This window comes from Heptranchias perlo, chromosome 31, assembly GCF_035084215.1.
Source record: "Heptranchias perlo isolate sHepPer1 chromosome 31, sHepPer1.hap1, whole genome shotgun sequence".
Classification (NCBI taxonomy): domain Eukaryota; kingdom Metazoa; phylum Chordata; class Chondrichthyes; order Hexanchiformes; family Hexanchidae; genus Heptranchias; species Heptranchias perlo.
The window spans coordinates 29,944,202-30,048,345 of NC_090355.1; the positions used below are offsets into that span (position 1 = coordinate 29,944,202).

Here is a 104,144-nt window from a genome sequence, read left to right on the forward strand (position 1 = left end):
TGAAATAATCTAACCCATTTTCCCTTTTCGGTCCCAACATGTCAAGTACAATACTCTGGCCAAGAGTGTGGCAAAACAACCCACTCACAGGCCTCTGACATTGTTGCTCAGTAACTAAACACAGGGAGACCAGAACTAGGGGCCATAAATATAAGATAGTCACTAATAAATCCAATAGGGAATTCAGGAGAAACTTGTTTAACCAGAGAGTGGTTAGAATGTGGAACTCGTCACCACATAGAGTAGTTGAGGCGACTACCATAGATGCATTTAAGGGGAAGCTAGATGAACACATGAGGGAGAGAGGAATAGAAGGATATGCTGATGGGGTTAGATGAAGTAGGGAGGGAGGAGGCTCGAGTGGAGCATAAACACCGGCATGGACCTGTCGGGCCGAATGGCCTGTTTCTGTGCTGTACATTCCATGTAATTCTATGTAATGTATGAGAAAAGCCTGGAATTACTTGCCCTCTGATTTTTCCTCCCAGTCGGTGGGGAGGTACTTGCCTGCCTTTTTTCATCTCTCCAAGAACCCAGATGAGTGGCTCGCAATGTGTGAATATTGTGGGTGTGAGCACCTTTACATATACTGTGTATCTTTGTTATTTGTTATTTTGGTTTAAGAGAAGCAAGTTTAAAGTAACAATGAGAATTAAGGACTGCATTATTTTTTTAAATAAGTGGCTTTTAGTTGATGCGCTCTGACAGTGTGAGGCGTTCTGGAGCACACAGTGAGTAGACCGTATTAGTCGGATGTACACCCCAATGGTAGAAGGCCCCGAGACCACGCTATCCCACAGATTTCGTGCATTAGGTTAACTTTCGGTTCATAGGAAATCCAGGCTTGCGTATGGAAGCTGACTTTCTGTTGAGCCCAGTAAAAAATGTTGGAAAAGAGCCTGGGTTGCAAGACAAAGGGAGTAGGCCTTTATTGCAAAGTTTGGGTTGGGCGGAACTCAGATCCAGAGAAGTAGATACAGAGTTCAAACCCATTGTTCCAGTCCAGAGATAATTATTCCTGCGGGGAGTGCTCTATTCATGCAGATGAGCAAAATTCTCATTCATTTCAATGCTCGGAACAAGGGCCCTCTGCTGACACCACCTTTCAGATTCTGAACCGGGTTAAACTGGAGGAATTTCCTTTTAGATTCAGCAGTTCTGAGCTAGTGTTTTTACATGTAAAGAATATCCCAGTTATGCTAGAAAGCTTGCTTACATTGGGATCACGCCCAAAGGCAGCCAAGAGACATAACACAGTACAGTAGACAAAAATATGTTCAACGCACCACAAACTTAGCGCATTCCTTGACATGTCTGGTTGTGTTGGGCAATCTCACCCTGACTCCAAATATACGAGAGTAGAAATTACTGCTGGCCGTAGATTTTCAAAGTGGGATCCACAGTAGGGTTTAACAGGGAAGTAAGGCATCAGGGAACGTTTTAAAAAATGCTGGACCAGAGAGCATTGCTGACTGTAAAAAGTGTCTGACACACTCAGCAGCTATGCTCTGGGTTTGGGTTTCAGTGTATCCTTTACCTGTCTTTCTTTCTATCTTTTGGCAAACCCCTTCCGTGTGATCAATTTGCAATGTAGGAACTTGGGTATCATTGCAAGTGTGTATAACTGGGCTCTGAAAGCTGAGCCCAAAGATATCACCAAAGAAGCCTAAACATGCTATCCTAATGCAAAGCTGTAACATAAGTGATGGGGTAATCTTTTTGTTATTTTATCTATTTGTCAAGTTAGGTAAAAGACATTCTACAGTAAATATCTAACTGTTATATCACTGTTATATTCTTCGTTTGTTTATTATTTGTTGAATAAATTTGTTTCATGTCTTAAACTTTAAATGAGATCTCACATGATGCTCTACCATTTTCGATGACTGAAGTGAAATCTTATGGAAGCTCAAGACAGTCCAGCACCTAATAGCAATTACCAAACAGGGTTTGCTGTTAGCCTACCTGAGCATGTTACTGAAAGATTACCTAGATCTCAAGGTTATGGTTGACACTTTCGAAGGTTTGGGGAGGTGGGGATGATCTAGGAAACAAGAGCCAAAATAATCTAGGGTGAGACGGTTAGATAAGATGCAAAGACAAAACAGAAGCAGTGGCAGCTATAAAAACATCTGTTACTGTCTGAAGCGGTTTCCAGCTGTCCAACAGTATGGCGCCAATTATGCTGAATCTACTCCTAGGTTCTGTTATGGATCCATTTGTCTCCTCGCACGTTAGACTTGCTGAATCTCAACAATGGAGGAAGCCAAGAGAAAGAAATAAATAAGACAGGAGAGAGACTGAGAAAAATGGAAAGAAACAAAAACGCAGAGGGAGAGTCAGATAGAAAAGAGATAGTGAGGGATGGGCAAGAAAGAAAAGAAAATCAGGTTGCGAGAGACAGCGGAAAACACAATGGGAGATAGAGTTAAACCGAGAGGTCAACTGCTGCCTGTCGGTCTCAGGCAGTGAATACAGAGCACAGTCGCTTGAAATTTCAGTATTCTATATTTGTTCACTCATTAGCATGTTATTTATGTTGCTGTATACTAAAGATAGGATTTCTCAGCAGTGACAGCACTATTTTCTTCAAGCAGTTGATGTTATCCGTCAGCAGTTAGGATTGGGGGGTGGGGGGGTCCCTGGAGCGTGTCAATGTTTGAAGAGGGTCCCACACATAGAAAGGTTTGAGAACCACTACTGTTGGGAATACTATGGGAAGGACACAATATACTCAGATGACACGTCCCTGTCTGCTATTTTAAGGGAGACATCAATCAGTTTATCCCTCTGTTCATTAAGATAGTGAAGAGAGAAATGATCAAGTTAAGCATTATGCCAACTTACATTCCCAATAGTAATTTCTAATTTATAGGGCACTAAATTGGGCTGTGTAGCGCCCGTTGTTTTGGCGCTATGCGGCCTCTTGAGGTGCCATGCTGGCGTCTTGGTTGCGCATGCACGTTTCCAGCGTGACATGCGCTGGACGCCATCTTGGTATAGGAATTAGTGCATGCGCAAATACCGAATGGCGGAAGAATGTAAAGTAGGGAGAAAATGTGTGCAATCAGTGTGTAACGCTGATTTAAAGTGATAGACACCATTTTGGACCTTAACGCTCAACTCAACGCACAGTCTTAACCACACTCACCTGAACATGTCTTGGAGTGCCAGGTGGACCCTGCACCAGCGCTACTTAAGGGGATCATGCAGGATTTACAGGTTAGTTGCTGGATTATTGCTTCTGGCTGCTGGTGGAATAGGAAGTGTTTTTTGACTTTCCCTATACTTACTGAGAGTTGCTAGAGTACATTTGAGAGTGTTTTGGCAAGTACTGCCTTACGGTTCGGAAAATTACAACCGTGGTTGAACAACATTCCTGATAACCATGGGTGGTCTGCTAGGGCTCCCGCTGGGCATTGAGCATGACTGGGAGCATGCAGAGAGGCCATGTATAGCAGGTCAAGCTGCGAGGAGAGGGAGAACAAGGAGACGCAGGAGGCCGTATCCAATGAGGGCCTTCTGGGACCAATTCTCTCACCTCAACATGACTGAGGAGGATTGTATCCGATGCCTGAGGTTTACCAAGGAAGCCGTGACCGAGATCTATCAACTGGTGCGGCCACAACTGCAGCCTCAAAGCAGGGCAGGAACAGCGTGGCCCGTGGCTGTGAAGCTCACTATGGCGCTGAATTTCTACGGCTCAGGATCGTTTCAGGCCTCTACTGGCGACATGTGCAACATCTCGCAGTATACAGTGCACTGCTGCATAAGGGAGGTCACAGACGCACTGTAGCAGATGAGAAACAGGTTCGTCACCTTCCCTCTTGACAGAGACAAGCAGAACGAGCGTGCACGGGGGTTCACTGATTTCCCCCTGGTGCAGGGTGCCGTTGACTGCATGCACGTTGCCCTGCGTGCCCCGCATATCAGTTTGGCCCTCTTCAACCACCGAAGGGGCTTCCGCTCCCTCAACGTGCAGCTGGTGTGCGACCACACGCATCGAATCATGGAGGTCGATGCCCGCTACCCTGGCAGCAGTCACAACACCTTCGTCTTGCGACAGCCCAACGTGCCAGCTATCTTTCACCCACCTCGGCAAGTCAAAGGCTGGCTACTGGGCAACAAAAGCTATCCCCTCATGCCGTGGCTCGTGGCTCATGACTCTGGTCAGGAATCCACGCACCCGTGCTCAGCAATGAGAGCCATGCCGCCACAGGTAACATCGTGGAGCACACCATAGGCCTCCTCAAACAATGCTTCTGCTGCCTGGACCGGTCTGGAGGAGCCCTGCAGTACTCCCCTGAGTGGGTGGGCAGATTCATGGTGGTCTGCTGCATGCTGCACAACCTCGCCATCATGAGGGACCAACCTTTGCCACCAATGATCGGAAAAGACCTGGAGGAGGAGGCTGAGGAGGGGGAAGAGCCGGAAGAGGAAGTGGAGGACGACGCAAGGGTGCAACAGGGACCACATGCCTTGGTTGCAAGGGCTCTGCGTTCTCGCCTGATCTGTGCCCACTATCAATAATGTCAACTACATACCCCAACTCACCAACAGTCCTACCTTCCCCACCTTTCCACTCCCACATGACCATCAAATCACCCCCCATCAGATTGCACATTGGTTTCTCCCTCAGCTCATCACACAAATAAAAACCACCACCAAATGCAAATTCAAAGTCACATTTATCAATGAATAAATGAAATTATGGAAACAGAACAGAACTATTTACCCTTGTGCATTGCCTTAGTGCCTGTTGTTCGTGTGCCTTTACCTATCCTAGTGCTCCTACGAGGTGCTTCCCCAGTGGCTGGAGCATGGGTGGTGGGAGGCTGCTGGCCTTCAATGGAGGAGCGTGCAGATAGCTTTCGAGGATGACCTCGAGCAGCTCTGGGCCTGGAGGGCCCGGCTTCAGACTGCACCATCTCAGTATGGGCTGCAGCAGTCTGGCCTGGCTGTTCGATAGGCAACAACGGGGGCACTGATGGGAGCAGGACTGCTGTCGTCCTGAGAGAGGACAGCCGGTCCGACTGCCATGGCGCCACTGCCACTCTCCCGGGGTGGCACCTCAGCAATCCTGGTGATCAGCAGGATGAACTCTTTGGCTGCTACCAGTGAGGGAACTCTCCAGCTAAGTAATTGATTTGATGGAAGTGGCCTTGTGGTTAGTAACTGACTGATGGAGGTGCTGTTGTTCATATATACTAACTACTGACCCCGGGATGCTCTTTGGGTCAGTACCAATCACTGGGACGTACGGTTCTTTCCATTGTGTTATCTTCTCCCTTTTAAAGGTACAAACCTTGCACATTTCGGGATATTTTCATTGAGATTATCCAAACAATACAACATATTTGGCAAACTGGCATGCTTTGTGTAGAATGAACATTCAGTTTTGAATGAACATCTCGACATTTCTAAAATGTAAACCAGACACCCAAGATCTGTGTTTTTTCAAATAAAAGTTTTTTTTCCTCCACTTATATACGTGTCTGGCACAGAGACATTGGGTATAAAGGTTATTAATGTTTCAATTTATTACCATTGAAGCAGGCAGAACTCAGGCCATGATCGTATCCTGTCCTGCCCTGCCCCGTGTCCAATCTTAGGCTGAGTGATAAACCTAGTACTGTGCTAAATTGTCCTGACTGCCCAAAGCCTCTCCATCACCTACAAGGCACAAGTCAGGAGTGTGGCAGAATACTCTCCACTTGCCTGGATGGGTGCAGCTCCAACAACATTCAAGAAACTTGACATTATCCAGAACTACTACCTAACAGCACTGTGGGAGTACCAGTGCTTCAAGACGATGGCCCACTACCATCACCTCCTCAAGGCCATTTAGGGATGGGCAATAAATGCTGGCCTTGCCAACGATGCACTCATCCCAAGAATGAATTTTAAAAATCAGGCCCCAGGGTGAGTTGGATGGCACTATGGGACTGGTAATGACGTGTCAGTGCAGTAGAGTCATGACAGCTGTACGATCATTGGGAGCAAGAGGTTGGCCTAACGTGAGATTGTGTCATTTACATATTTTGATAGTAGTCCCAGTGTTTAGCGCATCACAGACTGGGAATGTAGTGAGTTGGAGGTGTGCGATTTCTTGCAACATCAGCTGTTCAAAGGCTGCTGACTGACCTTAAAACGGTGCTTTTTTTTTTGGCTGATAAATGATTGGGAGCAGAACAGCTCCATTCAGTGACCAGGCTTTGGAGATCCTACACCAAAGGGTGACTCCAAGTGGACAGTTATGGAGTGCAGAAATTCAGTCTCACTGGGGTCTAAAACTGAGAATAGGTAAGGAAGAAGTTTTTGGCTTATGGAAGGTTGTTAAATTAATTGTTTAAATATGTGGCATCGTAATTGGTCCTAATACAAAGCTTCTTAATTGCTTTATTGAGGGAGAATGCAGCAAACTGTGCCAAATCCCTTTAAACGCACAGGCATGCTCATGTTTTTCTATTTTGCATTATGTACTGTTGCCATATCAAAGTGCTGACAGTGACGCCCATTAGATGTGGCAAGTAACAAGTCCCAGGTATTTGCCAGCACAAGTGGCCTTAACCTTGCATGTCCACACACTTACTTAAAATGGCTATTGCCCCTGGAACTTGGGTAACACGCCTCATCTCTTATAATCCTCTTTTCAACTCATGCCTTTTGCAGAAGAAGGGGAACTAAGGGAAAGACAGCACTTGCAGACAGGGTGGAGGGAGGGTTCACTGAAATTATGACCTTTGACTCCATATGAGGAGAGGGCCATCAGGATTATGGGTGTGGAGGCAATAGAGGGAGTCTCGGGGGCCCCTCCCTCAAACTTATAGCTGGTATCTTTAGCTTTTCATTTCTTGTCTCCTGATTCGCTTACTCCCTTACACCCTCACACACAGGCAGGCACTGGGGAATTCCTCTATAACTCATGGGCAACAATGTTTTATGGGGAGTTTTTAATGAAAACACTGTAAAATCTGTTCTTCTTCTGCTCTGCCATGTGCCCAAGAGGCTGAGGTGGCCAAACCCAATATACAACTTCAACTTAGACCTCACAGCATCGCACACTCCTACTGCGGCAAGTCACCATCACAAACATATCTGCTCTGGGGTGGTTGGGGGGGTGGGTATGTATGTTGCTGAGTTCCAGGAAAGACCATTAAGTGAAACACAGGCTGGAGGGCCAGCTCGAGGCCTGTTTCAGCTCAGCTGCAGAGCCCACAGATTCAGACCTCACAGGGTCTGTCTGTGAATGTACTTTGGTAGCTCAATATCAGCACCTGGTGGAGTCATTTCAGAGTTTGCCAAGCAACTTGTACAGTTTGGGGCATCTCAGGAGGAGTCTGCAATGTGGGTCAGAATTGTAGTCCAGCGTGGAGAAACTTAGTCACTTCAGGGCCCTCTGCAATGGAGTAACCAACGGCCAAGGTCCTTCGCACAGGCATTGTTACCGTCACCTCGGCTAGGGGTAAGCTTCTAGAGCCTATAATGCAGGACGAAATTAGTCTGCCCTTAGAAAGGCATGGGCTAATCAGCATGAATTTGTAAAGGACAGTTTGTGCTTGACTCTTTGAAATTGTGAGAATCAGAATGTATTGAAAAAGGGAATGCAATGGGTGCGTTTATATGGATTTTCAGAAGGCATTTGATAAGGTGACACACAAGACCCTGTTATGAAAAGTAAGGCATGTGGTATTAAAGATAATGTAACAGCATGGAAAGAGTGATGGTTAGGGTAAAGAAAGCAAGGAGTCGGGGGAAATGGATGTTTTCCCGGACTGGCAGGAAGTGGGTATTGGTGTATCCCAGGGATCCGTGCTGGGATTTCTTTTGCTTTTCGTTTATATAAGTGATTTGCGAGAGCGATAACATCAAAGTTTATGTGAGGTATCAAATTAAGGATTATGGAAAACTTGAAGAAGTGGGCAAGAGATTGCATGAAAACACTGACCGGTTAGCAGAATGGGCAGATAGGCGGCAGGTACAGTTCAGTAATATGAAGTTGTACATTTTGGGAAAAAGAACAGCATATACCTAAAAGCTAAGACTCTTAACAAGATGAAGGGACAGAGGTATCTATGAGTGCAGATGTATAGATCTGAAGGTGGGGGTACAGGTAGAAAAGACTTTTAAAAAAGCAAATGAGATTCTGGGTTTTATACACAGAGGCATTGAATATAAAAGAAAAGACATTGATTAGGCTGCAGAGCATTGAGCGCAGTTTTGGCCACCTCATTACAGGAAAGATATTAGAGTCTCAGAAAGGGTACAGTGAAGTGTACAATATAATCATACCGGGAATGAGAGGTTATAGTTCAGTAGAAAGGATCAAACTATTAGAGCCCTGAAAATCCGTAGGGAAGCATGTCTCTGCTGAGCTGCGCCTGGTCAGGATTTCCACTGCTGACCCTGTCAAAGTTCGTGGAGTCGGGGGAGACCCTGTCATTCAATTAATAATGGCAGGTTCCATCTTTGGTCTATGGTGAGTTAGCTGATCTCATCCAGGGTGGCAGTAGGGGGCCGCTACAATTGGTCTCAGCACCTCTGGGATAAGGAGGGGGAGAAAGAATCACCCAGGATTTTCTTCTTCAGATTGCTGTCCAATCACCACCTGCTGTAAAGTGCATTAGGAGTTGCCAACTCTGGTTGGACATTGTCCTGGAGGTTTCATCACATGACCTGCCTCTAACTGTCCTGCCCCCCACGCTCCCGACAATGGACGCCCGACAAATCCATCCTTGTGTCGCACTGCATTTCCACAGCAAACAGGCTCTTAATTATCTGATTGAATGATGCTTGACTATCAGTCAAACAGCCTTTTTATCCTGTCTCCAATATTTTTATAACTAATAAATGATAGTGTTCAAAGAAAATGAAAAAAGCACGCACAATTTATTTTTAATAACCCTATGATTTTTCTCCTGGAGTGTCCTGGAGATTAATCTTTAATTCCTGGAGACTCCAGGTCAATCCTGGAGGGTTGGCAACCCTAGTGCGCGTGTGGACATCAGACGAAGACTTTGCCAACTTGGGTGAGGTAGCTGAGGAGCATCAGAGAATCATATCTCACAATGGGTCAGCAACTTTGGGAGAGTCGGGGACAAAAGACAAATAAAAGGAAAAAAGAACTCACAACAAACAGCAGCTGATATTTTAGCACCAGCACTGACTAAGTGACTGATGGAATCAGAGACAAGCTTCTCAACTCCAGTTTTACTGGCGGCTGCACTCTACCACCATCTGCAGGCTGCAACTAGAACAATGGCTTTAATTTAGAGGACGGCAATTCCCAAAACACAAGTACAGGAAGGAAAAAAACTCAGCTGCTAGCTAGAAAAATGTGAGGATCTTTTTCATTATGGTTGCACAACATTTAAGGGAATTTGGGAGTGATTTCTGATTCATTTTGAAAGTTGAGAATAGCCACTAATCTCTGAGAAATCACCAAGAAGGAAGTGAGTAATCATACAGGATTGTGCACTTTCACCTACTTTATTAAAGATGTTGAATAGATAGAGGCGGTTTGGAAGACATTTTGTATTGACAAACCCTCTCCCTCCATATGCCATCAATGACATTATCTACTGACATTATAACACTGAAGCTGCAGACACCATTCACCATTCTCCATTCAGCTCTGGGTCAGAAGTTGGGGGTTTAAGCCCCAGGACCCGAGCACATTATCTAGGCTGACACTCCAGTGCGATATTGAGGGACTGCTGCCCTGTAAGAAGTACCATTCTTCAGATGTTAATTCGAGGTCCCGTCTGCCTGTTCAGGGGACAATTAATAACCCCATGGCACTATTTGAAGAGCGGGGAAACCTCCAGTGTCCTGAGTAACATTCTTTGCTCAATCAATATTACTAACATAAAAGAGATTAACTCTAAATTCATCCCATTGCAGTTTGTGGAATGTGGCTGGAAGAAAATGGCAGCCATGTTTGCTTACCTAACAACAGGTGCTGCCCTCCAAAAAGTAGTTAAATATATGTTGAGATGTTTTGATGATGTGAAGAGATACTTCCTCCTGTCCTGGAATGGCTCTGCTACTCATTTCCTTAATCAGCTGAGCCAAGAAGGGGGAGGGGGAACAATTCTCCTGTCTTTATGATTTTTCACATTTAATTTTTTTTCATTTATTACCAGCAACAAATGACGCCTTCAGAGTAGAAAGGGTTTCAAAATGTCATTCCACCCAGTTTATGATTTAAATAATTGTTTTTCATGCAGCAGTGACTGTACTTCTCATCGACACTGCAAGATGGAGTGCAAATCTCACTGTCAGGATGAACTACTATTCTGCACAGTGAAGGGTTGTTTTCGAAGCACTTGTGCTTGTTTAAAATTTTATAACAATTTTGTGCTCATCAAAATGAAAGATGTGAGTGCTGGGGAATGGAACACTTTTCTACACTTTGCACCTAGTGTTAGCACCAAGCAAGCACTCTGAGGACAGGTACAGAACAAGTTAAAGCTCCCTCTCTATACCAATGTCCCTTCATCCCCAAACTGAGAAGAGTGCACCATTCTGTGCTAATGAGAAATTCCTATTTCCTGCGCCACCAGCCAGACTTTGGGCCTCTCTGAGTAAGACCTGCGCTGAGTGATTGCACCTGCGACGAACCTGAATATGACAGAAAAGCATTACAGAGTTTTAGAACATGCTGTTCCTGGCCATTACAGCAACTTGGTGGGGGACCTGTTAATGCCATATCTGGTGCTCATTGTGCTGATCACAGTTGAGATAGCATTAGGAGCGCGACAACAAAAGCAAAATACTGCGGATGCTGGAAATCTGAAATAAAATGCTGGAAATACTCAGTAGGTCAGGCAGCATCTGTGGAGAAAGAAACAGAGGTAACATTTCAGGTCAATGACCTTTGCTGTGACTGAAAAAGCCCTATGAGGTCACATAGCTCATGACATCATACCAATCTATATTATGTCACAGGGTGCAGCCATCTTTAGTGCAGGCAGCACGTTGAACACATCATAAGACAATTATAAGTATAATTATTACCAACAGGGAGGAAGAATTGGCTGCTATTGCGAGAACAAGATTGGTTTAAAAAGGTAACTTTTTAATTATTGACTAGCAGATGCCCTGTGGAATTGCTCACTGTGAGACAGACGATCCTCTGAAGCATGACAGCTACAGTGTGACAGGAAGTAAACGTGACACTTGCAGGAGGTGTGTGCTGTAGGCAAGATTTTTATTTAATACATTAGAGATCTTTTTTTTAAAAAATGTGATTTCTCGCTTTCTAGATTCCTTGGTGTTACACCCCTTTTCCAGGGACATGAGAGAGAAGTGAGCTGAGCCTGGGCTCAGCTTCACTGCCCCTGGGTCAAGCTGGGGCAGCCGGCCCTGATCACTACCGATGACTTCTGCTGGAAAATGTTTGTCAAATTCGGATGAGAGCAGGTTCGGCTTGACTGTGGTGGCCCCCCCCCCACGGTTGATAAGCCTGCCAAAACTGTCTGGGCTCACACAAAAAGAATGGTCACTCAACTGAGGTGCTGGAGGACAGCTGCAATGCTTAAACATTATTTTATACTGGAACTATAGGTCCTACCACATACCAGACAAGTATGGGGGGGTACAACTTCAAAAAATAATCATACTAGTGAGTCATGCAGCACAGAATGATATTGCCAGCTTAAAAATGGCACTAATGAAAAATCAGTAAACTGCATAAAAAATATATTCCTATGAAAGCTCTAAGCACCCACTTCAAACAAAATAATCGTACAGGGGAAAGAAAACTACCAGTGACAATAAGAGAATAAAGGGGTGAAAGAGCAGCTGAGATTCAGCCTGTATACATACAGCAAGATAGGAGGTCACCTGACTACCCAAAGGAGGGAACTGCTTGAAGGGAAGATTCTTAAAGGGAATTGTTCCCCAGTGATTTCTCTTGCCCTGTCCTCCTCTTTGTTGTGATGCATCTTATAAATGGGCTTCCCTCACTGTAGCAGCTCTGGCGAAAGGTCCCAAATGAAATGTTAACCTGTCTTTTCTCTTTCACTTGCTGACTGACCCGTTAAGTATTCCCAGCTTTTTCTGTTCTTATTTCTAATTACCAGCATTTGCGCATTTTTCTTTTTATCGATCACTGGTCGATCTTCTACGATATTGTACGCAGGGAGTCGAGACCAAATGTAGTCCTTCAAGTGAAACAGGCTTACAGGGCAGAAGATAATTGGACCAGGTCACACAGATGTAATTCAGTCCCCATTTTTAATACATCCATGTATTCTGTCCTTATTTTGTAGTCCCATTATGAATTCCTTTGTCCACATTTATAATAGAAATTGCCTACACTGTCACACTGTAATTATACCCTCCTGTCAGCAGTGGGATTGCAGAGCCTCCACTGGGCAGAGGGTGTAATTACAGTGTGATAAGTTTACATAGGCAGTTGCCATTATAAATGCAGACATAGATATTGATAATAGAAAATGTTGATGGGAGGTGTGAGCAGACATAAGATTTTTAATATATTAATATTACTTACCTATTAACAAAGTCAAAAATAAGAATGGCAGTTGGTGGGGGACTGGAAATTCAAAAAAGACCACTGCCATTTCTTTAAACTGTTCACACTTTGTAATGTTACCTTGACATTGGCAGCCCTGCAGATAAACATATACATTATTAATCTGCTTGTTGTTAGCTGTTGCTATGCACAGTTGAATTTGGCAGGGGTTATGACATCAAACAGACACTCTTGGCCATCACATCATAAAGCCCCCGTAGTGAGTTCTCCGATCTGGAATTTTGAATGGTTGGAATTCTTATTGGAAACATGGAAATTTATGACTTCACTGGCTGGATTTTCCTCAATCCATCCCTATATTAATTAGTCTTACAGTCCAATTTTCCTAGCTGTTTCTGGCGCAATCCTGCTCGATTTGGAGCAAGATACTGGAGGAAATTCCAGGCCCAGGTTTTTTTTTCTTGTTGCTTATTATAATGTGGAGAATTTAGAGGCGGGGCTGTTACAATGTCATACAGCCCAAGTGCCATGATGTCATAAAGGCTTCCATCAAGTAACATCAATATTGGTGTTTGGTCAGTCTGATATGTCAGGAAGCCCATTGCTTAAGAATATCAAAATCAAACTATTGGGAAAGAAAAATAGACCACGCATATACACCAGGAATGGTGTTGTAATAGCAAAGGATAAAGCTGAAAGACACCTATGGGTCCCAGTAGATGCGACACTCAACATGTCCAAGCGATTAGAGCAGCAATCAACAACGCCAAGAGAATATTAAACTACACAGCCCCAAACTGCAGATATAGGTCAGAGGGGGTCACAATCAAACTGGACCAGAGTACTGCATCCAGTTCTGGTTGCTGAGGCACAAGGGAAAAATTCAAGCACTAGAGGCAGTGCAGAGAAAAGCTACGAGTTACAAGACCGGAGAAACTTGGGCATTTCAACCTGGAAAGACGACACCTGAGTAATGAGCTGATAGAGAAATGTAAGAGAGTTAATGGAATGGAAAAGGTAAATCTGGAATATTACTTTAAACTGTGAGAAGGGGACACAGATTCAAACTAGTGAAAGATAAATTTAGGACCGATACCAGGAACTTCTTCATACAAAGAGTGGTAAACACATGGATTGCACTGCCAGATAAAGTAATGAAGGCAGCAACCCTGGAATCATTTAAGAAAGAAGACTTGTATTTATATAGTGCCTTTCATGACCTCAGGATGTCCCAAAGTGCTTTACAGCCAATGAAGTACTTTTGAAGTATAGTCACTGTTGTAATATAGGAAACGCGGCAGCCGATTTGCACACAGCAAGGTCCCACAAACAGCAATGTCATAATGACCAGATAATTTATTTTTAGTGATGTTAATTGAAGCATTGTTGGAGGGGGGGGGGGGGAGATACTTTAGGGTCTTTCTCAATGAATGAACTATAATGGTTTTCCTCAGCCTAATTATCTGGTGATGACTAGTTTCTGTTTGCCTGTTGTGGGATGCACGCTTTCCCTTTAAACATAGAAATTGATGAACAAAAAGCAATATACTGCAGATGTTGCAAATCCAAAATTTAAAAAAAAGAAAGCACTCAGCAGATCAGGCAGCATGTGCGAAGATAACAAAACAAGAACTGTATTCCGACGATGCTCCCCATCCCAAATTGATGACCCCAGATTGTTTTGCAGCGGAATGTACAGCACAGTAACAGGCCATTTGGCCCAACTGGTCAATGCCGGTGTTTATGCTCCACACGAGCCTCCTCCCACCCTATTTCATCTCACCCTACCAGCATAACCTTCGATTGCTTTCTCCCTCGTGTGTTTATCCAGCTTCCCCTTAAATGCATCTACGTTAGTCGCCTCAACTGCTCCTTGCGGTAGCGCCTTCCACATTCTAACCACTCTCTGGGTAAAGGGGTTTCTCCTGAATTCCCTCTTGGATTTATTAGTGACCCGAACCCTAGCTTATATTGATAAACCCTTTCAGCTTTGGTCATGTTGGCTGTTGCTATGGAGTGTTTGGAGAGGGTATACGTCATACACTCCGCCCCCCCCCTCCCCCCTCCCCCAGCTGCGCCATTACGTCACGGTGCCGCGTGAGTGGTCGGGGCGGCGGGCGCGGTGCAGGCCGGGATTCAGGAGGAGCCGTCAGCTGGCTGACTGGTGACGTGTGCGGGTTTGACACCATGGCTGACGGGAGCAGACAGGCCAAGCTGGCGGCCGCCAAGAAGAAGGTGAGCGAGGCCATGGGCGGGGGGCGACGGCGGCACCACCACCCCCTCCGCCCCCACACACATACAATTCGCAGCGGCTACTTGACCGCCGTCGGAGGGTCGGTGGTATCTGAGGCCGAGTCATATACTGACAGGCCTCTTACTCTCCACCTCCACCACCACCACCCCCCCCCCCCCTCCGTCGGAGTTACCACGTCTCCGTCGCCTGACGCCCGGTCCCGCCGCCGTCGCAGCGTCGGATCGCGAGGGAGGGAATCACGCGAGTCCGAGGGCCCTGCGGCCTGGTCGTTTGAAAGCGTTAAAAGCGCCCGGTGGTTCGACGATGACCCCCGCGGGCGGAGGTGGCCGGGGGGGGACAATGTGACGCCGGTTGGGAAACCGGGAACAGAGGGCTCCTGTATTTCCTTCTCGCAGAAGGAGAGGAAAAAAAATAGGAGCTCCAGGGACCCGGGACTGGAGGAATTTAACTGGCGCAGGTGCAAGCTTCCTCTGCTGACCGTACAGCAGCGATGAGTTCGCAGCTTTGCATCATTCTACCGATCTGTTTTGCAAATACTCCCCCCCCCCCCCCCCGCCCCCATCTGACTGTGCCCTGTGTTTGAGGACGAGGAGGCGACATAAGGATCATGGAAGAGTTCTGTTTTAATTGCAACTATGTTGTCTGACGCCTGTAGTTGTGCACTTGGTTTAAAAAAAAAGTGCAGTAAAATGTCAACTGTTGAAGAAAGAATATTTTTTAGGGGCAAAAGTGCATATAAAGCAGATTTATGTGTAAGGAGCATTTGGGGACCTGGTTTAAGAACTTGATCTGTAGAATGTAGTTACATATTTAATCAAAAACCTGTGCTCAGTTGTCTAACAATCTGGTGACTATCCTCGGGTGAGGAGAGAGCGCTAAGTGGGTCTCTGGGGGTCACATTGGCTCAAAGATTATACACCTGGTGAGAGGAGATTGGAACGGAGTTCATTTTCTGTGGCAGAATATCTCAGCTAGGCAAACCTGCTTGACTTCAGGCTGCTGTTGATGTTTGAATCAACCAGCCTGGCTCCTTGGTGGAGTTGACCTGTCACACATTCTTCCCACTTAACTGCAGACAGCCATACAAGTCAATACCCAAAACAGGTAGAGTACTCCTATCTGGGCAGGCATTGGGAATGTTACCTGTGCTCTTTGCAGGTAAGCTGCTTGGTTTTAATCAATTGAACTCTAGCAGTATCTCTACTCTTACTGGCTCTTGCCAACCTATGCCTAAATTTTATGGCCGCAGGTATACGGCGTTATACGGGGAGACAGTGTACTCCATACAATGCAAACAAAAACTCCACTTGCATGGATTTCACAGACTTTTGAATACTAGTTGTGCCTGCGCATGCCATATATGCAACTGACTGAGATTATGTGTTAATTGTATGCTCAAAGCTCGGGTACTATATTGCCTGATTTATAGCACGTTGTTCAGACGTGACTAGATTTTTCCCCAAAGAAAGAGCTGTAATTGCATCAATTAGGATTGTACTCTGAATTGCCATATATAATCCTAAGTGTTAAGGGAGCTGTTAGTTCATTTGTGTCTGTTGCTCCCTGTATTTGTGCATTTCTTTTTGTAAATCACTAGTTGTAGACAATCTGGGAGTAGATATTTTGTTGTTCTCCCTGTTGTGACATCCTGGAGCTTGCTCCTGTAGTTACACGGCCATAAAGTGCTGCCCACTCACTGTTTTGAATAATCTAATTTGAGTAGGACATTTGATACTACTGCAGACTGAATTCTACACAAAATGTTCTTTCCAACCATCCTCAAATAAATTTAAAACATAGGAGTAAGGCCAGTGAAGTATAGACATATTTCTTAACATTCAAGGATTATATAATAAATCCTAAAAATGTACAATTGTTCCCTTTCAAGCAGAAGCTAAAATTGTGTTGCTACTAAAATGGAGGGACGTCACCAATCCTTCCTTCCCAGTTCTCTGGTTGAGCAGTCCTGATAGTGATTCTAAACATTTGCTATTGCTTTAAATATCTTGCCTATTAAATCGTCTGGTTAATTGGTTAGAGTATCTACTGATGCTGTTAAATAATATGCTGATCTAGTTGTCAGTTGTTGATCATGACTGGATAAACTTGAAGCGATTGTTACGACCTCCATTGAAGATTAATGGTTATTATAGATTAACGTGGAATGCGTGGTTATTGCCATGTGCCATGACACCCGCTGTTGCCAATGCTTTTCCAAGAGTAGAATAAACCCACTCCTAATAAGCTCAGCGTTATATGTTGTACAGAATATGACCACTTAGTGATTTTTAAGATGATGTATTCCCAGATGGTTTATCTGGGTCTCGAGATTGTTTTTGTACCCCAGGTATTCATTATGATGAATGTCAGTTACTCTGTACAGTAATTCACAAGATATGAGTGCTCAATCAGAAGAGGTGAATTATTGTATTACCAATGAACTTAAACTGAAATTTCGACGCTATTTCAGTCCTGGTGAACAGTGTGTAGTTTAGAGGGATTGCAATGATGTGTTTAGCAGTGACGTTTTCATCCAGTTGACCTTCAGGGTTATGTGCTAAATCATAGAAATATACATTTGGTTCCTTTTTTAAGCAGAAGCTAAACTGTGCTGATACTATAATGGAGTGATGTCACCTTTCGTTGTTTCCTGGTTAATGTTCTGCTTCAATACCTTTAAGAACATTAGTTACATTAGGTGTCAGCCTTGGCTTAGTGGTAACACTCTCGCTTCTTGAGTCTTACGGTCGTGGGTTCAATTCCCATTCCAGAGAGACTTGAGCACATTACCTGGACTGACACTTCAGTGCAGTACTGAGGGAGTGCTGCACTGTCAGAAGTGCCTTCTTTGGGATGAGATGTTAAACAAGGCCTGACTTCCCTCTCGGGTGGACGTAAAAGATCCCAATGCACTATTCGAAGACGAGCTGGGGAATTACTTAGAAACATAGAAAATAGGAGCAGGAGTAGGCCATTTGGCCCTTCAAGCCTGCTTCGCCATTCAATATGTCATGGCTGATCCTCTATCTCAATGCCATATTCCCGCTCTCTCCCCATACCCCTTGATGCCTTTTGTGTCTAGAAATCTATCTATCTCCTTCTTAAATATACTCAGTGACTTGGCCTCCACCGCCTCCTGTGGTAGAGAATTCCACAGGTTCACCACACTCTGAGTGAAGAAATTTTTCTTCATCTCAGTCTTAAATATCCTACCCCATATCCTGAGACTGTGACCCCCTCGTTCTGGACCCCCCAGCCAAGGGAAACATCCTCCCTGCATCCAGTCTGTCTAGCCTTGTCAGAATTTTATATGGTTCAATGAGATCCCCTCTCATTCTTCCAAACTCGAGTGAATACAGGCCTAGTCGACCCAATCTCTCCACATATGACAGTCCTACCATCCCAGGAATCAGTCTGGTGAACCTTCGCTGCGCTCCCTCCATGGCAAGGACATCTTTCCCCAGACAAGGAGACCAAAACTGCACACAATACTCCAGGTGTGGTCTCACCAAGGCCCTGTATAACTGCAGTAAGACATCCTTGCTCCTATACTCAAATCCTCTTGCAATGAACGCCAACATACCATTTGCCTTCCTAACTGCTTGCTGCACCTGCACGTTTGCTTTCAGTGGCTGGTGTACAAGGACACCCAGGTCCCTTTGTACATCAACATTTCCCAATCTATCACCGTTTAAATAATACTCTGCCTTTCTGTTTTTCCTTCTGAAGTGGATAACTTCACATTTATCCGCATTATACTGCATCTGCCATGTATTTGCCCACTCAACTTATCTAAATCGCCTTGAAGCCTCTTTGCATCCTCCTCACAACTCACAATCCCACCTAGTTTTGTGTTGTCAGCAAACTTGGAAATATTACATTTGGTTCCCTCATCCAAATCGTTGATATATATTGTGAATAGCTGGGGCCCAAGCACCGATCCCTGTGGTACCCCACTAGTCACTGCCTGCCACCCCGAAAAAGACCCATTTATTCCTACTCTCTGTTTCCTGTCTGTTAACCAATTTTCAATCCATGCCAGTATATTACCACCCATCCCATGTGCTTTAATTTTGCACAATAACCTCTTATGTGGGACTTTATCAAAGGCCTTCTAAAAATCAAAATAAACCACATCCACTGGTTCTCCCTTATCTATTCTACCAGTTACATCCTCAAAAAACTCCAGTAGGTTTGTCAAACATGATTTCCCTTTCATAAATCCATGTTGACTTTGTCTAATCCTGTTGATATTTTCTAAGTGACCTGTTATCACATCCTCTATAATAGACTTTAGCATGTTCTGGGCAACATTTATCCCTCAAGCAAAACCAGCAAAAACAGATTAATTGGTCATTATCTTATTGCTGTTTGTGGCACCTTGTGTATAATATGGCTCCTACTTTAGTGTACGAAACAACAGTGAAAGCACTGCAAAAGTGATTAATTGGCTGTAAAGTGATTTTGGACATATTGAGGGCGTGATAGGGGCTCTATAGCTGTAAGTTTATTCTTTCTATATAGAAAGATGTTTGCATTTTTCAGTGTTTGGTTTGCTGCTTTTGCTTTTTTAGCCATCAGGAATATCCCAGTAGTCAGCACAGGGTCTCCTCTAGCTTGTGTACACATGATTAGACCAGGAGTGCTATCAGTGTCAGTATCTGTTTCACTGGCTGATATAACGAAATACCACAGCTTTTGTAAAAGACAATTTCCAGATTCCCCAAGTGGCTTCCTTGTGTCAGCCATATCTCTGGCAGCAAGGTGCGTCTATTCTATGATTTAATTCTTCAGCCTGTGACATTAGCATTGAATCACTGTAATCGTGGGTTTATTGCTTGGAATACTGTACACTCCTGACTATCAGGAGTTGTTGTCCAATCTGTTTAAATTTAAGTCATCTGTTTTCATGGTAGTTAGTGCAGGCATAATGGAGTATTCTGCCCACATCTCACTGCGATTCAGATTTTATCAAATTGTTTATTTTTGAAAGTTGATGTGTGAATTGTCTGTTAAAGCAGGAAGTTGGGCTGTTCATTTGAATAGCTGATGAATATAATATATTTGGTCAACAAAGGTGGTGCAGCCTCCTGTAAAGTATCAAAAGCTCTTATTGCAGTGGCACCGTGGGGATAGTGTGCTGGTACTTTCTGTGCTTAGTTCCCCAGAATGGTAAATTCACAATTGTAATTCCTTGTATCATGACTTTTTGACTGTATCCTTTGGGAGGTACATGCTCTTTTTATATAGGGAGAGAAAATCCAGGGAAGAGATTGCCTGCAGCTGGCTGCACTTCTGTAATGTAAAAAGACCGAAGTGACAGTGGACTACTGATTTGTAACACTGGAAGTGGCAGCTGTTACAAATCTTTGGAATAGTGCATGCATTTAGACTGTACTATTGCAATGCTTCTGTAAAATTTGGCACATTTAATATATCCAAACTTGAGCCATTCCTTGGTTCATAATGGCCACCTTGTTGGAACCAGCTTGAGGTGGTGTGATGGTCTTCAACTCTTATGTTGGGAAAAACTAAATTAGTTGAGAATTAATATTTGTGTTGATGCTTTTTAAAAAAAAGTTCCCTCTGCTCTGTAGTGAAAATATTCCCTCACGTAGAACTGAACTTTTGAAAACAAAGCCACTTCAACATGGTAAATGATGGTTTCTCTTTCTCCTTTTAAAAGTTGAAGGAATTCCAGCAGAAGAAGACTCCAGCGGCCCCTGTGGGAACCAAAAAGAAGAGAAGGACGAAAGATGATGGATCTGAAAAAGCAACAGCTCCCGCAGAGAATGACCAAGAAATTTGTGAGGTAAATTCCTCTGGACATACACTGCCATAGATGGGGTTCTAGCTGTACAAATATCCTCCTTTGGTAATGCACCTTCACCAGATTCTCTCAATATCCTTTTCCCTCAAAACATAGTGTATTAACGTCCTTGTTTCAGCACAAGCTGATTGCATCAAAGTACAAATCTTAACCCTTAGTTTGTTGTTACGTTAATTGAGACATCCTATACATTGTGAATAGAAAGAACATAAATCTTTGGAAAATCTGTTTTGAGTTCCTTACTGTCCTTTTGTGAAATACAGTAAAACCTGTGTAAACGGACACTCCCAAAAAAACAGACACTTATTGACAGTCCCAAATAACTTGCATTGTAAAAGATACAAGAGGCACTCTGAAACCACGACACTCGCAAATTATGAACGACGGACAGCCTTCAATGTACCAAGCCCCTTTACACCCTTTAAACATAAAACGCAGCCTGATGCCACACTTCAAAATGTTCTAAGTACGTACAGGTAGCTCCTGCTGTTTCTAACACACTTTTTACAATTGCATGTAACGGTGGTCCACACTTCCACTGAGGGACTTTTTCTTCTTTTTAAAAAAAAGTTTCTAAACTACGTGCTCCCAACGTGTACTATTTTAATGTGAATCTGAGCTGTTCTACTGGCTTCGTGACGTTGCCTTGCCTGTTGTTCCACCTATACCTATATTGGTAAGCCCTTCTGAAAATCATCACAAAACTGAAAAATCATTCACTGTCAACAGTTATATATTTTTTCTTGGAAATGTATTTTTCCATCTCCAATTTTTCTTCTCTGCCTTCTAAAGGCACTAAATCCCGCTGGGTCTAGATCCTGCACTATATACGGCCTTTGTTCATGTGTTGGCTATTTGAGTTGGGTGGGGGAATGAGGTGGGATCCCAACATTGACACATGTATGCTTAACTTTTTCCCCTTCAAGCCCAGGGGTGCTGAGGCTAACTAGTGTGTCAGTCGCAACCTTGGCTGCGATCAGCTAATTAGGTACAGCCTAGGAATTTAACCTGGGATCTTCGTCCTTTATGGTTCAGTTGTACAACACCTTTACAAGTAGAGCCATTTGTGGGTGCATCTTATGAATGATTAATGAAGTATGCATTAGGAAGGAGATTTTTGCAAAATAAACCGTTTATGTATTGACTGCTGTTACCTTCACTAATGAATCATGTGGCTGGTGCTATTTGGCTTGCATAAATCTACCCAGCTTCATCACGGTTCCTCTATATATGAATCAGAAGGTTACATAAAGGCTGAAAACTACAATTCATTTCCATTAAACACCTAATTTCTGGTATCTACATAAAACACAGAAGCCTGGTATCCTTTGGAGTTTGATGACGATACTTATTGATTGGATAATTGAATGCTTTCTCACTTCTTCAATGAGGATAGCAATTATGTTGATAAAAGATAAAATGGGTGGTTTGTTAAATAATTTCAGTCTCTCTTTCCACTGTAACATTTTCTGCTGTCTGAAATGCAGGATTTCTCCCTTTATGATTATTAACAGTGGTGTGCAGCAAACAGCAAATCCAGGCTGGTGTCTGACCCTCCTGATGCCCCAAGGCTGTCTGTTTAGCGTTTAAAATTCTTTATTTCCATCCCTCATTGACTTTTCAGATACGGAAAAGCTTGGATTATAGGATGAGGTTTTCCACCTAGACTATGGGTAAAAAATTTAACCCTAGAGATTACATGCGAGAGCCACTATGTAGACGCAGTCTTTTAAGTAGATTGTGTTGGAAACGTGCATTCTTTACCTTGCATATTATATTTGTAGCACAGTGGAAAAACAAAATTGGATGGGGCTGTTGTGAGTGGTTTACCATCCTTGACTAGAGATGGCCCTGGATACAGTTAAATGGATCACTTTTGCAGTAGAAGTTTGAGATTTTTAGGTGTGAAACGGCACCCATAAAAAACATGTTTTTAAACCTTTCTTGTCAGTTCCCCTTGAGGAATAAAAACTCCATGGAAAATGATCCAATTGTAGATAACTAGAGAAGTTAAGGATAGTATTAGATTAAAAGAGGCGGCTTACAGTGTTGCCAAAAAGAGTAGTAAACCTGAAGATTGGGAGGACTTTAGAAATCAGCAAAGGATGGCCAAGAAATTAATGAGTGAAAATTGAATCTGAGAGTAAACTAGCAAGAAATATAAAATCAGATTGTAAGAGCTTCTATGAATACATAAAAAGGAAGCGATTAATGAAAGTAAACGTGGATCCCTTAGAGGCAGAGACAGGAGAAATTATAATGGGGAATAAGGAAATGGCAGAGACGTTAAACAAATATTTTGTATCTATCTTCACAGCAGAAGACACAAAAAGCATACCAGAAATAGGGAACCTAGGGTCTAATGAGAGCAAGGAACTTCAAGTAATTAAGATTAGTAAAGAAAAAGTATTGGAGAAATTAATTGGACGAAAAGCCAACAAATCCCCTGGACCTGATGGCCCAAATCCTAGGGTTTTTAAAGAGGTGGCTGCAGAGATAGTGAATGCATTGGGTTTGATCGCCCAGAATTCCCTAGATTCTAGAACGGTCCCCATAGTTTGGAAGGTAGCAAACGTAACCCCGTTATTCACGAAAGGTGGGAGAAAGAAAACAGGGAACTATAGGCTAGTTAGCCTGACATCAGTAGTAGGGAAAATGCTAGAATCTATTGTTAAGGACGTAGTAATGGGGCACTTAGAAAATCATAATATGATCAGGAAGAGTCAACACAGTTTTATGAACGAGAAATCGTGTTTGACAAATCTATTAGAGTTTTTTGAGGGTATAACTAGCAGGGTAGATAAGGGGGAACCAGTGGATGTAGTATATTTGGATTTTCAAAAGACATTCAATAAGGTGCAACGCAAGAGGTTGTTACACAAGATTAGGACTCGTGGGATTGGGGGTAATATATTAGCATGGATTGAGGATTGGTTAACGGACAGAAAACAGAGTAGGAATAAACGGGTTCGGGTTGGCAGATTGTAACTAGTGGGGTGCCACAAGGATCAGTGCTTGGTCTCAGCTGTTTACAATATATATCAATGACTTAGATGAGGGGACTAAGTGTAATGATTCCAAGTTTGCTGATGATACAAAGTTAGGTGGGAAAGTAAGCTGTGTGGAGGACGCAAAGGGGTATAGACAGGTTAAGTGAGTGGGCAAGAAGGTGGCAGATGGAGTATAGAACATAAGAAATAGGAGCAGGAGTAGGCCATATGGCCCCTTGAGCCTGCTTTGCCGTTTAATAAGATCATGGCTGATCTTTGACCTCAACTCCACTTTTTGCCCGATCCCCATATCCCTTGATTCCCCTAGAGTCCAAAAATCTATCAATCTCAGTCTTGAATATCAATGACTGAGCATCCACTGCCCTCTGAGGTAGAGAATTCCAAAGATTTGCCACGCTCTGAGTGAAGAAATTTCTCCTCATCTCGGTCCTAAATTGCCTACCCCTTATCCTGAGACTATACCCCCTAGTTCTAAACTCTTCAGCCAGTGGCAACAGCCTCTCCGCATCTACCCTGTCAAGCCTTCAAGCCTTCTCAGAATTTTATACGTTTCAATGAGTTTACATGTTTATAATGTGGGGAAATGTGAAATTATCGACTTTGGTAGGAAGACTAGAAAAACAGAATATTTTTTAAAAGGTGAGAGACTTAAGAAATGTTGGTATTCAGAGGGATTTGGGTGTCCTTGTACATGAATCACAGAAAGTTAACATGCAAGTACAGTAAGCAATTAGAAAGGCAAATAGTATGTTGGCCTTTATTGCAAGAGGGTTGGAGTATAAGAGTAAGGTGGTCTTGCTGCAATTATATAGGGCTTTGGTGAGACCTTACCTGGAGTACTGTGTACAGTTTTGGTCTCCTTATTTAAGGAAGGATATGCATGCCTTAGAGGGTGCAATGAAGGTTCACTAGATTTATTCCTGGGGTGAAAGGGTTGTCCTATGAGGAGAGATTTAAAATGGACCTATACTCTCTGGAGTTTAGAAGAATGAGAGGTGATCTCATTGAAATGTATAAGATTCTGAGAGGGCTTGACAGGGTAGATGCTGAGAGGCTGTTTCCCCTGACTGGAGAGTAGAACTAGGGGTCATGGTCTCAAGATAAGGGATCGGCCATTTAAGACTGAGATGAGGAAAAATTTCTTCACTCAGAGGGTTGTGAATCTTTGGAATTCTCTACCCCAGAGGGCTGTGGATGCTCAGTCATTGAGTATATTTAAGACGGAGATTGATAGATATTTGGACACTAAGAGACTCGAGGGATATGGGGATAGGGCGGGAAAGCGGTGTTGAGGTAGAAGATCAGCCCCAATCTTATTGAATGGCGGAGCAGGCTCGAGGGGCCATACAGCCTACTCCTGCTCCTATTTCTTATGTTCTGATATTTTCACTCCAACCTGCTTGAAAGTGTTGACTTGTTGCTGGGGTACAGTTCTATGCTGCCAGTCGGCCTTTGATACCTTGTCCACGTCACCATTCTTCATTTGTGTTAGCCTTGATGGTCACTGTTGGCATCCTATTTGACCATGGGGTAGAGGTGGGGGATGAGAAAAGAGGATTATTGCCGAACCTGATCATGCCCTCACCTGCCCACACATGGGAGTCCAGCGTTAAGGAGCAGGAACCCTGGCTAATTTTATTTTCTTTCCCTTTCCTCAATCCAGGGGTATTGAGGCCAGATATAGCCCATCCACCATCACCTTGGCTGACATTAGCTAACTGAGCAAGTCCAGTGATTGAACTTGTGACTTGTTTCTAGCTCAGCTAGTCGTCGTTTAAACTCATGGACCAATTAGGAGAGGGCCCCTTTGCTTTAAAAGAGGAAGCTAATTGTGGGAAGAACCATCACTGATGGGCACTCGCCTATAGAATTCTCCTCGGCCTCTGGTAATTTAAAAAGTTTAATTTACGGCAGTCAACAGAGCAGCCCTATAAATAAGGCTGTATGTTTTTAACGGGTGCTTTTTTTGCATGTGGAGTCTCTGAACTTCCGCAATGCCACAGAATGGAATGAATTTTATAGACATTCTCTAAAATCATTGTGAAACAATCTATAAAATTCATCGTGCTTGGCCTTCCCAAGTAATTCGTACAAAAATTGCACCCAGTGAAAAATATACAGCCCTGTCTACAAATGAGCATTTGTGCAGCTGGTATGGCACACATGCTGGGGCTATGTCTGGCGGATAAATTGTCATCCAGCATATGATCCATGGGACAGACCTTTTCCTTTTTCTCTCCTATCTTGCAGAGATCAGTTAAAGTTGAATAATATTAGTCAGCATTCATTATGCTTAGTGGAGAGAAGGAAAAACCTTTCCCTGATCAGTTTTTACAAGACAGATAAAAGAGCCCCCTTCTGTGGTGTGAACACAATGAGGAAGAACAGCCGACAGAACAGTAAACAGAAATAATTGTGGAGTTTTTGTTAACAATTAAATTATTGTATGGGACAAGAACTTACCCATAGTTACATTTCACCGTAAGTTATAAAGAAGAGGTTAACTCTCAGGTTTATTTGCAAGTATTATCTAAATTTACATGGGCAATAAGCAGGTGTGCTGTGTTTATTGAGTATTCTTGTTCCGTGTAGGGTGAAACCAAGTGCTAAAACAGACAGTGTGGCTTAAAGCTGGGAAGGAACACCATTGGCTTTTGGCGCAGTTTGCATAGTCCCAAACCAAATTTCCAATTTCCTCAGTTGTTCCAACTTTTGAAGTCTGGGTCATTGGGGACCCAAAGCATTTGGCTTTGCGTACCTCAAGTGAGAGCTCACCCCTGCCAAGAAAATATAATAACCGCTCACTGTCAAAATTAATGACTGCTGTCGGTAATTTTAAAAAAAATGAGTTCATTTCTCTGTTTCATGACTTTGTTTGGCTTATGATTGCCCTAAATTAAACATTGCAGCTGCGGAGGTTTCTGGAGCTGAATCTGATTGTGTTGCTGGTTTTTAAAATGGCTCTTAATATGAGTGCAGTCAGCATTTAAAACTGCACTAGAATATGGGCTACTAAAATTGAAGACCTATTGAGATTGTCAAATGTTTATCGAAAGAAGAAAAAGTAAAAAGTAATGAGTTTTTACAGAATTTATGGGGCTCAAAGTTTCTCTCATTTATTACGAACAAAGGGAACCTTCTGCAAGACTTTAATGTGCTTAAAACTGTAGAACTCTCCTACGGCACAAGTATAAAAACCATGGACAATTGAAATTCTTATTTAAAGGAGGGGGTACTTTCTGGGTTCTTAAGTTATATGCATGTTTAGTAAATTTGGACTGAATTTAAGAAACCCTCTCCTGATCTCGGACATCAGTTCTAAATTTCACTCAGCAAATAGGGAGTTAACAGTGCCCACAACCCTACCGAGCCTTTTTAAAATTAGATTTTAAAAGAATAAATACCTTGGATGTCTTTTAACACAATAAACAATGATGGTTCCTGCCCACGAGATTCCAAGAAAATAAGATTGTAGACTGTGTCACTCGATCCATTTAATCTTAGTTTTGGTTTTGTTTGCTGGACACCCTATCATTTCTTCCTCTTTCTTTTTCTCTGAGTTATCCCTGTCTCTTTACTACTGTTCAGATGCCCCTGCAGAACATTCTGAAGGTGCTGGTGGCAGACCGCAGTAAATCCAATGGGGTAACTCTGCCTTCATTGGACAGGCTGAAGGTGAGGTAGCTTTGGATGTAATTTATTTGTTTGGCTGGCTTGCTATCTTTGATGCATGCAACTTTTTTGGTGGGGGTGGAGAATTGGGAGACAGGGAGAAGGAATGGATCGCGATGCTTCCTTTGTGATTTTGATGTTGCATGACTCCGCAGCTTCTGCCTGCTTGCTTTACTTGTACTTTTAAGCAAGGTTTTAAATGCAGTTGTTGTGACTTGTAACTTTTTGTCAGGAGCTGGTGTTGCTTCTGTGTGCATTCTGTCTGTTTTGCTCTATTGGTGCATTGTTCAAAGAAGGTGAAATGGCTCTATTCAAAGTGCAGCAAGACGGTGTCACTGACTAATAATACAGCACAGAAGGAGGCCATTCGGCCTGTCGCGCCTGTGCTGGCTCTTTGAAGGAGCTATCCAGTTAATGCAAATAGTTTTAGTTTTGCAGAATTTGTTCAGGAAAGTTTCCTCTTCTGTGTGTTTTAGCCCCTATTCTTCCTCTGCCTAACCAGGCCCCTGGAGCCTATAGAGTGGTTGCTTGGTCTACTCCCAGGTTGTCCATTGTAACTGAGTGTCAGGGACTGCCCAGGTGTGACTACCCCTCCTATTTTTTCTCCTCCTCTCCCGCTTGGGAGATGCAACAGCTCTGCTCAGTACCTTTTCTGCCTAACATGGTTCAGATTGGGAAGTGGGTAGCACGGGATTCAAAATAACTTCTGTTACAATTTTTTAAAATTGATTGTTTTAAATGTTAACTGCCATTTTAGCGTCAGCATTAATGATTTGTTTGTAGTACCCTACAATTCAAAGGAGCTTAAAGTAGAATTGTTCAGCGAGAAGAGACTTCACAGTACTTGAGGAATTTCATCTTTTTGTCACCAAATATTTTTGATAGATGCTTGGCTGAATTTTGTGTTTTGGAATAATTGAACCCAGTGTGGCATTATCAACTCAGAGTAGAAAGCTACTTTGTGTTGACTTGTACTTAATGCAATTTTTAACGATTTGATTAAATAATTTATTTTCCTTCATCCTTAATCATTTTATCTGTTCAGCTGGTTTTAAAAATTAGTGAATTCAATGGTAATTAGTGCTGTGTTTAGCAGTTCCAACAAGGGTACAACAACTACACGCATTTATTTAGCACTTTTAACATAGAAAAAGTCCCAATGTGCTACACTGAAGCGTAATCAGACAAAATTGACATGGAGCCAAAGAAAGAAAGATTGGAGATTCACTAAGATAATACCAAGGATTAGTGGCTTTAGTTATGAAGAGAAACTAGAGAAACGGGCTCTTTTCATTAGAGCAGAGAATATTATCTGGCGATCTGGTAGAGGCATTCAAAATGACTGAGTTTTGAAGAGGTAAATAGGTAAAAACTATTTCCACTGGTTGGTGAGTTGGTAATTAGAGGGCATAAATTTAAGGTCATCAACAAAAGAATGAAGGAAGAAATTAGGAGGCTTGTTAGGACATGGAATGCCTTACCTGAATCAATGGTGGGACCAAAATCCATAACTTTTTAAAAAAGGGAAGTGGATAAATATTTGAAAAAGAAAAAATAATGAAAGGACAAGGCAATGGGACTAAGTGGATAGTTCTTTCAGAGAGCTGGCACAGGCATGATGCGTTAGATGGCCTTGCCCTGTGTTGTAAAGTTCTATGATACTAAAGGGTGTGAGGGGGCAAGGGTGAGAGAATGTAGAAGGTTGCATTTGTGGTGTACCTGCACTGTAAGGGTGTGAAGATGTGCCAGGGGGCCGTCAAAGTAACCCAGATTTGCTGTTCAGATTATGAATGTGGTGTAAAATACAGGAAAATTATCATGAGATGCTGTATTTTGGTTCTTAGTTGATTTCTATGCCTAGTGCAGCCTCCACAGAGCATAAATTTATTGCTGTAACGGTGCCAATGCATGAAAATCTTTTCTGCATTTAGAGACAGGAAAATTGAGGGAAACTCGTTAAGTTGAATTTATTAAGCGAGGAGCTCTCAAATGGCACTACACAAATTGGTTCACTTTTGCATTTGTCTTTATAGTTTACATTGGATCTACAATAGTAAAGAATTATGCAGTGTTAAGTATGAAAACAAAGATTAAGGAGCGTGGTATCTGAGGCATATTTGTTTATCGCTGTTCCTTACATTAGTGTTTACAGTAACATCTTATGAAGACGTGAACAGACATCTTGCAGTGAAGCATTCCCAACCCTTTTTTTATTTCATTTGAGGATGTGATTAATAATATGTTCTTGCTACGTCACTGCCTTTGTAATTCTCCACAGAATTTTACGCCCCAGCTATGGAAAATCAAATGAATCAAACAGTTCTTGAGTTGGCAGTACTGGCGTCAGAATGGTTGGTGTAAATGGTATTGGAACATCACTATGCAGCATACTGCCAACCATTGACCGCTTTCATCCAGTAGTCTATTTAAGTTCGAGCAGAGCATGCAGACCAAAGAGCATTGAACCTGGATGATTAGAAGTCAAGATTAGAAGGGAAAATTTGCAGAGCTGGGGGAAAAGAGCAGGGGAACTGGACTAATTGTTTGGCTCTTTCAAAGAGCCAGCACAGGCACGATGGGTCAAATGGCCGCCTTCTGTGCTGCATGATTCTATGATTTAAAAATCAAAACTGCAGATCCTTCAGCATTTGAGGAAAGGATAGGTTAATGTTTCTGGTGGGCCCTCGAATAATAGCTTTGATTAGGCAACTGCTACTTGTTTGACCCTTGCATTTCGTACCGATACTGCTCAACATTTTAAATGAATTCTGTGTCTGACTCCTCTAGTCTGGGGGCCCCTCTTCAATTTCTGTCCTGTTTGGTAAAATATTGAACTGGTAACATTTAAGCTGACAGCTTTAGATGAACAGAGCTCGCCTTATTCCAGAAACTAGAACAGTCAAAATGATGGCATTGAGACTGCAAGTTGATTTCTGTTGCAGTCCGCCTGCACTGACAGAGGCACTGTTTGTAAAACCTAGCCAATTACCTGAAACTGCTTAGTCAGTTAAACCAAGACTGTAATCGCACTAAATCTACTCTTCTGCAGAGGACCTGTGCTGTCATCCAGCTGAAACCTTATCAAAGGAGGTAATCCAAAGCAAATGGGGGTGTTTGAAATTCTGGGTTGCATTAAGATAAGATGTTTGGAGCTGCTGTTTATTTACTTTTCAAGAAAATTATATTAATTTTTGGGAGGAGGGGGAAATTGTACAGAACTCCAACAGCAACAACGTATATTTATTTAGCACCTTTAACATACAATTCGTCCCAAGACACTTTACAGAATTGAAGCAGGAGGAACGGACAAAACTGAGCCAGGAGAGAGAGTTTAGGAAGGATGGTTGAGGCTTGGGAGAAAAGATTAAATTTGACGAGGTTTTTAAAGGCTGGGGGCGGGCTAGAGTGGCAGAGGTGTCTCGGGAAGGGGTTTCATTGAGCAGCGCCTAGGGCAGCTGAGAGTTCCACAATCAGTAGTGGACAGAGTGAGGGGGACGTGCAGGAGGCCAGAGTCGGAAGACTAGTGGGTGTGGGAAAGAGAGTAGGTCTCTTGTAGGAAGTTGCACTGGTAGGGTGGAGTGAAGCTGTGAGGGGACTTGAAGACCAGGATTTTAAATGTGATGTGTTGGGGACAAGGAGCCAATGTAGGTCTGAGAGGATTACAGTGCTGGATGAGCCGAACTTGGTGCGGGATAGGATACGGACAGCTGCATTTTGGACAAGTTGGAAGTTTATGGACCTTGGCCAAAGGGAGCCTAGCAAGGAGAACACTAGAGTAATCGAGTTTGGAGGTGAGAAAAGCATGTCAAGGGTTTCAGTTTTGTGGGGGGACTAAGGTCAGGGCAGAGATGAAAATAAGCAGCCATGGTGATGGAGTTTGAAGCAAAGGGGTGAACAGGACGTCAAAGTTGCGCATGGTTTTGTTGAATCTCCAGGTAAGTGATAGATCAGTGGAATATTTGTTGGAACAAATCCAAACTGCAGCTGTTGTAATTTTTGGAGATTATTGGATTTAAAAAGTAAGTTAGAATCATACAGCACAGAAGCAGGCCATTCGGCCCATCTTGCCTGTGCTGGCTCTTTGAAAGAGCTACCAATTAGTTGCACTCCCCTGCTCTTTCCCCAAAGCCCTACAAATTTTCCTTTTTAAGTATATACCCAATTCCCTTTTGAAAGTTACTGTTGAACCTGCTTCCACGACCCTTTCAGGCAATGCATTCCAGATCATAACAATTCTTGACCCAACAGCTCTTTTTAAATTATATTCATAAGGCTGAATTATTAAAATCTGATTAGTAAGCTGTTTAGGCCTGGTGTTGGGCAACCAGAAGAACTGTTTTATTGTGTATATAGGTTAGAAAAAGAAGTGTGAATCACAGAGCAGGAAACCAATATTGTGCAATATTTGGAATTTTGGCCCAGTTCCAATATCCGTGAACATGGGTGAATCTGATGGGTGATGCAATCCTATAGCCATTTAGCAGCAGTGCTAATTACTCTTGGTTAAAGAGTATCGATGCTAATGCTTCGCGTTGAAGTACAGCAGAGGAAATCCTGCAGTCATTCTTACGATTCTTTGTTTGGAAAAATCTAGCACTGAGAGACTTTTCAACCTTACTGATGTGCATATTTTGGCACTATTGATACAGCACCACTTAAGACATAGATTTGTTTTGTGTCTTTGTTTAAACGGAGTAGTTTTCTTTTAAGACTGTTAAATATAGTTCCATTTTCTCTGGAGAGTCGGGGCTGTAAAGTACCTCTCAGTCCTGAGATTGGCATCCATCAGTGGTCATCCTTGGTTATGTTAAATAAAAAAAGGGTGCCTGTTGGATCGACACTGCTCTACTGTGGTTTCAAGGAGCGTTGAGGAGGAAGTGGAGGTGCAACTAGTTTAATGGGTTGTTATGAAGAGTGGATGAATGTATAGATATTTGGTCACAAGATCTCATGGAGTCAGTAATGACCTACTTTTCTTTCACCTACAAACAGAAGTAACTGCTGGTTTTAATTGATGTAATCTTTGGATTTGCGACTTCCCACTGCTAGCTCAAGTTACTAACCTGAAAAATGAATGACTTGGATTTATTTCAAAGCTGAAAGGCCCCAAGTATGCTGCTTGACTTGAGCTTAAAGCCACATTCATACACTGTACCCTAGAGTATGATGTAGGGTAATGGACAGCTATCCGTTTGTTCAATTCTACCAGAATGTTCGTTCTTGCACTACCTAAAAGTGGGCTGATAGGGCCGGAGTACTACAGTTAGAGTATAAAGCCATAAATTCACCAGTGCCTCAATTTATAGTAGCTTTATAGCTTTATGAAATTGTCAGCGTATAAAAATCCGCGCGAGGTTGCAAGAATATTCAGAGGTTATGCAGTGCATTGAAGTTTCAAAGTGATTTTGCAGAGGAGCAACAGTGCGTAGGTTTTGCCTGCCGTTCCCAATCCCGGATGTTTCCAATCTCCATTGTGCTGTCAGTCTAATATAAGCTACAACCAATTCTCTGAGTAATGGCAAATTACAGAAATCATAATTAAAATCACTGATACTTCAGCTGTATTATCCAGACCCTGTCTGAACAATCATTTTTTTTAAAAAGTGTTTTCATTTTTGACCTTTCTTGATCTTTCCCTAATATTGCCTTGACTATTGTTTTGGTATTAGGATTTCAAACAAGTAACCATTTTTTGTTCAGACAGAACCTATATATTAAATTATGAAATGATTTTTGCTACTGGAAACTACTTAGGGCAAGTATTCCAGTGAACTCATTAGTTCTAAAACTCTTGGTTTGACTACGTCATATACCTTCTTTTATTCTGTAGAACCGGCAGGCCCTGGTTTGCATCTGGACCAGGTGTCTGCCATTTACCCCCATGAAAATCTTTGTCCTTAGCTCTCCCATTCACCACTCACTTCTGCACCCAACACCTTTTCTGCAGTTGTTGCTTTGCTCAGGGATCCAACTCTAGTTTATGTTCTTTTGCTTTGCGCACTGTTGTATGTCCATTTCTGCACTCTCCAGGGTCTCATTGCGAACTGACTGAAGAGAGTTAGGCAGCTGGCAGTTCAGTAGCAATCCTATCCTTTCGATTACCTAGTCAATGGCCGCCATAATATAGCGTAGGATCTGGCAATTGTCGCCGACTCAGGAATCTAGCTTTCAAAGCTATGGCTGCACCGAATTATCAGCTGTCTTAGAAGCACTCTGATTTGGAATGCTGTAAATTCAAGTCTTTAAAAAAATTAAAATTCCCTTACAGTTTGTGTATTTGGAATTGTGATACTGGTCTTTTTTTCTCTATCCTACCACATATTGGGTCATTTTTTGGAAGCTGGGTATGCTTCCGTCCTGTTTATATCAACTGGGTGCTGTGTTTTCTGGCAGGCTTGCCTGGAGAATGACGTTGACAATCTTGGTAGTGGACAGAGGGTCGACGGTGCCACGTTTGCTCATTTCAACACCTCCAACAGCAGCTTGCCAAATACAGCGACTGTAACACAGTGCATTGACCACACAGCACAGAATGAAACCCTCTCCCAGGTCTGTGTTTTGTGCATTTAAAAAAAATGGTAACATGCTCACTTTTCTGTTAGTTGCAGCTTGCTTTTGTGCAGTGTGGCTTCTAATTTTTAAAAGCATGCTAATTGATGTCGATGATTTCACTTTTCAGTGCAACACATTGTAAATATAAACATGCTCATGGGAATGGATTGAAATCAGACCTGCATGCGCATGGAGAATGGGTATGGTGTTTATTAAAGGCTGGCTTTTGAGAAGTCTGCTAGTATAATAGAGATGCTTCTTGCAGTAAATGCTTATCAGAGCTTCCTTCATTCTAGTTAAGTATGAGGTCACTGGTCTGGGCAGCTCTTTTGTTGCTATGGAGATGGTACTTGAGCCACCTGGTACCATATCTTATTTACACCGTATATTGTACCCCTGGTGCATTTAACTAAAAGACCAGGCCTGCTTTTGACAGGAGGTGTAGAAGAGAAGTGAAAGCTGGGCAATGCTCATTGTATTCACTGATGCAGATTTGGATAGCTCTGTGAACGAATGTAAATAAAATTAAATTCTCTACTGTACTCCTTTCTCATAGGAAGCCCCCTCTCTCAGGTCACCTGTCCTGATCCAGCAGTCTAGTTGGGAATATCATCTATTGGCAAAATTATTCTAAGAAAACCAGTGGTGTGTAAGAGCTTTTCTTTGCACAACTTAAATTTTAATTTTTACCTCTGTAGATGTTGTATCCGGCAGCACATGAAGACCAATCTGAAGAAAGCAGGTAGGAGCACACTTGGGGTTTCACTAGTCAGTCTCTCTGCTATGGTTGTGACTAGGCAATCCTAGTGTGAAATTTTCACTCAACTGTATGAGGACAGTTTTCTTTTCACTAGACTTTCAGTAAAGAGTAATGGATCTGTTAAAGTATGACAGATTTGAACTGGGAAAAACGCTTAGCAGTAAGACTAAGGGAATTGTCCTTCCAAATGTGGGTTGTGTCTGCTGAGAGCATTTGGAACTATAAAGCACTGGGTGAAGTGCTAATAATTAAAAATTCGTCACCAGTAGTGGGAGCAATTTAAGATTATTAATTGAGTGCCACAAAGTAGTATACCATGCAATATTAATGATGTGGAATATTAAGGCATAGTTGCTTCTTCCCTTTGTTGTAATGGCACCAATTTACTAAATAAGCCCAGTGACTGTGCTGGTTTCTGGTTGTTTGAAGAGTTAAAATTGTCCTTAATATACATGTGGTTCAGAAGAATCTTTTTTCTCTCCCCTCCACTGATCTAATCACTGATTCCTTGCTGGGGTATGGTTCGTGGTTGCTGGTTGCCCCCTGGTACCATGCAAAAATGGCCATTATTTACTTGAGCCATGACGGTAACTTTTGGCAGGCTATTTGACACCAGGAGACATTCCAGTCGATCCCAATGTGTTCTTTTTGCTTGGGCACACTTCCAGTAAGGATTGGGAATTTTGGCTGACTTTTCTTTTTCTAACCCCCTTCTAACTGAGGGATGCTGAGACTGGTTATCAGCTTAGACCAGCTAACTTGACATCAAACCTGGCACCATCTTAACTCAGCTACTCGGGATAAATTCGCTAAGCCATTGGCAGCCTCGGGCTAGTTTTTAAAAATAATTCTATTTTCTTGTTTTATAGAGGTGTCTCTTCCACAGAAAGCCTTCGACAATTGTCCGCTCAATTAAATGGTTTGGTGACTCAGGTAAGGCTGTTTCAATTAAGTTGAATTTTTAAAAAAAATCTAAAATATAAGCAGTAAATAATTTACTAAGAAATGAAAGCCCACTTTCCCCCTTTTATTGTCCTGTGGGAATTTTGTTGAGCCCTGCACTTACTGCAGCAAGGAAGCAGGGGACCCTTTTGCACATGCTGCTCTTCAATCAATTGCTATGATCACAGTGATTTTCCCTTTGTCTCCTTACTCACAGTGATGTAGCTAAAATCAAGAACTCGGCAGAATGGAGGCGATCAAATCTCCATTCCTGCTTCGCTCTCGCATTCCTGGGCCAAGTACAAGAAAAGGATTTGTCTAATGGGTTACCCCTTTCTACCTCTGGATTCCAACCTTCCTCTCCATTACTACTTTTGTGTCTCTGTTGCGCAAGCTCTCTTCCTTCCCCAGCCCGCTTGATTGGCACCCCATCCACCACCCTAAACGTTCACTCCCTTCACCACCGGCGCACAGTGGCTGCAGTGTGTACCATCCACAGGATGCACTGCAGCAACTCACCAAGGCTTCTTCGACAGCACCTCCCAAACCCGCGACCTCGACCACCTAGAAGGACAAGAGCAGCAGGCACGTTGGAACGACGCCACCTGCACGTTCCCCTCCAAGTCACACACCATCCCGACTTGGAAATATATCGCCGTTCCTTCATCGTTGCTGGGTCAAAATCCTGGAACTCCCTTCTGAACAGCACTGTGGGAGAACCTTCACCACACGGACTGCAGCGTTTCAAGAAGGCGGCTCACCACCACCTTCTCCAGGGCAATTAGGAAGGGCAATAAATGCCAGCGACGCTCACATCCCATGAACGAATAGAAAAAACTTCCCTCTTCCCTCTTCCGCCCCCCCCCCCCCCCCCACCGCTGCTGCCCAAACTACTATCATCAGTGCTGTTTTGAATTTTCTCTTCTTTCTCCTAAGTTGCAAATATACCATCCTACATGCTATTCCTTCCCCTGCTTCCTTACTGTTTTGAAATCAAGACGTATTGCATTGTTTCATACTCTTCAACTCGTAATTTCCCAGGCCCTCAAAACTATGGAATTGCTTATAGAAATTTATGGCACAGAAGGAGGTCATTCGGCCCAACGTGTCAATGCCGGCTGAAAAAGAGCTATCCAGCCTAATCCCACTTTCCAGCTCTTGGTCCGTAGCCTTGTGGGTTACGGCACCTCAAGTGCATATCCAAGTACCCGTTAAATGCGATGAGGGTTTCTGCCTTTACTACCCTTTCAGGCAGTGAGTTCCAGACCCCCACCACACTCTGGGTGAAAAAATTTCTCCTCAACTCCCCTCTAATCCTTCCACCAATCACTTCAAATCTATGCCCCCTGGTTATTGACCTCTCTGCTAATGGAAACAGGTCCTTCCTATCCATTCTATCTAGGCCCCTCATAATTTTATACACCTCAATTAAATCTCTCCTCAGCCTCCTCTGTTCCAAAGAAAACAACCCCAGCCTATCCAATCTTTCCTCATAACTAAAATTCTCCAGTCCTGGCAATATCCTCGTAAATCTCCTCTGTACCGTCTCTAATGCAATCACATCTTTCCTGTAATGTGACCAGAACTGTGTGCAGTACTCTAGCTGTGACCTAACTAGTGTTTTATACAGTTCCAGCATATCCTCCCTGCTCTTACTTTATTAGCCGAGGCGTAGAATATATCTCATTTACTACCTTATCTACCTGTCCTGCTACCTTCAGGGATCTGTGGACATGCACTCCAAGGTCCCTCTGTTCCTCTACACTTCTCCGTTTCCTACTATTTATTGTGTATTCTCTTGCCTTGTTTGCCTTCCCCAAATGCTTTACCTCACACTTTTCTGGATTGAATTCCATCTGCCCCTTTTCTGCCCACCTGACCAGTCCATTGACATCATCTTGCAGACTGTAGCTTCCTTCCTCACTATCAACCACATGGCCAATTTTTGTATCATCTGCAAATTTCTTAATCATGCCCCCTACATTTAAGTCTAACTCATTGATATATACCACAAAAAGAAAGGGACCTAGTACTGAGCCCTCCAGAACTCCATTGGAAACAGCCTTCCAGTCACAAAAATACCCGTCGACCATTACCCTTTGCTTCCCGCCACTGAGCCAATTTTGGTTCCAACTTGCCACTTTTCCTTAAATGCTTATCTTCATTTTTCCAACTATCGACACGCTTTTAAATCCCATAACTTATTATTGACTGCAGTGTGGTACAACAGACTTCAGTCTTCAGACTAAACTCCTATTGGTGTATATTGTGTGGAAGTTGGTTAAGTCCTGTATCGAAAGATGACGCTATAACCTGTAAGTTCCTGCTTCGTACTTCCTTTTTTAAGTCCAAGCTCCTGCTGTCCAAATTCCATTCTCCGTGTGCAATAAAACAGAAAATATTGGACCTGCGCAGCTTGTCAATCGACATCTGAAAAAGAAAGCTTAATGTTTTCAGGATGGACCATTGATCTAACCTCATGTTTCCAATATGTTCTATTTTCATTTCAGATTTCCAGCATTTGTAGGCTTTTCTTGCAATTAAGCACTTTTTTAAAAGTCAGAATGGATTACAAGCGGTAATCCATTTGGAGGTTCAAGTGACTAACTACTTGAGCTTCACTTTGATATGATTTGCACTCGTCTACTGGATTACCACCTTGAAATCCACTCCCCACCTATCCAGGATTCTTTATATATCCCAGTTTTTAAGCAAATCAGATGAAGATTAAACATAATTGTTGAAGCACTGGCTGGTAAAATCTTTCTTGACTAGGATCAAGTATTTAAAAGGGCATTGCAATTTAGAGATATAACCTGATTGTGGTGGTTGCATTGAGTTTTAACTTGTTAGATGGAGTGAAACAATGCTTTTTTCCCCCCCACTCCCTAGACTACTTATGTGAATGGTGAAAGTGCAGTTTGTACTGTCAGCCCAAAAGAACTGGAGGTAAGGTGGTATGAGAAGATTCATATGTCGAGGACACGATTTTAACGTAGGAAAAGATATGTTATAAAATTTACTGCACTTTGTCCCTAATTGGTAGCACATTTAACACGACAGTCCAAATTCTGAGGACCTCTTAATATTTTCTCAGTTTCTCGGTATGATTTTAGAAATTCTCTAAATTCAATAAATTTCTCTCACTTTCTGCTTCTGTGTAGAATGTGATTATTCAGATGGAAAAGTTTTGCTACAGATGAGAGTCTTGTGAAAGCTTCAGGTTAACAAAGTTTTGAGGTGCTGATCACCAGCCCCACAATTCTTATTACAGAGAGGCTACTTGACAGGAGCAGAACTGCTGCAGTATTCGTTGCACAGGGCGAGGTTGCATTCATAATTCAATAGCATATAGGCTTGAGTTATGTGGCCTCCTCAATAAGTATAAAACAGTATGTTCCTGTCAAGTGTTCTGTTTATACAACTGGTTTTATTTCTGATTTTTTTTTTCTTAAACGCTAGCCCACCTCCTCCCGCCCCACCCCCCAAAAATTTTTCCCTTCGCCCTGAAGGCAAGCAGTCCTGGCTGGCGGTTCTACTTGCACCAATCGCTCGCCATATGTGAGCTTTGAGCTTGTTGTTGGACATTTGACCCCAGCCTGATCCAGCCTTCATCTGACCTCCATGTACAGCACCTTCAGGAAGCGCCGCTAAGCACTTAATGGTGGCATAGAACCTGGCTGCTTATCCCGTCACAACTGCTGCTCCGGCTTTGGATCAGCCAACTCAGCATAGACTGGAATCGAACCTAAGAGCCTCCTGGTCTGTGTGGCTCTGCACTCAATGCATAAACTCACTAAGACACAGGGAGCCAGTCTGATTTTTTTTTTAAAAAGTCAGCTGTGCTGTGGGAATGCTGCTCAATGGCTGAGTATGTGTGAACAAGGACATTTTTTGTGCTGATTTGTAAATTTTGAATTGGGGTGGTATTTGAATTTTTCCCCAGTTCTGAACTGGGACTTGAGCTACAGCAATCACAATCTGTTGCTATTTTTGTTCTCAATACAGAAATTGTTCCTGTTGCACTGATAATTGCTCATATCTCACTGTGGAGAGAAAACGTGTTCCATCTGACTTAAAATGATCTCTGCACCAGTTGTATAAATTCTGTTACTGTGATTACAGATGGACAGTATGATCTGTATATGATTGTGGCTTGTAGCTAAATAAAAAGTAAATGAAACTGTATCCTGTCTGTCAGGATTAAAGCATGCCTTCCTGGGTTCTTGCATCATTAAGCACTGTTTAGATGCCTGTGCTTCCTTTTATATTGTGTCAAATAACTTCACGCGTCACTGAACAATTCGGCCATGCACAAAATTCTTATCACAGGTTTGAGAACTGGAAGGTTTTTTATTAAATTCATTGGTTTGTGTTCAGATTACTGTTAACAACACCCACTGTTACTGAGTTTATTAAAAGCTGTAAAATCCATACCATAGTAAAGAAGTTTCACCCTGATTCCTTTCTCTTTCTCTCTACCAGTTTTGAGGTAAGAAGGGTCTGCTACTCCCACACCACATGGGATAGAAGTCTTGCATTTGCATTAGTCCTGGGTTTGGGACAATGTCCATTAGACAATTAATTCTATTCGAAAATGGCCACATTTGATAATTGTAACTATCACAAGTTTGTAAAAACTGTCACCATCCTGAGCACTCTTGATTAAATGTTTTCCCCCAATTACCTATCAGCAACCTCTGAGGACATTTCTGTGCATGATGCTGACTTTTGAGTTCAAAGAATTACACTTGGCTTAGAATAAAGATTTGAGCTAAATGATGCATAATAAGAACTACAAGCCTCTTAAAAAAAAAAAATAGAAAATCTGTGCTATCTGCTTACGCTTCTATAATACTGACAAAGCTTATACAAAAGTGGGGCAAATATGGATATTCATATAGGTCAAATGTAACATGCTTCAAATATTAATCTGGGAGAGGCCATAACACAGAAAAAGACCAGCAATTGTTTTGCCATGAGCAATGCCACTGGAGGTCAACGAGTGTTCATAAAGTTCAGCATTAGACCTTTACATACATACACCATTTCAAGAGTGCGTATCTAATGGTTCAGAGATATTCCACTATCCCAATCGTTTGGTTATTTTTGGCCTGTGCAGCTGTCTTATCAAAATGCAGCACATTTAGGCAGCAGCTGCATTGAGTGTCTACTGGAATAAACCCAGAAATAGAGACATCTTCATAGGCTCTGCTCTGCTGAAGTAAAAAGAATATAGAGCTGGCCCATCTCAAGGTAACTTATTGAAAGCCAAGAGCAGTCCTGCTGATGAATACTGGAACTTTTTTTTTTCAAAAGTTGAGTAATGCCATCCCACAGATCTGTCTAGATGTTGATGCTAATAAAATGCCACCACAAGATAAATGGGTAAGGTTGCTCTCTGTGAGAATGCTGAAAGCACCAAATTTATTCTGAATTTGAATGAAGAGGAGCTGGTTGACACACTAACTTTTTTTGAAATGTCTGTCCAATGATGTCAGTGACCTTATTCTGAAGGTTCTGATAGCAGCACAGTGTTAAAACAAGAAAGAAAGTTAAAATAACAGCACATATGAACAACCTAGACTGCCAATGAATAACCATTTAATATTTTTCAAAATTACTTGGTTATAATCTTTAAAACTTTTTTTCTCTTGATGTTATAAATGATAAGCTAATGTGCTGAGTCTGATAACCATGCTATTGATATAGTATTGTGTTGCCCCAGTCTAGTGTTTAACTTTAGCCTATCTGTTTCCTTTCAACTCCCCAAACAAAATCCAGAAATCTTAGAATTGCAGACAGTACTGAGTCTTCATAGAAGCTTCTGAATACAGTCAACTAATTTGAGCTGAGCAAGTTTGAATTATCTTAATTAAAATAATTCAAAAACCTGCTCTGCACTGTTTTGTTAAAATTTCTTAATTTGAGCCAATGGATAATCCAGACTTTTCAGGCAAAAAAATGACTTTGAATGGAGAAAATTGCAAGCCCTTTAAGTTTTTAAAACAAAACTGAACATAATGAAACATTTTAGGATAGTGAAATAAAAGCAACCGGCAATCCTTTCGGAGAAGGTTGGACTGCACAGCATTGAGAAAAAAAATTCCACGGAAAGACCGATGCAGTTTCATTTACTTTTTAAGCATGCGCTGGTAGAAACCAACAATAACTGTTCACTTTTATTAATTTGACTTTTCTTTCATTTTTGTTCCTCCACTTCACACTCTCTGAATCTGCATGTGCACACAGACACGAAACCAAGAGCTGACTGTAGCCCTTGACTCCAGCAATTTATCAAATAAAGAACTATGTGCAAAGATAGAGGAATTGGTAAGGGAATGTGGAGTTTGATGTAGCAGCATATGTTGTTATCTAGGTGCCTCTGTGCTTTTCCACTTATTTAAGTTAAGCAGCCTGATGAAAGAAGTTGATCAGTCATCATCAAACTAAATATATAAAGGCTGGAAAGTAAAGCTGCTTTTGCAATGTAAAGATTTCTTACATTAATATTTGCTTCACATTCGAAATGGTATTAAAAGGACATAATTTGTGTCTGACATGCCTATACATTTTCTCATAATATTGTACTCCCTCTCCAAAGAAGAACTTGCACCTCATTATTATTAAATCTTAAAATAGTGTTAAAGTATTTTAAATGGTGTGGCAGGAATCTGTAATGCAGACTTCTTGTGAAAGCTATTGTTTTCAAACTTGTCCTGTCTTTACTGCATTCCAAATTACAAGAATGCTTCTTGGTGTTTAACACAAAGGTGCTTGTGCACCTTTGAGCTGTTAGCATATTTACCTTGATCACTAATTTTGGGGAAGGAAAATCTAACTGGAAGGAACTAAGATAATGGACATGTAGCTTTTGATGTATAAAATACAACTCAATATGAAATGGAGCTTCACTCTTTTTATATTGGTCAGCATTTTCAAGATCTGCATCTGCAGTGTTTTTTTTCTGGGGGAGAGATGAGTGTTATAAACACAGGTTATTGAGTCTCTGTGCATTTCATGAAATAATAAAACTAAGGAGACTGATTTAATAAGTTCTTACAAACACTCCAAGCTGTTTTGATTTGCAGAGTTTTTTTTTCTTTGCACAATAGTTGTCTGTCTTAAAATAAATACTCTAAAGCCCCATTCTGAAACTCACTTTAACTGAATGCTACAGTGCAATCAGTAACAACCTGTTACATACCAGTTACTGAACAACCAGCTTTTTCTCTGTGTATTTGGACAAACTGTGCTAGTTAGAAATTTTTTGGTTTTGATTTAAACAAAAAAAGCATAATTTCAACAGGACAGAGTTGCAGTGTTGCATTGAACAGGTGCACTTGTGCATTTGTAAGCAGTGTAAATGAAGTTAAAATAGCAGCTATCATCACAAGTTACAGGCTTTCCTCGGATCCAATAAAAGCTTGCCAGGCAACACTGTCATTTTAAAATTGCTGTTAACTCTGCTGCCTGGAATCCTGCAAGTGAGACGGTATCATTAAGCTACGGAAAAACAGAACCCCTTGCAGCTGCACTGTTACACTGTGTGTGTGTGTGTGTGTGTGTGTGTGTGTGTGTTCCACAGAGAATAAACCTGTAAACTAATATTTGAAAGACTAGTCTGATGTGGGTACTGTATTTCATTTCATTGCATTCAAATCCAAGAACTGATTAGGAATGAGTTACCTTGTCAATACGAGTATCTTTTTTTTAAGTTAACTCCAATGCAAATGTATATTTCCATATGCAATATCATTGGACATTAATTGCAACTATACAGAATGAAGAGGCTAAGGAGCAGAGAGAAAAAAGGCCATTTTAGTAGGGTGCCTATCATGTGACGTTTGCCTCCTTAAGAATTAATCCTCTATTATAATGTAATATCCCCGCTCATATATCGAGGTCATTTGGCATAATTTTCAAGCTTCTTGACAAAACCACAGCACAGAATAGCCTCAATACAAAATTACACTTGGAACAAATCTTTGCTGCATTGAGCCCTTTTTTTTAAATGTGTCTTTAATGAATCACGTTTCAGGCTTTGTTGTTGGCCCCATTTCCAGCTATTAATTCTCACTCAGTCTCCAAATGTACAGACACCTAAAGCGTAAACTTTGTTGTGTGATTTGTCCAAACCTTTTGAAGTCGCCAGATTCATTCACAGCTATAAGAAGAATATTTTGTGAACTAAATTTTGTTTTTCGTCCTTGACCTTTACAAATGCCAGCACTGTTCCTGTGATTAGGTGTCAGAACCTCTTAAATTATGGTTGTTCTGCCATAGAATCATAGAAATTTATGGCACAGAAGGAGGCCATTCAGCCCATCATATCTGTCCTACACCAAACTAGGAAAACAGCTAATCCTGATCTGGCCAGAGCACTATTCTCTGACACATTCACTCATGTTAGTTTGGATTGACATTTCCTTTTCCAGTTCCCTTCAGCCTGACGAAAAAATGTGATGTGCTCAATTGTTGTGTGCACAACTCATTGCTGAATTATGGAACTGGTGCTAGAATTCTTGTTTTGTGTTCCTGATTTCCCTCTTGGCACGGATACACATTCACTGGGGCTGTCTGAGCAAGGCAGCAAGTGGAATTGTGGTGCCTTCCTCTTGAAAGGTAAAATATAACCACTGAGATACTCTAATATCTTTTAGTGGCCAAAACTTCAAATATCAGTTCCTGTGTCGAGATCTCTATCCAGTGACTGATGATGTTTTTGTGTTTCTACAAAAATACTTTTAAGCTTAAAAAAAAATCGGGAGGTACATTTTCTGAGGAAACAATAGTAATCTTATATCTTGGTAACACCACAAGTTGGAGGGTCAGAGAAATTGTCTGAAATCCAGATTCTGATGGTTAGTATAATCACTACAAGTGGGCAAACAAGAGTCAATGAAACTCAGATTGAAGGCTTTCTGCCTGGTTTAACCTGAAACAACATGAAAGTGGAACACCCTCAATTCAAATCTAGGACTTGATATAACCATGGCTTTGCATTTCACTACTACCCTGTAAACCATGATTTAATCGCCAACTTAAACAGGTACCTGCCTTTGCTTTTGTGTGGCTCACCTAAGGTAAGCTTATAGAATCGTAGAATGATACAGCACAGAAAAAGACTCTTCGGTCTATCGTGCCTGTGTTGGCTCTTTAAAAGAGCTATCTACTTAGTCCCACTCCTCTGCTCTTTCGCATAGCCCTGCACATTTTTCCCTTTCAAGTACTTATCCAATTCCCTTTTGATAGTTACTACTGAATCTGCTTCCACCACCCTTTCAGTCAGTGCATTCCAGATCATAACTCACTGCATAAATTTTTTTTTCTCATGTCACCTCAGGCTTTTTTTCTCAATTACCTTAAATCTGTGTCCTCTGGTTACAAACAGTTTTGCCTTATTTACTCTATCAAAACTTTTCATGATTTTTGAATACCTCTGTCAAATTTCCCCTTAACCTTCTCTGCTCTAAGGAGTTAAAGGGTGAGCCCTTTTATTATGAGGAGACACATGGACAGCAGTGTTTATAGACTGGGTCTGAATGTGCAGTCTTTGTCGAACATGTTATCCATTTCTAACCTGCAGTGTATGAGAAAGACAGCTAATCTGTGAGAGAAGCAAAACAGGAGATTTGTGAAGAATGGCTACACAGTCCGTAATAGCTGCTGATCCTAATAGTACCTGACTGTGTCGCGCAGTCTGACATATTCTCTCATCAGCTCCTAGCAGCACACTACTGCTGTACTACCTGAGGCCATTTCTGCTGTCTTCATCCAGTCTCGTCAAATAACTCCAGGTTTCTATCCTCCAAACTTATACACATCTCACCAATTCCGTAATGTGTGCATTAAAAAATTGTTTTTAAATCTGAAGTCCATCATGAAAAATCCACTTGCCCATTGAAGTCTGCTTTTCCTTGCTAGTCAGTTGGACCCAAGGTATATCTTGACGGTAATTTGCAGAAATTGAGAATGAAGCTAAAGGGGAAAGTAGCCCTAATTTAATTTAAAAGCGAACTATTGAAATAAACTTCACTACCCATTTTACCCAGCACTCTTGTGACCAGTAGAAGTAGGGCATTGAAGATGAGCTGGAAATTGCTCCAGTGAAAATACTGCACTCCCATGACTGACTTTTCCTATGACACGAACAGCATGAAGATGAAAATACTGGGTTAGGGCAGCCTTTTGGGATAGAAGAAGCATTGATGTAATTAAGACGTTGAATTTCTCTCTCCGGAATACTTCCAATATCTGTAGCAATTTCATTGTAAATTTACTTTGCTCTTTAATTTTGTTATTTCAAAATCAAATTCTGTTCCAGCATGCTCGAACTCTCCTACCAGTATGTTGCTGCATTCATTTGGGCCCAGTGAAGCTTCTAGTCCCAGATACTCATCCAGTTTTGTTTCTAATTGCAGCTGAGTGAAGTGGGACTTCAGCAAGTGGTCAGATTGGATTCTGCAACAGGTCCTAGACCTTTTTGTCCTACATGGCTCTTGTAATTTCAGAGTAGTGAATAAATTCCTTTGCCATGCACAATTCAAGTAAATTCATAGTAAGCTCTTTCATTCAACAGTTATGTGGGGGGTGCAACTTATAAATCAGTGAACCTCAATCCTACATCTGCACCTTTAAACTACATTGCCAAGATGGCGCCTTCTTTCTGTTAACTACTCTGTGAATGAGTTCAACTTTAAGCTAATGATCTTTTTCATTTCTTGTAATCTGTGGTTGTCTTTAAATCTAAGTAGAATTAACCACCATTTAGAAAATGGAGCCCTACTTTTGGTTTGTAATGTTAACTGATCAACTTCTCAGTATCTCACCACTTTGTATGAATTTTCAGACCACTGTAAGCTGCATGGACTGTTCCACGTTTTCATTGTGTGTGTGCGCATGACTGTCATATATTGCATGATTGCATGAACTGTAAACTAATTCCCTGCAGTGTACAGAAACTGATCCTTAAAATGGCTGCACTTAATAGTCTATCTTTCACCTAGATAGAGTATGTATGTTTATATTCAAGCACAATAAACTGAAAATGTACTCCTTGACCGAATGCCTTCAAATTGAGAGTATCCTTTCCAACAGCCCCGTGTATTTGGCTAATATCACAGAACAACTTTATTCCTTTGCACATTTCTGTTGTCATGGGCACCAGCTTGCCATAGGTGGGAAATTTAGCCCACTAAGACAGTGTTTAATGCTGTGGGGGAGGGATGGGTAGAGTGCAAAATGGTATCAGCCTCTCCATCAAAAAATGTGCCTCATTCTTCACATAGCAATGTGCAACGTCTGCACCTCCCTCCCAATCTAAAGATACATAAAGCACAAATGCCTGCAGAGGAATGGAGAGGAAACTAGTCATTGCTGCAGAGAGGTTGAGAAGGATATAGAGGGGTAATACACTGTGTTCACAGTTACAGTGATTGTCATTCCTGACTTTGGGGTTGTTTCGGTGCTGAGAGAAGGCGGGAAGCGGACTGGAGGAATTCAAACAGGAAGTTTCAGGACAGGTGGTCATGGAACTGGGAGGCATAGACACATGGTCAGAACAAAGAAAAGGAAAGGCAGGTTGGAGATGGGGTAGTACTTAACAAGGATGGAATAGTCGAGGGGTTTTTTTTTTGAGAGGAGAGTGACAGTGGTTTTGAAGGTGAGAAGACAGTGCCAGAGGACAGGAAGCTATTGACCATGTCAGCCAGCGTAGGAGCCAGAAGGGGAGTTAAGCGGTCAGGAGCTGAGTTAGAAAGAGGATTGAGGGAGCAGGAGGTGAGATGAACTTGGGAGAGGGTGAGGGTGGGGTGTAGATGGAGATTAAACTGCAGGGGGACAGGGATTTGGGATGAGAATGGGTGGGAGGCAGGGAGCAAAAGAAAGGGAGGACACATCGGACGCTGCTGCAGGGATGGTTTTTGTACTTTGATGCCAAAGAAAATCATGAGCTCCTTGCAATTGGTGTTTGGGGGTCAGCGTGGCGTGGGTGAGGGAGAAAGGTTGAAGGAGGTGATTGGTCACAGCAAAATGGGAACCTGGGGTTATTCTTGCCCTCTAGGGTGATCCTGGATTAGTCCATGGGTTTGGCTGAGGAGAGCGCAGCTGAGTAGTGCATGGTGTGGTCACACCGAACCCGGTGTTGATTAGCTAGGGCAGTTATACACCAGGTACGTTCAGTTTGTGCCCCACTGACTTGAGGAAGAGAAAATGGTGCTGTACTGGGAGAATGACAGGTGGGAGACTGTGCTTATTTTGCTGGGAACAAGGGTTTTAACACCACTACTGTTAGAAAACTGTTCATCCTCCATCTCATTCTGAGCAATATCAAGGGAGATCTGCTAGTTTGTGAGCGTGTTTGGCTGTGTTCTTCCCTATACCCCAAACTTTAAGACCGCTATAATGCTCCCTGCTATATTTACACACAGATGCATAAATAACATAGATCTGATACTCGCTAAGAATTTGCCCAGGTTGTTAACAGCAACTAATTTAACTGACCGTTCAAAATGAATTCTCAGCAATTTAAGAACGTATGTGTGTGTGTGCGTCTGGCGGGGGGGGGGGGGGGTGGGCAGTGGCATTGAAGTTTGCTTTGAATTGAAAAATAAATGTTGATTTTAGTATTTATCCAGCTCAATATTTTTTTAAGTTGCATTTTTATGTCTGTAAATTCATGTCGGTTCTGTGTGGGTCATTAGAAGTGCATTTTATGTAATAAGTGTGTTGGCGACTACTGCGTTTCTCCAGGAGTAAAGTGGCAACAGATTTATGTTATCGTAGTTCACTGTAGCTTTCACCTCTGATTCTTTTCTCCGAACAGAAACAACACAACCAAGAGCTTAGCGGTCAGCTAGAGAAGGTAAAATAACACCGTTCCTTTTTTTCTGATCGTGATGCCCTCGGATTTTTGCCCCTTTCTATTGTTAGTGGGTTTTATTACCCGCAGCAAGCAGGGTTGGCAGGCAACTTGCTCCCAGGCCTTTGCCAATGTCCTTTTTTTGTTGCTGGGGTATTTGGGTAAATTTCCCACTTGCCCTCCCCCCTCCAATCCACTTGGTCTGAAGCTGGGAGGATAGGCACACAGTCATACGCCCTCAGGCTGTTGCCAACGTCCCTTGTAAGTCAGCTGCATGGTGATGTAAGACTCTTCGCTCTTCCTCGAGCCCCACCCCCCATCTCTCTCCCCATTATGTATCTGATCGAAGGGTTAGATGCCTCCCTATAGTGATGAGGATCGAATTATGTTTACGCTAAGCAGTTGGTGCAAACTCCAGTGAAAAAAGGGAAAGGTAAATAACTTGGCATTATGTATTCCTCACACAAGAAAGATTTTAGTTCGTGTTCCCACAAGCATTAAATCACAGGGAAAAATAAATACTGTAGGATGTTTCCACTGGAACTGGTTCAGGAAGTAACTAGCTGCTCCTGCACCTTTTTAAGCTCCACTGAGCTTCATTCATCCTGCCAGTTGTGCTTACTGATTACACCTGTTGGTGAATTATTTGGTTGGCAGCTTTTTCCAGTGATGGTAATTCTCAGCTGACCACTCCAGAGCAGCAGCTCATATATTAAAAAAAAGCTTGTTCTTTTAAAGCCTGAATAATTGAAGCCCAGCCTTATAAAACTCTGCATTCTTCGACTCATGTACCTGGGAGCACCGGGATTCGGGTAAAGGCCAGGGAGAAATGTGTCAGCTTTATTCTCCCCAAGCCCCCCTTTCCCTATTCTCTGTGCCAATTGTGACTTGAGAACACAACCAGAAAATCAGCTGCCAAGCCTCTACCAATGGCACTCTCAATGCTTACCAGAAAACATCACATGGCATGAAACAGCAAAACAATTACTGGTCTTCATAGAGTTGCTGAAGCAGCAAGAGTTAACCAGTACAATTGTGATATTCAACTTTAACTCACACTTGATTATTTTTAAAATTTGTCTCATATCAGCAAGTTGCAGAACTGGAAATTGTGAAGTGACATATTGCTGCAATCTTTAAAACTGTGAGGCTGGGGTGAATGAGAAAGTAATCACCAGCCTGGCAGCTGGTGGTGGTGTTGCACGCAGGGAATTGCTGGGAAATGAATGCCCTTTCAAAAGCCTCCAAAACAAGTTCGGCGATTGACGTGCCCTGGAGTAGCAGCATGCAATACTACAGCTTGAAATTTCCAAAATTTACGTTGGCAGCATAGTGATTAATTCTAGACTGTAGAGCAGATACCAAATGAATAAATTGTTTGGGGAAGGGGGGATGCAATTGTGAAAGACAAACCACTCTGCTGATATTTGAAATGGGGGGAAAAATAGGGGAAGGTTGGAGATACCCTGATGGCTTGTTGGTTAAGTTGGGGCACGACTGTTTACCGTAACATTTCACGGCTAGAATTAACCAGGGTTCCAGCTCCTGACTGCCTCCCAGTGACCTTTTCTGGAAAGTACACGTGTGTGGAGTTAGGCTGAGGGCTGCACCGCCTCCCTTGATAAACAAGCACTCAAAAAAATTTCAGCTGCCTAAACTCTTCCTATTTTAAGATTAAATCTGAATGATTAATTTGTGGCTTAATGTTTTTTTTAATGAATTGGTTAGTTGAGTGTGGTTTCACTGAGCCATTGGAAAAGTATTGTGCCGTCTTCAGTAAATGGGTCTTGCAATCTTTGCGTTTTTTTTGGATTTTATTTTTGTTGGTCTTTTGCCCAGCTGTCTACATCAGATGTTCCAGATGTTAAGTCGATTAAACTTGAAATCGGCTCTAATTTGTGCAGGGACGTTTAAGAAAAATTAATTCTGCACTATCTGACATGATTGTACTCATAGTGCATCTCCACTTTTGCACAGGAGAAGAAAGATTCTGAACAGAAGCATTTCAAGGAGCATGTGTCAATGAGAGAACAGCTACAAGTAAGTAGAACTAGTTCAGAAGTTGCTTTTCCTCCAGTTCTCTCTCCTGCCCATCTCTTCTGAAGACTTTAACTTCTTGCTGAGGTAAGGTTCCATGGGTACCCTTTAGTACCTCAAGTGTCAGCCTTGGCTGATGCTGGCATTCTCATCTCCGAGTTAGAAGGTTGTGGGTTCAAGTCCCACTCCAGAGACTTGAGCACATAATCTAGGCTGACACTTCAGTGTCGTTTTTCAGACGAGATGTTAAACCGAGGCCCTGTCTGCCCTTTCAGGTGGATGTGAAAAATCCCATAGCACTATTTCGAAGAATAGCAAGGGAGTTCTTCCAATGTCTTTGCCAATATTTATCCCTCAACCAACATAACTTAAAAGCAAATTACCTGATCACTGTGGGACCTTGCTGTGTGCAAATTGGCTGCCACGTTTCCCATATTACAACAGTGACTACAGTTCAAAAATACTTTGCACTTTGGGACATCCTGAGTTCATTTGTTCTTTTGTTCTTCTCTTTCATTCTTTCTTAATTTCTTTCTTTCTTTAAAAGCAGGAACCCTGTTCCATTTGATTTTCCCCCTCTTTCCACCCCGCCCCCCCAAGCTTCTATAACCTGGGACGATGATGCCAGTCGTAGTGCCTTACCGCCATCCCAGTTGAGATCAATTAACTCGGTCACAGACTGGGAGGTTCCTGGTATGTAGGATTCAGCTACCTATTGCCATAACCGGCTGAAAATTATATAGAATTTACAGCACAGAAACAGGCCCAACTGGTATATGCCGGTGTTCATGCTCCACACGAGCCTCCTTCCACCTCTCATCTAACACCATCAGCATATCCTTCTATTCGTTTCTTCCTCGTGCTTATCTAGCTTCCCCTTAAATGTTCTGTGCTATTCCCCTCAATTGCTCCATGTGGTAGCAAATTCCACATTCTAACCACTCTCTGGGTAAAGAAATTTCTCTTGAATTCTTTATTGGATTTATTTGTGACTCTCATATTTATGGCCCCTAGTTTTGGACTCCGCCACAAGTGGAAACATCTTCCCTACGTTTACCATATCAAACCCCTTCATAATTTTGAAGAACTCTATTAGATCACCCCTCAGTCTTCTCTTTTCTAGAGAAAAGAGCCCCAGCCTGTTCAGTCTTTCTGGGGAGCTTTCAACTGGAATTTGTTACAGATTTTTAAAAATATTTTTTCAACAGTGAACATGCATTTCAAAAGTTCACCTTTATTTCCTGAATAGCATGCCTGTGTTGGATATTATAACCAGTTAGAGGAACAACGATTCGCTGTGTCTTTACCAACATTGTTTCAACTCTTTCTAAAATGCATTTTACAGTTAAAAATAATTTGTCTAATAACTCTGATTACCTTACAAATTACTTGGCTTGACTAAATCATGTCAGTTTTATAAAATAGTTCCTATTAACCCGATGTTCCCAGATATATGCAGTTCAACTTGCAGAAATATCTGCATTGTCGTGAGATTAATGGTCAGTAAATTGCACATTGGCAATTTTCAGTCAAAATGTTGAAATGTAATTCTCGACAAGGCCCTAAACTGACGATTGTTGTGCTGGTTGTTGAACTGGATCATGGAGAAGTCTGAATAATTTAATATGATCTGCAGGTTCACATCCAGACTATTGGGATTTTGGTATCTGAGAAATCGGAACTCCAGACAGCTCTGGGTCACACACAGCAGGCAGCAAGACTTAAAGCAGGTAAAGCCATTTGAGTTCATTACCAAAAGGTCCACTAGCTTCTGGTAACCAGCCTTGCATGCAAGAAGCTACTGCCCCTGTAATCACTTGAGTGCTTTACGCAGTTTTTCAACAAAAAGACTTAGTCAATTTTGCAGTGCTTTGACTTGCTTCATTTCCTTCAACCCTCTGAAAGCCCTATTTCTCCCCCCACTTCCCCCTCCCTTGTCTGCCCATATCAAGGTAACTTGTGGCGGTCTCGACACGTTTCTGGTCATGTCAGATTAAAGGTCCAAACTTTAAAGTGCAGTCATTTTTCACTTCACCTGCAGTGTTGTGGGATTTTGTTGGGAGAGGGCAATAATTGAATTTGCAAAATTTAAGATCGGTGTAAGATGGTGCCGGAACAAACTCTTCTAGTAGAACAAGTTTTCTGGGCCCTGGCATCCATGACACCCTGAAGCCAGGGTGTGTCCTGCTGTAATACATATAAATAATTCATTCAGGTGGGGGACTTGTAGCCATCCGTTTATAGATGGATGCAGAGGCATTTGTTAAATCTATAAAAGTCTATAGTCGCAGTTTCCAATATGCGACAGAATTTAATAGCATTTTTAAGTCTTTGGTTTCCACAGCAAAGCAAATTACCATCTTATTTATATAGGCACCACAACAGCCTGCACAGCATAAAAGTACCCGCGATTCTACAAGCTTGTTAGTTTGTGGATTTCAAGCTGCGGCTCATGGCTGTACCTTCCGTCATGGCTGGGTTGTGCGTATACAAGGCAGCGAGCACAATATCATTTCACTGAGCCACTCGACCAGTGCAGGCTGCTGAGGTGGATGGCCTGTGGACGGGCAGGAAACATGGCTGCTTCCTTCCTGCAAGACTAATCTGTTTATTGTTATCAGTGGGGCAGGGCTTTGAGGCATCTGCAGAGATTTCCACTTCTGGTGGATTCTAGAGCTGACAATGCTATCTTTTTTTACTAGTTGTAGTTGATGTTTGAGGGAGGAGGGGCTGCTTGAGAACAGCGCAGTAAAGTAAATGTGCTATGTAAACTGCTAAAAATTCATAATGGCGTGTATTTCCCATTACAATTTGAATCTACAGTCAATGCTTCAACCTGCCGAAGTCGTCTTGCTGCCTAGTCAGACTGGCAGGTTAAATTTAGACAAAAGTGACCAAGTAGAACAACATTGTCTTGGGGATGAGCAGTGTAGTGCATTGTGAAATTGCTCCATGGCATTAGGTCGTACTTCAGTGCAGTGCTGTCTTTCAGGCAGGTGGATGTAAAATATCACCAGGCATTTTTTCAAAGAAGAGCAAGGGAGTTCTCCCAGTGTCCTGACCACTGTTCTTCCTCAGTCAATGCCACCAATATAGATTAACTGTTGCTTTATCTCATTGCTGTTTTGTGGCTTCTTCCTGTGCACAAATTGGGGTTGCTGCATTTGCCTAAGTAACAGTGATACACTTTAAAAAGTTATTCATTAGCTGTGAAGCACCTTGGGACATACTGAGGACATGAAAGTCACAATATAAATACAAGTTCATTCGTTCTTCCAGTAATGTGCTTGGTGAAACCTCTTACCATAAAATTTGTCTGGGTAAAGGTAAGGCATTGTACTATTTCCATGGGGCATTTCTCTTGATGTTTGAATTCTAACTCTCGTTTTTGCCTCTTTCCCTTCCCCCTTTCCCAGGTGAAGTAGACGACCTCGGTAACAAGCTGCATTCCTCGCGGCAAAGAGTGGCAGAACTGGAACGAACTCTATCCTCCATCTCATCCCAACAGAAACAGTCCGACAAAGTAAATGGCTGATTCCTTTTTATTACAAAGGCTAATTCATTTTTTAAGGGAAATAAAATTAACTGTTCTATTTTGAAAACATCTTCTCTTCACAGTTCAGCAAAGAACTTGAAAAAGAAAGAGACAATCTTAAACAAGAAGTATACAGACTAAAGTGAGTTAGGAAAAAGTGTTAATCATATAACTTATAAGTCTTTTTAAAGTTTTTTTTAAAAAGTCTAACTGAGGAACAAACTAACTGTGTTTAAATTTGCAGTAAAATGAGTGAAGAGATTAAACAACAGAACTCTGAGCTCTCAGAACAGTTGCGCTCCAGGGTATTGGAGAATGACTCGATGAAACACAACATTGAAGATCTACGCAAGAAACTGGAAATGGCTGAGTTGATGATTCAGCAGGTAGGACGACTTCTATTTCAATATTGTCTCCCCTGTCCTGGTCGAGCTGATTCACTTGGCAGGCCCATAGATCGAGCAGTAAAGGCTTGAGACCCTTGTTGAAGTGGGAGGGAGAGCCTTTGAGAAAGGTGGGGGGGAAGAAAGAACCTTAAGGGAAAAAAGAGACCCTGTTTAATGGGTGGATGAGTGACACATACCCTGTTGAGGTGAATGAGAGAGAGAGAGCATTCTGCGGGGTGGGAGAAAATGAGAGACACAGATTCTTTTGGGGAATGCGAGAGAGATGGACCCTTTTTTGGTGGGGGGAAAGAGACTGACAGAGGGGGGGTGAAACAGGGAAACCCTTTTGAGGAGGGAAAAGAGAGTCCCATTTGGGCGAAGAATGGGGTTAGAGAGAGATGGTGTTGCTGGGGGGAGGGTGGGAGGAGGGACAGAAAGAATTTGTATTTTTATGCTTAAAAAAAAGATTTTGCCTCATCAGTGCCTTGGTATACAGCATCTTAAAGTATGCTTCAGTTTTTAAAACAATAGAGATCTTTATTCAAGGCAAGGCTGCTCCTTATCTAATACTGACTGCACTAGCTCATCCTTGGTTGGGGGCACATCATATCTGGATGTCCAGACTTTTATTGCTGGGAGCTGCATACATGTGGCAAAACTAATGAGTGGGCTGCTTATTATGAGCAATACAAGTATTGTATGTGGGTCAAAGTTTATGATATTTTAGTAAGAATCATTTTATTTTATTTCTTATCTTTTTCTCCAGTTCTCGAATCAGCCGGGACTTCCAGATGTTAATCAACAGCTACACATGGTTGTTGAAGAAAAAGCTCATTTAGAGGCACAGATGATGCAAGTAAGGATTACATGGTAGAAAATTGCCAAGCTAGGATTCAATCCGTACGTGAGATGAGGGAGTTCTTGACTTCTGTGTATGTGATTAGTATTCAGCCAGCTTCCTGTGGGCCATGGTAGACAACAGCAGAGGATCGTGGGAGAAATTCTTACTGATTGTACTTTCTGCACCTCGAGAATAATTTCTGTTACTGGAAAAGAGCCTGTAAATGTGTGGAATCCTGTTCCTTACGCAAAGAGGGGGAGAAGGAGACACTTGGCGCTTTTGCCAGGTCAGCTAGGAAGTGTAGCAGCGTCTGATTCGGAGGGAAAATAACAGCTCGGGGACAGAACCTGATGTGAGGAAATTTGTTGGAAGATATGGTCTGCATAGATTTTGGAACTCTCATTTTAGTCACTTGCTACTTTGCACTGTGTGTAATTGGCCAACCCCTGATTATTCGGCTGCCCATGTCTATGTAGAATTTGGTAAGATTATCACTGAAAAAGCAGTAAATTGAAGCCTATTAGCCTGCTTGAAGCATGTCTGAATCTTCGGGAAGAGTTATTTGCTCGCTTCGTGGTTATAACGCATTTTTAAATTCACGTTTTCATAAATATGTTCTAACAGTAAGAGAATCAAACTTGAAAGCAAAGATGGTTTTAAATCACAAAGTCTGTTAATTTGAGCTGTCTGTCTCAACAACATAGAAGTAGTGAATATTTTTTTTAAAAAAGGGAGGAAAAATGAGCAATGTGCACTGAATCTTGAAACGCCACTGCCATTCTGTTTTGTAGCTGTCTGAATCACTACGGCTGCTTCGTGCAGAGAGAGATCAGTACGCCCAGAGGCTGCAGGAGGAGGGCAATGTTTGGCAGCAGAAAGTTCAGCAGCTGGCAGCACAAGTAAGTGGTAACAGTAAGAATTAGGCTTGTCATTGAAATATGTTGCTCCAATCCATGCTCATTAATCAAATATTCTGTTGTGTTCCACGATTTTAAAACTTTGCAGTGTGCTTCAGCATAGGTAATGTATTCAGTTTTAGAGTTTAAACACGTATTCCAATGCTCTCCTAGCTGGCCTCCCACCTTGTACCCTTTGCAAACTTGAGCTGATCCAAAACTCTGCTGCCCCGTATCCTAACTTGCACCAAGCTCCGTTCACCCATCACCCCGTGCTTGCTGACCTACATTGGCTCCCTGTCCGGCAACGCCTCGATTTAAAAAATTCTCATTCTTGTTTTCAAATCCCTCCATGGCCTTGTCCCTCTCTTTCTCTATAACCTCCTCCAGCCCTACAACCCACCGAGATCTCTGCGCTCCTCCAATTCTGGCCTCCTGCACATCCCTGATTTTCATTGCTGCGCCATTGGCGGCCGTGCCTTCAACTGCCTATACCGTAAGCTCTGGAATTCCCTCCCTAAACCTCTCCCTCTTCAAGATGCTCCTTAAAACATACCTCTTTGACCAAGCTTTTGGTCACCTGTCCTAATATCTCATGTGGCTCGGTGTCAAATTTTGTTTGATAATGCACCTGTGAAGCCTATTTGGATATTTTACCAAGTCAAAGGCACTATATAAATGCAAGTTGTTGTTGTACTTGATACCCTGTTTATATTATGGGATTGTTTCCATTGGAAGCTTCTCGGTAAGGTTCCCTTGTTGCCAGATTTCCACCTTTTTACAGTGGCGATAGATTTGGCATGTGTGAGATTTGTTCAAAAGTTGCATTGGTGACTTCGTGATTCTGGTTGTGGACCTTCCCTGATGTTTGGGGAAGGACCATACAGGCTAGCAGTGGCAAAAGGCATATGATTGGCCTGTAGCTGGAGGCTGAAAGGTTTCCTGTCATGACCAGATTTTAAAACGGCAGACCAGGTACAAGTGCCACTACCAGTGGCAGCCATTTGCTTTCACCCTAGTCGGCAACTTTGCTTTCTGAGACACTCACTCGTAGCATTGAGCTGCAGTTACACTAATTTAGCATTTATCAATACAAAAGTAGCAGTATAATTCGGGAGACTTGGAGGTGTTGGACCCTCCTTTCTCCCAGCCCCCCCTTCCCAAACGAGGCACAAGTTTGCAATATAATGCTTGCAAAAATCCCACCGTGCAGAGCTTTGTAATGTATACTTGAATTGTAATTGTTAAAAGCACATTTATAAAGAATTCTCAATTTTTATTTCATTAATCGCTAATGAGCTGCATTGTTGAAGCCCCCTGGCTACTGTTGCTGTCTTGGTCATGATGTTTAGCTCCCTCACGTGGTTGGGCTGGGTAATTCCTGCAGGTCAGTATGACCATTGCAACCAACCAGTAACCATATCATAAATTTTTTGAGGAAGAAATTCTGGGGTGGGGTGCAGTGGCTGGCTCTTCTCCTTCAGGACCTAGGTTTATATTCAGGGCTTCTCTGCCTGTTACCTGTAAAGGTTCTAGGGGAAATTGGTTTGGGAAGGCGCAATCTAGTTCCTGAAGCATAAAACTGCCCCTTACTTGGCACTAATAGGCAATAAAAAGATACTGAAATATTTTATTCATTTCAAGAATGTGAGTGCGTTAATTTTGTTGGATGGGTGATTATGGGAAGCACTTCCACAATTTCCCAACGAGCCCTTCCAGCAGGTTTGGCTGTCCTTTGGGAACGCACATGGGTAAAATGGGCTCTCCTGTCTCCACATAGCCATTGATCATTTTGTCTTTGCAGGTAAATGCACTTTCAGAGGAGAAAGAACGGAATCTCAACCATATGCAGGAACGAGAAGCATTATTGACCGATCTTCAGAACAGATCAGGTAATTCTATAGTTTCTACGGCAATAGGCTAAACATTTTCGGCTTTTTACAAGAATTGAAATGTGTTCATTGGATCATGTTAGAGCGTCCTTCAGTAAGTAAGGGATCCTTGCTGCATTGCCATATTGCTGCACCCCATACATTGGAAGAGACTTACACAAAGTGGCACTAAATCTAATCATGGCATCTGTGACATATGAAGTTATTTTGTATAAAACATTAGTCTGGATTCATCTCTTTGTGCCCTTGATATCTTGAAGTTTATTTTTTTCCCCCTTTTGTCAGTTTATGAGCAAGACCAGTGCAACCTTAGTGAGATTAGGGCAACATCTTGTGATCGGCTATAGTCAGTAGGTTTTAACAAAGCAATTTGAGAGGAAAACCATTGTTTTTGATGGGGAGGGTGACCAAAAAATGTGATGTACAGTGTTCTCATTTATTCTTTTTCCACCCCTTCCCCAGCAAGTGCTTTTCTCTCCCTTCTGAAATGGCTGCTTATAATCACACATATATCTCTGGTTTAGGAGAATGGGAGTCTAATCTGTTTTTCAGGACGTAAATAGATAATTTCCTGGAAAGTCTCCAGAACCCTGGACTATAGAAAGCTCATTTGCAGTTGGATATTTTTTGTGTTACATATGAAGTCAGCAACGAAAATCGAATCGGAGGTGCAAAAGAATTCACTTTCAGCTGAAGGGAATTATTTATAGAGCAAGGTCTTGCTCTCTGTTGAGCATGCTTACAATGAAGGTTATGCCGTGATAATATAGTGGACCGTAAGATTAAACACTTACTAGCTACTAGTTAAAAGCACGTTTATAAAGAATTCTCGATTTTTATTTCATTAATTTCTAATGAGCTGCATTGTTGAAGCCCCCTTGTCACTGTTGCTGTCTTGATGTGTAGCTCCCTCACATGGTTGGGCTGGGTAATTCCTGCAGGCCAGTATGACCATTGCAACCAACCAGTAATCACATCAGAAATTTTTTGATACAAATTTTGGGGTGGAGCAGTGGCTGCCTTTTCTCCTTCCGGATCTAGGTTCATATCCAGGCTTCTCTGCCTGCCACCTGTAAGGGTTCTCGGGGAAATGAGTTTGGGCGCTCCCAATCTAGTTCCTAAAGCACAAAAGCAAAATACTGCGGATGCTGGAAATCTGAAATAAAAACAGAAAATGCTGGAGAAGTTCAGCAAGTGAGGCAGCATCTGTGGGGAAAGAAACAGAGTTAACGTTTCAGGTCGAAGACCTTTCATCAGACCTGAAAGATGTTTTTAAAAAAAAAGCGCAAAACTGCTCCTAACTTGGCACTTATAAGAAAAGAAAGACTTGCATTTATAAAGTGCCTTTCACGACATCAGGATGTCCCAAAGTGCTTTATAGCCGGAAGTCGTTTTTTTTTAAAAAAGTATAATCACTGTTGTAAACGTGGCAGCCAATTTGCGCAAGGCAAGGCCCACAAACAGCAATGTGATAATGATCAGATCATCTGTGAACTTGATGTTCCATTATCAGTTTTCAAAGTTAAATTGGTGACAAATTATACAGATTGTCACAGACTACCATAGATCAAGATGTGTGACGAGATGAGAATTTTTATTCACTGGCTCTAAGAGCTAGATGTGTTAGTGACCAGGATTGAAGGCTCCTGAATCTGCTGGCAGCATAGTGCTTCGATTTTTTTTTTTGCTCCTTCCTTTTAACCCCTGCCTCATGTTTCTAAATGTTTTAATGCAGAGTTGAAGCATCTTGAATCCAGCATGGTGGTTTCACAATTTCCAATAATTGCCATCATTGCATAAAGAAGGTGACAGTAATCCACTGATCTTACACATTGAGGCAGTTTTAGATCCCAGTAGATGATGCACTCTTTGTACCACCAGTGTGAGCATCTAGAAGACTCCATAATTTTTTTTTAAAGAAATACTTGCATTTACATAGTGCCTTCCAATGGAGTACTTTTGAAGTATAGTCACTGTTGTAATGTCAGAAATGCATTAGCTAAATGTAGGTCGTTTAGCCAACATAATATGACTACTTAAGGCATGTTGACTATTTGAGGCTTTAGTTGGGTGTCATCTTGCATGCTTGGTTCACAGTTGTATAGATACAGTTGAAGTGTTACATAAGCAAATGTGTGCTGCTTTCTTTATCTGGCTAAATCAGATTTTTAAATTACCTTTGATCCCAAAACACACATCCCTTTTAAATACTAACTTGGAGGCAAATACTAATTTACAGTGATCAGGCAAAACTGAATCTGAGGATTAGGGGTGTCCTTCAGGGGGTCAGTAATAGTGGAAAAAAACTCATTGCACGACACAGCTAGATGTCTTGTGTGTTCAGTAATTTTTAAATAAATCCTGTAACCTTTCAGCAATTCCTGCTGTTAAAGGAACAGTAAGTTTTCTGGTTGCCACTCATACTTGGAGTTCCCAGTGCCAATAATTGGAATTGGGTTAGTCCACTGGAGCAGGGATTCCTACTGCTCAAAGTTCAATGGTATTTAAAAGTTTGGGGTCCATTAAGAGAGATGTTCCTCTGACAGATCAGCAAGTTTACCCAGTGAGTAGCTGAGTCATAAAGAGCAGTAAGGTCCTTGGTTCAGTCACCATTCCAAGCCGAGTTAGCTGATCTCAGTCAGGGTAGCACTAAGAAAGAAAACTGGAAGGCCAGGGTTCTCATATCCTGGCTATCCAGTGACACCTGCCTAATGGGTGCACGTGTGGATGTTGGTTGAGGACAGAATTGGACTTGGCTGCTATGCACCCCACAATCAAATAGCTTGCTCACACATAAAATGGTCTTTATGTAGCTGTACTTTAGCAAGGAGTCGAAGACTTCAGGAGAGGAGGGGAAAGGGTAGAAAATTGGCAAGAGGGGAAAAAAAAACTTCACAGGAACAAACCATTGGGTTGCATTTTAAATTCCCCACCTTAAAATTGTATTCTTACAATGGTGCCAGCTTTTTTGTAGGTTTATTTACAGTAACACCCCAATTTTCTTTATAGTCAAGGCCACTGATATGCAATTTTCAAGGAAAAATGGACAGAATTTCTGAATGCATTCCTAAAGGTTGCCACTTACAGAGGTGCATAAATTAATCATCACCAATAGAGAAGGGAGATATCAGGAGAAACTTAAAAAAAAAACTGCAGAGGGTTGGTAGAACATGGATTGCCCTACCAGAAACAGTGGCGGAAGCGGAATCCAAAATAGCTTTTAAAGGGAAAGTGAATAAATATTTGAAAATGAGAAAAATGAAGAGAATGGGGAAAATGCAGGGCAATGGAAGTTGGTGGATAGCTATTCGAGCACTGGAATGGGCGTGCTGGGTAAATCCTCCGGAGCTGTAAAATTCTACGATTCTAAAAACACGATTTTGAAAATCCTCAAATTTTGTAATTAAAGAAGAACTTGACTTAGTGTAAATCAGTGGCACTTTTCATCGTGAATGGATGGTGTATATGTTTTGGAAGGTTGAGTTTATAATGCTGACTGCCCTGTGTTGTATAGCACTACAGTACGAGGTCAGTGAAAGCCAAACCACACCACAGCCCGAAGGCCCCACAGAGCAAGAGCGGTTACTGGAGGAGAACATTCAGCACCTGCAGCGGGAGAAGGAGGAATTGTACACTCAGTACCAGGCACAGGTAAGAGGGACTCTCTTCATTTGTGGGAGGGTGGGGAATGGCCTTCTCAGCAGAAATCTTAAAGAACACATTCATTAGGAGTTTTGACTGAGCTGAACCGCACAGAATGTTGTGTAAGAATAATTAGTTCCTTCATTCCCTACCCCCTGGGGGCTTGAAGCAAAAAATGTTTTTTTAAAAAAGGGAATAGCAATGGACAAAAAACAACTCAAGAAGCTGGATCACAACTCTTTGCTGCTGCCTTTTGTTGTTAATGGGTAGATACACTGCCTGGTGTAGCACAGAGCCATTGAAACCTGGAAGGCCCAAGTTAAGTTTTCCCCAGCTTTGTGCTGAGCTGAGGTACTTCAGTTAGCCTCAGTGTCCCTAAGTTTAAGAAGGGGAATATTTAGCCAGGATCCCCACTCCTAATAGTGATCTAGTGACTCGCTGTAAAGTGTTCACATATGGACTTTAGGCAAGGGCGAGATTAAGCTTAGCTTGTGATGTGCTCCACTGTCAAGTAGCCTGTTGACACTGACTATCTAGGCTCGCACATGAGGAATGTTATGGAGGGTTGCCAGAACCCATGGAACTATATCCCATTGAGGAGTCAACAACCACAGGAGGAGAAAAAGTTGGATGAGGTACCCAAAAAGCATTGATAGGATAAAATAATTGAAATGCTATTTGTAATATATATAATGTGACAGCGCATGGTGCTACAAAATGACCAGATGTGGGTTTGAACCCACTAGTGTCCAGGCAGTGATATTCTCCATCTCAGCTGTGCCGTTATAACAGTCTGTGCCAGGAGACGAGTTGCCTCCTCAGAGAGACAGGAACATTGAAGTGTCACCTCAGGTCATGAAGGCTAGTGCCAGTTATTTTAGCAGACCAAGGGACACTGGTTCAAACTGGTAGAAAGCAAAATTAGCGCTGATGTCAGGAAGTTCCTTACAGAAATAGTGATCATCATGTGGAATAGACTTCCAGAAGGGGAGTGAGGGCAAAAAAACCATGGCATCATTTAAGAGACAGTAGGAGCGAAGAATGCGGTTCTTTGTATATCAATGAGCTAGAGTAGGCCAGGTGCCATTCCTCAGAATTACCTATCTTATGACCTGTATAGCTGAATTGCTACAAGTCTGGGGATAGTTATCTGCTTGCTTTGTAGTCTGGGCGTAATGCCTTGTATGGGCAAAACAACCAAAGGAAAAGAGATAACTCGTCTGCATGCGACTCCCTCTTGCCTTAATTTAGTAATATGCTCTGTGTACTTGGGGAAGTTTATAGATTCTGAGTCGAAGACTCCTTCATTCACCCAGCTAACGCTGAGGGTCCAGTTGGATCTCATTTTAATACAGCAACGTTGGCTGCAATTCTCAAAGGATGACCAAGTGTGCTGCAGTTAATGAGTTCAGTCTAATTTTGGTGAGTTGCTCCTGTAAAATGGTCAAGTATTTATCCATATTTGGCCAGCCCTACTTTTTAAAATTGCATTACTTTGCTAAATTGACTAATTACTTTTTTTCAGAGTGATACCCAGTACCACCTTTCTGGGGGAAGTGGGGTAATATGCAGGATGGCTTTGTGCAGCACTGTCATTGTTAACTATACATTGGATTTAAGTTTGACAACTAAGATAAAAGTCATTCTCTGCAGCCTGCGTGATTACCATAGTGTAATAGGCAAATCCACTTAGATGCAAAGAAAGAAAGAGCGGCATTTATCTAGTGCCTTGCATGTCTCCAGGACATCTCAAAGTGCTTCACAGCCAATTAATTACTTTTAGAGTGTAGTCACTCTTGTTTTATAGGCAGATGCGACGGCCAATTTGAACCCAGCAAGGTCCCACAAACAATAAATGAGACGCACGTCTAGTTACTTTGCTTTGGTGATTGTTTGAGGGATAGATGTTGGCCAGCACACTAGGAAAGCTCCCTGCTCTTCTTTGAAAATTTTTTTTTTAATTCAATGTGTGATTCAAAATCACACATTAAATAGTGCAATGGATCTTTTACATGCACCTGTGCACATGGACAGGGCCTCAGTTTACCATCCCATCCGAAAGACGGCACCTCCAACAGTGCAGCACTCTCTTGCACTGCACTGAAGCAATGTCCAGTACCTTCTTTCTCAGTGAAATGCCAGCTTAGATTATGTACTCAGCTCCTGAAGTGGGGCTTGAAATAAGTCCAAGTCTAATCGTGACCAGTCAGTGTTGGTATGGCCATATCTCTTCTATAGCAATGTTTTTTTCCCCCCCTGTTCTCCAGATATAGTCCACAAAGCTGACTGAATGGTGTGACCTTATATTTGACACACTTGTCTCTGAAACTGTACACAGAGCAATGACATTCATGTAGCAATATAAGAATTTTTTTTTTTAAAAGAGTTTACACACTTGTTTTTAAATTTACAATCGCTGTCCTCTTTAGGTTCGTGATAATGAGCAGCTGAGTCGTTTGAACCAGGAGCAGGAAGAGAGGCTGCAGGAACTGGAACGGACAGTGCAGCGCTACAATGACGACTCTGTAGACCGGAAACAACTGCTGGAAAACATGCAGAGCGACAAGGTTACAATAAGCAGGGCACTGACACAGAACCGCGAGCTCAAGGAACAGCTGGCAGAACTTCAAAACGGATTTGTCAAACTTGTACGTATTATACCGTCACCTTTTGTAAAATCCGATGTCCTTACAAACGTGTCGTGAATCTACACTCTGTAATCCTGACACCTAATGGATCCATTATTAAGCCCTTGTGCTCAAAGTCCTGAAGATTCACCTTACATTTTGGGTGTGTTTAGACTACACTTTTGATCATTGTGAAGCGGTTTCAATTTTGCACCTACACTAAAGTTGTTGTGTAAATCCAGTGCTAACATAATACCCACTTTCAAAAAGGGTGACAGCTAATCCGAATAATTACAGGCCAGTCGATTTAACATCTGTGCTAGGTCAACTTTTAGAATCTTTAAAGATGAAATTACTAAATATAAGTGAGAAAATAATTAGAAGCAGCCAACACTGGCTTCAGAAAGGAAGATTATGCTCGAAAAAACCTGATTGAGTTCTTCCAGGGGGTGACAGATATGGTGAATGGGGGGAAATGCGGAGGATGTAGTGTACAGGGACTTTCAGAAAGCCTTTGACAAGCTACTAGAAAGAAGACTATTGGAGAAGATTAAAGAGTATGGAATCAGGGGAAGGGTGTCAAATGGGATTAAAAACTGGTTAGAAGGGAGGAAATAGAGAGTAGGAGTTCAGGACAGTTTCTCAGAGGAGATGGAAGTGGGTAGCAGGGTCTCAAGGTTCTATTCTGGGGTTATTTTGGTTCACTATGTACGTCAGTGATTTGGATATTGGGCTAGAGGGAGTGGTGTTCAAATTTGCAGGTGATCCTAAAATAGGAGGAATAGTAAATAATTCTGAGGATCATAGGAAGCTACAAAGAAGTATTAATATAAGGAAATGGGCAAAAATGTGGCAGATTGAATTCAATGTCAGTAAATGTGAGGTGGTACATTTTGGTTTGAAAGCAAAAGTAATAATTGTTCTTTGAATAGAATCATAGAATGGTTACAGCATGGAAGGAGGCCATTCGGCCCATTGATTCCGTGCTGGCTCTATGCAAGAGCAATCCAGCCAGTCCCACCCCACCCCCCCCCCCCCCCCCCCCACCCTATCCCTGTAACCCTGCAAATTTTTTCCTTTCAAGTACTTATCCAGTTCCCTTTTGAAGGCCATGATTGAATCTGCCTCCACTACCCCCTCGGTCAGAGCATACCAGATCCCAACCACTCGCTGCGTTAAAAAAGAAAGTTTTTCCTCATGTCACCTTTGGTTCTTTTGCCAATCACCTTAAATCTACGTCCTTTGGTTTTTGACCCTTCCGCCAATGGGAACAGTTTCTATCTACTCTGTCTAGACCCTTTTTGATTTTGTATACCTCTATCAAATCTCCTCGCAACTTTCTCTGTTCCAAGGAGAACAACCCCAGCTTCTCCAGTCTATCCACGTAACTAAAGCCCCATATCCCTGGAATCATTCGAGTAAATCTCTCTGCACCCTCTCTAAAGCCTTCACATCTTTCCTAAAGTGCGGTGCCCAGAACTGGACACAATACTCCAGTTTTGGCCGAACCAGTGTTTTATAAAGGTTCATCATGACTTCCATACTATTGTATTCAATGCCTCTATTTATAAAACCCAGGATCCTGCTTTTTTTAACCTCTTTCTCAACCTGCCCTGCCACCTTCAACGATTTGTGCACCTATACCCCCAGATCTCTCTATTCCTGTACCCATTTTAGAGTTGTGCCCTCTAGTTTATATTGCTTCTCCTCGTTCTTCCTACTGAAATGTATCACTTGGCATTTTTCTGCGTTAAATTTCATCTGCCACATGTCTGCCCATGCCACCAGCCTGTCTATATCCTCTTGAAGTCTATTACTATCCTCCTCACTGTTTATTACCCTTCCAAGTTTTGTCATCTGCAAATTTTGAAATTGAGCCTCGTACACCCAAGTCCAAGTCTTTAATATATATCAAAGAAAAGCATTGGTCCCAGCACCGCCCGCTGGGGAACACCACTGTACACCTCCCTCCAATCCGAAAAACAGCCGTTCACCACTACACTTTTTCCTGTCACTTAGCCATTGTTCCAATCCATGTTGCTACTGCCCCCTTTATCCCGTGGGCCGCATCTTGATGATAAGCTGACCATGCGGCACTTTATCAAACGCCTTTTAAAAGTCCATATACACCACATCAACTGCCCTCATCTACCCTCTCTGTTACCTCATCAAAAAACTCTATCAGATTAGTTAAACATGATTTGCCTTTAACAAATCTGTGCTGGCTTTCCCTAATCATCCAAACTCATCCAAGTGACTGTTAATTCTGTCCCGGATTATCGTTTCTAAAAGTTTTCCCACCACTGAGGTGAAACTGACTGGCCTATAGTTGCTGGGTTTATCCTTGCACCCTTTTTTGGACAAGGGTGTAAGATTTGCAATTCTCCAGTCCTCTGGCACCACCCCCATATCTACGGATGTTTGGAAGATTATGGCCAGTACCTCCGCAATTTCCACCCTTACTTCCCTCAGCAACTAGGATGCATCCCATCTGGACCGGGTGACTTATCTACTTTAAGTACAGCTAGCCTTTCAAGTACCTCTTCTATATCAATTTTTAGCCCATCCAGTATCTCAACTATATCTTCCTTTACTGAGACTCTGGCAGTATTTTCTTCCATGCAAAGTACTCATTTAGTACCTCGGCCATCCCCTCTGCCTCCATGAGTAGGTCTCCTTTATGGTCCCTCCTCTTACTACCTGTTTACTGTTTATGTGCCTGTAGAAGATTTTTGGATTCCCTTTTATGTTGGCCGCCAGTCTATTCTCATACTTTCTCTTTGCCCCTCTTATTTCCTTTTTCACTTCCCCTCTGAACTTTCTATATTCTGCCTGGTTCTCACTTGTGTTATCAACTTGACATCTGTCATACACACCTTTTTTACGTTTCATCTTACTATCTCTTTTCTCATTCAGGGAGCTCTGGCTTTAGTTGCCCTACCTTTCTACCTCCTGAGAGTGTATTTGGACTGTACCCGAACCATCTCCACTTTAAAGGCTGCCCACTGTTCAATTACAGATTTGCCTGCCAGTCTTTGATTCCAGTTTACCCAGGCCAGATCTGTTCTGATCCCATTGAAATTGGCCCTCCAATTGAATAGTTTTACTTTAGAGTGGTCCGTGTCCTTTTCCATAGCTATTCTAAACCTTATGATGCTATGATCGCTGCTCCCTAAATGCTCCCCTACTGACACTTGCTCCACCTGGCCCGCCTCATTCCCCAGAACCAAGTCCAGCAATGCCGCCTTCCTCGTTGGGCCGGAAACATACTGGTTAAGAAAGTTATCCTGAACACATTTCAAAAATTCCTCCCCTTTGCCCCTTATTATTGTTATTCCAGTCTATATTAGGATAGTTGAAGTCCCCAGTTATCACTATTCTATAGCTTTTGCACCTCTCCGTAATTTCCCTGCAAATTTGCTCCTCTGTATCCTTCCCACTAGTTGGTGGCATATAGAATACACCCAGTAGTGTAATGGCACCTCTTTTATTTCTTAACTCTAACCAATAGATTCTGTCCTTGACCCTTCCAGGACATCCCCCCTCTCCAGCTCTGCAATATTCTCCTTAATCAATACTGCCACCCCCTTTCCTTTCTTTCCTTCCCTATCTTTCCTGAACACCTTGCATCCAGGAATATTTAGTATCCAATCCTGCCTTTTTTTGAGCCAGGTCTCCGTTATCGCCACAACATCGTATTCCCATGTGGCTATTTGCGCCTGCAGCTCACCAACCTTGTTTACTGTGCTTCGTGCGTTTACGCACATACACTGCATACCAGTCTTAGATTTTCTTGTACTCTCTCTTAGTCTGATCCCACCTAATACTGCACTATTACTTGCTCTACTGCTATCTTTCTCTCCCGATCCTTTGTAACCCTTGTTTCTGCTTTCCAATGCTACATCCTGGTGCCCATTCCTCTGCCGAATTAGTTTTAAACCCCCCCCCCCCCCCCCCCCCCACCCACAGCACTAGCGAACCTCCCTGTGAGGACATTGGTCCCAGCTCCGTTGAGGTGCAACCCATCTGGCCTGTACAGGTCCCACCTTCCCCAGAACTGGTCCCAATGCCCCAGGATTCTAAAGCCCTCCCTCCTGCACCATCTCTCCAGCCACGCATTCATCTGCTCTATCCTTCTATTTCTATACTCACTAGCGCATGGCAGCAGGAGTGCTTCTTAATCTCTTTCCTAACGCCTTAAAATCTGCCTGTAGGACCTCATCCCTCTTTCTACCTGTGTCGTTGGTACTGCTATGGACCACGACCTCTGGCTGTTCACCCTCCCCCCAAGAATGTTTTGCAGCCGCTCAGTGACGTCCTTGACCCTGGCACCAGGGAGGCAACATACCATCCTGGAATCAGGTCTGCGGCCGCAGAAACGCCTGAATAGGGGGAGGTTGGGTGATGTGGAAGAGCAGAGGAATTTGGGGGTTTAGATTCACAAGACATTAATAGCACCCAGTGGATAAGGCTATTTTTTTTTTAAAAAGCTAGTGAAACTGTGCTTTATGGCAAGAGATATAGAATATAAAAGTCAAGATGTAATGGTAAATTACCTCTGTTGGAGTACACTATACAATTTTGGGCTCCATACTATAGGAAAGACATTGAGACAATAGAGAGGGTGTAGCACAGTCAGTGGTGGCCTGGCCACATATCTCTTCTCCAGGTGTAGTCCACAGAACATCTGTGAAGAAAGATTGAAAAATTGGGGCTGTTTTCATAGAACAGAGGAGATTACGGGGTGATTTAATAAAGGTGTTTAAAATTATGAAGGGATGGGGCAGAGTAAATAGAAACTGACTCTTTCCAGTAAATAAGGGGGACATAGAAATAAGATTTAGGACAGAGAGCAGGAAAGACTTCTTTTTACACAGAGGATTGTGAAATGCACTGCCAGCGTTAGAGATTTCAGCAGAGACTATGTTAACTATGTGGGTATGGTAGCATAGTAGTCACGTTACTGGACTAGCAATCCAGGGGCCTGGACTAATAATCCGAAGAGGTGAGTTCAAATCCCACCACGGCAAAAAAAATTCCGTTAATTAAATTCCAATTATGGAAACCTGCTGTCCTTACCCATTCTGGCACATATGTGACTCCAGGCCCACAGCAATGTACTGCTCTCTGAAAGCCACTCAGTTGTACAATCCCACTACAAAAACTCAGAATAAGAATAAAATCGGATGGACCACTAGGCACCGGACATGACAAAGGCAAACCAAGCCCAGTCGACCCTGTAAAGTCCTTCTCACTAGCATCTGGGGACTTGTGCCAAAGTTGGGAGAGCTGTCCCACAGACTAGTCAAGCAAGAGCTTGACATAGCCACACTCACAGAATCATACCTTTCCGCCAATGTCCCAGACTGCTCCATCACCATCCCTGGGTCTGTCCTACCGGCGGCACAGGACACCAGAGGTGGCGGCACAGTGGTTCGGTAGCACCACTACCGACCGAGCTAGTCACTCCTGAGGACATCGCTGCCAGACTGGGCCTGTGACAGGTGGTGAGAGAATCAACACAAGGGAGAAACCCACTTGACCTCGTCCTCACCAATCTACCTGTCGCAGATGCATCCGTCCAGGACAGTATTGGTAGGAGTGACCACGCACAGTCCTTGTGGAGATGAAGTCCCGTCTTCACACGGAGGACACCGTCCATCGTCTTGTGTGGTACTACCACTGTACTAAATGTGATAGATTCAGAACAGATATGGCAGCTCAAAACTGGGCATCCATGAGGCGCTGTGGGCCATCAGCAGCATCAGAATTGTATTTCACAACAACCTGTAACCTCATGGCCCTGCATTTCCCTCACTATTACCAACAATTGTAAACAATTTTACAAACACCAAGTTATAGTCCAACAAATTTATTTTAAATTCCACAAGCTTTCGGAGGCTTCCTCCTTCCTCTGGTGTCTGGTTTTCCACACCAGTCACCTGAGGAAGGAGGAAGCCTCCGAAAGCTTGTGGAATTTAAAATAAATTTGTTGGACTATAACTTGGTGTTTGTAAAATTGTTTACAATTGTCAACCCCAGTCCATCACCGGCATCTCCACATCATTATTACCAACAAGCCAGGGGATCAACCCTGGTACAATGAGGAGTGTAGAAGAGCATGCCAGGAGCAGCACCAGGTGTACCTAAAAATGAGGTGCCAACTTGGTGAAGCTACAACACAGGACTACATACATGCTAAACAGTTTAAGCAGCATGCTATAGACAGAGCTAAGCGATCCCACAATCAACAGATCAGATCAAAGCTCTGCAGTCCTGCCACATCCAGTCATGAATGATAGTGGACAATTAAGCAACTAACGGGAGGAGAAGGCTCCGTAAACATCCCCATCCTCAATGATGGCAGAGCCCAGCATGTGAGTGCAAAAGATACGGCTGAAGCATTTACAACCATCTTCAGAAGTGCCGAGTGGATGATCCATCTCTGCCTCCTCCCAAGATCCCCACCATCACAGAAGTCAATTTTCAGCCAATTCGATTAACTCCACGTGATATCAAGAAACGGCTGAGTGCACTGGATACAGCAAAGGCTATGGGCCCCGACAACATCCCAGCTGTGGTGCTGAAGACGTGCTCCAGAACTAGCCACACCTCTAGCTAAGCTGTTTCAGTGCAGCTACAACACTGGCATTTACCCGACAAAGTGGAAAATTGCCCAGGTATGTCCTGTCCACAAAAAGTAGGACAATTTCAATCCGGCCAATTACCACCCCATCATTCTACTCTCAGTCATCAGCAAAGTGATGGAAGGTGTTGTAGACAGTGCTATCAAACGGCACTTACTCACCAACAACCTGCTCACCGATGCTCAGTTTGGCTTCTGCCAGGCTCCAGACCTCATTACAGCCTTGGTCCAAGCATGGACAAAAGAGCTGAATTCCAGAGGTGAGGTGAGAGTGACTGCCCTTGACATCAAGGCAGCATTTGACTGATTGTGGCCTAGTAAAATTGAAGTCAATGGGATTCGGGGGAAAACTCTCCATTGGTTGGAGTCATACCTAGCATAAAGGAACATAGTAGTGGTTGTTGGGGGCCAATCATCTCAGCCCTAGGACATAGCTGCAGGAGTTTCTCAGGACAGTGTCCTAGGCCCAACCATCTTCAGCTGCTTCATCAATGACCTTCCCTCCATCATAAGGTCAGAAGTGGGGATGTTTGCTGATGACTGCAGTATTCAGTTCCATTCGCACCCCTCAGATAATGAAGCATTCTGTGCCTGCATGCAGCAAGACCTGGACAACATCCAGGCTTGGGCTGATAAGTGGCAAGTAACATTCGCGCCAGACAAGTACCAGGTAATGACCATCTCCAACAAGAGTTGACATTCAACGGCATTACCATCGCCGAATTGCCCCACCATCAACATCCTGGGGGTCACCATTGACCAGAAACTTAACTGGACCAGCCACATAAATACTGTGGCTACAAGAGTGGTTCAGAGGCTGGGTATTCTGCGGTGAGTGACTCACCTCCTGACTCCTCAAAGCCTTTCCACCATCTATAAGGCACAAGTCAGGAGTGTGAAGGAATACTCTCCACTTGCCTGAATGAGTGCAGCTCCAACAACACTCAAGAAGCTTGACACCATCCAGGACAAAGCATCCCGCTTGATTGGCACCCCATCCACCACCTTAAGCATTCACTCCCTCCACCACCGGCGCACTGTGGCTGCAATGTGTATCATCTACAAGATGCACTGCAATAACTCGCCAAGGTTTCTTCAACAGCACCTCCCAAACCCACAATCTCTACCACTTAGAAGGACACGGGCAGCAGGCGCATGGGAACACCACCACCTGTACATTCCCCTCCAAGTCACACACCATCCTGACTTGGAAATATATCGCCGTTCCTTCATTGTTGCTGGGTCAAAATCCTGGAACTTCCTACCTAACAGTACTATGGGAGAACCTTCACGCACGGACTGCAGCGGTTCAAGAAGGCGGCTCACCACCACCTTCTCGAGGGCAATTAGGGATGGCCAATAAATGCTGGCCTTGCCAGCGACGCCCACATCCCAAGAATGAATTTTTAAAAATTTAAGAATAGGTTAGATAGATGGGTTGAGAGAAATGGGAATAAAGCGATATGGGGACACGACAGACATATGGGATTAGATACTGCTCATGCGGAAGATAAACACCACTGTCCTGTTTCTGTAGTAATTTCTTCACCAATATGACAACACTCCTTCCTTGCCTATTCCGTCCCTCCTAAAAATATTGTATCCTAATATGTTTAGTTTACACTCTTGCCCAGTTTGTAGCCAAGATTCTGGCATTGCTATTAAATCTAAATCTTCCTGTGACAGAATTGTTCCTAATTTCCCCCGTTTTTTTCCCACGCTTTATTTAGACTTTACATTGTAAATGCACCCTTTTTTTCCTCAAAGTTTGCACGTGAACTCTTCCACTGGATGTTAGTTTCAGAGCAGCATTCACAGAAACCTTGAAAATAAGCCATTCATTGACTTGCCTAGAATTGCCCATTGACCATTGTCAAGACTGCCATTGTCACTCACTTATTAAGAAATGCAGTCTTCACCGTTCCACTCTCCAACTAGTGCCCAATCTCCAGATTTTTCTCAAGTCTTGGAATACGTTGTTGCCTCTGAACTCTGCTATCACCTCTCCCACTGTTCCTTATTTGAAACCCTCCAATCTGTGTTCGACCCTGCCCCTCACAGCACCAGAACCCCGTTGATCAAAGTCACAAACAACATCTAGTGTGAAAGCAACCATTGCTGTTTCTCTCTATTGCTTTCTTACTATTAACTATTCCATCCTCCTGTAATCTTTCCCCTGCAGTCCACTCCACTTCACTGGTTCTCATTCCTGGTGCATCATGGGCACCACATTACCTTCAATAGCTTGTCCTCCTCTGACTGCATGGTCACCTCTGGTGTACCTCAGGAATCCATCCTTGGCCCCCTCCTCTTTACCATCTACATGCAATCCCTTGGCACCGACTTAAAATGTGGGGTTGGATTCCATATACATGCTGACGCCACAGAATGGTATCTTTTTAGGACTCCTCCATCGATCCAAAGGTTATTGCTGCACTCTCCAATTGCCTGTCTGACGTCAGAACTTGGATGAGTCAAAACTTTGCCCAAACCATTTAAGGCAAAATCAACGGCAGCCTTTTTGGCTCCTGCTGGCACTCGTATGCTTCTGCCATTGACTCATCAGCCTCTCTGACTGGAAGTGTGGAACTACTTAAACCTGATCTCTGTTTCCTGTTCCACATTTACTCTGGTTACCAAGACCACGTTCTTCCACTTCTACAATATTACTGTCCTCCCACTGCCAAAACTATAATCAATGTCTTTACTGCATACCCTGCGCCACTCCTCCTTCACCTCGAGGCTGGATTTCTCTAACACTCTTCAAACTGGTCTTCCGACCTCAACCACCACAAGCTTCAGTTCATTCAAAACGTTGCAGTCTCAGTCCCCACCTGCACCAAGTCCTACATTTCCATTTCCATCACCCTCACCCTCTCTGAGCTCCACTCCATATCTAAATCAAAATGCTAATTTTTTGCATACCTTTGGCAGCAACTATTTGACTGCATTAGTGGATTATGCAAATGAGGGTCGTACTATTTTTATGCCATATTACATGGGGACTGTGAAGAATTATTTTGAGGGGCTGCAGGGTCTTGCTGTGTTTAATTTATGTATGATCTCCACTAACTCTGTCCACAGACCAACGAGAACATGGAGCTCACCAGCGCGTTGCAGTCTGAACAGCACATAAAGAAGGAGGTGGCTCGGAGGATAGGACAGTTGCAGGAGGACATGGTGGATTTGAAAGAAAAGGTATTGATTCCTCCCAAAGTGCAAGGATGTCAAGTGATTTGCTCTTGTGTTATTTTGTGCACTTCTTAATGTAGTTGCAATTTCATTTAAGGGATCGTTCATATCAAAAGTGCCTGCTATAAGCAGGAAGCTTGCATTAGTGTTACATTCTGCTCCTATACAAGTTTTATTCATGAGTCTTCTACGTCTTTTCATATGTACTCAGCATTGTACACTGGAGTGCATAGTTTGCCTTTGATTACATGGAACTGGTGCATGGTCTTTGTGGTAAGCTGAACAATTCCTACAAAAGTAGGACACGCTGGCTAATGTGCACTGCGCAGCAGAGCAAGTGAATTCTCTGTAGGAGAGGCACAGAGTTCTCAATTCAGACAGCTTGAAAGATGTTTGAGAAATGAAGTTAAAGATTAAAAGGAAATTGTCTATTATAGGCATGCCGTGTAGGACATCAAATCAGGATGATCATGTCTACCTTGAACTGTAAAAGCAAATTAATATAAAAGATGTCTTATTGTTTTTTGTGATGTAAAAAAGGGAAAAAGTATTAAAAAGTGGAGCTTCTCCCCCCCACTTCCCTTTTTGTTTCTGCAACTAGGATGATGCGAGCTGCTGACTTCTATATTGCCATCTGTCATCAGTGAATGATTAGTTAGCAAGATTCACAATCTTAACGGGGCAAGTCACTAATTCTCGTTTCCCACTGTCTCATCCAACGTGGAGTGGGAGGAGATTTATTTTTGTGTGCTGTGTGTAACAGAATTGTTAACCCGTTCTTTATAAACAAGCATATGATTTTGTCATCCATGGCGCACAGGGAAAATCTCCATCTGCCTCTGCCCCCATCCCATCGTGCTTAGCCTAGCGGCCTCATCTAAAAACTGACTGCGGTCACCCAACAGAGTTTGAAGTCCATGCATTGCTTGTCCCCATGACCATCACGAGGACGATGAACAGCACATTGTTAAAATAAACCTTGTTCCCTGCTTGTGTGAGCATTGCTGTTTTAATTTATGCAGCTGACGCTCCGATGTCACTTGTGTTTCCTCAGCTTGACCTGAAGTCGCAGGAAGCTCAGGCCTTGTTGGGCCAGAGAGATCAGTTCTATACACACCTACAACAGTACACGGCAGCCTACCAGCAGCTGGTGGCTGAACGAGAGGAGCTGCAAAAACAGAACCTGTTGCAGACACATCTCATGGACAGGCTCCAGCACGAGGAGGTACAAGGGAAAGTCCACATCGAGTTGCACCAGAAGGACCTTCTGGTGACAAAGGTGAGATTTCAGGTTCAATGGTGGAGAGAGAGAGCAGCTTATCTTGTGGCTTTAAGTGAATCTTAATGTAGACACGTAATTTTCTGAATGTGTGCTGCCAGCTGGGAGCCTCACCCTCTGGGAGTGCATATTGGGATGCCCTGGGCACGATCTCCATGATTTTCCATCCATTAATTTGGGAGTATCGGCCCTGTAATGCCAGTTCTACTATATTCAACACTTAACAACATTTTATCACAATACTGAACAAGGTTGAATAGTGGCAATTTAAATGGGTGGCGATTCACGATAGCAAGTTTAAGAGCAAGAAAATGAAGCGAGAATTAAGAATATGCCAATGCAGCAATGAGAACAGGCCAAGCAGCCACTCCTGCCTTCCAGGTTCCGTTTCAGGATTTGATGCAACCAATTTAAGCTAAACAATGTCAAATTTGATGAATGAGATCTAAAGCCGAGATGTTTGAAGAATGGAGTGGACAGTGCACATTTCTGCCAGTACAGACTTCTAAAATGGTGGTAGAGAGGAAGGGGGCCAAAGGTCATGTCTTGGAGTGTGTATCCACGGTTACTTTTAATAATAAAATGTGTCCATCCACAGGAGCAACTGGAACAGCTGAACAAGGAAAATGAAGAACTGAAGGCACAGATCAACACACTAACAACAGAACTGAATGAGATCAGTCCACAGTTTAGAGTAGAAGGTGTGGGAAGCTTAGCTTTCATTTTTAGCCTCGTTTAAAAGCTGCTTTTCCACGTAAGCTTTGTTTGCAGATTCTTTTGAAAATCTAAATTGCATATTCTCCAAGGCTCAGGGACTCCAACCGACATCAAGTCCTGTCGCACCCCAAACCCCCTCAGTTTGATTCCACTGAGTAGTGGGGCTTCTAGTGTGTAATTGGTGCATGAACTTGTATTGTCATTTGAAACCTCTAACACTCTTAGGATTGCTAATGAGCAAGTGTTCCAGATAACACATTTCCAGACAAGAAGTAAAAAAAATTCCATGACTTTATTTAAATTATTTTGAACAAGGTATGTGTGAATTATCACTCTCGGGCTTAAAAAAAGAACTTTAATTAAAGGGGGTGGTGGGTGCCGTGCTTGAGTTTGTTATTCAACCTGTTTTGTTATTTCATCACATCCCACTCTGAGGCTCCCAGGCACCTTTCTGTAACCAAGATGGTTGGCATGTTGACCTGTGCCAATGCCAGTTTTCATGCTCCCCAACTAAGATGAGCAAGGGCTACCTAGGATGGACACACTAGCTCCTTTCCCTCCACGCCCCCCCCCCCCCCCCCCACTCCCTTTGGTGAGCGGATCCTTCTCTGATGACGTGACTGAAATGGGAACTTGTGTTCTTTCTACCTCTTGGTGGCACATCTCACCGACGAATCTGAATTCCTTCACGAATACGTTATTCCAAATTTTAACATGGGCTAACATTGTGGGGAAAGCAGCATTAAGAAAATGTTTCCAAGTGTAAGCGTGCATCCCTATACATTGAATGTTACAGCATAGAAAGGCAAGTCTGTGCTGCTACTTTTCTCCACATAAACCACTTAAGTTAAACCCATTTTGCTGCTCGCTCCCCATACCTTTTTAATAGTGTTTTTTTTTAAACAAGCAACTATCGAATTCCCTTTTCAAGTAATTTATGATGCTGCTTCAACAATGGTTTGTGGCAAGGAATTCCACATTCTAACCATCTTCTGTATAAAGACATTTTTTCTAACCCCCCCCCCCCCCCCCCCCCCCGGCTTTTAATTCAATTTATGATTACCTTAAATTTCTACACTGATGTTACCATTCTCACTAACCAGTGAAAGCAATTTTAGCACTATTTATCTTTTAACCCTGCAAAATGAACTCTATAAACTCTCCAACTACATGTAGCTGGCAGCAGAGCTTGTAATATGGTAAAATTTAACCTACCAGAAAAATATTGATTACTGCTACAATGCAGTGCTGTGCAGGAAGGTGAAGATGGTTACAAGCTAATACTGGACATGGAAAATCTTTTCAAAATAGTATTTTCCAACTACTGCCCTGTTAATTGTATACCGGGAATATTGAATGCCTCATGAAACGTGCAACTGTGCTGTACCTTGGGAAGACGACGTGTTGAAATAAGTTTTTTTTTAAATGAAATTCAGCACCCAGTTTAGTGCTGAAGTTGATGGCACTGGGATGCGGTGTCTTGCACTCCCATGTCATTTTCCTCCATTTGAGTCTCTTCCGCTAGGGAAGTTGGGCAGTCTAGTCTGTATTCCTCCCAATCCCAGAAAAAATGCCAATTTCTGGGAGTGAAATGGCAGCATTCCCAAGAATTATGCTGCAGAGAATCATCAAAAACTCCCTAAGAACTGTGGATGGCAGGTTTGAGCAAAAAACTCTTGCGTCAGTTTGTTATGCAGCTTCTCCTACCACGTTGAGCAACTAAACAAGGATAATTTTATTCCAATGCAATTTTATTGCACGACTTCCATAGGTACCTGTTGAGGTTGATTAATATTTAGCTTTGTGCCACCAGGTGATGGGGTGGAAAGTGATGGCATTCTCCCAGATAGAATTCAGAGGACCCATATTACAATACCTGAGGAACTTGAGAGTAAAGAAGAAATGGTAAGATTGTCTTACAACAACAACTTGCATTTATATAGCGCCTTTAAAGTAGTAAAACGTCCCAAGGCGTTTTACAGGCGCGTTATCAAACAAAATTTGACACCGAGCCACATGAAATATTAGGACAGGTGACCAAAAGCTTTGTCAAAGATGTAGGTTTTAAGGAGCGTCTTAAAAGGAGGAGAGCGAGGCAGAGGCGCGAAGAGGTTTAGGGAGGGAATTCCAGAGCTTAGACCTAGACAGCTGAAGGTATGGCCGCCAATAGTGGAACAGTGAAAATTGGAGATGTGCAAGAGGCCAAAACTGGAGGAGCGCAGAGATCTCTGAAGGTTGTAGGGCTGGAGGAGGTTACAGAGATAAGGAGGGGCGAGGCCATAGAGTGATTTGAAAACAAGGATGGGAATTTTAAAATAAAACCATTGCCGGACCAGGAGCCAATGCACAGGGGTGATGGGTGAATGGGACTTGGTGCGAGTTAGGACACAGGTAGCAGAGTTTTGGATGAGCTTAAATTTACAGAGGGTGCAATTTAAGCACATCCTAAAGATGCTGAATTAGAGCATCAGCAGGAGGTATCTTGGAAGCAGAGGATGCAGGTTCAATCTCGCCCATGCTGTTGAGTCATTAGATCAGCCACACTGCTTGGGAAAAGCATTGAACAGGGGACAAGGACAAGGACTTCACTACCGGGGAGGGAGATGAGCTGGGCTGCGTTGTTTGTGTTTCCTGGCGTCCAGCTCAAAGCACAGGCTGTGGAGCTTTGGGAGACCAGACGAGAAGAGATTAGAGGGCTTAATATTTTCACAAAGGTACAAAAGGTTTCACCAAGTAAATTGTCTGAGGAGCAGCCCAACCCAACCCCCAGTCCTTGTACTTTTACAGACAGGACTTTACCGAACAAACAGAATAGATGGAAGAGCACAACAGGTGGATCAGCATCTGAAAAAGAAAGGAAATGGTTTGGGGTACAGTTCTTCATTGGTAGATCTGGAGGAATGGGATAAAATATTTTCAAAGATTATATTTTGTACCTTGTGTTCTTAAACACTGAGATGTGAGGGTTAGTGCCTCACTAAATTACGTCAGGAAAACTTGCAACCTGCCTTTAAACTAGTTTATCTGATGAACATATATCAGTCTAGATGATTATTGTTTCATTTTTCACCCAAAATACCAGGGAAGATGACTACAGTTATAAATAGATTTAAGATTCAATGCATTTCTAGTAAAAGTCGAGATTGAGGGATATAGAATCGTAGAAAGGTTACAGCATGGAAGGAGGCCATTCAGCCCATTGAGTCTGTGCCGGCTCTCTGCAAGATCCTTCCTCCAATGGGAACAGTTTCTCTCTATCTACTCTGTCTAGACCTTTCATGATTTGGAATACCTCTATCAAATCTCCTCTCAACCTTCTCTGCTCTAAGGAGAACACCCCTGCTTCTCCAATCTATCCACGTAACTGAAGTTCCTCATCCCTGGAATCAATCTAGTAAATCTCTTCTGCACCCTCTCTAAGGCCTTCACATCCTTCCTAAAGTCTGGTGTCTCAAACTGGACAAATACTCCAGTTGTGGCCGCACCAGTGTTTATAAGGTTCATCATAACTTCCTTGCTTTTGTACTCTGCCTCTATTTATAACGCCCAGGATCCTGTATGCTTTCTTAACCGCTTTCTCAACTTGCCCTGCCACCTTCAACGATTTGTGCAAATACACCCCCAGATCTCTCTGTCCTTGCACCCCTTTTAGAACTGTACCCTTTAGTTTATATTGCCCCTCCTCATTCTTCCTACCAAAATGCATCACTTCACACCATCCAGTGTTAAATTTCATCTGCCACATGTCCGCCCATTCCATCAACCTGTCTATGTCCTCTTGAAATCTATCACTATCCTCCTCACTGTTCACCACCCTTCCAAGTTTTGTGTCATCTGCAGATTTTGAAATTGTGCCCTGTACACCCAAGTCCAAGTCATTAAAATATGTCAAGAAATAGTGAGGTGTGTAGGTGAGGTTAATCTATCAAAAAGGGGACAGGCTTGTTGCACCCAATAGCCCTCTCCTGTTAATATTTCTCGGGCCTCTATACACATTATCTGCAGCTCTTGTAAATCTATGGCTCTAAGAGGATAGGAAACTCACTTTGCACTGCTGAAGAGGGAATCCTTGTAGGATGATGATGGGTCAATGCGAATGGAATCTTGTGAAGATATCCACAACCGGAAGCATTCCAGCACTCGAAGGGCTGTGGGGGGGGGAGTAGGGGGGATGGTTAACTTGAGATTGGGGAGCAGCAGAAATCAGTCGTGGACTTGTGGTAGCATCCCAGTCTGTGTACACAGGAAAATGGAATTAAACACTCACCTGATCATTAAATATTTGTTAATCCCAAGTAATCATGGAGCACTGACTGACAGTAAGCGCACAAATTAAGGTGATCGTTAAACGGTGATGGTAAAACACAATCTGAACCCCTTTATTATTTTGAGTCATGTAATGACTCTCTTCACTGGATGAATTCTACGTCCTTTTGGTTTTGTATATAACTGCGGCAGAACTGTCTGTTGCTGAGAGATCAGGTGGTTATCACCAGTGACGTGGCGTCTTGTATGTTCTTTGTCTGAAAGTCTCTTCCCTCCCTCCATTGTTCAGGTTGATTTTCTGAAATCAGCACTAAGCCAACTGGAGCAGGAACGGGATCAACTGACCCTGCAATTCTTGGAACACAAACAGCAGCACCAAATGTCAGTTCTAACACACAAGCACGAACAGTCCAGAGGTAGCCACTTGAGTATTTTTACCTAAACTGTTTTAGTTTAATGTACAATCGATCCTCATTTATCTGAAACCCCACTGGACTGATACTTTGAAGATGTGAAAATTCTAGAATTATGAAGTGCCGTTACCTTTATACAGCAAATTCCAACAAAGGGGATGACCTGAAAGATATGCAGAGGAGAAAGTGGGGTACAAAATGGAAAAGAATCGCACTGAGATGATCATCTCTCCAGAATGTTTCAGATGGCAAAGGGTTTCAAATAAGTGAAATTTGAGTAGTATAAAAGATAAGCTCAGATGGTGGCAACACTGTATAATGTAATATATTGGGCTTATAATCAGGGCCACCCTCACCCAGAGCAGCAGCAGCATCAGGTAGAGATGGGGGTGGGTGGTGGGGTGGGGGGGGAGCTGAGCCTTTTGCAGATTCTGTGCTTAAAAATACAGCCAAGATTTTCCAATGGCCCTGCTTATAATCCAATTTAAAACCGCACAATCCCACAACTTTTTGAATGCTGGTTTACTTACCCCTCACTTGAACATAATGAATTACTGAGGTATGGCTGTGAAAGTTTTGTAGTTTATATTTTGCACCAGGTGCAACAGTCTGCCCACAACGGTCTCAAAAGAGCTTGCAGCCTCCATCGCCCATGTGATCGCTGCAAAAATTGTGTTAGATTTCCCCTGATTTCTTGCAGAGAAATTGCGCACATGCATTAGTACTTTCTATTGCTAAATCTGCTTGTTAAACTGATCATGAATATTAAATTGTTTATTAACGCCACCTCCCTTTCCATTTCACAATGCCACCCTTCTCTCCTCTTTCCCCCCCCCAGACTTCACAGACTCTACAGTTCATACTGGCAATCTTCTCTTCCCTGTGCCCCTTCCCCCTCTACCCCCTTTCACACAAGCACTCTTTCTTTCCCTCCCCCTACCTTGTTCAGACGGGTCCTGGTCTTTCTCCTCACCCAAATTTGCAGAGCCAGTCTTGCCTAGTTCATTGCTCCTGATACTGCTGTTGCTCTGGGCATCAAACTGCTCTGGGAAGAAATTCCTGTTCTCTCAAAACTATAGAGAGATTAGAAATTGCTGTCTGCAATATGTTGCAGAGTTCAGTGACCCGGAGAAGCAGCAGCATTAAGTAAGAGCTGGAAGCTGTGGACTAGGGACAATGTTCATAGATTCCCCAATACAAATGCAGTGATTTTTTTTCCGGGGCCCTGCTGACAATGCAATTGATCCCAAATCTTTCTTGTAAATGGTGATTTACTTACTAGTGACTTGAATACAGTGACTTCTACGTAATTCCTCAGAAATGGCAGTGAAAGGTTTGTAGTTTACATTTTAAACCTTTCCATCAACAATAGAGGCAGCATAACCACCATGCAGTCTGAGCAGAGCATGTGACCTTCATCAGCCATATTTTGACAAGTGATTAAAGGAGAACTGAGCACACTCTATATCTGCAGTGCTGCTGGCCATTGTGGGATGATGCAATTTTAAGGAACTGCAGCAGTAGAAATTCAGAATTAGGCCCCTTGGGGTGATCAGGTTTGAGCTCGAGAGTATTGTATAAAAATGTAGTGTCTCTCTCCTCCCCATGTATACATTTCAGTTCCAAAAAATGGCAGATCTTATCTTTATGAATGTAGCTGGAAGATTATATTTCTGATGTCCCAGAAGAAAACAGTAATATGGCACTATCCAATCAAATGATTAACACTCAACTTTTTGGAATAGATTTTATGTACATGAAATACTTATTGTGACCTGTTTTCGTGTTGGGATTATCTGCTGCATGACCTGACTGTGATAGACTTGAGAAGGCATGGTATAGATTTCAGAAACGAGTATAAAACCCTACCATATATAATGAAATTTCATAGTGTAGACATTTTGCATTGAATGTGACTTATTTTATTCACCCAACACATTCCCCCCCCCCCCCCCCCCACTCCCTGCCACACAAACATCTGGGATCATGTCAGTCTATCTCAGGCCTGACTGTAAAAGAGGAGTTGTGTACAACACTTGAACCATTGCTAACCTTCACAAAGTAACAACATTTAAAGAAAATTCACACTAATGACTCATAACAAATTGAATGAAGGCATGATAGCCTTTGCTGCAAACCCAAGGGATGATGGTGTAAAGAAATGTATACCACAAATTGCATCATCCCACAATAACCAGCAGATATATGGCAAATCTATATGACAGAAATGTAAAATCCGGTGGGTGGATTTTTTTACGCAGCGCGATGTTACATTTTGGAATGCACTGCCTTAAAGGGTGGTGGAAGCAAATTCAGTAGTAACTTTTAAAAGAGAATTGGAAATATACTTGAAAAGGAGAAATTTGCAGGGTGATGGGGAAAGAGCAGGGGAGCGGGACCAGTCGGATAGCTCTTTCAAAGAGCTGGCACAGGCACGATGGGCCGAATGGCCGCCTTCAGTGCTGTATGATTCTATGACACACTAACTCCCCCCTTCCCACTCAATCCCTTATTGTGCTTCAAAATCTTGCCATCAACACTTAAAATACCTGACTGTGCTACTCTGCATCCTTGCTTCTCTCGAACACATCGATTGTGGTTTTCTGTGGTCTACCATTGGGACCCTCGTCTGTGAGAAAAGATTTGAGCAGCAAGACTCCAGAAGCTGTAAATAAAAGCTTTTGCCGTAACTAAGATTTATTTTCATTTAACTTGGCTGTTCTTGTGTTACCTTTTGGAGCCAGCATGTGAGTAACATCTCTCTTCATGTAAGATTTTTCTTAACTGTTTATTTTTTTGTCCTCTCAGGAGCTACCGAAACAGTGAGTAGTGCAGACACAGTGCCAACAGAGGTGCACGAAGCCTTGAAAGCTGCTATGGACAAGCTGCAGGTTAGTGAATACAGATTTTATTTCCCTTTTGGCCCAAACCTTTACGGGCCTACTTTACAACAGAAAGTGTTTTGCTTTCAAGCATGTACTGGTATATACTTGTGCACCTTTAAGGGTCTCTTTGTAATGGATGTAGATACATACCGATGGCACCTGCACATGTAAGCACATTTCTCCTGCATAAAACAGTCACCTTTGCTTGCTTGCTTCATGTTTTGGTTTGGAAATTGTCTAAAACATATCTTCTATGATCCTATTAGAGTGATAACATAAGGATTGAATTCGCTGGTGCTTGAAAGAAGTGCAAGGTGGAGAATCAGCGCTACAGTGTTGTAACACCATCTCTCACAAGTGCTCCCTTTGAGTGTGGCTCTCCGCTGGGAGTACAGGTTTAATGAATTTACCCTAAAGTTGTAGCATATTCAAAGAAGAGCAGGGGAGTTCTGCCCGGTCCTGGCCAATATTTATCCCTCAACCAACATCACAAATTGTATGGTCATTATCACATTGCTGTTTGTATGCAAATTAGCTACCGCGTTTCCTACATTACAACAGTGACTACACTTCCGAAGTATTTCATTGGCTGTAAAGCACATTGGGATGTCCTGAGGTCGTGAAAGGCGCTGTATAAGTGCAAGTTCTTTCTTTTCATGCTGTCAGTGAGGAAAGCTGATGTGAAATAGACCCTTAAGAGCAGAGTGATGCTGATCTGACTCTCCACTCCTGTGCTGTATCCCCCAAGTTGGACAATTGGCCCTCTTCCCTGTTGATGGTATGACCCATGACCCACTGCTTTGCTCCCACACACACACAGTTCATTGTCGAGGTTAACAAATGCTTGTCATTGGAAAACTGGCAAGCACTTGGCCTCACCAATGGGAGCTGGTCAGCCGCAGCTAAATACAGCAGCTTGGCTGAGACACTGGTGCCGAGATGCACTTAACGGTGAACTAGGTAACATTTGGAAATGGGGTCTTGTTGCCTCTGGGCTTACTATTTGTTAGAGAGACAAAGATTCCAGATTGAATTTCAGATGGTTCCTGAATTCTGAGTAGTCAATGTTTTGTCTTATGCTTCCTGTCAAAAGCAAAAATGATTCAAAGATGTTGTTTTGGTGCTGCATAACATGAGTGGCCAACTGTGACGTTATTTGCTAGGGTACTTATGGGTGCCTTCTATGGTATCAAATATCAGCATCAAACGAATAAAAAGGGAACCAGCTGCAAATTGGAAACAAAAACACAGCAGGTCTGTCAGCATCAGTAAAGGGAAATGACAGGTTAATGTTTTGGTGTAGCCCTTCGTCAGTGCACTTTGTATTTGTGCCAGTATCAAATGGTCTGTTGGCCATCTGTTTTGGTTAGATCGCAACATTAATGGTACTTCATTTTCTTTTATAAAGGCTCGATTCACGTCCCTGATGCAGGAGAAGGTAGACCTAAAAGAACGAGTGGAGGAGCTGGAGCATCGCTGTATACAGTTGTCTGGGGAGACGGATACAATAGGTATCTGATCTAATCTTATTCAAGAGAAATCTCTGCATTGTTCCACTACTCTACACAACGTATTCTGACAGCTTTCCCCTGCCAGTGAGGGATATTGCTGTTAAAATTATAGTTGCTTGTCTATACTTTTCTTTCTAGTTTAGTAACCAAATACATTCTATTTTCACTTTAAATTTTGTTTAAAGGGGGATAAGAAGTTCTAAGGATTTGCATATTCTCCCCTCATTTTGGGCATTACGTTTTCAGTAAATATACAGCTCATTTGCATATTCATGCTAATTTTCATAGAATTTTGGTTGCTGCCTGATATCATGGGCTGTTCAAGTGAAGTATTTGATTCAGAAACTGGTGGTTGACTGGTGATTGTAAATGTTGAAACTTAATCATATTCTACCGCAGTCGTAATGTCACACTTGTTTTCATTTGAGTAGGAATGTTTTGAAATATTTGGGTTCGCAAAGAGCTGTATCAGTAATCTGTGGCTGCAGCTGTAGTCAAATTGAAATTTGTGTCAACCAAACTAAATGTTTTGTTTTTCCATTGTATGATGTGTCCAGTTTGTATCCTTGTACATTTGTTTTCTCTCTTTCCCCCCCCCCCCCATCATCCTCTCCTCCGTTCCCCATCTCCTCCTCTCCTCCGTTCCCCATCTCCTCCTCTCCTCCGTTCCCCATCTCCTCCTCTCCTCCGTTCCCCATCTCCTCCTCTCCTCCGTTCCCCATCTCCTCCTCTCCTCCGTTCCCCATCTCCTCCTCTCCTCCGTTCCCCATCTCCTCCTCTCCTCCGTTCCCCACCTCCTCCTCTCCTCCGTTCCCCACCTCCTCCTCTCCTCCGTTCCCCATCTCCTCCTCTCCTCCGTTCCCCATCTCCTCCTCTCCTCCGTTCCCCATCTCCTCCTCTCCTCCGTTCCCCATCTCCTCCTCTCCTCCGTTCCCCACCTCCTCCTCTCCTCCGTTCCCCACCTCCTCCTCTCCTCCGTTCCCCACCTCCTCCTCTATTCCCCGTCTCCTCCTCCTCCTCCTCCTTCCTCCAAGAGCTTAAACAATGAGTGACAGAAGGCTATTTAATCATGGGGGACATCACAGTCAATCCTGATCCTGTGCAGTTTTCAGCAGGGATTGCTATATAGCAACCAGGAAGGGAAATTCTAGACTGATTTCCCCCCCCCCCCCCCCCCCCCTCCCCTCCCATCTGCACTGTCAAACTTGGCTGAGACCATTTAACTCAGCAACCCAGGGACTGAACTTCAGACTTTCCTGCTCAGCGTCCCAGTTCTGTATTTTACCCACAAAGCCATCGAGGGAGGTCCTCTAACGAGTTCCTAAATTACGTTATTGAGGCAACACCTTTTCCTGAAATTTTGTTTTTACTTCATATGTAAATACTTCAAGGTTTTTTAAATGGCACAATTTATTTGAGGAACACCAAGTGCCTTTTGCTTTTACCAAGATGCGTCAAATAGATGAATACTCCAATAAGCCAGCTTTATTTCTTGCAAAAAAAGAGGCTTATTTGATTTCAGTGCACTTGTTATAGTTCAGACCAGTACTGATTGATTGCTGGTAGCAGCCATACAGAATGGAAATAGAAATGTATTTAGAGTTATCAATCCAACAGAATTTCTATTTATAAAAATAAGCCCCTGCTGGTCAGTATCTCTTTGGCTTGTCATACAGAGAGATGTTTTTGAAAGACATTTAGCAATGGATTCTTGGTGCCACTGATTAGACAACCAGTTTAACCTGGACATATCAATTGGGAATTATTCGGCTGTGGGCCCAGGTAGCACCACAGACATAACTACAGCTTTTAAAAAAAAATTTACACTGCTCAGACCAATAGTTCACGCTAGGTTGCCCCACCTTTTAGAATCATACAGCAAAGAAGGAGGCCATTCGGCCCATTGTACCTGCGTCGGCTCTTTGAAAGAGCTATCCGATTAGTCTCACTCCCCTGCTCTTTCCCCATAGACCTGTAACTTTTTCCATTTCAGTTTTTCCTTTCCTTTTTGTTCATTCTGAAAGTGACTGTGGATAGAGTTGAGCCGTTCTTTCCAAAAGAATAAGTTGTTTCTGATTTTTGTTTTTCTGTATCCTTTAGGCGAGTACATTGCACTTTACCAAAGTCAGAGAGCTATCCTCAAACAGCGACACACAGAGAAAGAGGAATACATCAGCAGGCTGGCTCAGGATAAGGAGGAGATGAAGGTACATGTGGGCCCTATAATGCTGAATTTGTGCTGTTTACAATGCTTAACTCTGTCACTTTTTTAAAAAAAAAAACAGTCTACGCTTCTCAGATCTATTCAGTTTAACACCTCTGGTGTCTTTCTGTTGAACCCTTTAATATTTTTGTTTAAGCAGCAAGTCCCAGTAACATCACTGGGGGAAAAGTGGCTGCAAGGAGTTGCTGAGTCCAGCATTGTGAAGGAGCTGAATTAATGTCAGTTGAGATGTAATCATTACCTGAAGGTGCCTCAGCAATTGTGCCTTATGAACTGTGTGTGTTAACTCACTGACAGTGGTGCTCAATAACTGAGATGGTGTCCATAAAATCCACACTCAGAGTTTCGACTAATTTTAAAAAACTAATGGAGAGTTCCTAATTCAGGCCTCCTGATGGATAGTAAAAAAATGGCAGTTCATTTTGCATATTCATACTGACTGAGATGCCATCTGTTTGATTGCTAGTTATTCAGTTAACTACATGTTAAAACTGCCTAGGCCCTTTCTAATTAATTCATCCTCCCCCACCCCCTCTCATTTTTAAAGTCAGGTCGTTCACCAGCTCGACACAGACAGGTCAACTGCTACGGGGCCTGTGCTAGTACTGCCCTGACTTGGTTGGTAAGGTGTGTGCAAAATTGTTCTGAGCTTTTCTTTCGCTTATCCCCGCTGCTGATAGATAACAAAGCTGAGACTGGGAGCTTGCCAATTGGAGAGCTGCTGGTTTAAGATCACGTCAGTTTGCTGTGCACCTCACTGTTTGAGCCCTGGAGCGTTTAATACATTGTAAATTATGTTCTAGAAACACCAAAATTACTTTAGAGTCAACTAGCTCATAGCGATTGTGTAAGGACAGGATTGATCTGGGACCTCATTAGTCGTGAAAGTTGCAAGCACAAATGACCAGGGCTGCATCGCAATTAGATTATGGTTCACCATCCATTTGTATCGTATAATCCCGAGGTCCATTATGTAATGTTTCAGTTCATTTTCCTGATGCCTCCTGACCACATTGTTCATTCAGAGCTGTGGTTCACAGGAGGCATAAGCAATTGGTAAACCGCTGTTGGAACTTGGGTATAGTACAGATTAATTCAGTCATGTTTGAAGTTTGGATACAATGGCGTATTGTTTTTGTGTGACTTTTCAACTAGTTCATAAGTGGTACTTAACATTAAGAATATAACCGAATCGGCCAAAGAGAGCTTTAAAATTACAGCACTGAGTTTTGACTCCTCAAGCAGTCTAGAATGTGTTTGTACTCTGCCTGTTCAAATTAAGAGTAATTACAGTCGTAAGGAAAATGAACACTTTAGGCCCCAGAAGAAATTGTTAGAGCCATTTTCCCTATGACATTGCTGCATTTGTTATCCGTCTGAATTGATAGTAACCTGTGTTTTCATATGAAAATGGAAAATAAATTCTGCTGATCTACAACGTTTTAAAATTGAGCTGTTACGATCTTTGCAGATGAAACTGGCAGAATTGCAGCAGCTAGTGTTGAGGTTGGTGGGAGAGAGGAACGAATGGTACGGCAAATACGTCAGCGCCGCGAAACTATCTACACACCCTTTGGCAGATGAAGTGCGACAGAACTCAGTGGAGGAAGACATGGATTTAAATGCCACAGGTACAGAATGTTTGATGGTTTAACTACAAAATTCCGAATGGATAGTGGTTGGCATTCTTGGTCTGAACTTACCAGATTGACTTTGCCTTCAGCAATCTGAATCCAGTTCGAGGACAACTGGTATAAGGTTCTCTGCAGCTGGGTGCCTTTTTTTTTCCCCTTTGGTTCTCCTCCATTCCCCATTTTGATCCTTGGCCTAAGAGTGTAAGTAGATGTCTTGCCTCGGGCAATACTGCATTGGGGTTTCCCTCTGTCGTACTTTTGTCAGCTTGGCTCATTTGGTAGCACCCTTGCCTCTGCGGTCTGTGGGGTCAAGCCGCACACCAGGTCGTAAGTGCATGATCTGGGATGACACTCCAGTGCAGTACTGAGGGAGTGCTGCATAGTCAGAGGTGCCTCTTTGTCTTTTCTGGTGGTTTAGGTGAACTTTGAAGATCCCACGGCATTCTCCAAAGAATGGCGGGGAATTCTCCTGGGTTTACTGATGTCCTCAGCCAGCGTCACTACCTAACCCCAGCGCCTGAGCACTACCAAGTCAGACAAGCTGACTGTCACATTTACCTGCACTCAAAGCTGCTGAGAGCAGGGGAAACTGCACCAAGAACACAGTGTTGCAATAAAGCAATTTAATGAAGGGGGTAAACAAATCCCACACAATTAGTCATGGCATCAACATTACTGAAGCGATAAATGTGCACGGTTTTAACAAAAGCTGGAGGGTTCATTTTAAAACCGAAAGAAAAGTAAATATTTTCAAACAAGGTTTCGTGGTTTCCCGCAATGTGTGGCGTCACTACTTTTGATTTCCTGAACCAACCTCTGCTGTCACTAATTTTGTGTGGGGGAGTAAGCGTTTATTTACATTTCTAGCATTTCAGTGCAGAATTGGCGCCTCTATCTTCAAAGGTTAGTGTTGCTTCATTTGCTCCCAGTGTTTTTCTGAATCACTGTTAAAACAGCAAGAAGGTAAAACCTTTCCTCCTGCTCACCATTTTGTCTTGGTGAGGGGCAAGGAATGTGTAACGTCCAATTCTTGCTCTCTGAGCTGACGCTAGACTGGATGGAGAGAGGGAAGGTAAATGGGCAACATGTTCTTAGGTCACTTCCAGCTCTGCTCTGACAGCCACTAGCAGGTGCATGAGCAGCCTCTGATAGCTATTAAAACCTTGAGGTGAATTTCCCCCTATTGTAAAGTGCTGGAGCGTCACAAAAATACATTTAATTTTAATTCAGAAAAACTTTGCCAGCATAACATCTCTCAAATAAAACTGACTTAAAAAATCTCTCAATTCTCAGGACCTCAGTACTTTATTGCTCAGGTTTTTTTTGGAAGAGGAAACCCTTTGAGTTTGTCAAGCTTGAAAGCTGACGAATGTAATGTTCAGCAGGTTCCCTCTGCTCCCTGATGTTAGACTCTTGCAGCAAGAAAATTATCTTTATGCTGCAATTGCAATTTTGAGGCACCTTGTTGATAAGAAAGGGGATCCGTTGCAGTCCAGGAAGGTTGATTTCAGTGAGTGAAGTCTGATAATGGTTAAAAATTATTGCTTTTGGCCTTCCCATAATCTTACTGTGGAAAAGCTTTGAGTGGCACAGTCACTTAGTGGTTTTCAGAGCAAATCTGTTTTGAAATTTACTTGTATAATTGTGTCCTGCCTGGTGTGTGTAAGTTTTTGTAGTCTTTTTCTGCTTTTGTTTCCTCCCACCCTGCTCCAGAAGTAGCCATACTGTTCCATGGGTCGCTTGCTTTTAGTGACTCCGCCCAGCTGAGTATTTTAAAATTTACCGTGGTAATGATTAGGGCAATGGCTTTGGCACAGCGTGGCATCGTGTGGGAAATACCGCAAATTTCTACGCTTGCCATATAGCACAATTATCTGTGGGACAAATCAGCCGCCCTACTTGTAATAATCAGAGGCTTTGTCTTATTCAAGTGTTGAGTGTTTAAATTGGGTAGATGGCATTTGTATAACACACTCGACCATCAACGTACTGCACTACATAGTGGTGGGATGTTAATGTACACCCAGTCTGCCTCTATGCAGAGTTACCATCTGAGCCGTGCCCCTCTGAAGCACAGGGTGGAGGTACGTTGCAGGGAGTTGAGGCCAATCATGCACCACCTGGTCTGAGTGACTTTGACAGGGGCCTGTGAGAAGGTCACTCGCCCACTTGGCTATGAATGACTTATGGTGTAGTGTACGGGGAAGATACAAAAAAAGGCCATTTTAAGACAAGGAGCTTTGCCCTCAATTACAAATTTGTGGGGGGTGGGGAAGGAAGAGAAACCACTTGTGGCATAATGCAGTCACACTGACTGCCCCATATGCATGGTTTAGTACTGCATTGACAGCCTGAGTGATAAGGGAGTCATTTTTTTTAACAGAATGTAAGATTTGCTTTGATTTAGGTCAAGTTGCAGAATGACAGATTTTGCAGGGTTGAGAAATGGGTTCTTGTAAACTGCCTGTTCCTTTTATTGGAGTTTGTAGAACCCCAGGCAGAGCCAGAACACTTCGATAACCTGAAAAATTCTCAGCCACAGTAACTATTTTATTTGTTTTTTTTTCTTGTTTTGCAGATCTACAGGACATCAGCTTGGCGGATGATATCGAATCTCCAGCAGTTTCACTGAACTCCCATCCTTCCAGCACAGGCCCTGCAGCAAAAGCAAGCTTGCTATCCGAGGACTACACTACTAAACAGATCATGCAACTTCTCGAAGAAATCCAGAACCCGCAGGCCAAACACAACTCATCCCTGAACTATTCCACCAGTATTCCCTTCTTCTATAGGCCTGATGAAAACGGGGAAGTGAAGATTGTAATCGTCTAGAGATCCATTCAAGCACGGGGAATACAATATTTTTTTTGGTGGGGGAGGGATTTGTAAATTGGAAAGGATTTAAAAGACTAAGTGCGTTGATGAGTAACATTGTGGTAGAACAGAAGGAATTTTTGAAACCAGAGTCCCCATGGTTCTACAAAGCAACAGTGTTAATCTAGCATGACCTCTTAGTGACTCGTCTAAATATTACTACAGTTCTAAACCGACTTCCTTTAACTTCAGTAAACAGCTGCTTTGAAACCAAGTTACAAACATAATTGTTTATATTTTGGATTTTTAAAATCCCATTCCAATAAATCCACCCCCCCTCCCCTTCCCAAAGATTTGAGTTGTTATAATTCTCAAATGACAATGGTAAGATTGTCCCAATCAGTAGCTATTTGACCTGTTTGCTATTGTAGATAAATTACAATCTATCCTCAGTACTCTTTGGGAACTCAGTGTGTTGCTTGTTACAACCAGAAGGCGATAGGGAATTGTAAGAATATATTAAATCTGAAATAGATCTGTCCGGCCATTTTATATATTAAGAGTAAAAACTGTTTATTTTTTTAAGCTGCTGGAAAAAAAATTGTACTTTTTAATTTAGAAATGCATTTTGTACAGCTCTCCCAATGGTCTAGTGGGTAAAGGCACTGCCATACACATGGCATTCAACCATACGGACCAGAGGATCCCAGGTTTGATTCCCACTCTTGGTAGAGTTAGCTGATTTCAACTAAAGAAGCCGTCGGGGCTTCTGTGGTTGCCTCGGCTGGGGAGGGGCGGCAGGGAATAATCAGCCAGGGTTGCCTCTTCTGATCACCGCCAGAGAGTGCGGCCACGTGGCCATCGGGTGAGGACAGGAGCAAGCTTGGCCATGAGGTCAAATTGCTCCCGAGTCACTTGCTGTTCAGGCTCGTATATGATGAACTAGACACGTGGCTGAAGTGCCAGAGGGCAGCCAGCGGCTGTGGAACCATACCTCAGCACGAGTCGGGGCCTTCCCTAGGAGACCAGGGGAATTATTGGGGCGGAAAAAATGCATTTCTTAAGGAGCCTTTGAGTTGGCCAGTTGGTGAAGTAAAGGTAGATAATGAATACTTTGCAGGCAGGGCTGTTAACTCTCAGGCACGGCTGTTTTTCTTTTTACTGTATATCCTCTGTGGTGTATCACTCTGCATGACTATAAGCGTATCACAAAAAAAAATTCTTATCATTTGGCTGCGTTTATAGATGTTTTCTGTGCAGATTTCTGTTTGTGTTGCAGTTTGAGAGAGGATTGTCCACAAGTTGCAGCAATGTAGTGCAGTTGTTAGGATGTGCCAAGATGGGCTTTGAGAGCAGAGGAGGGGATACTTTCTACAAGTTGGTGCATGTAGATGGTTTTACTTTGTTTTGGGAAAGAGCACGGAGTCCCCATGTGCATACGTAGTGTGGCGCATTCATTAACAAATGCCTTTCGCTAGTCCAGGAAGGAATGTGCTCACCTTAACCACAGTAGTGTTCTATACATAGCACCAGTACCCAGATATCCCAGCATCAGCTTGGGGCTTCTGTTTGTGCAAGTAAAATGCAGTACCTGACCCCACAGTCTTATAAATCCATCTCTTAACTTGCAGTCAGGCCAATAATGAGTTCTCCCCATGACTGAATTCTGTATCATCTGTGGGGAAAATATTATCCTGTAATTTTCTGTTGCCCTGGTTTTAATGAGTGTACACTAGTGATTGTAACATGAGCAAGGGGAAAATGTAATGAGTCACATCCTGTGCCTCAATAGCTGAATGACAAGTCTTACAATCTAAAACCATACAACAAAAGTGGAGTGTACCCCTTAACAGACAATTTTGCTCAAACAAAACAAGAAATTCTGAACATCTCCAGGCAACTACTGTTTATTGAAGTAGAGATGCTTTCAATGCAATAGATACGCACAATCATTCTCTGAGGAAGGGTTACATGGTGTCCTGTGGTTATATTAATTCCTGTTCCTTTTATGATTGACTCTTGGGTCTTTACATACATACAAAGTATTGTGCAATTACAATGACCATGGACGCACATGGACAGATTGGGAAAGTGTGCCATGTTTACCTGTACATGGACAGATTGGGAAAGTGTGCCATGTTTACCTGTACATGGACAGATTGGGAAAGTGTGCCATGTTTACCTGTACATGGACAGATTGGGAAGGTGTGCCATGTTTACCTGTACATGGACAGATTGGGAAGGTGTGCCATGTTTACCTGTACATGGACAGATTGGGAAGTTGTGCCATGTTTACCTGTACATGGACAGATTGGGAAGGTGTGCCATGTTTACCTGTACATGGACAGATTGAGAAAGTGTACCATGTTTACTTATACATGGACAGATTGGGAAAGTGTGCCATGTTTACCTATACATGGACAGATTGGGAAGGTGTGCCATGTTTACTGTACGTGGACAGATTGGGAAAGTGTACCATGTTTATCTGTACGTGGACAGATTGGGAAAGTGTGCCATGTTTACCTGTACGTGGACAGAGTGGGAAAGTGTACCATGTTTACCTGTACATGGACAGATTGTGAAGGTGGTTTTTACATCTAGTTTTTTTTTCTGGGAGGGTTGAACATTACTGCAGGATATGAAATCTAGACTTTTAATTTTTTTTTAAAAAAAGACATTTTCTTTAATGTTTGATCACGACTGGTTTGGAAGATGAATTGACTAAAGATGGTGATTTGAGGTTGGTGAAAAAGTGCAAGCGGGGGAGAGAGAGAGAGAGAGAGAGCGAGAGTGCCAATGTAAAGTTGGTTGGAAGTTATTTTGATGAAAATACTGTCTGAAGTATTTCAATAGACTTTGAGGTAGGAACGGTCTTGTGGAGTCCACCTGTAAATTAGCTGACCTTACTGCCTTTTAATTCAATACCATGATCATTTCTGGCGTGGCTTTGTGCTGATCCCCGAACTGTGTGGGTTTCCTAGTTCATAAAATAGTGTAATCCTGCGCCAGAGATATGCAGATCAGCCCCTATGTATTCAACCGTGACTTAAGTTTAATGGTGATTTGGTCAGTGCCAGAGTTTGAATAGCTTAGGAATTCAGAGCATTTAATGAATGTTCTCAATCGAGGACGTTTTCCTGAAGTCATGATTCCAAATTTTACTCTTCTGCGCATTTCCGCCTAATTTGTTTGTATTTCTCAACTTATGAAACTGAGCCCCTTTTTTAAAAAATTAAATAAATTCCCATGGAACACAACAGTCAAAATTACAGTCGTGCGGTATTGATGTATTGGTTCACATTGCCCAGTAGAGGTGGGAGAAAGCCCCATGCTCTTGGCTTACTGTTTGTTGCAAGATGGTGCAAAGTGAGGAAACAAAAGCAATGAGGTCGTGTGATGTTCAAGTTATTGTATTCTGGAATGCAGTTACATTCAGAGTTGCCATACTGTATAAAAAAAAATAAAGAAAAAGATTGATATACAGCCTTGCATTGCAAGGTGCAAATAATTCTGTATATAGTGTACTTGTGTAACATTTTGTAAATTCATTATGGAGGCGAGATCGGCAGCATTTTGAGCTGTTGCTCATGATGTATATCATAACTTGAATCTAATTAAAAGGAAGCGGGGGATATGATTTCAGTATATTGCGGTATTTATTTGGGGGTGAAGAATCCATTTTAAAGAATGTGAAGAGAAACACATATAGAAAAAAATTTTGTCTGCATTATAATACTGATGTGATCCTGTTAGCCTTTCTTGTATGAATAAACCGATTCAATAAATTGCACTCATCTCTTCGCCCTGTCATAATTTTATTCTTTGGTTTAAATCTGGCAAGTTTTCTGAGCATAATACAATATTCAGTGATATGTTGGGGAAATGTCCCAGTTTTAGGCCCCCTCCAAGTGGCTTCTACAGTCAGAGGGAGGCAAGTCCCAGGCTCGATCCCCAGCCTGTCTTAACTTAGCTAAGTGGGCAGATACTACAATTGACGCCACTTCACTGGATCAGGGTTGCCTTCAAACACACAGTGCTGGGGCTCACACATGAAAAATAACCTCATGGCACCTGTGCAATGGGACTGCGTCATGTGATGCAGGGGGAAGAGGGGGAAAAATAGAAAAGGAGGAACTTTTTGATAAAAATTTAACAAGTATTGATTCCAAAACTATGACTAAATGTACTGGACTATAAATGACTGAAAGAAGATGGTCAAAGGGTCATCAATTACCTCTCCGATATGACGCTCGACTCATCGATCGACAGTTCCGATGGGCCACAGCGAAAAATCGCATAGACCTCCTCAGAAGACTAACACAGGACGCAACCAACAGAGTACCCTTCGTCGTCCAGTACTTCCCCGGAGCGGAGAAACTACGCCATGTTCTTCGCAGCCTTCAACATGTCATCGATGATGACGAACACCTCGCTAAGGCCATCCCCACACCTCCACTACTCGCCTTCAAACAGCCACCCAACCTCAAACAGACCATCGTTCGCAGCAAATTACCCAGCTTTCAGGAAAACAGCATCCACGACACCACACAACCCTGCCACGGCAACCTTTGCAAGACATGCCAGATCATCGACACAGATACCACCATCACACGAGAGGACACCACCCACCAGGTACATGGTTCATACTCCTGTGACTCGGCCAACGTTGTCTACCTCATACGTTGCAGGAACGGAGCATGGTACATTGGCGAGACCATGCAGACACTGCGACAACGGATGAACGGACACCGCACAACAATCGCCAGACAGGAGGGTTCCCTCCCAGTCGGGGAACACTTCAGCAGTCAAGGACATTCAGCCACCGATCTTCGGGTAAGCGTTCTCCAAGGCGGCCTTTGAGACACACGACAACGCAAAATCGTCGAGCAGAAATTGATAGCCAAGTTCCGCACCCATGAGGACGGCCTCAACCGGGATCTTGGGTTCATGGCACGCTACACGTAACCCCACCAGCGAAAAAAAGTTATCTGTTTTTAATACAACGGGTCATTCTCTGTCTTTCTCTTCCTTTCGGATGTTTCTCTCTCTCTCTGTCTTTTGTTCTGGCCGTTTGTGTATTCGGTGGTCCTGTAGGTAACATCTCTCTGTCTGAACACTTTGATTGCCTTGACAACAGGCAGTTGGAAAGATTATCTGTAATCACCAGGTATTGTTCTCTGACTATAAATGCGGCAACCTTCCATGGAATCCGAATCCCACGCTCACCTGACGAAGGAGAAAGCCTCCGATAGCTTGTGATTTTCAAATAAAACAGTTGGACTATAACCTGGTGTTGTAAGATTCCTTTCATCTCTCCACTTGTGAAGACTTTCTTTACACTGTTGGAGGGGGAGAAATGTTCCAGACCAGTTAACCTGCAGAAGACTTGATTGTAATACTAATAGTTTGAAAAGAAAAAAATAGCCAATATTGTATACCAGCTATGTGATGTGTACACTGCTGAACTTGATACTTTATGAATCTTGCAATTCTGAAAACAATGAAAAGAGCCAAATCTATTAAACAATCTTAACTTCCAACTGCTTTTGGAAGAGAGGGGATTTAATGGTCCATGATTATTCGGCAGAACTTTGAAAGGGTGCGTGGGAACACCATCACCTCCAAGTTACACGTCGTACTGACTTGGACATATATCGCTGTTCCTTCATCGTTGCTGGGTCTAACTCCTGGAACTCCAGACCTAACAGCACCGTGGGAGCACCTTCACCACACAGACTGCAGCGGTTCAAGAAGGCGGCCCACCACCACCTCAAAGGCAAACAGGGATGGCAATAAATGCCGACCTTGCCACTGACGCCCACGTCTCGTGAATAAATTTTAAAAAAAGAAAAGCAGAGGCTTCATCCCACCACTATGCAACTTCCTTTGAAGCATTATTTGATGCCACTGAATATGCAGTTAATACGGAGCAACAGCATTGTTCTTGCCTCATTTTGGATATTGCACTCCATTGAACAGTTGCAACACAGTGCAAAGGTAGAAAGATGTGCATTGTGAAAAGATAATGTGAATGTTCTCTCTGATGCACCGGACTGCTATGGTTCAACGTTCATCATGTAACAAGTGAGTTGGTGTTTATCAAAAAAACTTATTACTTCTGTGTGTTGATGGTGCTTGAAAGCTTTTTTTTTAACAATCTCAATGAATATCGAATGTGTGACTTAACAAGTATTGATTCCAAAGCAAATTTATATATTTATGTTTGTCTACAATTCATATTTTGGATGTGCATATATTGTCCCAGTGATAGTTAATCTGAATGATAGGGAGAAATTGACTTGGAGAAATTACTGAGTTTAACCATGAGCTGTAATTAAGATTAATTACTAGTTATAGTCCAGGATGAGTTGTGATCAACTGGAATAGGTTTGATCTCAGGGCCACCTATCAATTCTGTGGGAATTTTAGAAAAAAAAAGTGGATTTAAAAAAAAAATGTGAATGTTTAATTTGGAAAAGTAATGCTCATACTTTTCAGATCATACCTCCTAACCAATTAAGAACATTGGAATTGATGATCTGATGGAAATATTCATCAAAAGACCCTGACAAATCCTTAACCCCTTCACCTTAACTCCGTGTCAAGGAACTGTTTGGGGCTTGGTACCTAGGGGTTAGTGATGCCTAAACTTGGCTCGCTGAACTTTCTTACATCAACCAACTTGGATTACATTAGCATTTATGCTACCAACCTCCAATCAGATCCACACAACTCAGAGTGGATCAGTTCAGCCCTTCTTGCCAATGTCAGACAACAAAGTCATGAACTAACAAGTGTTTATAAACCTTAGAGTCATAGTTAGCAGCCCTTATATATTGAGTATGCAAATAATTAATAGGGTTAATTGATGAAAATAATTAAGGTTTCACAGGCAATTATGTTACAATTCTTACTGATTATAAATTTACAGTTGAGCTCTGTGTCTGAGATTGATACAAATTGGTGAGATTAATTTAGGATTAGATTCCTTAGATAGCTGACAAGTTAACAGCATTATATAGCCAGTCTATTGAATAGATTAAAGTCTATATGCTTGTACTTAGTGTTTCCAGAACTTGTACAAGCATGTCCTTATGAGCTACTGTGAATGAACCAGTTGCATCGCCTTTCTCTGGGAGGATGGAGTTGGTCTTCTGAGATGTCAGAGAGATGAACCTCCCTCTGTCGAGGTGCTGTCCGTTCCTCCTGAATCCTCGTGGGTAAGATCACCTTCCGTGCTGGTAGATTTATCTGAACTAACTGGCTTAAATCTCACCTCCCTTGATCTCGGGGAAACTTGTACATCGAAGTGACACACACTTCTGCCTCTGTCTGGCTGATATAGCCATACACTCTTCTGTAACTTTTCTCTTTCTGTCAGAAATGCACTTTCCAATTTTACACAGATAGCCTTCTACATATGGCTGACAAAGACTCCTACACCTTCTACAAAGACTACTAAAAGATCTGTAACTAAACTGAGGACTTGTGCCAAAAACATCATCTTATATATCCTTGATGTCCAAAGAAACCTCAATTCTATTGATCAATCTGAGTAACAAGTGTTAGAGTTCAGCCCTTCTGATGTCTAATTTTTTTTTTATTCGTTCATGGGATGTGGGCGTCGCTGGCGAGGCCGGCATTTATTGCCCATCCCTAATTGCCCTTGAGAAGGTGGTGGTGAGCCGCTGCCTTGAACCGCTGCAGTCCGTCTGGTGAAGGTTCTCCCACGGTGCTGTCAGGAAGGGAGTTCCAGGATTTTGACCCAGTGACAATGAAGGAACGGCGATATATTTCAAAGTCGGGATGGTGTGTGACTTGGAGAGGAACGTGCAGGTGGTATTGTTCCCATGTGCCTGCTGCTCTTGTCCTAGATGATGTGGAGATGCCGGTGATGGACTGGGGTTGACAATTGTAAACAATTTTACAACACCAAGTTATAGTCCAGCAATTTTATTTAAAATAAAATTGCTGGACTATAACTTGGTGTTGTAAAATTGTTTACACTTGTCCTAGATGGCAGAGGTCGCGGGTTTGGGAGGTGCTGTCGAAGAAGTCTTGCCGAGTTGCTGCAGTGCATAATGACCTCTAAATCAATAAAGCACTGGCACTTAGACATGCCAGGTTCTCGTTTACTCCTGAGCTTCTTAGGTCTCTGCCAACAAAGGTCCAGATAAGGCAGGCCATCTTTATGTCCCCTTTAATGAGCTGTGTCCAGGCCTATGGGCTTGATGGCTTGTTTTCTGTCACTGTTAAGGAATGTTTTGTTTGTATAAGCCTTTGTGGTTTAATTAGCATTGGCCCTTTCCTTTCCTAGCATGCAGTCTGACTACTGACTCCTTGTTGAGGACATGTTCAAGGCAATTCTTGGGGCATTTCTCCTAATCCAGTTTGGATTATGTTATATTTCTCCAACACTATCCAAGGATGAGGGGAAGTTTTGTCCTTTTTACACAAAATAGATACGGAAGACCATTTGGTCCATTTTCCCTCATCCATCCAGAAAGACCCCCTCTTCTACCCCATCACAGTTTCTAAAATGGTTCTGATTCTTTTCCCCTCCACTATCTGACTTGGAAATCCATTCCAGCTATTTTTGCTGTAATGTTCCCCCGCCCCCTCTTGATCTATCTGACACTTCTGCAGCCAGGAGGGTGGTTGCACGGTCTGCTCCTTAGCTCTCACTAATGCCCTTCTAGGTGGTGCTAGGGACTGCCCAGGCGTGACTCTCCCCTCCTATTTCCCCTCCTCTCTGAAGTGTTAGTTGTCTCCTCCACTCAGCATCTACCCAGTCTAAACAGCTGAGACCAGGAACTGAAGAGAATGGGCCTTGAACCTATTTTTCCGCTCTGATACCGAATGTTGATATGCCAGCACCACTGCAGCAATCTCTCGTTTCACTTATTAAATGCTTTCGTCATCTAGGGAGATAGCCTAGCCCAGTGAAGGAAGTACACTGTGCAATCATCAATAATCTCCTCCTGTTGTCTGTGAACTGAAGGTGCCTGTAAAAAGCCAGTCTGATCTGAATAGATTTAATTAGGAAGCACTTTGTTCAAGCATTTGAAAGGATATTAGCAAGAGCTTTTTTAAGTCAGAATTTAATGGCGATGCCGTTCCATACAGATCCCGGTGAAACACAAGCTGTAAAGGCCAAAAATTCCCAAGTTCAACCCCTATACTGTGCCGAGTTAGCTGATCTCAACTGGGAGGGAAAAACCAGCTAGGATTTCTGTTCTTGATCCCTATTGAGTGTATGCTTATGGGCATTAGCGATAAATGGAGAACTTTCATTTATATATTCATGACCTCTGGATGTCCCAAACTGCTTTACAGCCAATGAATTATTTTTGAAGTGTAGTCACTGTTTTACAGGCAAATGAGCCAATTTGTGCACAGCAAGGTCTCCCAGGCATGAGATGAAGGACCAGTTAATCTGCTTTCGTGGTGCTGCTTAAGAGATAAATGTTGGCCAGGACACCGGGAGAACTGCACTACTCGAATTCAAATTGGGCTATGTGATCTTTTGCGACCACCTAAGAGGCCAGGCAAGGCTTCATTTTAACATCTCATCTGAAAGGGAACATCTCCAATACAGTACCCCTCAGAAATGTTGGCTTAGGTTACATGCTTAAGCCCTGGAGTGGGACTTGAACACCTGACCTTCTGTCTCAGAGTGCTACCACTGAGCCAAGACTGACAGGGGTGAAGGGAGAAGGAAGAATTGGTAACAATAGTTCTATTAAACAGTTCTATTTTAACTGGGCCTGTTCATTTGCTGTGTGGGAGCTGGGATATCTCGGCCTACTAGTAGCATTCCTTTGTGTTATTTTGCTGGCAAACAAATAAAGGAAAGAAACACTGAATCTCAAGGCATTTTTAGATTATTATAGTGCCATCAACTTCTAGAGTTCAGATCTCACGCAGTCGACGACCCGACTGAAAGTTAACTTACCGAACCCCATCGAGCTGACTTCAGCGCCCACACACTTTTCGCTGGGTCTTTGGCTCTGCCAGTCGTACTCTGAGCTCCCATGGTCATTACCTCAGTGTGCTTGCACTAAGGCATGAGCATACACGGTGCACCAGGCTGGTTCAGCAGCATTCCAGAGGTCCACAAGCTGGATTTATTCTTCAATGTTGCAAATTTTTTTTTTCAATACTGAAATGTATTGGTAGGGCAGATGGAGAGAAACTTTTTCTGCTGGTGGGGGAGTCTAGGACAAAGGGACATAACCTTAAAATCAGTGCCAGGCCATTCAGGAGAGAAGTTAGGAAACACTTCTTCACACAAAGGGGTGGTAGAAGTGTGGAACTCTCTCCCACAAAAAGCAGTAGATGCTAGCTTGATTAATAATTTTAAATCTGAGATTGATAGATTTTTGCAAGCCAAGGCAGGTAAATGAAGTTGGCCATGATCTCATTGAATGGTGGAACAGGCTCAAGGGGCTGAATGGCCTACTCCCGTTCCTACGAATGGATGTGATACCATCCAATGCCTGTTGGAGGAGACCAAGCCAGAAAGAATACAGAACCTGGTCTCTTGTGTTGCTGAATCAGGCTCCAATGGGCCTATCAGCAAGTGTGGGACGCGCTCCAACGTGTGAATTGCAGGAGAAATGCCCCCAATGAGGTAGGTTGGTCTCGCTCTCCCAAAAGCCGTGTTGAAAACACTATGAAGTGAAAACGTCTCCAAGTTCAGCGAGTTGCACTGTGAATGGAAGTCCAGAAGCTGGCCTGCCGAGGTCCTCAAGTGAAGGGGTAGGGGCACAATGTGGGGAAATGTGAGGTCATCCACTTTGGACCCAAGAAAGATGGATCAGAGTATCTTCTAAATGGCAAGAAGCCAGGAACTGTGGAGGAGCAGAGAGATTTAGGAGTCCACGTACAGAAATCATGAAAAGCTAGTGGACAGGTACAAAAAAAATCAATTAATAAGGTCAATGGTATGTTGGCCTTTATCTCAAGGGGGCTGGAATACAATGGGGTGGAAATTATGTTACAGTTATATAAAGATCTGGTTAGACCCCATTTAGAGTACTGTGTTCAGTTCTGGACACCACACCTCAGGAAGGATATATTGGCCCTGGAGGGGGTGCAGTGCAGATTCACCAGAATGATACCGGGGCTAAAAGGGGTTAAATTATTAGGGCAGGTTGCATAGACTGGGCTTGTATTCCCTTGATTATACAAGATTAAGGGGTGATCTTATTGAAGTGTTTAAGATGATTGAAGGAGTTGATAGGATAGATCGAGGGAGACTATTTCCTCTGGTGGGGGAGTCCAGAACTAGGGGGCATAACCTTAAAATTAGAGCTAGGCTGCTCAGGGTGGATGTCAGAAGCACTTCTTTACGCAAAGACGAGAGGAAATCCGGAACTCTGTTTCCCCCTACCCCCAAAAAAAAGCTGTTGAGGCTGGTGGGGGGTGGGTGTTAAATTGATAGATTTTTGTTCGGCAAGGGTTACCGAACCAAGGTGGGTAGATGGAGTTAAGACACAGATCAGCCATGGTGTAATTGAATGGCGGAACAGGCTCGAGGGGCTGAATGGCCTACTCCTATGTTCCGACGGCGTGGCCAGGCTGCAAATGTCTCTCGGGTCTCGCTTTGAACATCATTGCTCTATGCGGCTCTGACCTGATCTGTTGTAAATTGGCCGTTAAAAGCAGAAATGCTATTATCCTCGACTTGTGACAAATTGATTGTTCATGGTATGATTGAGTTTCCTTTGAGTTTGAATGGGTTGTAGATTTGCAAAAGGAATTGGTGAAATGTAACTAAGTCATTGATCTCTGGAGCTGGGTATTTGCTATTATTAAGCTGACCTCCAAGTGCCTGGATGTTGTTGCTATCGATCTCCTTTGTCAGCTGGGGGAAGCTAATGGAATTCCAGACTACTTACAAGTTCCAAAAAAAAAAGTACTTGCTTTGTGAACAGCAATAAGTTTGCCCTGTTGCTAGTTCAATTGTGCCTCAGCTATTGCTGCTTTTGTATATTTAAAACAATTTGGAGCAAATGCTCCAATCTATGTTCAGGGGGTTGCCAGGGTGATTGCAATCCATTAATATCAGCCTGTAAAATAAAACAAAAAAAAACTGCAAAATGCTGTAAATCTGAAATAAAAACAGAAAACTTTGAAAATACACAGGTCAGCATCTGTGAGGAGAAAAGGAGGGTTTTGGTGTGTCAGATGTGTTCATTAGTTCTGATGAAGAATAGACACCCATAATGTTATAACTTGTCTTATCTTTTTACAGATGCTAACTAACCTAATGTATTTTCAATATTTTTCTGTTATTTCATAATATTAACCTGACAGACAC

The 104,144-nt window shown here is 42.7% G+C and overlaps 1 protein-coding gene across 7 annotated transcripts; it reads left to right on the top strand.

Annotated features, from left to right (window-relative positions):
• Positions 1-14,627: 14,627 nt before the first annotated feature.
• golga2 (golgin A2) lies at positions 14,628-95,609 on the top strand. 7 transcript variants are annotated; one of them, XM_067969864.1, is made up of 29 exons: positions 14,628-14,734; positions 20,440-20,565; positions 27,183-27,269; positions 33,660-33,815; positions 34,517-34,560; positions 35,448-35,511; positions 38,413-38,469; positions 41,773-41,853; positions 48,347-48,385; positions 50,360-50,422; positions 52,056-52,149; positions 53,836-53,942; positions 54,038-54,096; positions 54,199-54,340; positions 55,107-55,196; positions 55,973-56,080; positions 57,882-57,969; positions 61,484-61,620; positions 64,041-64,259; positions 73,969-74,082; positions 75,131-75,355; positions 75,954-76,056; positions 77,886-77,977; positions 80,628-80,754; positions 83,560-83,642; positions 85,045-85,147; positions 87,248-87,354; positions 88,843-89,002; positions 91,584-95,609. In XM_067969864.1, the coding sequence occupies exons 1-29, from the start codon at positions 14,687-14,689 to the stop codon at positions 91,835-91,837; spliced, it is 3,177 nt and encodes a 1,058-aa protein (XP_067825965.1). In that variant the 5' UTR covers positions 14,628-14,686; the 3' UTR covers positions 91,838-95,609. The 7 variants fall into 7 exon arrangements, with proteins under 7 accessions (XP_067825965.1, XP_067825967.1, XP_067825966.1 ...); XM_067969866.1 differs by lacking the exon at positions 41,773-41,853; XM_067969865.1 differs by lacking the exon at positions 38,413-38,469.
• The last annotated feature ends 8,535 nt before the right edge of the window (positions 95,610-104,144 follow it).

What these genes read in the sequence shown, in the direction of transcription:
- golga2 (XM_067969864.1), top strand. Translation starts at nt 14,687, where the DNA reads ATGGCTGACGGGAGCAGACAGGCCAAGCTGGCGGCCGCCAAGAAGAAG. An exon ending in CAAGCACGAACAGTCCAGAG is followed by an intron (nt 80,755 to 83,559) that starts GTAGCCACTTGA and finishes TTGTCCTCTCAG; the next exon opens with GAGCTACCGAAACAGTGAGT. An exon ending in TGGGGAGACGGATACAATAG is followed by an intron (nt 85,148 to 87,247) that starts GTATCTGATCTA and finishes TGTATCCTTTAG; the next exon opens with GCGAGTACATTGCACTTTAC.